Genomic DNA, 124,453 nt, shown 5'->3' on the forward strand with positions numbered 1-124,453 from the left:
GATTATCTTTATCTGAGGAAGAGTGGGCCTGATTATCCCTCAGCATTCCTTTTTATGTCACTGAGTTGCTGTGTTAGGAGATTTGCAGTATATTGATGAAATTAAGGCTTAGTCCTCAATGTAGATGATACATTTTCTAATACCATTTAGGATCTTTAGAGTTACAGTTTTTATTGCTAAAAGGGGCATTAGTGCTTCAGAGCCTTACTTCAGAAATGATGAAACTGAGTCTTGAAAGGTCACATAATTTGCCTGGGTCACGCATTTGGTGGTGGAGCCAAAAATGGGTTCCTTGATCTCCTAGCCTGGTGTTCCATCTGCTGTACTTCCTTAGGTGAGGTTTATTATGTCATTTTTATTCTGATGAAAAGATCATTTGGGAGACATCACCATTTTACAGATGAGATAACTAGGTGTATTGACTTGCCCAAAGTCTTATAAAAATAGTGGCAACAAATAATAACAACAACAGCAGCAGTACTTTATATTTGAATAACACAGCGTCCCTATACCTGCTTTCAAATGCATTATGTAATTTAAACCTCAGAGAAGCTATATAAGGTAGATGTGACTATCCTCATTTATCAAGGGGAAGTACCAGTGCGCAGATAGTCTTAGTCAAGTAACCAAGGTCACACAGCCCAGAATTGGCAGAGCCAGGTCTCAAAGCTGCCTTTCACCTGAGAGAACAAGGAACACAATCTGTTCTTGTTTCCCAGTTCCTCTGATCTAATCTCTCCTAGAGCTGCAGCGATGTGCTCCAGGAGCGCTTTGCCGTGGAAATGAAATGCAGCTCTGCGCTCCGGCTCGCGGCCCTGCACATCCAGGAGCGGATCTACGCATGTGCCCAGCCACAGAAGATCTCTTTGAAATACATAGAGTGAGTGGCAGGGGACTTCTGTGTCCCGCCAGCAGCAGCTGTGTTGCATTTGTAACTTGGCTGGCCCTGGGCCAGGATGGCCAGATTCACAGAAAGCTGATAGTCACCCACCTACCCATCTGTCTGTTGTCTTCCCATTCATTTCCCTCTCCACCCTGTCCAACCCAGCCTGGCTTCCCCAGATATCAGAACCTGGCTGCTCCCTCTGGGGCAGAAACCAACTCCAGATGGAATGACACAGGATCCCTTTGTAATTTCCCAGTTCCTGGGAGGATGTGTCGGGAAATCAGTTGACAACTTCAGCATAAAGCTCTTCTGAGGGCAGGAATGCCTTGAAAATTCATTTGGTGTGAACCAATCGTGTTGCATTAGATTCCTATTAGGGTAGTTTCAAGTCCTGAGGTTCTGATACCTCCTGATTCTCAGCTTAAAATTTCACCTTGCTCTGTGTGGTGTCACCCCGATTTGCTAACCTCTTGCCTGAGCATCAAAATCGGATGGGGAATTATATTTAAAAAAATAAAACAAATCCTTGGCCTTACCCCTGATATACTAGGTCAAGTCTCTAGGGAGTGGTACCTGAGAATCTGTATTTTTAATGAGTTTGTTGGGAGGTTTTGAGGCTGTTAGGCTGGCATCATTCTGAAGCATGGCCTCAGGGATTCACAGGTGCTGTGTGTTGCCCCATGAGAGTATGCTATACAGGTGTGATGAGTAATGAGCTCCTAGAATAATCATGGGGTTTAATTCCTGAATGGCTGGTTTTTGTGGAGTGTTTGTGTGTTTGAATCCATGGATAGATAGATAGATAATAGATAGATAGATAGATATTACACAAACACACACTCTTCATGTATGTATTTACATACACTCCACAAAACCAGCCATATATATCTTCTGCTGAGAAAGAAGCTCATAATTACAATATTCTTAGAACACTAAGTACTGAATCAAATACAATTATACCCTTCATTAGAGTCAAGTACACTGTAAAAATGGGCCTCCTTGTCTCCAATGTCTTGTGGCAGGAAGGATTGGGGAATAGAGAACTTTATATCTCCAACTTTGCTACGAAACATGAAAGGAAAAGACATCAAGAAAGCCATTAGCTTCCACATGAAGAGGAACCAGAATTTGCTGGAACCCAGACAGAAGGTAATGTAGCCACGGCCCCTGTCGATCACACAGCTGTCTGTTGTGAAACCTCAGGGAAAGAATTTTCAACATTGACTGCATTTTAGGCAAATGAAAACTCTGACTTCAACAGTCTTTTTCATTTTCTTTTTTCCATACTTAAGCAACTTATTTCTGCTGCCCAGCTACGTTTAAATTACCTACAGATCCTTGGGGAACTCAAGACATACGGTGGGAAAATCTTTAATGCTACTTTAATGGTACGTATTAAACAACTGTGGGGTCCTACCCTTATAAAGGATGCAAGAGGTTCTCTGAAGATCAATGTATCTTTTAGCCTAAAATTCCTGAGGACTGGGTCATGGACTAGAATTTGTTTGGGAAACTAAATATTACGCCATCGGGGAGTGTCTATCAAGCCATTGCTTAGAGCCAGCCCTCTGACAGATGCTGGGGGAGGCAGAGCTGAATGAGACGTGATTCCCACCCTAAAATGATGGAGCAAGGCACCCAACAAGACAGAGCAAAGCCACAAGAGGCACAGGACCATTGCTGTGGGGTTTGATGACAGAGGCCACCACTGCTAGCTTCAGGTTGAGTGGGAAAGAAGGGGTTAAGGAAAGGCAAGAAGGTTGGATTTGGCCAGATTTCAGTACAGAGGAAAGGTGTTCTGAGGGCAGGGTACTGTAAGAAGTTTACCCTGGAGCTTTGGGTATATGAAGGTAAAGAGGAAAAAATGGAAATCACGAAGGAAAGATAAGAATGTTAGACTGACTGCCATGCTGGGGCTCCGATTGTTCAGAAGAAGGGAAGAAGTGAGGGGTGGAAGGGTGAGAAGGGAAAAGAGAAGCAAAAGAGCCCCCTGCTGTGTTACCCATTCCTCCCCTGGCCTGCTTTTTGGAGCCTAGGCCTAGAGCTATGTGCTTTGCTGCAGTCAGTGATGGGGGGTGTGGCCTAAGGGAACTCTCCCTCGCCACTCAGTCAGCCCCAGAACTCTCCAGCACAAAGCCAGACAATTTACCAATTTTATATATATATATATATATATTTTTTTTAATATATATAATAGCAAAGCTCCTTTCAGTGGATTTGGTGTGCCTCTCAGTCATTTACGGCAGTGATGGGTCAATTTAATCAGACTGCTGACCTAACAGTGTAGATGGAAAAAGAGAATCAGTGTTTTGAGAGAAAGGAAGAGCATCAGATAGTCAGAGGAAGGGAAAAATAGATTGAGTCTTTGTACAAGTAGAGGACTAAATGGTAGAAAAGAGACTAGATCACAGCAAGGAAACTTGAAAGTACAAGAAAAACTACCCACTTTTCCCAAGGGCTAAACCTGACCTCTGCCAACTGTCTAGATCTCATCCCCAGCCCCTCTTTACCCTTCCTGTCTAAGGAAAGAACTGGTAGTGGGAGAAGAAACCAACCACGTTGAACTGGCTCAGGGTGCTTGCTGGGTACTGGGGGTTACAAATGTAGATACATGCAGACTCTGTTGTCAGGGACCTTAGCATGGAATATGACTTAAATACAAAAAATTACAGTAAGAAGTCTTACCTCAGTGCTATCAGAGAAGTGCAGAGGATGTGGTGTGAAAACAACACAGAAGAAAAGGACTGTTGTGGTTTGAGGAGCAGGTCAGGCCGATGTTTTCTGTAGGCAGTAGGTTCTGATGGAAGCTTTTAAAGAAGGGTCAGGATTTCAGTAGGTAGTGATGACAGGCAAGGGATTCCAAGAGGAGGGCACAGCATGAATATAGGCACATAGGTGTGAAAGTATATGGTTGTGTTTATGGAACAGGTCAAAGTCCTGTGGTTTGATTCTCTATTGTTTAGTGTATTATGGGAGATAAATTTATACTTAATTTTTCTGTAGATGGGGCCCAGGTTAGGCTATCACCTAACTTGGTAGTCTAGGGGAGTGGTGGTGAGGACCTGAAATAAGAATCAAGGGGTTTTGTATCATGTCCTACATGTATAATGTATTTTTTCTCTAGCTTGTGAATGGAAACTAATTCCCTTTCCCCCCTTCTGCAGTTACAGGATAGAGAATCCTACATTGCCCTTCTAGTTGGAGCCAAGTATGGCATTAGCCACATTATCAACAGCAAACTCAACATCATGTCCACGTTGGCAGAGTTTGCAAACATCAGTCGTGTAGAGCTGACAGAAGAGTCTGAGAAAGTGAGCATGGTCAAAGTGCATCTTCAGGACATCAAGGTAATACATGGGGAAGAGATTTTTGAGTTCAGCTTCTGGAATCTGGGGCTAAATATTCAAGGGTAGTTTATATGAGTTTGGATATTAAGAAAGTCTAATGTCCAACATTTGCTTAAGAGGTGGAATTGTCCATCCTGTCCCATCAAAGGGAAAGTGATGAACAGGGTGCATTTTCCTGGACAGGTCCTAGAAGGTTTTTTATATAAACTGAGCTGGACCATGTACTTTCCTGATGGGTTCAGAAACTTAGATGGGAGCACCAGAGGGTTTTATTACATGCATGGGACCAGAATGGCTGCCCAAGATTTTGGGTGGCAGCAATTAAAATGTGTAAATGGTGTGGGGTACTTCCTGAGCCTCTCTGGAAGGTCCTACAATTATCCTGCCTTCCTTTGATTTAATCCCAACATGCTCAGGGATGGTGCTTGATTCTTCTTATCCCCCTCTCCTCCTTCTCTACTCGCTCCTGCTCCTTTTCCTTTTCTAGGTCAGGTCTTGAAGGGGCCCCATGGTATGAATGAGCAGGGTAGGGTGGTTGGGATAGGGGGCTGTGGTTGGGATAGAGGGACAGGAGACATTGTGGAGATTGGATGGGAGGAACCCACTGTGCATGTGTGAGTGTGTGTGCATGCACGTGTGGTTGTGGGTGTGCACACGTGTGCACACTCATTTCAAGTCTTATAGATGAGAAAATGGGACACCAGGGGGCCTGCCTGTGGACCATGGCTGGATTTAGTTGGAATCTCTCACTGGCGCCACATGGCCTTGTTGCCAGTCTTCAGACTATCCCTTAGCCCTTTATAAGCATAAGAGCTCTCTTTACCTTCAAAGGTTCTGACTTTGCTGCTGGAATCCAACAGTGCAAAAGACCTAGCCTGCCTGATTGCTGGGTACTACAGGCTATATGTCGACCCAGTTACCTCCGTTTTCCTCTGGCCGGGAAACAAACAACAGGTGCACCGGGTATCCGCTGAAGAAGGTGAGGTGCTGAGGCTTGCCCCAGTAAGGACAGGCCCATTTCACTGCCTTGTAGGTCAGGGCATCCTAAAAGGAGGTGGTGCATTGAATGGAGCTGAGACTCCCACTCAAGTGGAAGTAAGCAGTTGATCTTTCCAAATTCCTAAATAGAGAAGCTTTCTTTGTACCTGAGAGTCCCCTAAAGCCAAAGAAGGCTATGGAAGGTCTCTGATTCCCTGTAGTATTTTCTAAAATCATCTCTAAGATCCACTGTATTTTATCTTTCTTTGCCAGTAAAACAAGATGTCATTTATTTGTTCAGAAAATACAGCTGACCTAGCTTCTCATCCCATTCCTGGGTACTCTATTGCATTCTCTTGAATTATAATAAAAATTCTCAACCTCACATGTTTAGAAGAAGGGGATACCTGGAGATAGAAGGGAAAATCATATGATGTAAGGAATGAAGTAGGGGAGGCCAGATGAGATGAACATTTTCCCAGGCCAACTCCCAGTTTCTACCAGGCTTTTGCTTCAGCACTAATTTTTTTTTAATTGGAGTATAGCTGTTTTACAATGTTGTGTTAGTTTCTGCCGCGCAGCTAAGTGGAGTTCCCTGTGCTATATGGCAGGTTCTCATTAGTTATCTATTTTATACATATTAGTTAGTGTATATATGTCAATCCCAATCTCCCAATTCATCCCATCCCCCCTTTCCTCCCTTGGTGCTTCAGCACTATTGATGCAGCATTTTCCCAGTGGTTTGCTGATAAATGTTTAACAACTGTCTCTGCAGGGAAAAAACAAAACAAAACAGAATTCTAATTTGAAGCAATTGCCTATTTCCATGGCATAAACACTCCCACCATGACTAATTTCAAGCCCCCGATGTACTGTCACTGAACATGAAGGTGGGGAGAGGTGCTCAGTAGCGCACCGTTATATGGCATTTCCTCCATGTGGATAAAATAGGCATAAGTAATCATAGATATTGGATGATACTAAAGTAAAATAATTAGGAAGTGAAGATTTTGTGTGCTTGTTACCTTTGTCTTTGACACAATTTATGAACAAGGGATGATACTTCTGAATATGGTCAGGGAGACAGCGCCCCATGGAGTGGTGCTGTTGTGGAGGCCCGCTGGGGGTGCAGGGCAGGCGGCAGTGGTCACAGGAGGCCTCCAGAGCAGGAGGTATTTGAAAGAGGTCATGGAGAACATCGTGGAGTTAACCAGGCAAAGAAGGGAGGAGAGATCCTTTGAAGCAGAGGGGACACAATGGAGGCATGACACAAAGGGTAAGGTCGTGACGTGTGAGAAGCTCGCTGTAGTGGCTGGAGCATGGGAAGGCTGCGGCGGGTGACCAGGCTGCTGAGGAGGGCTGGGGGCTGCACTGTGACAGGGTGACAAAGTTGCTGAGAAGAGATATGGGCCATCCTGTTAGAGGGTGACCAGACTGCTGAGGGGATCAGGGCCATCCTGTGAGAGGCCCCAACCTTAGTAGGAGAGCTTAGGTGCTTCCCTGTAGACAAGAGAAACCAAAAGAGGGTTTAAATAGAGTGTAATGTGTGATAAGAGAGAAGTTTAGAAGGATCACACCTGGAGGCTTACGGTGCATGAGAAATTGGAGACCTGGCTCAATGCCTGCCCCCAACCCTCTCACCATGAATCCCTCCCAAGTACCAGCAGTGGATGACTTTCCACTTTCCTAGAAGTCCTGTAGCACCAGTAGGTCCCTAGGCCAGGCTTCAGAGTGGTGCCAGCCTAGCAGCCTCAGAAGTCCCCATAAAGTTGCTAAAATACATGTTCTTGGGCCCCACTCCCTAGATATCAGACTCAGTTCATCAGGGCTAGGTCCAAGGATCTGTTTTGTTTTGTGTTTTTTTAATATGATTCCCTATCTGATTTTGATGCCCAGTCAGGACAGAGCTGAGAGTTTTAGGAGGGGCTTAGCAAACCAACTAAATACCCAGATGTTTCCATGGACAGATAGATCTCCTTGGAGATGGAGGTAATCCTGTGTCCTTTAGTGGTTGTTCAGATAGATGTGGCAAAGGAGACTTGACACTGTGGGGAGAACATGGAATTTGGAGTCCCATGGACGCTGTGTCAGTCAGTGTAGCATGATCTGGGCCTGTCACCCTTCTGAACCTCAGTTCTCACATCTGGAAACTGGGAGGGCAGGCAGAGAGGGGGGCGGGAGGACACATAAGCATCTGCCTGTCCCCAAATACTGTTTTGTAACCCTTGGTGTCTCCTGTGTTGCAGGCTATGAATCCAGGGCATGCAGTGACTCCGAGGAGTCCTCTGAAGTGGACTGCGTGTTGGAGCCCCTCTCTGACGGACACCTGCTGAAGCTGGGCCCCTGCAGACCACTTGTAGAAGAGGAGCAGCCTCCTGGGGACAGCTCCACGCCTGAGGTGGCCGGGAAAGGCCCAAGCACCTGCGGGGCCAGCAGCAAAACAGACAGTGCTGAGTCGGAGGCATCGGACTCGGCCAACACTGAGAGCCGAGGCTGCAGAACCAGTGGCTCGAGCGAGTCCACGGACGCCCTGGAAGAGGATGACCTGGACGCCTGCTCCTCCAGCAGGTCCAGCTTCTTCCACCTGGGCTCAGTAGGCTTCCCAGAGAATCTTGATTCTGACAGCCAAGAGGAGAGAAGCAGGATCGAAACCAGTGGCTTTCTCTGTCTCCTGGACCTGGCTCAGAGAGCCAACCCTGAGTGCCAGAAGACAGAGTTTTCTGAGAGTCCCGCTCCTGAGACCTTCAGCTGGGGACCGGAACTGAGCATGGTCAGGCTGGACCCCAGGATGTACGAGGGCAGCCAGATTGACTACTACAACCTGTGCACCAATGTCTCCCCCGCCAGCCACCTGAGCGACAGCTCGGACAGCACAGCTTCCCGGCAGGGTCGGGGCCTGGCAGCCTGGGCCCAGCAGGGCGGGCCTGAGGCCCAGCCCAGCTCCACGCTGCAAGCACTGGCCCCATGCCTGCCGCTGGCCTTGGAGGATGGCAGTTCGGATGAGGAATACTATGATGCAGCTGACAAGCTCACACCCCCAGATGCCTTCTCAGGTGAGCCCTCCCTCGTAGATCTGCAGATTGTGCAGGCAGCTCCTCAGTACCCACCGGGGGCCCGGGCCAAGCTTGATGGGAAAACAGGTAGGTAAAGCACGGTCCTTGTTCTCTTTTGAGGTGGGCCAGCTGGGCTCAGTGGATCACATTACGGGCATCCCGACTTCAAGTAAGGGCTACAAGGGAGGTTCAGAGAACTGTGGGCAGGCAGAGATGGGTGGCATTAATTCAACAGTGGGAATCAGGGAAGGCTTCCCAGAAGAGGCAGCAAATGGGCCAGGCGTTGTAAGATGGACAGAATTTACACAGAAAGAAAAGGGTTTGACAGCCCAGCAGAGGGAAGAAGCTGTGCCATTGTTGACCCCAAAGCTTTAAATGAGGCCTTGAAACAAAAAGAACCTAACTGACAGGCTGTTGGTGGCCCTGAAGGGACCCAGACATAAGGCAGGGGGATCATGTTTCTTTCAGGATCCTCATCCCTTCCTCCACAAAGAGTGTGGGGTGTCTTTCCACACAGAATGAGTTCCTAAGCTGACCTGAGATCCTTGCGGGACATTTACACACACACACACACACACACACACACACACTCTCTCACTCTGCACTCTGAAGAAAAAAATTGGAAAATAGCACACAGACATTAGGGGTGACCTACTAAGAGCTGGGGAAGCTGCAGCCCTTTTCTTTGTTCCAGCCCTTTCCTGTTGCTCCCTGCCCTCTAGTGGTTTCCCGTTGCTCATGGGAGAAAGGCCAGCTTCTTAGCAGCCCCCGCAAGGTTTCTTGAGGCCCTCTGTGACATGGCCTCTGCCTGTTTCTCTCCTTCCCCCTGAGCCCTCTCCATGCATTCCTGCCACACAGACCTCCTTGCCATTCTTTAAAAGTGCCCAGCTCTTTTCTACTTCCAGCCTTTGCACGTGCTGCTCTTTCCACCTGAAACATTCCTCACCCTGATCTTTGGCTGCGGATGCCCATCCATCTATCAGGCCCCGACTGGAAATTCACTTCCTCTGGGAATATTAACCAGACTGCCAGGACTAGGACAGGTCTCCCCATCCCTGTCACACATCCTGGGTGCTTCCTGCCTGGCACTTAGCACTGCCTGTAGTTGCATATTTATTTCTGTGATTTTTGTATTGACGTTTCTCTCCTTCACTAAACCGAAAACTCCTTTGAGTGTGGGAACTGTGCATTTCACACTCATCTCTGTGTCCTGGCACATAGTGCCTGGCAGTTGCTGCTAAATGGATGAATGAATGCACTCTCCACCATCTACCCTGACTTCATTAACTGACCTAGAAACCTATGGCCAGATTGTGCCCTGCTTCCCACAGAACCCAGCCAACTGCCATCCATGCCCCCAGCCTTGCCCTTCTGGGTCAGCCATTGTGCTAGAGGCAAGATGGGCGTGAGACAGACCATCAGTCAAGGCCTTCCTTTATGGGAGTCCAGTCAGGGATATAAGGTCCACACTGGATACTCCCTCTTTTACAGAGAGCCAGTGAGGTGCTGGGGAGACAGCCCAGACCTGGGACTCCTGAGCCTGGGGTCTGGTCTGGCCCCTGACTCACTGTGGGAGCCTCTCCTTTTTTAGGCTTCAGAAACACCCTTGGTCAGTGGCTGTAGGTGGCCTAGAGCGGCAATTCCAAAACGTGGCTGGAATTCCAAAACATCGAAATCACCCAAGGGACCTGGTTAAAATACTGTAAATTCCTAGATCCCAGCCTCAGAGATTCTGATTTAGGAGGTCTGAGGAGCAGCCTAGGATTTGATGAAATTTTTAATAAAGTTCAGCCAGGGTGCAAAAAACTGGTCTAAGAGCCCTCTGATTCTCAGGTGCTAGCCTGTGATCTTAATTCCTTCCGGCTGATTCCCAGGACTTCTTCACAAAAGTGCGTCTCCTTGCAGAAAGATCCATCCTGGTATGCACAAGACCCCTCATGCCCATGACTGAGAGTCACAGCCACTTTTTGTCAAAAGAAAGCTCGCTTTGAACCCTCACCCATGTAGTGACAATCATAACAATGACAGCACTGGCTCCCTTTAGTGAACACCCATTAAGCACAGGCCTTGTGCTAGGAGCTTGATACGTACTAAGTCATCTAACCAGCATGGCAGTGCTGATTGACACCACTGGTATTGACTGACTTGGGTTAATGTAAGCACAGAGAGAAAGTGTTGGAAGGATGTAAGATAGCTTAGAGAATTGCCAGCAGAGGTGAAGACCTGGTTCAGACACAGGCAGCAACCAGATCAGGGGGTGGGGTAGCAGGATTCTTAATTGTACTGTCAGGATACTGTGGCTGCAAAGAATGGGCTCTACTGTTTTTTGGTTTTTTTTTTTTTTAATCAATGTGTTTGAGTTTGAAATTTTAGGAAATTTTGTGACTGACTTTCTAGGTCATAAATCTGACCACTTGGCTGATGTGGGTAGGGCCCCTTCATTAATAGTTCCAGCAGACTGTAACCATTGGGGAGATGTCATTCCCCAAAAGGAAGTTGGGGTACTGTGACCAAAAGATAAGGCAATGGATCTTGGGCAACCAAGAACCAAAAAAGGTCTGCCACGGTGATCATCCCCATCTTTCAGAAGAGGAAATTGAGGAGCTCAAGATTTAACATGACCACGGTTACACAGCCCAGCCAGGATTTGAACCCAGGCAATCCTGAGTCCTGAGCCCAAGATCTATAAGTCTCTTTGTTTTTCTGCTTTTCATGTTCTTTTTCCTTTCTTGATTCTCAGGGCTCAGAGCTGCTTCTGCTGCAGACACCAGTGCCACAAGCTCACAGAATAAGGCCAGCACTTGCAGCCCTGAGGACAGCCTGAATCCTGGGCCAGGGGGAAGAGAGCCAAGCAGAAGGGGAGGGGTGAAGAAGTATGCCAAGACCCTGAGGAAAAGAAGGTCTTTCCTACAGACCGACTACACCTGTCAGGTCTCATTTCCCCTGATGCCATCAGCCTCCCTGGAGAGCGTGGACGACGTGTGCTACTATGACCGGGAGCCCTACCTGGCCCTCAGTGCACCCTCCCCAACTGTGTCCTGTCTGCAAGATGTGCAGGGTGAGCCTGGCCTCCTGGAGACCAAGGCCCTGGGGCTGCTGGCTCCCCTGAGGGAGACCAAGAGCAAAAACCCAGCCACCCGGGCCATGGAGATGGAGCCTGAGACCATGGAAACCAAGTCGGTAATCGACTCTCGAGTGTTTTCTATTTCTGCCATTCGCCTCCGGATTGACCCCAGCCATAAAGAGAATTCTGGGATTGCCCCTCTGACCGCCAGTGTTGCCAGTTCCCCAGCAAACACTCCTCACAGTCCCAACCCAGGCTCATCTGGCCCAGATACGGCTCAGCTAGGGCTTCCCCAGACCTTATCTCCATTTCAGGACTCGGATGGCAGGGCCCTCCGAGAACTTGCCATGGAGCTTGGGGACAGCACCTCCTCCCTCTCCAGTGCTGACTTGAACCCAGACAGAATCTGCCTGACCATCAGCCCAGGGCCACATAATATCTCTCAAGGAGACACACTAGAGCTGGGAGGGGTCCAGATAGAAAGAGGACTGGGATCTCTGTTTACAAATCATATGCAAGAAACTGCCCCCCAGGACACAGGGTCTCTGTTGTCTCCTCGAGACAGGCCTAGAAGTGGTGAATGTGGAATAAATACAGAAGAGAAGATGGCTTCTTTCCCTACGAAGGAGGAGCAGCAAGGACAACTATCTTTGGAACATGATAGAGAAGTTACACACAAAAATGGCACCAACTTACTTCGTGATGAATCTGAGAAGGATCCAGCTGACCCCAAGGGTGACGTGTTGAATGCTGTTCCACAGACTATTGGTGTCAGTGCTCCAGCTGGTGGCATGGTAGCCTCCCTCTCCTTGGAGACTCCTGTAACAAGGACTGAACAGACCCCACCACATTCCCCCAGAGACCCCCAAGGACAAAGCAGAGAAACCCCAGGCCAAGCCTGCCAGGCCCAAGAACAAAAACTATTGGCAGAGCTGGATTTAGACCTGGGTTTCTTGCTTAGGGACCAGACCATTTCATCAGCTTTCCCTCTGGAGGAGGTCAAGGCAGAGCCACCTAACCATGTGATAGGGGAAGATACCACCCCTAGGGACACTCTTCAGCAGATCTGTTTGAATCCAGGGCCTTCTCTGCCAGAGCCACTACCGTGGTCCCAAGAGGAGCCCCACTTAGAAGGTTCAAATCATTGTTCACTGCCAGAAAGCAAAGATAGAAGCCCTAGCATGTGCCTTCCTAATGAGAAGTCTTTCCTGTGCTTTGCCCCAGAAAGCTATCCTAAAGTTTCTGCCAGTCTCAGGACGGCCACATCTTCGGGGTTTGCAGGCGTGAATGAGACTGTGGCCCCTAGGACCGGGATGGAGCAGTGCAGCTGCCAGTTCTCCTATGCCACGTGCTTCCGTGGCCTGCAGCCAGAGATGGAGGAGGAAGACAGGGGCCTGGAAGCACACCCCACAGTCCCCCTCACCTCGCCACCCTCTGCAGGAGGCCAGCTGGCCCTGCCCTGGAGGCCTGCCCAGGCCCACAGCTGCAGCACTGAGCCCCTGTCGAGGAACAGCCACATCTGGCCAGAGTACTGCGCCAGGGCTCTGAGACAGCTGAAAGCTGCCCCTGCCAGCACCCCCGAGGGATTCGTCCAACTCACGGAGAGCTTGCTGGAATTACAGGACATTTTAGAAGCTTCCTGGGGAAATGGGAACACGCACCCTTCCGAGAAGTGCACCTGGCACTTTTCTGAAAGCCGGAGCCGCCTCTGCATGGGCTCCCAAAAGCTCCTGTTGAGCTGTCAGCACGTGATCAGAATGGACCAGTCCCCCGAGGAGATGCAAGGTGCTGTGCGCGACACCTTCCAGCACCTGGTCCAGCTGGCCAGCCTGTGCTTCCAGTTCACAGCCTGCAGCCGCTGCTCCACCCGACACAGAGAGGCAGCGGGGAACCTGAGGGATGTGGTGTACACCTACCACCAGTTTGTGGAGGCCGCTAAGCTCACCTGCGAGAGAGGCTACCATGACCTGAGTGTGAAACTCTTGGCCCGTCAGTGTACGGCCCTCACAGCTGCTGTATTCTGTTTGACCCAGAAGTTCTGGGTCTCCACTGCCCTGTGAGCAGGCCAGTTGCCCAGACCCCCTGCCCTGCCCTGGACACTTCCCTGAGCAGCTCCTACCATTCCTCTGCCCACCTCTCTCAAATGTTTATTATTTAGAGTGTTCAAATAAACTGCTGCTTAATCTTTGCCTGAATCATACAGAGTGATGACAAGTTTGGGTCAAAAGCATCCGCTCATATTTGTTCAACAAACATTCACTGGCTTATTCATAAAGATGAGTAAGACGAGCCCCTGCCCCTGGCCAGGATGCTCACAGCCCCTCTGGGTGGGTACAGATAAGCAGATTGCCATCAGTAATGTGTGTACCCTAGGAGGAGCATACCCTGCGAGTGTGGAAGCAAGAAGTCACAAACTGTCCCAAGAAGGCAGGGATGAGGGAGGAAGGTGGAGTCACTGAAAAATTGTCTTGACTTCTCATATCACACTGATTTGGCAATAACCTCTGCAAATAGGAGTGAACACTTGGGATATTTGATAGATTCCACCTTCACAGGTTTTGGTTTGCAGCACCTGCGCCTGGAGGCCTGGTATTCTTGGCGGCCTCGCTGCGATAAGCATAGGTTGCCACTAGGTGGCAGTAAGCACCTTAGTTGCATGGCCCCCCATATCCAGGTGTGTGCTCTGTGCTTTACCTGAAATTAACTCCACCCTCTATCCGTTTTAAATATCTAAAAAGGCAAACATTAAAACCCTGAACTAGATTTGCCCTTTTAAGAATAATATTAGAGCAAAAGAAATATATTCAGTACCTTTCTAATTCCAGTAGAGCCACTTAATCCCTGTTAATCTTGGTGGGACCTTGGTCGGACATGCTACTTAACCTCTCAGTGCTTTGGTTTTCTCTTCTGAATATTGGGGATACTAGTGCCTGCTTTGTAGGGTAGAAATCTAGTAAATACTCAATAAAAGTTAGTAATAATCCCCAAAGTTTATGGATTCTTCTCCTACTCTGAAACCCTTCCTTGCATTTTGTTTTCAGACTCCAGGAAAACTGACCTGAAGACAGCCTTGGGAGGCCTTTTTCCCCTGGCTTTTCTGTCCAGGCAAAAGGTGGTTTAGACACTCACTTTGGGCTATCAGTTTACTCAAGGGGTCCTTCTGGGGCTCCTGATCAGTTGTGGGCTCAGTGCTTCCTCTGCAATTTGTCTCCTCTAAAGCTCCCTAACTTCTCTCCTTCACCCAGCAAAAGCAGGGCAAAGGTGAGGGTGTTAAGTGACATACCCAAGCTCTTGCCAATCAGAAGGAAAGCAATATTTGGGGAGAAGAGAAGAGAATCTACCCATCCCCTGTTACCAGTTACTTGTTAACTAGTAGCCAGTTAACCAGTACTAGTGCCAGGAAAAGATTTATTTTCTTAAAGGCCTGTTTCTTTTCACAGAATACTTTGAATAAAATTTAAATAAGGCTCTTGAAAACAGATTTAAAGTGATTTCATGACAATGGAAAATAGGAACAATAGGACACCCAAATACTAAAAATTGTATGATGCTAAACAGGACTTGAATACTTTTACTGTGTTCACAAGCTTAGGGAAGGAGCTCAGGACTTCAACTCAATCAGAGCTTGAATCCTGGCAGTGTTGTTATAGCTGCTTCTCTGGGCCTCATTTTCCCCAAATGACAAAAGGAAATAACACTCGTCTCATTTAGTGACGGCCTACAATGTGCCAGATGCCTTATTTAGATAACTTGAATACATTTTCTTATCAACACAACACCCTAAACTAGAGATTGTTATATAATACACATTCAGCATTATTGTGAGAAATAAATTCTCATGGAAGGCAGGATGGAGACTGTGAAGCCTCAGGCACAGGCACTCAGATGTTTGTTTCCTTCTTCCTTTGCTTCCTCTCCCCTCAAATCCGTTAGCTTCCTTGGGTTGCTACTGTATGGAGCTGGCATTTTTGCTCTGAGCCCCCATGAGGTGTACTAAGTCCCAGAAGTTCTGAAGCAACCCCTCACTGCTTGTTGAGAAGCTAAAGTACAGGGGGTTTGCCATGTTTAGCACTTTCTCTGAGATACACAGCTCCCTACATGAGAGCAGGACAGGACTGCCTACTCCCCAACACAAGAATCAATTGTTTAATGACTGAGAAACGACTGGATATTTACACTCCTTCATTTTTGCACCCACCGTCATATTGGCGGATTTATTTCTTTAAACAAACATCTATGGTACACCCATGCCAGGGTGCCTGATGTAGGATTATGGATGTAAATAGTTGGGTGAGAATCTTATCTGCAAGGGCTCCTGGTCCAAGAGGTAAGACGACATGTAGAGATAGAGACCCACCTAAGGCATGGTGTGCTCAGGACCACCAAAGAGAACAGATAAGGTGCTGTGAGAGCTCAAAGGAGAGAAGTAATTTGGGGGTGTTGGGGGGAGTGGTGATCAGGGAAGGCTTCCTGTAGGAGGCAGCATTAATTAGAACTAGTATGTCAAGAAGTGTTGATTGGGGACTTCCCTGGTGGCACAGTGGTTAAGAATCCACCTGCCAATGCAGGGGACACGGGTTCGAGCCCTGATCTGGGAAGATCCCACATGCCATGGAGCAACTAAGCCCATACACCACAACTACTGAGCCTGCGCTCTAGAGCCCATGAGCCACAACTACTGAGCCTGTGTGCCACAACTACTGAAGCCTGCGTGCCTAGAGCCCGTGCTCCGCAACAAGAGAAGCCACCACAATGAGAAGCCCGCGCACCGCAAGGAAGAGTAGCCCCTGCTCGCTGCAACTAGAGAAAGCCCACACGCAGCAAGGAAGACCCAACGCAGCCAAAAATAAATAAATAAATAAATAAATTTATAAAAATAAAGTAGTTTTTTTTAAAAAAAAAGAAGTATTGATTGAGTAGCTATTGTATGTCAGGTCCTGATTTTGGTAGATAGGAAGGTAAGTTTTTCTCAAGAAGGGAGAAAAATCACTTGTTTGTTTATCCTGTTGACAAATATTTACTGTGCATTGGCACCGGGAATACAATCACTAACATGATAGATGTAAGTCCCCTCAAGGAACTTATTATCAGCAGGGAAGACATAGGGAAAAAAAAAAGATTACTGATAGGTGAAGATTGAAATAAAGAAAACGAAGAGTGCCAAGATGGGGCTGGGATGACCCAATCTTCCCTGGGGTCGGGGGGGCGGAGGGGGGGCGGGGTGGTCAGTAAAGGCCTCTCTGAAGAGGGAAGGTTTAAGCAGAAGCTTAAAGGGTAAGAAGGAGCCAGCCATGTAAAAAGTGAGAGAAAATGGAACAGTAACTGCAAAGGCTTTTGTTGTGTTTAAAGCATTTCAAGAAGACAGGTGCGACTGGAACACAGCAAGCTGGAGGAAGGGTGATAGATGAGGTCGGAGGGTCAGCCAGGAACCAGGCCATGCAAGGCCTTGGGGAGGTTAGATTTTACATCCAATTACAATGGGAAACCACTGAGGGGTTTGGAGTAAGGGAGACACATAATCATTCGGTAAATGGATGGAGGCCAGAGGGGGCTGGGCAGTGATACCAGCTAGGTGGCCTTTTCTGTGGGGAAAAGCCCCACTTTTGAACGAGCTTCATGAGCTCATTGAAAAGTGAAGAGACACCAGAGCAATGGCAGGGAGGGAGGAAAGGTATTCGGTACAGCTGAGTGCAAGGTGCAGGGACTGGCAGGTGTGGTGAGAGCAACTGAAGACCATCTGAGCCACTTTGCAGGTCCTGCTGAGTGGAAAGCCAAGGCCAGCTTCTGAGCAGAGAAGACAGCTGGGTTTCCGAAAAAGCCCTTTGAGGAAGAAAGCATGTTTAGTTTTAGTATTATACAAGTTGCTCCAGTAGCAGATTATAAAGGATGGGTTAAAGCATGGACTGGGGACGGGGTGGGAGGTGCTGGAGAAGCTGTGGAAAGAAAAGTCCTGAGGGGAAACCATGAGGCCAAGGACGGATCCAACAAGGCTGTGGTTTCTTGGGCAGGAGGTATTTCAAGCTCATTCATGGTAGGGTCTCTCGAAAGCGTGAGACCCCTAGGACTGCAGGAATAAAGGGAAGAGTGGTTGATAGCTTTTATCAGGCCAAGGCTTGGACAAGTCGCTTCAGGTCTCTGAGACACAAGTTTCCCCGTGGATTTGTGAGGCGAGAAAGAGGAGGGAGAGTGGCCAGAGGCTAGACTCATTCGTGATCTGCCCAAGCCGGGATATCTGTTATGATCCTGGATGGCCAGCTAGTGGTGAGGGGAACTATGTCAGCTCGTGGGCTCTTCTGGTTGTGGGGAAGCCCAGGGAGACCAGGGGAAGGCAAGGCCCCCAGGTTGCGAGATGAGGGGTGGTTCGAGTCTGGTTTCAGCCCACCTTCGCCGTGTCCAGCCCTTGACAGCCATCAAAGCGCCTGGTCACCTGCAGCAGCCCTGTGCGGTCGGCGAGCGGCTGGGATTGTATGCCCAGCTAACATGCGAGGAAACGGAGGCTCAGCGAGGCGCGGCAAGCTTCTGACGGGACGCAGCTCCTTAGTACCACCGTGGGCACGGCAGCCGAAGCCCAAGTCTTCGCGGAACACACAGCCGCTAGGCTGAAAACGACAACTCCCAGAATGCTACTCGGAGAGGGGCAGGAACCGGAAGTGAAGTCGGAGGCGGGGTTTGGTAGGTTCCTCTGCTGCTGCGTGAGGTGACGGGTTCAGGTATGCCGGGGCCTCGTTGCCGGCAGGGGTGGGGGCTGGGGGTCCGGCCTGGGAGTGCCGCCTCGTTCGCGGGCGGGCCAGACGCCTGGGGAGCAGGCGCCCGCCCAGCAGTCGTGTGGTCTCATGTACCCCACTTTCTTGGCGCTATTCCTTCCTGCTTCCCGTCGTACTCTCAGCTTATGGACCAGACTGGGCCTGCACGCGGGGTGCACTCGAGATTGGGGTCAGGGTGTTCTAGTGCTGAAGGTGACAGAGGAGTGGAGCCGGTTTTGGTGGCTAAAACTTAGAATGAGGAGATGAGAGAAGCCTCCATCACTTAGCGCCCAGGGATATGCTCATCAGGTGGGACTTGGGTTAGAAAAAAGTTCTGAGGCCTCTGTCAACGCAGAGGTGGTGGAGTGGAGGATTTATTAATTCAGCAAGTCTTTATTGAGCGTCTGTTATGTACGAAGCTCGTTGCCAGGCACTGAGGATGTAGTGAACAAAGCAAACAGAACACTTGCTTACATTATAGGAAGGGGAAAGTTCAGACAAAAAAAAATAAGAAGTGTGCCATGTTGGATAATGAAATTCTGAATGAAGTGAGGAAGGTAGTCATATAATTATCTAGGGGAAGAGGATTGAGGTAGAAAGACCAGCAAGTGCAAAGGCCCTAAGGTGGGAATATCCTTGGTATGTTTAAGGAACAGCAACAGCAGGTAGACCAGATATTGCAGAGAACAATGGATGATCATTAATGATCAATATAGGCCACTGTAAGTGTCCAGACAAATAATCAGTCAGCAATCTATAATAGGAATAAAAAAGAGTTTTATTCTGGCCACATTGAGGACTATAGCATGGGAGACACAGATTCAAGAAGCACTTGAATTGTGTTCCTTCAGGCTACAAAGCAGGGCAAGCTTATAAAGGCAAAAACTGCAAGGTTACAGTTAGTTAAATGAGTTATTTATCAAGAATTGTAATTGGAGCTGGCAAGAAGTAAGGGTGCTTATTAAGTAAGGGTTGGTTGGGGTCTGAAATGGTTGCATAGTTACAAGGGGAGACCTTGAGACCGTAATATTGCAGCTGGCCGGTGTTGTTCTGAGTATGACTGATGGTGTCCTTGGGTGTGGTACAGTTCAGAGAAAATTCAAGTTCTCAGTGATGCAGACGTGCCTGAGACCAGATCTTCAATGGCCACCCAACCCCATTTTTGTATTCCTGAACTATTACTCCATTTTAATTTCAATGTCATCAACTTGAACAGGTATCTCACAGAGATATATTATGAATTACCAATAAGTTGCATGAAAAAAAAGCTCAATATCATTAATAATCAAACAAATGCAAATTAAAACACAGTGAGGTTCCACTACACAAAAATGGTTAAAATTAAGAATCCTGACAACAGCAAATGTTGGGGATGATGCAGACCATCTGGAACTCTCACAGACTGCTGACAGCATGTGAAATGTTAAATCACTCTGGGAAACTGATGGCAGTTTCTTACGAGTTAAATAGCACCCATCCTATGACCCAGCACTTCTGTTAGTACTTAGCCAACAGATATGAAAACATATGTCCACAAAAACGCTTGTATGAGAATTTCTTGGCCGCTTTATTCGTAAAAGCCACAAACTGGAAAAATCTCAAATGTCTATCAACAGGAGAATAAACAAATTGTGGTATATTCATGTGTGGAATACTGCTCAGCAATAAAAAGGAACAAACTACTGATACATGAAGCAATATATATGAATCTCAAAAACAAGTTGTGGGGCAAAATGTCAAGTTCAAAAGAGTACACACTGTTTGAGTCCATTTAAATAACATTTTATAAGGCACAGCTAATCTATGGTTATAGAAAAAAGAGCAATGATTGCGTTTGGAAAGCAGTGAGAATGGGATGGAGATTGACTTGGAAAGTGCAGAAGGAAGGGAACTTTCTGGAGTGATGGAAATGTTCTATATCTTGATGGGGTGTGGTAATACAGGCCCTATGCACTTGTCAAAAACTCATTGAGCTGGTATATTCCCATCCCTCACTTCCCACACCTTCAAACCTCCCCCCACCATCCCTCCCGACACACAAACTTGTTGAGCTACACCCTTTAAAATCTTGGCATTTTATTGTGTATAAATTATACCTCAAAAGAATTTAAAGGTCAAGGTAACTAAGAGAAGAGCTAAAAATAAAAGGGGCTAATTAAAGTGATTTGAATTTTAGTGTTTCATAGGGAAAGTTGATGAATCAAGAAGTAAGGATGAAAAAAAGAAGTAATGATGTAAGCATATGATTTCAGGTTAAGGAGTAAATTACCAGAAGAACTAAAAGCACCTGGTTAACAAGCGTTGCCCCCTAGAGGTGGAAGGGGTCAGAGAATTGATCATTACTTTTCTTACAACTAGGTCTTTTTACCATGTGCATGGATCATATTACATAGATTTACTTTTTCAAAGATACACTTTTCCTAATATGTAGGTAGCACACTAGGCTCAGAGGAGCAGCTGTGAGCAATGGTTATACCATTCTTTGTCTGTGACACTTAGCTGTAGACTAGAACACTTCTTAGTCATATCTTCCTCAAGGATTTTGAACACCACTTTGAAATTATTACATTAGTTAAGTGTGTTGTAACAATGGTTCTTCATATTTTTCTACCACGGCACTTCTGATGGATATTAGCCGTTTCCACTATGACTGTGGCTTTCTGCTGCAGTGATACTGAGTCGGGGGAGGGAATATGTGCAACCTAGAATTCTTGATTGGTTTTGGGCCACTCTTTACCATAATTTTTGGCTAGCTCTAAACCTCCCAGGATGTTTCTAGTACAGGACTTTACATAGAGTAGGTGCTCAGTAAATATTTGCTAAAGGAATAGTTTTGAAAATAAACAGAAACATAATGGGATAGGTGGATTTTGCCATCTCTGTCTTGCCCTCAACTCATACGTGCATTTCAAAGAATACAGTAAATGAACTCATTATCTGTGTCACTGCAGCAGTGAATAATCATTGATTTCTTGGGGTTGTCAGGAGTTGTGCTTGTCTTCTAAGAAGTGAATTTGGCTTCCTTACTCCTGAAAGGTTTCTGTGCTGACTTATTTCTCTAGAAGACACACATGCTTTTCTCAGTTCAGTTAATCTGTGTTAGTATTTTACACACTTCTCTACTCCTTAAGTAACGCAGTAACCCTGTTTGTCATTTGGATATAGGGAAATACCTCTGCAAGTTCAATAATGTAATGTCTCACATAATTGTACCTTTTCCTAATCTGGGTGAAAAGGACAGAGGACTAAGCACATGGACTGGAAGTTAGAAGGGAGCGCTCAGGAAACAGAGTCACACGTGCTGCAGGAGCAAGAAGTCACCCTAGAGGACACAGGTGAAGATGGCATCTCTGAAAGCTTCCAGCTTCTACAGATTGACGTGGAATGTGAGCATCGAGAAGAGATGACCCTGCCTACAAGCAATGCAGTGTGGCGCTCGGTGAGTGGAGTGGATTGTTTATGGTCACGGGCTTTGAGACGACGGAATGTCCCAGAGACCCCTGTTCTAAGGATAGATATTGGTAAAAAAAAGACTGAGAATGAGTTAGGTGTATTCCCAGGGATGAGTTTCCTGGTTTAAGGTTTCAGTTCCATTTGAGTCATAGAAAAAGTAAGTAAAATTAAGAGGAATTTTTGTACACCTCAGAAGGGTCAGGAAATATCAACTCTGTCCCTAATAAATTTACTGTGACCTTGGGCATGTCACATCTCTTTTCTGGGGTTCTGCTTTCTCTAAACACAATCTAGTCCATTTTTGTTTTTAAGACTAATACCCTTTTTCTCTCCTAACTTTAATCTAAATTTAAAAAATAATTAAGTAACTATTTCTAATATTCATTTTCCTTTTTGGTGCTTATGAAGTTCTCAAACAATTTTGTTTTCTGGATAACATAAGAAAAATGTCCAAAGAAAACAGAGACACTGGGAAAAGATAGTTGCAGCAAAGAAGAGTAAAAGAAAACAAGAGAAAGAAAGAAGAAAAGCCAACCGTGTAGAAAATTCAGGTAACAATAAATCAGATTGCTGGTGTAATTATATTTATTTCTTAGCAAACCGGTATCTGCCTGTTCCTAGGAGAGTAGGGATAGTGTTTTTAAGTAAAACAAACATCTGGGAGATAGGACCTATTAGCCTATTTTGTTGGGAATCAAAGTATCAAAGAGAGCAACATTTGAGACTGCCTTTCAAATATAAGCTGTCTAGTGCATGTATGTGTTTATAAGCCCAGAAGTAGAAAGAATGATACCAACAACAGCCAATGTTTATTCAGTACTGTGTGCTAGGTTCAGTGCTAAGAATTTTACATGGATTACCATAAGGGTAAGTGCTTTTATTATCCTCATTTTCTAGGTGAAGGGATTGAGGATCAACAAAATTAAATAACATGCCCAAGATCATATAGGTAATAAATGAACAAACTGAACTCTTCTTAGATCCAGCAGTGTGCTCCAGAGCACTCATTTCACCATTCTGCTATACCTAAACTGCCTAATGAATGAATACCTTGCATGAGCTTCCAGTTTCTCTTCATATGCAAAAAGTACTCACCTGGCTGGGGAGATTTATTTCTTACTGAATAACATTTTTCAGTTTTTCCATGTTTATTCCTTTCTGATATTTCTACTCTAGGCATCTACCCCCAGCACAGCAAACGTTTTCTGAGATCCTTAACCAAGGAAAGACTTTTGGAAGCCAAACACTCAGGACCAAGACTCTGTATCGATTTGAGTATGACCCACCACATGTCTAAGAAGGTAAAACATCCACTGAACTCTGAATTCCTGCTCACATGAGGGAGGTCCAGGTGGGAACGGCTTTCACAAAGAACATGACCAGCTCCAGCTTCTGTGATTCTCTAGTAAACCAGCAAATGTGTTTAGTTTTCTACACATGGCTACTAAGTTCTGAGATGGCTGTTGTAAAGAATCAGGAAGAGAATAGACATATGGTTTAGTTTAAAATTTTTTCCTTTATCTTCTGTTTTGAGCCCCCTGCCTTTGCCTCTGTGCTTATGGTATCCCCAGTCTAGATGGAGCCTTTCAGGTTTAATTCTCCAGAGGTGAAATCTTTCGCCTTCTGCCAGGGAGAGGAATATTTGCCTGGTTGCATGTTGTGGGGAGATTACCTGGTGGGAGGTCTTTCTACAGTGTGTGTGTGTTTTTAAAAGCCGCCCATTTACCCTGTTGGTGAAGGAAGGATTTTTCACCCTATGATTCTGGGGATGGCTGAACACACAACACTCGACACTGGACAGATAAGATCGATAGCAGTTTATTGGTCACATATACTCAGCCCGAGGGGAGGATGACACTGGATATCATGCAGGGCCACATGGGATTGCACTAGGGAACAGAATGAACAACCAGGGGCCGTGGGGGGTAGGTTTTGTAGTATCAAGAAATTAGATTCCTACAGGAAGATGTGATTGGTTTGCTAGAATAATTCCATGGGCTGGCAGAGAATTGAAACCCACTACTCAGAGATAGCAGGAACCCTTTATCAAAGGAATCCCTTTGATTAAAAAATTTAAAAAATTGTTTAGCTAGTGAACCTTACCCATGGGAGCAGAATTGGGAGGGGAACTTGCAGTTAGGCCATTCAAGGCCTCTCATTTTCACCAGATATCAAAGCGGCACACAATATTGGGCCTTGATTTTAGGCCTTACACCACAAAAGAAATCTGTGTTTTCCAATGTCCCTGTTATACATGCTAGTGTTTGCATGTTTTTCAGAGAAATTAGGATCTGGGATTCTTCCATGGAACCTCTAATTATATCCCTCTGAAAAGGTCAACTAAGAATTTTCTAATGTTTATATTAATTGAGATATCAGATTAAATCAAATCCAAAGTTTTGGTTTTTTTCCTGCACTGAAGCAAATCAGGCCAGATTGTGAAATTACCTTTCTATACGGGTGATGTCTCTAAATCAGGATGGAAAGTTAAAACTTCCAAACCTATGACAGCTCCTGAAGTTAGGGAGAAGGTGCCAAGTTTAACTGATGGAGTATAAAAATGTCTGCACAGTAACCTAGTCTCTTTTTAATAAACTAACCATCACATGGTAAGATTTTTTTTTATATATAAATTTATTTATTTTATTTATTTATTTTTGGCTGCATTGGGTCTTTGTTGCTGGGCACGGGCTTTCTCTAGTTGCAGCGAGCGGGGGCTACTCTTCATTGCAGTGCGCGGCTTCTCATTGCAGTGGCTTCTCTTGTTGCAGAGCATGGGCTCTAGGCGTGGGATTCAGTAGTTGTGGCTCACAGGATCTAGAGTGCAGGCTCAGTAGTTGTGGCGCACGGGCTTAGTTGCTCCGCGGCATGTGGGATCTTCCCTGACCAGGGCTCGAACCCGTGTCCCCTGCATTGGCAGGCGGATTCGTAACCACTGTGCCACCGGGGAAGCCCACATGGTAAGATTTTAGGTAAAAGCTAAAAGAAAAATTTTATATATACATATATGTATATATTTATATATACGTATATATCAGCAGATCCAGAAGGAGAGAGAGAGGTCTTGGTTTTCTGGGCTAGTATCATTACCTTAACTTTCATCTATAAGGTGTGATACCATGGGATGTAACACACGTATATACATGCATGTACTCACTCCTGGAGTAAAAGGGCCATTGAATTCATGAGCTTTCCCAGAGTAATATTCAGTGAACTTACTGAGTAACCATTTGTTGATAATGAATTTAGAAAGAGTGGGCATGTTCCTACCATAAGTTGTCCTTACTTCTTCGAAGGAATTAAGTAGACTGGCTGGACAGATCCGAAGGTTGTATGGTTCAAATAAAAAAGCTGACAGGCCATTTTGGATCTGCCTCACTGGATTCACCACAGACAGTCCCCTGTATGAAGAGTGTTTGAGGATGAATGATGGATTTTCTAGTTATCTGGTAAGCCTCATTTTGCATATTATTTAAATTGTCATGTGAAAAGTAGGTTGGAGGGGGTAATAGTAAATTTTTTTTACTTTTTCACATTTCAATGTAAAAAAAATATGTTTATGTGTATATGTTATATGTTTTCACTATTACAATCTTTAAAAATTTAGAACCTCTCATCAGTTCTTATGTTTTAAAATTTTCATCCTTCCACTGCATTGGCAAACTAATATTACCAGTATCTAGGGCTGTATTTTGTATCCAGTGTATTGTATGCTAGACTATGTACCAGGAATGTTTTAGGGACATGCCATGATTCCTTTCTTGTTCTTAGTAGTGCAGAATTAGGGAACATGAATTTTGGGGGAAAGAGAGAGAATCCCTATGGAAGTAATATGGATTTAAGATGGGTTTTAGGGAGTACTAAGTTACTTTCAATACTTTCCCTAGGATCTCTTAAATGTAGTGATTGATATACAGGCAAGAATCCAGATCAGTGCCTAAGAAGTGCCACTAAAAGTGCCCTTGTGTGTTTGCATTATGTAGCTGAGACTGGGTAGTGTGGCCTCTTCCAGGGAGGTCCTCAGAGGCACCGAGTGTGAAAAGCGCCCTGTGTGGTGCTGCACAGTTAGTCATGGTTGCTGTTACCTTAACGATCCCTTCTGTAACACAGCCATTCCCAGCTTTACTTTTCTGTATGTGTTTTATGATTCCTGTATGTGAGCCAAACAGATCCACCCTAAGAGCCGCGCAGTTCAGTCCCCTTGCTTTCCTGTCTTCATGCTTTTCTTAGGTGATTCCGTCCACTTTGAATACTTCTTCCTTTTGTATGTGTGTCAATCTCACCTCTTCAGAAACCCAGTTCCAGCATTCCCTTTGCTAGAACATTGTCCCTGGTGTTGTCATTCCCTCTCTGTAGTCCTGGGGCATGCTCCCTGTATGTCTCTTAGGGCCTCATACCACTTTCTGTCTCATTTTGTAGGGTCGAATGTCTGTACCTTTCTACTTCCGCTACCCAGCTGAGCACTTTCTGAGAACAGGTTGTCAGACATGTATCCTCTTGATGTACCTGGAGCCATGCCTGATAGAAACTACACGCCCTGTAACTAGTTGCTGCAGCGTGGGCTATGTCTTAACCTAGTTCACACTACATTGGATTGTTTACATTTTTCAGCTAGACATAACAGAAGAAGACTGCTTTAGTTTATTTCCTCTGGAAACCCTTGTGTACCTGACTCCTGACTCAGAACATGGTATGTACTTTACTGCATGCATTCATGTAGCACATTGCATCCAGCCCTTTATTTCATTATTCCCGGGGTCAGAGTTTGTTAAAGCCACCCAAGGTGTATCCAAGAAAAAAAGGAATGGACGTTAATTGCACACCTCTTATGGACAGAGACCTCACTGAATGCTTCATATTTGTCCTGCCATGTGCACACAGCTGCACAGATTTAGGGTCTCCTTCCTCAGCTGGAGCTTGTGAGTTACCTGGTAATCCTCGTGAGTTTTCCTTGTCACCTCCTCACATCGACCCTTCTCAGATTGATGTTAGATAAATATTTTTTTTCCCAGAAAATCATCTATTTTGCATAATTTTCAATTTTATTGTATTAAGTTGATCTCAGTATTCTCTTCAATTTTACCTTCCTTTGACATTTTGCCTCCTTTCTGAATCCTAATGGTGTTGAGTCTGCATATCTTATTAGATATGTCTAATTAATTGACATTTAATTGATCTTTTCAGGGAATTAGCAAATCTAATTAGCAAATCTACTATCTTTTTGTTTTCTATTTCATTAAATTTCTACTTTTATCATTAATAATTCTTTCCTTTTACAGTCTTTGGATTTAGAAATTATAAAACAGACTGACCTCAGTGGCCTTCATTTTTTCATTAGCTCTTGAAGATGTTGATTTAAACAAAGTTTACATCCTTGGTGGACTTGTGGATGAAAGCATTCAGAAGGTAAGTGTACATTTTAGGCCTGACAACTGCATTTTGAAAAGTGGCGCTTTCTTTTAGAGAAAGAAATCCTTGCCCTGTCGTAATCTTAGGCCAAAAGGCCTAAAAGCTCAGAAGCAATAGGAAGTAGGAGCCTATTCTGCCTAGGTTGGCCCTCCTACTTGCCAACTTCTCTCTCTTCTCATCAGCAATGTCAGCAACACTGACCTGACAGAATCCAGTCAGGGACTGGAATGGGAAGTATTTGGTAATTACATAAATAACCATTATTGAATTCCTTTCTTCTCTCCTCTCTTCGGTTCTGCAAGGATGACTCTGATCTTGAACAAGGAAGCTTTGACTCAGCATTCTTACCAGCTGTTTGTTCTTTGTGAAAGAGCAGTTTGTTCCTTCTTAGGCCATATTCCCTGTTGACAGAAGTCTTATCCCATAACCTCTACCTTAGTAGGACCGTCCAGATTTCTTTTGTTGAATTGGAATTTTATTGGAATAATTGGAGTTTTGAAATATGTTTCTCTTATACAAATATTTGTTGAGATAATTTTTTAATAGTAGCATATTGCATAGTTAATAAATAATGATATAATGGTTAAAATGTATAAAAAGAAGCACAGTGAAAAGTAAGTCTACCTCTCATCCTTGTCACCCAGTATCCGCTGCATGAGGCAACCATGGTTTTCTTGTGTATCCCTCTTGATATAGTCTGTGATCACACAAGTATGTGTTTATGGGTATATTTTATATATATACTTTTTAATATATGTGAGTGTATTTTTTCATGTATATATGAGATACATACACATATTTGACACAGATGATACTTAACTGAATTGCATTTATTCTAAAAAAGTCAGAGTTCCATGACTCCATAGTGATAATCTAAAAAATGGGCAGGAGGTGGGGGGAGGAGAGAGCTCTAAAGAATGCCAGCTAATAAATGAGAAATGCATAATAGAATTGAGAAATCATCATTTTGTCACTCTCAGAGTAATCATTGATTCAGGGAATTGACTGAACGAAAGGTTGTGAGGGAACTGACTATTCCAAGTGGTCTCAAAGTACCAGCCCACAAAAGTGTACCATTACAATAAAGTGATCTGGAGGTCACCATCTTAACAAATGATCAAACTTAGAATCACCAGTAGTGACATGTGCCTCCTGATGTGATGGAATCTCACCTGTGAAGTATTCTTATTAGAAAATGTTTAAACTGAATTTAATCATAAACAGATCCAGGACGTGCGACATTCTACAAGACACGTGGACCAGACTTTCAAAAAAGTCAATGTAGTGAAAACTGAAATAGTCATGGGGGCTATTTAAGGTTAAAAGAGATTAAAGAGACATAACAACCAAATACAGTCTTCCACAGCAGAGTGACATCCCCTCTTTTGAAGCAGACAATTCTAGAGGGCCAGTGAGCAGTGTATGATCTATAGATGTGCAAATTTAACACACTGTCCTCTTTTTATTTTCCACCAACATTTAAACTGAAAAATAACTGGCACAAAGATTTGTTTAGTTGTTACTTAAGAGTTTGGCTTCTTCACAGAAATATGCTAAGAACAAGATTTCTTCAAGGGGAGTCATTTTATCTTTAAATGTTCAGAGAACAGAAACTAGACTGTAAACTCCTTCAGGGCAGCATCCAAGTTTCCTACTAACTTTGAATTCTGTACTTCAGTTCAAAGTGATTATAAAGGAATAGACTTAAAACATAATCATAGCTCATATATGCAAAGGACTGTTATCCTTCAAAGAAGTCCTTTGAGTAGCTGTACCTTTATCCCATCTGAATTGCATCACTTAAAACATTTTTGGACGTTCTCTTTTGGAATTGTGTTTCATGTGAATCTGAGAGGCAGGTAGTCCAGTGTCAGAACAAAGAAGGTGCTAGGCCTGCTTCACACTGTTCCAATTGGTTAGACCATTCTCACGGTGGCCAGTCAATATGGGACAGTAAATGAAAAGACATTGACAAGCTAGAACAAGTTCAGAAGGGGTTGACCTGAATAATGAAGGGACTCAAAACTAAATCATAGTCAAGGAAAAGTCAACAGAACTGAGGCTGTCAGTCTGGAGACAAGAGGATTCATAGGGCATGATCCCTGCCTTCAGGTATCTGAATGGCTGTCTTGTGGAAGGGCCATTTTACTTGCCTGGTGTGACCCTGGGGGAACAGAGCTAGGACAGATGACTGGAAGTCTCAGGGAAAATAGAAAATTTGCCTCAATATCAAGAAGATTTCCTATTAACTGCTACTATCAAAATTGAAATGGGTTACCCTAGGATGCACGAACTCCCTGTCACAAGGGTTGTCCATTTAAAGCCAGAGGCCATCTGGGAGAAAGTTCATAGAGGATAGACAAACATTGGGTGGGTGGTTGGAGTGGAATAGTTAACTACCAAGGTCCCTTCCAAACCTAAGTATGCTAATTTTCTCAGTAATCTAAACCTTTAATCCTGAAATTACAAATAGGTAGAGGACCTTCCCAGAGCTTCTTACAAGGTAGTGAGTATAATTTAAACTTCAGTCCATGACTCAGGGACATCTTTAAAGGGACATTAGTTACTGTACTCTGACGCTAAATGGCCTCAGATTGTTGGATTTTTTGAGTTCTGCCTTCTTTTTGTAGTTTTCAGAGCCTTTCCTTTTCATTGGGCTATATGCTCTCATACCTTAATGCTGTCTTGTTGCTGGTGGTATACCTGACTCGAATCCTGTCTCCCTTATTTCTGATCTGCTGCTACCAATTGGCTATGACTGAAAACTCCAGATGTCCAGAATTGGGTCTTACTGAGTTAGGGCTAGGAGTGTTCTCCTCTCATTGATTAGACGGCTTGGATTTTTGGATGCAGATTGTGGCTGCAGATGTGCCTCTTTTTACTTATTTCCTTCTTGGTTGTAAGTAGCAGTGAGTGGAAGCCAGCAGATAAATGAATCCCAAATAAGTGAGGTGTTGCTGCACAAGCCATTTTTCCTTATCTACAGTTTCTTCCATTCTACCATAGGCTACTTAATTTTAATACACTTATCATTTAATTATGATTACAGATGGAAATTGGGGTGGTGGTACATGAGGATTCTTACAGTTTGCTCTGCATATTACAATGAGACTATCCTTGTGTGTTATTATTTATTTATTTATTTATTTATTTATTTATTTTTGGCTGTGTTGGGTCTTCGTTTCTGTGCGTGGGTAGTTGCAGCAAGCGGGGACCACTCTTCATCGCGGTGCGCGGGCCTCTCACTATCGCGGCCTCTCCTGTTGGGGAGCACAGGCTCCAGACGCGCAGGCTCAGTAGTTGTGGCTCACGGGCCTAGTTGCTCCACGGTGTGTGGGATCTTCCCAGACCAGGGCTCGATCCCGTGTCCCCTGCATTGGCAGGCAGATTCTCAACCACTGCGCCACCAGGGAAGCCCCAATGTATTATTTTTATAAGAAAAATATTTGTGATTTACAGAAGGTGACATTTCAAAAGGCCCAAGAACACTCTGTCAAGACCGCTCGCTTACCAATCCAGGAATACATGGTCAGACGCCAGAATGGGAAAAACTATCATTCAGAGATACTGGCCATCAATCAAGGTACTGCTCACATGGCCCATGCTGAACGTGTATTAGTTCTGCTGCTGCTTCTTTGCATTGTGTTTCAGTATAAACGGCCCTTGAAGCAGTCTCCCCTGTGACTGATGTGCTTGGACTTTATTGTATGTACTTTGTGACATGTATTCTGGTCTCTCAGAAGCAGTTTTCATTTTCTTCCTGGTTCCCAACTATGTTAAAGATAGTTGAAATTGTTCCCTTGTCCTAGAATGCCATGCCTTCAATCTATCATTGAACAGTGAATTCCTATTTGTCCTTCAGGATTCAGTTCACAGGCATCTTGGCTGCTCCCCTCCACATCCCAGGCCATGTCAGGGCCTGTTTTGTTCCAACTGTACTGTGTTCCTCTCTGTTGCAGCATTGTCCATTCACAGGCCTGTATCTCTCAGTGTAGGCTGAGGTCCTTGTAGGTAAACAGGGCCTGTGTCTTTGCCTCTGTCTCCCCAGGATCTAGTACCATGTGTGGTAGAGTAAGTTTGTTGAATGAAATATTCCAGAACACTTTTTTCCTCATTAGTCATTTACTAGTTCTTTTTCTTCTGTGTGGTCACTATGTTTTCTGTTTACCTTTCTAACAGTGTTTGATATCCTGTCCACTTACTTTGAGACTCAAAACTGGCCTGAAGCATTGAAGAAAGGAGTTTCTTCCAGAAAAGGCTATACTCTTCAGAACTCAGTGGAATGATGGACAGCCTAAGATTGCAGCTGCAGGAGGCGAAGTTGCTGGAGTTGCCTTGACCAAAGAACAGATCAGAGGATGGTGGTGGTACTCATTTGCCTTTACTTGACATCTTGGCTCTTCACTGGGATAGGAGTTACTAACAGGGACCATATTTTATGCTCTTTTGTATCTCCCATAGTGCCTGGCTCACAGGAAGTGCCCAGATATATGTTGACTAACTAAAAAGTTTACATAATAATGAATTAGCCCTAAAACTACATGGCTTTGGATGTGTTAATTCATCTTCTGTACATCTATTTGTGAAATACCTACTCTTTAGAGATAGCTTAAATAATCAAGTAAATATTACTCTATTGAGTCTAATTTTCACTACACGGGCATCATAAAGTTGTATGACTTTCTCCAGCCATCTCGATCATGCTGATTTTCCCCAACTCAAGTAATATGTTGTACATAGGCTTTGCAGGATCAGCCTTTCCTTACCTAGCCCTGCTTTAAGCCCCCCCATAGCACTTTTTTCCATCTATGGCTCCTACTCTGTCTCCCCTATTCTGAGTATGAGCGTGGAGGGCTTCTCTCTTCTGAACAAGTAGCCTCCTAACAATTTGTGGGAGTATCTTTGTATCCTTCTGAGCCTTGTACAAACTAGATTCTTCATATATACTTGTGATTAACAGGTCAAAATGAAAAGCAAAAACACAGTATTGATAAGTCTAACTTGAAAAGAGCCAGAAAATACATTGCATCTGACACAAGCATGTTAGGTAACCTAAATCTCAGTGATCTTTTCTCATGTCCTAGTCAGGTAGAGTTGCTTCAGTTACTCTGGCCAGTTTGGGTTAGTAAACTTGATAACTAAGCTGCTAGCAAATTCAGAAAATGTATTCTATATCTCAGAAGAGCCAAAAGGTTACTTCTCTGCTCTGTCCCCTCCCCTTCACAATTTATTCCCTCCAGAGCTATGATCACTTGTTAAATTATATCAGTTTACTACTTAAAATGGCCCAGTCTTCAGGAAACATCTTTAGGAATACATAATGCTGCTTGGTCTTTATCAACATATTGAATGAGTTCTATAATCTCTGTCATCCAATAGGGACCTCCTATAGATAGCCTTCAGGGTCTGTAACTCTTATCATATATATTCTCAGGGAGGTCTCTGACCCCAGAACCACTGACCTGGATCATCTGTCAGGCTTCATTTTCACCTTTAAAGGCTTTGCTTAAAATGCAAATTTCCTCTCCAACTCCATCACAAACCTCTACTATTTTTTCAAAACCCAGGCAGGTAGTCTTTTGTTTGGCTTCCTGGAAATGATCCTAACAAAGTTAAGATTTGGCTAGACTTGGAATCAGAGATCCTAATCATTGTATTATCTACAGAACAACAAAAAACTAGACATGTCCAAAATATCCTATAACATGAAAATGAAATATTATACTATTGAATTTTTAATAGCAATCGTGAAAGAAATATATTAAATGTTGTTTGAAGCAAAGTATGTAACAAAGTAGTATATAAAGTATAATCCTGTAATTCTAATTTGAAAAATATACATTCATAAATAGTAGTTGAGAATGTAGGCCAAGTTAAAGTCTGTGCCTCAGTTTCTTCAACTGGGAGGTTAAGTGTCTTTGCAGTTACTAAGAATAAATGAATTAATCCATGCAGAACACTTTTGGAACAATACTTGATACGTGGTAAGCACACGGTAATTGTTAGCTGTTACATACTCACCCATTAAACAACAGGATTATAGATGGTTTTTGTTTGCTTTATATTTTCTATGTAGTTTACATTTTCTTTGGTGAACATGTTTTACTATCATCAGAAAATAACTGTTATTTTAATGCTCACTTCCAGTTTATTATAGAAGCTGCACTCTAGCAAAACTAAGGGAGTGAACATCAAATAAACCATAATAGTAACTTTTTGTAAACTTTATTGTAAAAAACAAAAAACTACATCATTACTTTATAATGATTTGTCTCACCCACAAGAACATGAGTGGCAGCCAGTAACTTTTTAATAAAAATATTTTATTTAGGACTCTAATTAATAAGACATCTTGTCTTCTGAAGATTTAATGGGGAGAGGTTCACCTGAGAAACATTCCCCCCAGGAAAACCCAGAGTCTCTTGGCTCAACTGACCCATAAAAAAGCCCACATAGATCAACTTTCTGCCAATCTGGAGAAGATTTGTTTTCTTTGATCTGCTGTCATGTGTTCACAAGCTTCTAAAATGTTTGCCAAAATCAAAGTCTGCTGAATGGTTTTTGCCTTAACCCATATTCTTCCATTCATTCCAAATACTATCTCCAGTGGGTAGAGTTTTCCCACTTCTTGTAGGATTTCACAGTCTGGAGCTAGCAGCCTGGTGAGGAAGAAAAAGAAAATGAAACTTAATAAAGTGGCAGGGTGTGACCTGACTTTCCTTTAGAAGTCTCCTTTTCTGAGCAGTTCTCCACAGTTATTCACAGCTCCACCAACATCATCCCAAAAACAAGCCACATGACAACGTTTGCTGCCCTCTATCTTCCAAGAAGCTTACCACAGGTCACAACCGTGGACTATCCTCTACAAAGAAATCAAACTCCCTATGTCACCTTTACAAAAAATGTATCAAGTTCTTCTTCCACATTGTCAGAACACCTTAATTCTGGACTTTCAAACTGTAGCTTTTTTATTGTCTATGGTGCTAAGAGAACACTTTAACCTTATTTTCCTGACCATGTAAGTTATTCCTTGGTACTAAATTCAATACTTGGAGAGGAGTGTTGACTCTTTCAAAACACAAAGGTGCTGCTTGGTTAATAACATACTTCTTTAATGTCTTGAACTAATTCTGCAAATCTGCAGAATAAGTAGCAAAGCGATATGCAAGATAGCTCTGAACCTCAGTGGCTCTAGGAGTAAAGCCCTTTAATAGGGCATAGCTTTGGGTAGGTAAAGGTCTAAACTTAACAAAGAGAATCTGCTTCTGGGAACTATTAAATCTACCACGACAGAAAAGCAGGAGCTTTCTGTGAATGTCTGTATAAGCTTGAGGATCATGTCAGCCTAGCTTCATTTGGCTTCCATTGTAAGAGAAATTTGATGATTTTGTACAATAGTAAATTGCACCTGTATACAAGTGACTAAGAAGTGGGGGAAGGCCAGTTTTCACATTTGGTCTGAGTATATCAGCTATAAGGAACAACCAACCTTCCAGCAGAGAAATCCAGACTCCATATCAACACAGAAACTATAATGCCAAATACATCCAAATTTGATGTATTCACATTGAGAGGATGGGACTAAATGCATGAGTTTACTACTGTGCTAAAATGGATACTGGTTTTTAACTTTGAGGAGCTATAGCCATTGTTATGAAGAACCTAAATCCCACAGATAAGTCAGCTTTCTAAGAAGGTATAATACAAAAGACAACAGGCAAGCCAGAAGGCATCAGGACTTACCTTCTAATTAAGCCCAAAGTCACTTTAAAAAGCAGACCATCCTGTCCAATCACACCCATTCCACAGGCTCGTCCACAGCTGTCAATACAGACCATCTCTGGTTCCATATCTTTATTGGCAACCACAAACTGGCCATAGATGAGATCTCCAACCTACAATGATAATTAAAAAACAGTTCATTTCCTCTCAGCAAACCATGCTATAGGTGTTGCTGTTGGTTCTTTTCCATAGGCAGCAATGCCAGCCACCTGCAGTTCTGTGGCTAAATGACTGACTACGCTCCAGGATTCTCACAGTCACTCTGGAGTTGTGCCTTAAAAGAAGGCAAAATTAACGCATGTACCCCCACCCTTCCCCCACCAGAAAAATCCCCAGACTGGGAGCCATCTCAAAGCCAGAGAATAGGACTTACCTGGTGGCACAGTGGTTAAGAATCTTCCTGCCAATGCAGGGGACATGGGTTCGAGCCCTGGGCCAGGAAGATCCCACATGCCGCGGAGCAACTAAGCCCATGTGCTACAACTACTGAGCCTACGCTCTAGAGCCTACAAGCCACAACTACTGAGCCTGCGCTCTAGAGCCCCTGTGCCACAACTATTGAAGCCCACGTGCCTAGAGCCCGTGCTCCGCAACAAGAGAAGCCACCGCAATGAGAAGCCTGCAAAGCGCAATGAAGAGTAGCCCCCGCTCGCCGCAACTAGAGAAAGCCCGTGTGCAGCAACGAAGACCCAACATAGCCAAAAATAAATATAAATAAATAAATTTAAAAAAATTTTTACTTTAAAAACCTCAAAGAGTTGAACTTCAAAATGACAAAACTAAGGAAACGGGAGAGTAAACTTGTTCTGTTAAGTACCTAGTATTGTTAGTTCCTCAAGAAACTAGAGGAACAAAACATTCTCTGCCTTTAGAAGCATTTGGTTTCGGAGGGCAGTAGGGATGTACATATAAACAAACTTCATTCAACGCTGAATCTAGTAAATAAGAAAAGTGACTGAAAATTAGAGATGTTTTTATGGAGGTGGTGGTGCTCAGCCTGGGTCTTGAAAGACAAGCATGTATTCCACAGGCTAAGAAGGGGAAAGAGTAATCCAAGCAGAGGGAACAGCATGAGCAAAGGTACAAGGGCAGGAAATTATGAATTCAGTAGTGCTCTTAAATAGTTTGGTGTGGTTCAGGCAGTGCCACATGGAGGATATAATTATGGATGAGGGAAGACCTCTGGAGCATAATGCCAAGGAAACATGTAGACTCTGAAGAACTTTTTTTTTTTTTTTTTTTTTGAGAAAGGGGTGTGTGAGGCTGTCAGCTCTTAAAGGGAGGGGCAAAAGTGTACAGGCAGGCTTTACTAAGGAGGTCAGTGACTAAATCCAATCAAGGGATAGCTAAGGCCTGAACTTGCAAAGTGGAAATAAAGGGGTGGATGTGGAAGATCAGAGAGGCTCAAAAAAGGATCAGTAAGATAAAGCAACTAAAGACACAAGAGAGGTGAGGGAGAAAGGGCAAAGAAACCACCAAATTTCTGGCTTGCTTGGATGGACAGGAAGAGTGTGGCCATGCTACCTGAAAAGCCCAAACTGAAAACTTGAGGTAACAAGACTGCTCCTCTGTCAGCTGCAAAAAAGGATTGTTGGGAAACAGTGATGTGACTGAAGCTGTGAAATGCCAGTCCTGGGACCCACATCCAAGATAGATGGATGGCTGATATGGCAATTTCCACCACTCTTCTTCCTCTCTGAGCCTATGGCTTACTTCCTTGTCTGATGTATATGGACATAACAAAAAAAAGAGAGAACACATATAACCTTCCAACTCAGTAGAGATGAAAACATCCAACAACATAGCAAATGTAACGTAAGTATGTGGTTTCGGTCCCAGAGCTGGAGCATCTGAAGGAACTCTTGAAGCCTGGAGTGATTACACAGATCCTCCGAGATCATTCTATACAACTAGGGAAACAGGATCATTCCGGTAGCCTTCTGGATATTTGAGTGTTTAGGGGATGGATATTTCTCTTACTTTTGAAACCAAAGGTCCTGTCATTACCTGCACATTTGGTCTGTTTCTTTTAGTTGCACCTTCAAATGCCAAGTAAGACAAAGAAGCTGGCTCACTCCCTCCAACATCCACTTTGAATATATCTCCAGACTTAGCTGTCACTATGCCAATCACATGGTCTCCTTTCACTGGGACATACTACAAAAGGAAACAGAATGAGAGCACAACCACAAATGACAATCATTTTTAAAACATCTTCACCAAGTCCTTAGTGTTTACTTTATGTTTGTCATTGTAAATATTTAGAAAATACTTTGAAATCCATGTTTACAAATCAATAAAAATCTTACAACAAACTTGATTATGTCACTTTCAGTAAAAGGAAAACAATCACATGATAAACTCTCGGGTTTCCAGCTTCTAACACTCTGTTCATTTAAGTCACTATCCCTTACCTCTTCTGTATTCTTATCAGAAACTCCCTAGCTTCTGTTTGCATATGAGTCCAGTGACACAGGGGGTCCTTACGACCAAGGAAGGCCATTCCATTGTCAGACAATATTTTCCTATGTGAAAGTTCTTATTTATTCTAAGAGAAATTGAGCTCCCTGTGACATCTATTCATTAAGCCTGGCTCTTTGGGACCCCGAAAGACAAGTCTGCTGCTCCCTGGCCTATGGGGTTTTGAAGACAATAACCATGTCTCACAGCCCTTATCCCCTTACATGCCAAGATTCCCAGACTCCTTTCTCTCCTGGTCGCCCGTCTCGGGCCACGTTCCAGCTGTTCACGGTCCCTCTAAAGGAGATGCAGAGGTAAGCACAGGACTACGGTGGCTCTTGGCTAGCCTTTAACAGAGGAGGGCTCCAGGGCCCCTTCCGTGCTTCATCCGAAGAGTATTCCCAGCCCTCTTCCAGCCGTACAACCCCTCCGGAGTCCCAGCTCACCCGCTTCTGCTGCGAGTCCACCCAGTAAACGCCACCGCCGCTGCCACTGCCGGGCTCCTTGTGACGGAGGCGGCCGCACTTGGTGACCAGCAGCCGGTCGCCGCAGCGCCGCAAGCCCGGGCCGCACACCACGCGCCCCCGGGAGCGCGCCCCGGCGTTCAGGCGCAGCGGTCGCTCCCCTGCACCTCCTGGGCCTTCTCCGTCCTCCTGTTCAGGCAATAGCAGCTCCTCACCCGGGAGCACCACCTGCTCTAGCACCGCACGCGCCGCCCGAGCCCTGTAGCCCGCCAGGGATTCCGCAACGACAGCCGCCGCCTCAGCCATAGCGGGCGTCCCCACACAGTTTCCGGTTTCCGGCTCCGCGTCCAATCGCCAGCCCGCCCCAGGCTTTCCGTTTCCGGCAGCACAGGCCTGTGGGACTTGAACCTGTTTGTGAAGCCGGATAGTTCTGGGCCGGCGGGTTCCCTCAAGGTGGCCATGATTGTGTCTCTAGCCGGCCGCCTGTCTTGCAGTCTGTACGCAGGTCTGCAGGAGAAACGCGCAGCTTGAGTCAGTCGCGGAGCCCCCACTTCCGGTGTCTCGGATCGCACAGTGGGATACAAGACGCTGCCACTTTTCTTTCCGTGGGAACCTTGGGAAGGTAGCAGAGGGCCTTCAGTAGTTGGCTCTCTCTTCTGACTCCGGCCTCAGAAGGACTGCTGACCTTTTGCCAGGAAAAGTATTTTCTTTTTCAGTGGGAAACTTGTATCTATCCACATTGTGGAAGACACAGAGAAGAATCAAAAGAAAATGAAGCGTGTTAGTCTTGCCGCCCCGTTTGTCTCCCTTGCTAGGCTGTCAGCTAGTTCTCATTCTTGGTAGCGCAGGTTCTGGCACGAAATAGATAATACCTGGTGAATGAATGAATGTTAACATTTTGATGTGCGTTTCTCCCTAGGCTTTTTTTTCCCCCCCGCAAATATATACATATTACATGCATATTTCCACATAATTGAGCTACCCCTACATGGCCTGGGAAAATCAGTAACTGCAGTTAAATCCTTGCTGCTGCTGTCCCTGGAGCACGCTTTAGTTGCCTATGTGAGAAGCAGCTGAATTGCAAATCAATAGCACGTCAGGTCTGCCCTTCTGAGTTTCAGGGTTCTCACTTGAAATAACAGTTTCATCTGTCAACTGGCACCTCCAATTAGCACTCAGTCAGATAATCCAGTAGGAGTCGGAGCTCCTGGGGACTGGAAGGGCTTGGCTCAGACCGATGGCTTTTAGCTGTCCTCCATTTCTTCTGCCCATCTCTGAGGTATCTGCTTCCAACGTTAATTTTTAGATTTTTAGGATGTTTAAGACAGACGATCTCTAACATACCCTCGAAATTCTGTAAGATGCTGCTGAGCCAACTGAATAAGATAATAGAGGCCAACTGAAGTGTAACTGTTGTTTTGCAGTCAGATTATCGCAGGAGCTGTTCTTGGTCGGTTACCTTTGCAGAAGGGATGGCATAGATTCGTTTTCTCTCCTCCCCACTCCAACCCAGTTCCAGAGGGTCTGGATCCAGCAGGTATTCGGTGACCAAGACTACCTTGATCGCGGCTGACCCAAGGCCATGCCTGTATGGTACTCAATGACGTCGGGTCTGGGCCAGAGTGAGAGGTCAGGAAATGGTCCCTGGATTGTCCCTCAGGCACCCCCACGTCAATAGAGGAGTCTGTCAGAAACTCGGCCCAAACCTGGCTGAGGAGGCCTATCAAGGGCACTTCTGTGTGGGCGGCACGTGGGCATCCGTCTGGCTCATTCCCAAGTCCACAGATGAAATCAGAGGCCTGGAGAAGAGTAGTCACCTGAGCCCTGAAGCTCAGGCCTGGAGGGGTTGGGTTGAAAGCATCTCGCAGGCGGTGCCCTACGCGGCGGGCCCAGAGTGCTGGGCACTTGGGAAGGCCATGTGGCCTTCACGCCGCGTGCCGCCGTGTCAGTGCTTTGCCGCCTTGGAGTCGTGCGGCCGATGGTGAGTGAGCGCACATGGCCGAGGCCAGGGTGGCGGGCAGGCCCGGGGATGCAGAGGTCCGTCCACGTGCAAGTGGCTGGAAGCCAAGACCGCAAGCAAGTGTGCGGAGACCGGCTCCGAGCCGCGGACCCGGACTAAGGCAAAGCGCCGGTGCGGTGTTGGGGTCCGATTGGGCCGCGGTTGAGAAGTTCGCGTTTTGGAACGGCGTGTGCAGTCTTTTCTTGGTGTGAAAGTGGCCGCTGTGACTGGGGAATGCAGATGAGGCCCGGGCCAGTGCAGTCGGCGGCGCGCCTTCCAGCGTCGAGGCTGCGCCTTGCTTTCGGCCAGAGCGTGGGGTCTTCCCAGCAGATCCCCCCGGGTGGATTAGGACCGCTTCTTGTTTGGGGGGCTTGACAGCCTGGAGCCAGTGCAGCAGGGGCGGTGCTGCCCTCGACTGCCTCTGGGATACACCTTACCATTTCTCAGTATTTCCCTCGGGGAAATGACTGAATTGCCCTTCGGAGAGGTTGGGCCGGACCACGGCCTTCTGGACTCTTTACCAAAACTTCCTCTTTAGAAATCTGTGCTACTTGAGAAGTTGGAAAAGTGGTATCTCTTGGTTCCTTTTCTTTGTTGACCGGTGAAGTCTGTAACTTTCTATCAACAAGACTAATTGAGCTTTTGCTCTGAGCCAGAAATTCAGCTGAATCACCATCCATGCCCTGGGGGAGTTCACTGTCACCACGTGAAAATACCAAGTGTTATGATGTCTGTAACAACCTGATTAGGGTGTCAGCCCTGAGAATACAAAGGATGAAATGTTTGCCTCTATGTGGGAGGAAGGTAGGAGTCAAGATAGGGGTCCTGAAGGAAGTAGTATTTGAATGAATCTTTAAATTTTTTTAGTTCACTGGATTCTAAAAATTACAAATGAACTGCATGCTGATTTTCTTTTTGTAAATTTATTTATTTATCTATTTATTTTTGGCTGCGTTGGGTCTTCGTTGCTGCGCCCAGGCTTCCTCTAGTTGCGGTGAGCGGGCTTCTCATTGCGGTGGCTTCTTTTTTTTTAACATCTTTATTGGAGTATAATTGCTTTACAATGGTGTGTTAGTTTCTGCTTTATAACAAAGTGAATCAGTTATATATAGACATATGTTCCCATATCTCTTCCCTCTTGCATCTCCCTCCCTCCCACCTTCCCTATCCCACCCTCCCTATCCCACCCCTCTAGGTGGTCACAAAGCACCGAGCTGATCTCCCTGTGCTATGCGGCTGCTTCCCACTAGCTATCTATTTTACGTTTGGTAGTGTATATATGTCCATGCCACTCTCTCACTTTGTCACAGCTTACCCTTCCCCCTCACCATATCCTCAAGTCCATTCTCTAGTAGCTCTGTGTCTTTATTCCCATCTTGCCCCTAGGTTCTTCATGACCTTTTTTTTTTTTTTTCTCTTAGATTCCATATATATGTGTTAGTGTATGGTATTTGTTTTTCTCTTTCTGACTTACTTCACTCTGTATGACAGACTGTAGGTCCATCCACCTCACTACAAATGACTCAATTTCGTTTCTTTTTATGGCTGAGTAATATTCCATTGTATATATGTGCCACATCTTCTTTATCCATTCATCCGTTGATGGACACTTAGGTTGCTTCCATGTCCTGGCTATTGTAAATAGAGCTGCAATGAACATTTTGGTACATGACTCTTTTTGAATTATGGTTTTCTCAGAGTATATGCCCAGTAGTGGGATTGCTGGGTCGTATGGTAGTTCTATTTTTAGTTTTTTAAGAAACCTCCATACTGTCCTCCATAGTGGCTGTATCAATTTACATTCCCACCAACAGTGCAAGAGGGTTCCCTTTTCTCCACACCCTCTCCAGCATTTATTGTTTGTAGATTTTTTGATGATGGCCATTCTGACTGGTGTGAGATGATATCTCATTGTAGTTTTGATTTTCATTTCTCTAATGATTAATGATGTTGAGCATTCTTTCATGTGTTTGTTGGCCATCTGTATATCTTCTTTGGAGAAATGTCTATTTAGGTCTTCTGCCCATTTTTGGATTGGGTTGTTTGTTTTTTTGATATTGAGCTGCATGAGCTGCTTGTAAATTTTGGAGATTAATCCTTTGTCAGTTGCTTTGTTTGCAAATATTTTCTCCCATTCTGAGGGTTGTCTTTTCGTCTTGTTTATGGTTTCCTTTGCTGTGTGCAAAAGCTTTTAAGTTTCATTAGGTCCCATTTGTTTATTTTTGTTTTTATTTCCATTTCTCTAGGAGGTGGGTCAAAAAGGATCTTGCTGTGATTTATGTCATAGAGTGTTCTGCCTATGTTTTCCTCTAAGAGTTTGATAGTGTCTGGCCTTACATTTAGGTCTTTAATCCATTTTGAGTTTATTTTTGTGTATGGTGTTCGGGAGTGTCCTAATTTCATACTTTTACATGTACCTATCCAGTTTTCCCAGCACCACTTATTGAAGAGGCTGTCTTTTCTCCACTGTATATTCTTGCCTCCTTTATCAAAGATAAGGTGACCACATGTGCATGGGTTTATCTCTAGGCTTTCTATCCTGTTCCATTGATCTATATTTCTGTTTTTGTGCCAGTACCATACTGTCTTGATTACTGTAGCTTTGTAGTATAGTCTGAAGTCAGGGAGCCTGATTCCTCCAGCTCCGTTTTTCGTTCTCAAGATTGCTTTGGCTATTCGGGATCTTTTGTGTTTCCATACAAATTGTGAAATTTTTTGTTCTAGTTCTGTGAAAAATGCCAATGGTAGTTTAATAGGGATTGCATTGAATCTGTAGATTGCTTTGGATAGTAGTCATTTTCACAATGTTGATTCTTCCAATCCAAGAACATGGTATATCTCTCCATCTATTTGTATCATCTTTAATTTCTTTCATCAGTGTCTTATAATTTTCTGCATAAAGGTCTTTTGTCTCCTTTGGTAGGTTTATTCCTAGATTTTTTATTCTTTTTGTTGTAATGGTAAATGGGAGTGTTTTCTTAATTTGACTTTCAGATTCAGTCTTCCTATCCCCCAGCCTTTCCTCCTGACCCCACCTGAGTGGAGACCTTGAAAATTGTTCCCTGAGGGCCTCTGTTGCCAACCAGAAGCTAAACGAGATAGGTGCATCATCCCCTTTTCCCTGCTGAGATCCTCCTGCCTACGCACCAGACCTTTGCTCATCCAGGATCAATCTCTCAAGCACTGTCTCCCTAATGACCATAGGATATACTGTCACACCGTGGTTTGCTGAACTATTCTTCCTATTTTTAGGTGGTTAATGGTTTCCAGTATTTTGCTTCAGCAAGGGTAATGATTATTAGTATAGTCACTGGAATCAAATACACTTGGACTCATATCCCAGCTCTGTCACTCTCTAGCTGTGTGACCTTGGGGAAGTGTGTGACCTCTCTGAGCTTCAGTTTCTTTGCCAATAAAATGGGGAGTGATAAAAAGCATTGCTTCCTAGGATTTTTATAAGAATTACATGAGATAGTGAATATGAAGCATTGAGTACATGCTTAGCACATATTCATTGCTTAAGTATCAGCTATTAATTTTGCAAATATTGTGTCTTCTTTAGGATTAAGTGGGGACAAAGGGATAATTATCTAAGCTTCACTTTTCTCATACAAAAAGGTTGTTAATTGGGGGTGCTTATGTATTAAGAGTCTCTGAGTCTTGTTTCTGAGGTTTTTGATGCAATGGGTGTTTAGAGGAGAAAGAAGTAGTTGGAGTGAGCAAAGAAGATTTCCCGGCAGAGCTAGAGTTCCAGGTTTGCATTATATTAAACTTGACCAAGATACTTACCTGTCTGGAAAGTTTATTTTGGCCTGACTTTGCCTCTGTACTCTAATCTTGGGTGTTTTCATTAATGCTTATTCTGTTAGGCCTTGTGTTTTATTGGTTGTATTGTGATGGACAGAGATTCTGCTTCTAACTGTGTGTTTTCTTGCAGGTCTGTGTGAACTGGAGAAAGTCTGACCTCCCTGCCTGGGAAAAGGCAATGCTGGAATTTGCACTTGCTATTTCCCGAGCTGATGACATAACAGATGACCATTTCAAAAAGCTCGAGGTGCATGGCTTCAACCAAGAAGATGCCTGGGATATAGCTGCAATTTCAGCTTTTTATGCCATGTCCAACTGCCTTGCTCATTTTGTCAATCTTGTTCCCAACAAAGAATTCTATTTGATGGGCAGAACCAATGATGTCAAAGACATCAGGAGTGAACCTGCTGCTCCCAAAGTATAAAAGCCTGAACAGAAAGGCCAGTGTTTACATTTCCAGAACATTGCATTATAAGACACCAGTTGGGAAGTAATTTTTTTAAATGTTTAGTCAGTGGATAGGGAAGAAAGTAAATAAATTTGTTCCCTGCCTGCTTGATGAGATAGATCCTAAGGGACATGTGATATCTGGGCCTCGGGGAAACCTTTTACTTTTTTACTTTTGTTGTGATCTGAAAGGAGCATCAGGGACAAAGGAGTTCAGAGAATGCTTTAGGCATTTCTGATGAACTGATATCTGTGAATTTCAGCAACTGAAGTTGAACATATTTTAGCTTTTAAAAATAGTGTTACATACGGGCTTCCCTGGTGGCGCAGTGGTTGAGAGTCTGCCTGCCAATGCGGGGGACACGGGTTCGAGCCCTGCTCTGGGAGGATCCCACATGCCGCGGAGCAACTAGGTCCGTGAGCCACAATTACTGAGCCTGCGCGTCTGGAGTCTGTGCTCCGCAACAAGAGAGGCCGCGATAATGAGAGGCCCGCGCACCGCGATGAAGATTGGCCCCCACTTGCCGCAACTAGAGAAAGCCCTCGCACAGAAACGAAGACCCAACACAGCCATAAATTAAATAAATAAATAAATAAATAAAAACCTTTAAAAAAAAAAATAGTGTTACATAGAAATTGGTCTATATAGACTGTGGTTTGAAATCAATTCTGTGTTAACATAGTGGTATATAAAGGCTCTGAAAGGCAGTGGGTAAATAGAAGCAGGCACCAAGTTGTTCTATCTTTAGTGCCTTCTCCATTAACCTCCAGTGATTTTTGTTTAAATCATGGTCATCTCAGTAGAATTTTAGTCCTTATGTAGTTTATCCTTATTTTAGGTTTTAGTAAAAATTAGTTGGAACAAGAGGGTGCTCATATTTTAAGCAGAAGTGTAAGAAAAAACCGACCCTGACATTACTAAGCGACTCGTTCTGCATGTTACAACCACCACTGCCTTAAGTGTGTGGCTGTCTTAACTTTTCAGGAGTCATTTTCATTATCTATCTGATAGAGGTACATGCAAACCTACAAAATGTTTTTGTTTCCATTTGACTTCTTTAGATTCTCTAAATTGCCAGGGAATAGTTCTTAATCAGTTTGAGGGCGATAGTGAGTTAATTTTGAATTGCCTGAATGGTGAAACCTGGTTATCTTGAGACAGCACAACTCTTGTTGCAGAGCTTGTGTTTTTCTGTTGGAACTATATCTTAAATACCTTGGAATATGTAACCTTTTAAAATTGACTTTTGAGGAGAGGAGGCAGGGGCATAAAAAAAAAAAAGGAAAAAAATTGAGTTTTATTTTACTTATTGAGAAAGTTAATAACATTGGTGAATATATCATGGTCAAGGTTTTATACACCAAAATAATTTTAGCCATTGGCCATAACTTGGGAATCAAGTAGAGGGCCTTTATTAAGTATTTGTTGCAGCCAGAAGTTGTAGGTCACTAAGGGACATTATTTGTTAATTATAAAATAGACCTCTACCCCTAACATGGGGAATATCTCCAGAGTAATGGCTGCCTTGATCTTCTCTGAACATTGGACACTTGCTTCTTGCCATTTTTCAGTCAGCTTATGGACAGGAGAGTTGAATACTAACTTTGCTGGTGGGAGGAACTGCTGAATGTTCAGCCCTCTCTGAATCTCATTCCTTTACTTCTGAGGTCTTTCAGACTATCCTAAACAGTCACCAAATGGGAGCTTTCTATAACTCAGGTCTTGATCAAGGCCTAGAAGGGTTGTCAGTTCTTATACCTACCTCTTCTTATACCTCAGGCTTCCCTTCATTGAAGACTCTCCTTCCCTCCCCAAGAAGCACACCAGTTCGTTAATCTTTTTCTGCAAACAAGTCCTATGTATTTATCTTCAACAGCAGTGGTGAAGGGCCTTGCATCTGTTATGCCCTCCATGCCCTGCTTGGCAGAGGTAAGCAGGACTGACGGTGGGCTCTATTGCTTGTAAGGTTGAATTGATTCAGGTCTTCAGCTCCCTTCAGTGACTCCTGACTGGATATATGTTCCTTCCTGCAGAGAGGAAGGCTTTGGCCTTGATAAAGTCTTGACCTAGTAGGTCAAGTAGCTGGGAGTTGGGCAGAGCTCCAGCGCACCAGTAAGCCCCATTTTCCAGGCACTGTACAAACCAGGGCTTTTTAGTGCAGAAGTTAATCCGAGTCCCTAGATTCTCAGGCTGTGTAGGCAGTACACCATGCTACTTACTATGCGTGAGCAGCCCATAATATGGTCATTTCTTACCTTCGCTGGTCTCAGTGTAGAGATGATTATGTAAACAGTACATAATCATACCCAGCCTCTTGGACTGACTAGTCAGGCCCTGTCATCCCCAAGGACACAGTCTGGTCACTGACAACCACATACTGACAATGTCGCAAGCGGTGGCCAGATGCTAACGTTACTCCATGCAGCCCAGGCCCTGGGCATCCTCAGTTGCGCGCCCACGCAGCTAGTCGCTCCAGGCCTCCAACCCTCCGGGACGCGGTACCCACAGTCGGGCGGTGTCCCCGCTTTCTTGGTCCCCAGCGGATGATGGCCGAGAGGCGGCTCGGGTTTCCCAGCCGGTGGGGTTAGGCCGCCGCACGCCGGAAGTGGCGGCTGGGGCGGGAGCGCTGAGGTGTCGGCGGGCGGGGCAGCAGCAAAGAGCCGGGGGTCGGGGCGTTGGCCATGTTTCCCTTCGGGCCCGGTAGCCCCGGAGGGGACTGGGCGGCCGGAGCCGGGGCTGAGGAGCCGGCACCCCATGCGAGACAGGGGGGAGCTGCCGGGCCGCTCCCTTCTCCGCCTCCGTCGCTACAGCCGGGGGCTGACGCAGCCCCTCCCCCGTCGCCCTGCGGGAGCCCTCGCCGCCCCTGCGCCCCTTCGCAGCCCCAGGCTGGGCGCGCGGGGGAGCTCCGGCCGCCCGGAGCTCTAGAGTCCTCAGCCGCTTCCGCCCAGGGAGAGCAGTCACCGCCCTCCCCGCCGCGCCGGCAGCCCGGGCCTGACTGCAGGGCCGGGAGCCGGGGCCGGCACTGCCTCAGCGCCCGCCTGGGCGGCCCTGGCGCCCGGCTGTTCGGGTGGCTGAGAGAGCGCAGCCTGGGCCGCGGGCTGTTCGTGGATCCGGCGCGAGACAATTTCCGCACCATGACTAACCTCTATGGTTCCATCCATCCCGCGGACTCGGTGTACCTCAGCACCCGCACCCATGGGGCCGTCTTCAACCTCGAGTACTCGCCTGACGGGTAAGCGCGGCCCATCGGAGGGCGGGGACCCGCCTCCGCGTGGCGCGGCTGCCGGTGGGCGGCTGCCCGGGGCCCGCTCGCTCGGCCCGGGCCGGGGTTTGCGAGTCCGTTTGGGGCGGCCGGCCTTCGTGCCCCTGGCTCTTTATGAAGCGCTCTGTCGCTATTGCAGGCTCCGTCCGGCCCTTGGAGGTAGGCGAGCCCGGGACTGGTTTGCTCCCCTTCAGGACCGGCGCTCTGTGAAGGAGAAGTGCCAAAAGTCCCCCGACAGGTCTGTCAGAGACAGTCCAGAGCTAGGGTTTGCTGGCACACCGTAGATGCTCAATAAGTACACTTTGAATAAATGCCCGTTCTTTCCCTGTCACACTAGGCTTGTGTTTTTCCCACCTAAGCTTGGTCAAGGGTACGGAGCCTGCAGACTCCCTGTTCCCTGTGCTGACTTGCCCTGAGGGGACAAGTGCGCGGTCCGTCGTTCCTTTGCTCCAGTAAGATACTAAGACACTGCAGAGAGGTATGTTGTGATGTGGGACATCTGTGAAGTTCCAGGCTAGACTACATTTCTTCTGTTAAGGGTATCCAGCCTTTCTCCTGGCTGACTAAAATTTCATGTTTGGCCTCGGTTTACTTTGGGCTATGGAGAATTTTCAAAGTGATATATGTATGTATGTATATATATTTTTACTGAACGAGGTAGTTTATTACTCAAAGGGTGAGAATAATCAGGATATGACGTTAAATTTATGAGCGCAGTCAAATTTCAAATTAATTTTGTACATGTGCACATACATGAGCAAAAGAAGCTTTTTTCTCTCTGAGAAGGTGGGTAAAGCTAGATTGTGTTTTTCTCTTTGCAGTAACTGAGGAACAAGGGCAGAGCGTGGTTAAGGTGACTCAAAAGAAAAGAGGGATACAACTCAACTAACAAATAGAGGATTAGTCTTCAAGGAAGACATACAGGGTTCTCAGAAATTGGCCAAGATCAAGTATAGAATATTATTCTAATTAGAATAGAAATTACAGGTAAGGAAAAGATGATTAACTAAATCGAAGTTGTAACTGTAAAGCTCACCAAGTTCACATGGTTGGCACACAGGAAAAAGAGGATTTGAACTCAGGCAGTCTAACTCCAAAGAGTTCATAATCACTGTACTAATACCAAATTACATGGATAATTACCTTAAGAATTAGCATTTTCCTACCTGAAGATTAATTTAAAATCTATTATAACAAATATATTCTAACATTAAATATGGCATGTTCATCTATTTTGAATACTTGTACTGTTAATCTTAAAATACCACTTTTTCAATAGGGAGTTTCAATTTTCAATTTTCTGTAGCAATGAAAAACATAATTTACAATTCTCATAAATATATAAATTGGCGCTTATTATTCTGGAGCACTGAGGGAAGAAAAAATCTGTTTCCCTCATTGGCTCAGAAGCAGCTACTAAAATAAAAAGCTATAACTTCCAAGATTGTTGGCTTTCCTGCTGACATTAGTGAGGCTGGGGCACCAAGCATGAAGTACACCAGAGCCATTTCAGCTTCTGCTTTCAGGAGAACATAGAATGGTAAATAGAAAAGGACCATATCATTAGGGAAAACACTTTATTTCCAAGTTTCTAAAATAGTATTAAAACAATAAGGGGAAAATGCAAATTATAAAGTAGTATGACGGCACAGCAATCACAACTTCTTAACAAGCCCTTTCAACATTCAGTGCTAATTGCTGAAACACTGAAATAAAGTGATGTTTCAATTATTTGGTTTTAAACAATGACAGGTTTAAGATTCACCTGATTAAAAACCATCCACACCAAATATAATAGCATATCATAAGATAATTGGCTAACAGTTTTTGCAAATGGCAGTTGTTAACATATTTCTTCCACACACATAAATGTTGTGCTGAGGAGGGGAGTAAGATGTTCTTTTCTACCTTTCTTTTATGATGGGTTGTAGAAGCATCCATCTCTTCCTCTCCTATATTATCAATTTGTGAAGTTGGACTACAATTCATTTTCTCCTCTTCTTGCCTCTGGAGTCTGTCTGCTACAGCCTGGATAGCTTCTGTCCATTCTTCCCTTTCCTCTGGAGTGTCTACATGAAATGTTCTCTCTATTAACAGTGGTCCACTGGAGACATCTGATAATAAATGTGTTTGGCTTTGATCGTTCTGTTTTCATTAACTGGCATTTTGCTACTGAAAAGTTGTTGAGGGGATAAGGTAAATCCACATCTTGGGGTTTCTCTTTATATCCTATGAATGAGCCATCTGTCTTCAAAAGGAAGTATCTTGGCCTCCAGTTTTTTATATATTCTCCCCTCTTCTGAACCCAACCTTCTTTCACAGTGGTAACATCGCTCATGATGGTGCCCCTCTGAGCCCCCAACTTGGAGAAAAGGTACTTTGTGATACCACCTTTGAGGTTTGGATTCTCTGCTGCTGCTGCCCTTCCCACTCTCTAGTGATGACTCAGCCTCCAAAGGCAGCGGCTGCCTGCAGCTGCTCTTTGGGTTGGGGGGGGGGGTGCGGAGTGGGGAGGGCAGGCAGCGGGCTGCAGGGGAGGGAGGGAGGGAGCTGGCTGGGCCGTGGAGCTGGAGCGGGAGGCTCAAAGTGATATATATTTTTTTAAACTTTGTTTTGTGAGTACAGGAACAAGTTCAACAGCAGTCAAAGGAAAAAATTTACACATGGTTCCACCATGAGCGGACATAGATAATACAACTCTTACCCCATCAAGGCCTCTGGATTCTTAGTCATTTGCTTAGCTGTTCATTCATTCATTCCCTCCCTCGTTCAGCAACTATTGGGTTGGCCAAAAAGTGCCTTCTGTTTTCACCAAGATCTTTATTGAACAACATAGTCATCCTTTTGTTCCACTATCTTCTGCCATTTTTCAGGCAACTTCGTAATTCCATCTTCCCAAAACTTTTTATCTTTTTGAGCAAAGAACTGTTCCAGGTGCCTTTTACAGTCTTCCAGGGAATTGAAATTTTTTCCATTAAGAGAATTTTGTAAAGACCTAAATAAATGGAAATCTGAAGGTGCAATATCTGGTGAAAACGGTGGATGAATCAGAACTTCCCAGCCAAGCTGTTAACAGTTTTTGCCTGGTCATCAAAGAAACATGCAGTCTTGCGTTATCCTGATGGAAGATTATGCATTTTCTGTTGACTAATTCTGGACACTTTTCATCAAGTGATGCTTACAGTTGGTCTAACTGGGAGCAGTACTTGTTGGAATTAATTGTTTGGTTTTTTTTGGAAGGAGCTCATAATAGAGGACTCCCTTCCAATCCCACCATATACACGGCATCACCTTCTTCGGATGAAGACCAGCCTTTGGTGTGGTTGGTGGTGGTTCATTTCACTTGCCCCACGATCTCTTCCGTTCCACATTATTGTACAGTATCCACTTTTCATTGCCCGTCACAATTTGTTTTAAAAATAGAACGTTTTCATTACGTTTAATTAGAGAATCGCATGCTGCAGAAATACGGTGAAGAAGGTGTTTTTGCTTAACTTATGTGGAACCCAAACATCAAAGCGATTCACATAACCAAGCCGGTGTAAATGATTTTCATTGCTTGATTTGGATATTTTGAGTATGTCGGCTATCTCCCGCATGGTGTAACGTTGACTGTTCTCAATTAATGTCTCAATTTGATCGCTATCAACTTCACCTGATCTACCCAACCATGGAACATCATCCAGCAAGAAGTCTCCAGCATGAAACTTTGCAAACCACTTTTGACACGTTTGATCAGTCACAGCGCCTTCTCCATACACTGCACAAATCTTTTTTTTGCATTTCAGTTGTGTTTTTACCTTTCTTGAAATAATAAAGCATAATATGCCAAAAATGTTGCTTTTTTCTTCCATCTTCAATAATAAAATGGCTACACAAAAATTCACCAATTTTGATAAGTTTTTTAAAAATGCACACTGATATGACAGCTGTCACATACAATCTAACAAAATTGTTTTGAATGAAGTTAAAGACACCTAAGGGCTACTAGAGCCATTTTACAGAAAAAGCTGAACGAACCTTTTGGCCAACCCAATATTTGTTGAGCACTTGCTGTGCTCCAGAGGCAGAGGTGGCAATGGTGAGCAAACCAGCTAATGGCACCGCTTTCATTGGTCTTGGGACCTATTGGTTCAACTAGACATTAATAACCATACTAAATAATTTCTTAATGTATATTTACAAATTGTGATACAGGCTTGAAAGAATCTTGTGGATTAGAGTTTTCAAGGTTTCCCTGAGAAAGTGACACTTGAGCTGGATTGGAAAAATGAGTGGAAGATAAATTAGTCAAGATAGTGTTTGGAAGGGGATAGAAATACTTTAGATGGAGGAACTGGTATGTCAAAGGACCTGTGGTTGGAGGAGCAGCATGTCATGTTAGAGAAGCTGAAAGAAGATAGGTTAACAAAGTAAAAAATTGTGCTGAAGAAAGACATAAAATGTGCTAACAAAGGAGCAAAGCAGCAGAACCTGGAATCACTGAGCAAGTACACCCTGTTTCCTTTCACTTTTGCAAATGCTTTTTCTTAATCAGACTCAGTTCTGGGATCTCTGGGGTTTCTGCCTATAGCAGTTGACTTGTAACAGTGACTGTGCACCTGAATACAGAGAAAATTGGTGAGGGGAGAAACTATTTTGCTGAAGTTTATCCATGGAACCTCCTCTCCCCACTTCCTTCCTCAAGCCCTATTCCTAAAGCTTCTCCCAAAATACCAGGAGTCTATTCCTCATAACCCTTCAGTTCCTCTCTTCAACATATCCCAGTTCTTCTCCTCCCAACCTCTGGCCTTCAGAAGTAGCTGTTTCTACTCTTTGGAGGTGGGATTTTAGGTAGAGGGTGAGAGGGATAGAATGAGTTATGAAGAAGGAATTCTCATTGCCAGTTCTATTAGAATGAGGAGTATATTACTGATAGTTCTTGTTTGAATCTGGGCTACATTTTCCTATAGTAACATTTTTGTAAAAGGTGGTTAGGTACTCTAGTACTTAAAATAATTTGATAATGTGTAATTATGCAATTAATATGTACTTACTTTAGAAAACATAGGCAGTAAATGAACTAAAAGAAGCTAAATATCATTTATGATCCCAGAGATTGAATGGCTATCTAAGGAAATGTTTTCCTTGTATATATTTATTTTATTTATTTAAAAAAAAAATTTTTTTTTTTTTTTTGGTCACGCTGTGCAGCTTGTGGTATCTTAGTTCCTTGACCAGGGTTTGAACCCAGGCCATGGCAGTGAAAGTGCCGAGTCCTAACCACTGGACTGCCAGGGAACTCCCTGTGTATGTTTATTTTAACATAAAGATAGAATCAACTATTTTGTAGCCTGCTTTTTTTCATATAATATATTGCAAATTATTTATGTTAATGAATATATTTCTACAACATTATTTTAAAATTTTCATTAGTTTAAATAAACTCTTTCTAAACAAATATTTTAGATTTGTGTATGCCCTTATGGTAAGTCCCTAGAATGAGTCAAAGGTTATGAAGATTTTGGATACTTATTATTAAATTGCCCTCTGTGAAGACTGTACCAATTCTTATTCCTATCAGTCCCATATGAAAGTGCTTGTCTTCCCATACCCTTGCCAATATTGCACATTGCCATACTTTTTCATTTATGTCAAGGTGGTAGGTGAAAATGGTTCAGTGTTTTAATTTCTTAGTCTTTTGACTACATCTACTAATATGCCCCAAATTTTTATAGGACTAAAAATGATTTTATATAAAATGACATACTGTGTTAAATGAAATGATTTCTCATATCCTTCAGTCATATATGAGTTAAATCAGCTTACTGGATACCGTAACCACTGTCACAAGGACTTCTCAGTACAAAAAGAAGAGGTGATACAGAAGGTAAGAATTAAAATTGTGAATTCGATAGAGACCAGACTAGAATTTGGCACTTTAAAAAAAAAAAAAAGAAAGGATACATGGACTAGAAGGTAATTTCTAAAGAATTCCAAAAATGTTTTAAGCAATAGCAACACTGTCAATATAAATTTGTCACCTCCTAAAATGACATTTTGAAAAAAGAAATATGATGTTAATAGATTAGATAATATGGGACTTTCTTAGGCTATCCTCTATGAGAACACATTAGGCACTGCTGTAGAGAAAATTAGTGTATTGGAAAATAGAAGTGAAGAAGTTATCCAAAATGCAGACAAGAGAGACAGAGACTGAAAATATGAAGGAGGCTCAGTGACATGAAGCGTAGAGAGAAAATGCATATCATGTACTTGGTCAGTTCCTAAAGAAAATGAGATAGATAATAGGGTAAAACAAATTTGAAGCAATAATAGCTGAGAGCTTTCCAGAATTGAAGAAAGGTACCAAACCATGATTTAAGAAGCCCAGCACACCCCAAGCAGGAATTCTTCCTAGCCATGTAGTGAAACTGCAGGACAACAAATATAGAATCATAAAAGCTAGAGAAAAAAACCTTCAAAGGAGTAACTATGTGAGTGAAAGCCAATTAGTCATCAATAATCATGTAAATTAGAGCACAGTCGTGATTATTTTTTACTATGCTGGAAAAAACTGCCAATCTATATGTCTGTACCTAGCAAAGATAGGTTCTTTGTTCTTGTCAAGAACAAAGATGGAATAAATACATATGCACCCAATCGCAACTGTAAGGTCAGAGATATTAGAAGGAATGAAGAACAAAGGAAGTGGAAAATTTGTATGTAAAATTAAATCTGATTTTCTCTTTTGGGATTAACAAAGATGTAGCTAAAATAGTAGACAACAATAGCATATAAATTATGAAGGGATGCTCTAAATTCCTTTTTTCTTTTTTTTTGAGGGAGAATTGATATATTAACTTTAGGCTTTAATGTGTGTGTACCACCAAAAGACAAGTAAATATATTATTTCCAGACTAGTAGAAGAAAAATTTTGGAATGAGAAGAAATAATTCCAAAAGAAGTCAAGAAAAGGAAAGGAGAAAAAAGTAGAAAAGGTATAACAAAAAGCACAAAGAATGGCTGAAAATAAATCCAAATATTACTAATTATAATATAGAAGTACTAGTACTTCTTGTACATAGGATAGAGAGGATATATCGAACACATCCTAGAAGGATAGAGAAAGACATATCAAACACATTCTAAACAAAAGAAAGCTGGTGAGCTATATTAATATACAAAATAGGCTTTAAGGCAAAAAAAAAAATTACTAGAGACAGAAGGTTACTTCATAATGATATAGCTCAATTCACCTGGAACATAAAACAGTTCTGAAATTGAGTTTTTTTTATTTATATACATCAAAAATTGATAACTTCAAGGAGAAAAGAGAAAAATTTATCATCATAGGGGATGATCTTAATACACAGCATACCTCAGTTAAACAGGCAGACACAAACATAAGGATACACAAGATAGAAACAGCACCACTTAAAATCTTGCTCTAAAGGGCATGTATAGAATACTGCATTCAGGCCTGATATTCAGCTAGTACACATTGGTTCAGCTGTACCAGTTGTTAAAATATTAATATATATCCATGGTGGTTGAGTAGTTAGTTACTGCTCCAAGCTCATTGAGTGCCTTCCTAGTGCTTAAGCACCTTCCATAGGATCTCCCAGAGTAACCCATTATATAGCAGCTAAAGATTTAAGAACTGGCACAGCAAGCTGCCAAGAAACATCTCACTAGAGAGCTTTAGCATCCACTCTAAGCTCTTCTCCCCATGCCAGGTATCCTCCCCCACACACAAAAAATCCATAGGCAAATGCTGAGCGACCATTTGGCTCCCCTTAGTGTGGGGCTGCCTGCCTTTCTCATACTCTCCCAGTCATTCTCACATGGTCATTTGTGGGAACTGCAGCCTCTGGGGAGATCCAGAGAGATGAAAAGAGCAGTCAGATGAGAGTAATGGCACTACTGCAGGCACCATCCAAACATTAATTCTCTTGGCAAAGTGTGCATGACCATTGCAGGATACAATCCATGGCAGGTGAATGAGGTCTATGAGGATGGTTTATGGATGAATGACTCCTGGGATGTACTTCCCTAATTTTATCATTCTTACTGAATTTCACCTTTATTTAGTGGGATAAGTTTGCCAAAAGCCACTGAATACATGCCCACCATGGACATTAATAACACTCTATTAATGAACTTGACTGCCAACATAAGTAGTCTCTTTACCAGAAACATTTAGTTGAGAGAACTGAGAAGCTGAAAGGTCATGAAACACAAAGGATTTGTATTCTGGTTTATGCTGTTAACTGCTGTATTACATTATGTCTCATTTGGGCTGAGGGATTAGGTTTGATATCATTAAATATGATGTATCAATAAATTATTTTGTGACTTAGTTATTAATATAATTGAATATAAAAATTAACAGCAAGCATTATAAGGGCCAAAAAATTTTTAATATACTTACTGTTAACTGCAGCAAAAGCTGAAAAGAGAATTCAGCTCCCATCAACAATTCTGTTGCTATTAAGAGTGATATTTTTACTTATCAAGTCTACAGGTTACTTGATGACTACCTATTTATGAGGAATTTTTAAAAATTGAAGTATAGTTGATTTATAATATTATGTTAGTTTCAGGTGTACAGAAAAGTGATTCAGTTATATATTTTTTTTTCAGATTTTTTTCCATTATAGGTTGTTACAATATATTAAATATAATTCCCTGTGCTATATAGTAAATTCTTGTTGCTTACCTGTTTTTCGTATCTGTCAATCCCATACTCCTTATTTATCCATCCCTCCTTCCCTTTCCCCTTTGGTAACCATAAGTGTGTTTTATATAAATGACTACCTATTTAATGTGGAAATTCTTGGAGGGGCTTTATGCAATTTCCTGTGGCAGTTCATGGTTCAGACAAAGGCATCTGGGTCAAAAAAACGATTATGGCTACAATTTCCAAAAATTAATAAATGATTGGGAATTACTAGAATAATTTGATGAACAATTTGAGTTAGAACTAATACCACTTGGCAAGCATTTTTATAACCTATAGGTTAGTTTAATTTTTTAATGTTTTAAAATTTTTATTCATGTTAATTTATATTACTATTGAACATTTAATATTTTTTTGAATATCACATTTGACTAAATGTAACAGCTGCCTCATGGTTTTTTTTTGTAAACATACAAGGATTTTAAAATTGCTCTCTTGTAAGGCCACATGTTTCAAAAGATTATCATTAAGTAGTTTCTCAGTATAATGTGATTGCTAGAAATTAATAACAAAAAGATAACTAGAAAAACCTCATGTATTTTCAAGTTAAGAAACATTTATAAATAACTCATAAGTCAAAGTAGAAATGATAATGGAAATTAGAAATATTTAGAACTAAATGATAATGAAAGTACCATGTCGCAAAAATTGTGGGATATAAGTAAATCCTCACTTAGTAGGAAAATTATAATCTTTAATAAACTAGAAAGGAAGACAAGGAAAATTAGTTAGCTAAGTATCCATCTCAAGAAATAGTAAAAATAGTGAAGTTATAGTAAAGTAAATCTGAAGAAAGTAAAAGGAAAGAATTACAGCAATAAAGAGTAAAATTAGTGAAATTCTAAAAATTAAGTAGAAATACTCAACAGAAACATCTGTCTTTGAAAAGACAAAGAATAATGAAAAACACTCATTAGATTGATCAAGAGAATACCCAAATAAACAATATTCAGAATGAAAGGGGGACATAATTTCTGATACAAGAAGTAGAGATTGTAGCTTTCCAGAAGTAGCAGAGTGGATGGTTTGGACCAACCCTCCAACTGAGAATAATTAGAAAAGCTAGAGAAAAACATAAGTATCTAATGTAAGATATAAAAAGTTATGTTTGAAGGGATTAGAGAATTGAGGCAATGAGGAAATTGCAGGGCCAAGATCTGCAAATGGAGGGTAGCCAGAGATGTGAACCCACCGTTTTAGCCAACTGAATCTAGCAATATGGTAGAAATGAAAGATTGATTTAACATTAGAAAATAAATTAATGTAAGTCACTACATTAACATATTAAAAAGAAAACTATAGGATAATTTCAATAAGTGTTAGAAAATGTTTTATATACTTTAATGTATATTAATGGAAAAAAACACTCAGCAGATTTGAAGTAGAAGAGAATTAATTTCCTTAATCCAATAATAGGAATCTACCAAAACAAATAAACCCTACAGCAAACATTGTGCTTAATGATGAAATGGTGAATGTATTCTTGAAGATAAGGAACAAGATAAGAGTGCACGCTATATTAACATTTCTATTCAACATTGTACTGAAAGTCCTAGCCAGTGCAACAAGGAAAAAAAGTATTAAAAAGAACAAAGCAGGGACTTCCCTGGTGGCACAGTGGTTAAGAATCTGCCTGCCAATGCAGGGGACATGAGTTTGAGCCCTGGTCTGGGAAGATTCCACATGCCACAGAGCAACTAAGCCCGTGCACCACAAGTACTGAGCCTGCGCTCTAGAGCCCATAAGCCATAACTACTGAGACCACATGCCACAACTACTGAAGCCCATGTGCCTAGAGCCTATGCTTTACAACAAGAGAAGCCACCGCAATGAGGAGCCCACGCACCACAACGAAGAGTAGCCCCCACTTCCCACAGCTAGAGAAAAGCCTGTGCGCAGCAACAAAGATCCAACGCAGCCAAAAATAAATAAATAAATTTATATTAAAAAAAAGAACAAAGCAACTGTATATAGATGATATGATTATTGACAAAACCTAAAATAACCTATGATAAAGTATTAAATAGCAAGATTGATGATAAATAATATTTTAAAAATCAGTTGCTCTTCTGTACACTAGCAACAAATGAAACAATTTTTAAAAGAACATTTAGAAAAGCATCAAAAAAAAATCTCAAGTACCCAGGAATAGATACAACAAAAGATAGGCATGACCCATATGGAGAAAATCTCTGTTGTAAATGGAGATATGACATGTTCAAGGACTGGAAGACTCCATATTGTCAAGATGTCAATTCTATGCAAACTTTTCTTTAGATTTATTACAATCTCAATTAAAATCCACATGTGGGGCTTCCCTGGTGGCGCAGTGGTTGAGAATCTGCCTGCTAATGCAGGGGACACGGGTTCGAGCCCTGGTCTGGGAAGATCCCACATGCCACGGAGCAGCTAGGCCCGTGAGCCACAACTACTGAGCCTGCGTGTCTGGAGCCTGTGCTCCACAACAAGAGAGGCTGTGATAGTGAGAGGCCCGTGCACCGCGATGAAGAATGGCCCCCACTTGCCACAACTAGAGAAAGCCCTCTCATAGAAACGAAGACCCAACACAGCCAAAAATTTAAAAAAAAGAAAAAAGAAAAGAAATAAATTTTAAAAAAAATCCACATGTGGATCTGTGCGTGTGTGTGTGTGTGTACACATAACTTCCTAAGTCAATTCTAAATGTATAAGGATGTTCAGAGGTCCAAGGATTGTTACAATACTCTTGCTAAGAAAATCTTGAATATGTGGGAAACTATGCATATTACTGATGGGATGATTCAATACTGTATGATATAAATTCTACCAAATTAATTTGTAAAGTTACTGCATCCCAATAAAAATACCAACAAGATTTTTTAGTAGTACCTGATAATGCTATATCTAAAATTCATTTGAAAGAGCAAGTATGACATTAGCACCCCCCAAAAATGTTTATTAGGGCAATGAGAGGCTTGCTTTGCCACTTGTCAAACCTTTTAGAAATTAAAATAGTGTGTTGGTATTGCATAGACTAGAATATAGAGTCCCCCCCCAAAAACTTGTATATGATAAAGGTGGCATTTAGAAAAGTATAGGCTTTGATGTTTGGACAAATGACATCCATTTAAAAAAGTTACAAATCATGCCATGTACAAAAATAGATTGTAATCTATTGTAATAGATTTTTTGGTATTAAAACCAAAAAAATGGGGCTTCCCTGGTGGCAGAGTGGTTAGGAATATGCCTGCCAATGCAGGGGACACGAGTTCAAGCCCTGGTCCAGGAAGATCCCACGTGCCGTGGAGCAGCTAAGCCCGTGTGCCACAACTACTGAGTCTGCGCTCTAGAGCCCACGAGCCACAACTACTGAGCTCGCAAGCCACAGCTACTGAAGCCCGCGTGCCTAGAGCCCGTGCTCTGCAACAAGAGAAGCCACCGCAATGAGAAGCCTGTGCAACGCAACAAAGAGTAGCCCCTGCTCACCGCAACTAGAGAAGGCCTGCGCACAGCAGCAAAGACCCAACACAGCCAAAAATAAATAAAATAAAATAAATTAATTTAAAAAAAAAGACTATCAGTTTTATAGGTCTCTCTCTCTTTTTTAATAGGTCTGTTATGTACAATGTTTAAGATTAAGACTCTCCCAGAATCATTGATTCATTACTTTTATGCACAAAAAGGAGAAAATTTCATTTCATGACTCTTCTGACCAACAAAAAGAAATGATTATTTATACATCTTCTAAAATTACATATATTAATATGAATACTTTTACTCATGATGGTCAACTAGCACAAAAATCCTACAAAAATCCTTCACATATTAGTAAATTTTTGAAATCCAGATACCTCACAAAAGGGTTTATGCAGACACCCTTTAAAGGATAATTTCATGATTACTACATATGGAAAAGATTTCAATTTAGTAGATTTTTTTCCCTCCCCACTTTATCTAAAAAGTTTGTTCTGAATAGAAAAATTTGGCCATTTAAAATTCCATCTTATGCACTTTCATCTTAAAGTGTAAAAATACCATTTGTTATTGGAACTATAAATTGAGAAGACCTGAACTTTCAAAGACTCAGGATTTCATTTGCTAGGTCTGAATCTGAAAGATCAGCGCCTACAGAAAACTAAGGCAAAATAAATGACAATAGATTTTCAGAAATCAAAATGGGGTTTATAAAAGGTTTATAAAAATACAACTTTGTAATAGGAAAGGGCTGAAACAAGAGAGAATACTAAAAATCCATAAAGGAAAAGGTTAAGTTTGACTATATCAAACTGGTTTGGTAGGGTATATGCTAGACCTTTTCAGTGCATTTTTATAGATACTGATGAAGAAATACCTAATTTTGTTGTATATGATTTTTTTCCTAAGTTGCCTCATTTATGCATGTTTTTCTGCAACCAGCTTTTCTCATTTAAAAATATGTTTTAGAGTTCTTCCTATCCACATAAAGTTATCCCTTTCTTTTTAAATGTTGTACTATATTGTAAAGTATTATATACTATGGCTTATATAATCAACCATTCCTTCTTTTATGTACATTTAGGTTACTTTCAATTTCTCCCTACAATGAAGCATGTCTTTAAATGTGCTTCTTTGTATTTAGAAATGATTATTTCTCTAGATCGAATTCCCAGAAAAAAATTGCTGAGTCAAAAGGTATGCATGTTTAAAATTGTGATAGATACTGGGACTCTCCACACAAGCCGCACCAGTTTACACTTCACCATAATGTATGAGAGTACCATTTCCTACTACTACTTTCAACAGTGAATAGTGTCAGTCTTTTAAATATCTGCTACTAATGTGGACAAAAAGAAGTTATTCATCTATAACTTGTGTAGTTATAAATAGTTGAATATCAATAACCAGAGAATGCTAAAAAACTAAATAAGAGAAATGTGTCATTTGCTTCCAGGTCAGTGCTGACAGTTGCTTGTGAACAGACTGAAGTTCTGCTTTTTGATCCTATATCTTCAAAGCACATAAAAACACTTTCTGAAGCTCATGAAGACTGTGTAAATAATATAAGGTTAGTATTGTAGTGAAAAAGTGAACTTTATTAATGTGACCCAAAATATTCTGTTTTGGAAGTTAATGAAAATTTATAATGCCTTGTCCAGCAGTACTAAGTGATACACATTTGGAATTGTGAAACTTATCCCTTTAATTACAAAACTTACTGTTAACCATTTTGGATTGGAATCTTTCTGAAATACATTTTCACTTCCATATGATCTCACCTTTTCTCCTTGTGTATTAGGGTCATCATTATGAATCTCAGCCATGTATTATAATAGTCCTGTAATGCTTTTGGGCAGTCCCACTGCTTAGCCTCTCTCACTACCAGCCCCCAAATTCATACTATTGAGGGAAAAAAACACATATGCACAGAAAAACTTCTTTATAGCATTGTTGGAAGCTCCTTAAATTCTCAATAATGTGGGAAGTAAATAACAGTTGAATAGCTTGGTGGACTAATACGCAGTCATTAAAATGATGGTTACAGAGACTACATATCAGCATGGACAAATGCTTGCGATAGTACAGGTTAAAATCATAAAAATTATATAAATATGACATGATGCAGAAGAAAAAGATTAGAAGGAAATATTTTTAAATGCTTACAGTGGATGTGTTAGAATGAATGGATTATGAGTAATTTTCTATTTTCTAAACTTTATATAATGAGATTATATGAGTTTCATAATGATTACTTTTAATGTTAAAAAAAAATGAGGAAATTACTTCCAGTCAAGGTGACATATTGAATTTTGATGTAACCTCTAGCTCCAAACATACAGAACAATAGATTAAATAGCACAAAAGATACAGCCAGGCTCTGAAACAACATAAACGTCTTTGTGGCCATATGGCCAGACTGGAACACAGACACAAAGCTGTTACAGGGTTGAAACCATAAGCCCACTGGGTTTTCAGTCAGGCACTGACATATAGTAGTTTAGCTCCTGTCAGGAATCAAAAATGCTAAAATTGTTTCATGTGAGGCAGGAACCAGAGCCAGAATTACTATATGAAGCCAGGGGTTTAGTTGGAATGAGGCTGAAAAAAGGAAAAAGCTATTAGTTACCTGGGGCTGTAGGTTTCAGATGATAAAAATACAGCTTCATGACCAGGAATTGAATGAAGCCATTGTTGAGTCAGTGATTGAAGGTATATATGTGATAGCTGCAATATTATCATGAAACTGGAGGCCTTAATGTCATTATGAGGCCTAGTAGTGGATTTGGTTCCAGAAATCCAAGTGGGGGCAACTATAAAACCATTAAATAGGAAGAAAGAGAGAGAAAAATTTTTTAAATCTTTCTTGCTCAAAATAAGCCTGTAACCAAAATTCCCAAACTCATGAAGATATCTAATATTAATATCATAACAAAACCAGCAACTAGAACAGGCATTTTCTCTGGATGAAATTAATTTTTTGGAGTAGTCCAACAAAGACTTTATTTTAAAAAATGAATTATTTATTTTTTTTCGACTAGGTAATACATGCACGTGGTACAAAATTCAAAGGTACAAAAGGGTAAACAGTGAAAAGTAAGTCTGTCTCCCACCTCTGTCCCCTAGCCACCCAGTTCCCCTCCCCAGAGGCAACCACTATTACGTTTCTTGCTATCCTTTCTGAGATAGTTCATGCATGTACAAGCATATGTACACACATATACATAAACTTTTATATAAGTGGTAGCATTCTGCACATACTATTATATACGTTGGCTTTTTCACTTAATGACATATTTAAGATCATTCCATATGTGTACCCATGGGATGATTTTATTTTTTTAACGGCTGCATAGTATTCCATTGATTGGAAGAAACTTTAAAGCATTTTTAGGATGCTCAAAGAAATAAGTTAAGGGATACTTCCCATTAATAGAGAGCTCAAAATTATGAAAAAAAAATAGGTTAATGTGGAAAAAAACCAACTAGAACTTTTGTAAATTAAAAATATAGTTGGTATATCAAAAAACTTAATAAACGGGATAAATATTACCCTTTACATCACTGATGAGAGAATTAATGGGTTAGAAAATATTACTAAAAAATTCACCCAGAGATTGATTGAGATGTATAATATCTCAGTTACAGAAGAAAGAAGTTGCAGAGATTGGAGAACTAAATTTTGAAGACACAAAGGCTGAGAATTTTCAGCATTGAAGAAGGACCTGAATCCTTGAATCAAAAGTAAACTCTAGGGCTTCCCTGGTGGCGCAGTGGTTGAAAATCTGCCTGCCAATGCAGGGGACGCGGGTTCAAGCCCTGGTCTGGGAAGATCCCACATGCCGCGGAGCAACTGGGCCCGTGAGCCACAACTACTGAGCCTGCGCGTCTGGAGCCTGTGCTCCGCAACAAGAGAGGCCGCGATAGTGAGAGGCCTGTGCACCGCGATGAAGAGTGGCCCCCGCTTGCCACAACTAGAGAAAGCCCTCGCACAGAAACAAAGACCCAACACAGCCAAAAAAATTTTTAAATTAATTAATTAATTAATAAAAAAAAAAGTAAACTCTAGAATCAAGTGGGTTAAACAAAGATAAAGCTACATCTAGACAGGTTGTGGTGAAATTCTGGAATATCAGATAAAGAGGAAATCTTAAAAGCCACCAAAGTTAGAGGCCAGATTACCTACAGAGGTATGATAATTAAACTGACTGGTTTCTTATCAACAACAGTTGATGCTAGGAGAAAAAGGAGTAATATCTTAAATACTAAGACAAAGTAATGTTTAATACCATTTCATATCCAGGTAAATTGTTATTCCAGAATAAAGAATTTTGATTCAGTGAAATTGTAAATGTTATTAATTATTAATAGCAGAAAGATAATAATTTAGGATTTTTGTGGGGGAGGGTGCATTTAAAACAAAGTTAAAACGAAAACTCTAGATTAGCACTATCCAATACAATTATAATTTTAAATTAAAAATTGTCTAGTAACATTAAAAAAAGACATGAAATTAATTTTTAATAATATATTTTATTTACTCCAGTATGCCTAAAATGAGCAATAAATATGGAAAGATTTTCAAGCTTACTAGTTATCATGGAAATGCAAATAAAAATAACAATGAAGAAATATCAAATATTGACAAAGATGCTGAGAAATAGAAACTCTTAGACATTATTGATGGAATATAAATTGGTAAAATTATTTTGAGCAATTTAGCAATATCTGGTAAAATTGAAGATCGATTGTTTAAAATAAATTAAAGCACATGTGAACAAGGAAATGTCTAAAGAAGGTTCATTACAGCATCGTTAGTAATAGAAGTTGAAAACAAATCTCCATCAAGAGGAAGATAAATGAATTGTATACTCATACGATGGAATACTATACATCAGTTAAAATAAATGAACTAGAAGCATCAGCATCTGAGATATATCAGAAATTCAAGGTCGAGCCAGAAAAGCAAATTGTAGAATGAGCTGTACAGTGTGATACCACTTATATAAAGTTTAAAAATAAATAAACATAAACTTGATGAAGGCATGTATTTGTTTGTTTGTTCTCTGCTCTATCCCTAGCACCTAGAACTGTGCCACATAGTGGGTGCTCATTAAATATTTACAGAATAAGTTGAATGCAAAACAAAACTGTAAATTACTTACGGATACATACTTATGAATTCATAGTATTAAAAACTTGCAAGGGGAGTGACAAACAACAAATTTTGGATAGTGGTTCCCCCTGGAGAGGGAGGGAGGGGAGTGGGATTGGGGAGGGATATACAGGGGTCTTCAATTGTGTTTGTAATGTTCAAAAAAAATCTGAAATATAACCAAATGTTAATATTTGATAAAGCTGGGTGGTGGGTATCACAGATGTTTGTTATATTCTTCATAATTTTCTTTATGTTTCTAATATTTTACAATTTAAAAATTTCTTATCTCAAAAAGACATGTCAATTTGTTTGCCCCTACTCAAAATGACCTCTAATTTGCTATTAGAATTTGTGTTCTTTTTCAATGTCATTTCTCATTTGCTGCTATCAATGTGCCTGCTCTAGTACCCCACACCTACAAATTTGAATTTGCTTCTTATCTGTTTGTTAGAAAAACAGATTTTGAAGCTATTTAGAAGTACATATCACTTAAATGTTTTGAGTAAGATCTGAAGGGTCCTCTAGCATGAGCTTAATTGTGTATTACTTATTAATTTTTTGAGTGCTTACCATGTGCCAAACCTTTTGTGAAGCACATTTGATACATTATATTGTTTAATCCTCACAGTATCCCGATGTGAGACAGATATTGTACCCATTTTAAGGAATGAAGAAACTGCAACTCAGATAAAGAGATTTCCCCAGGGTCTTTTTATAGGAAGTGGTAGAGCTGGAATTCATACTCAGTTCCATTAGACCACCTCACTGTACTGTTCAGAGATATGGGTATGCATTTCCTGGTTTGGTTCTAGATAGTCATTTTCCACATACTTAGTAATGTCTTCTAGTTCATTTCTTAGTTTTGAGGTTTGCTTATATTGTAAAATAAAAATATTGATAGTTGTGGAGAGTATTTTCTGTTGCTTCATATGAAAGTAAGGGAAAAAATATGTAATTTAAATTCTTAAGCCCAATACACAGCCTTACTTCTCATTCATGAGGACTCTGTATGAAGATTTGAGTCCATTTAATAATCAAGGTCCCCCAGTTATGAGGTTAGAGGGGGAACTGAGGTTATCCTAAGAATATTTACTTAGTGATATGGCAGTTAAAAAATTAGTACCCATTTAAATATTCCAGGATCTGCTTTTCCCTCCCACTGTCTTTGTTGGTCTTTTCCTGATTGTTACATTTCAAACAATATAATGTAGGAGCAGTGCTTATCATGGGGAACATGAAATTTCTGATCTTGCAAAGGATGTAAAATTTTGCAAGGCCTTGAGAGTGATGTTAGAGAACTGGTGAAAATCATTGGCAAATGAGGATCTGACAGAGTTAGACTAGTTATCAATTAGAGAAAAGAGAACAACAGAAATGATGACATGATAGAAACTTCAAAGAATTATGTGAATATCCCACAGGACTAAGGAAAGGCCTTTGGGAAAATTGATAAAGACCTTGAATGTTATACAGAAATGGCCCTCTTTTTATTATAGTACAAAATTCAGATATGAAGTAAGGATGTCATATTGTACTTCATAATTTCATTGGAAAGATTATGCAAAAAACCCAAACATTTAATTTATTCTTGTTCTAAGAATTTGCATATAGTTAAATAAATTTAAAAAGGCCTTTTTTGATGATTTTTAGTTTTTTTTTTTTAATATACAACACTTTCTTTCCCTTGTACAATGAAATGTTGGTACCTGTTTTAAGAAAATTCAATTTCAATTGCTGTTATCCTTTACCAATCATCCTCTGATAATGAAGACCTCAATTTATCCAGAGCTGTTATAGTCATATATTGGAGTTTAATGGAGACATATGGAAAAGTTCTGTAATTCAGAAACTCAGAGATTTCAGTGTGTGTGAAGGAGTGTCTCTTGTTTATTAGAGACCATGTAGTTAAAAATACTTTATAATTATTAACTTATTAGGTAGACTAAGTTTTAATTTGAGAGGATTGGGCCAGACCTCCAAGACTTACCTACCACTTTACACTTTCTGTGTCTGCTTACTTTGGGATAAGAATTGTTGAGGGTGCTTTAACTGGTCTCCTAGTCTACATTCTTAATTTTCTATAATTTATCTACTCTCTTTACCAATGATTCTCCAGTACCAAAATTTTTAACAGGTAATACTTTGAGGCAAAAATGAGAAAACTAAAGTCTAAGTATTGAATTTTTCATTAAAGTAAACTTATTCAATTAAAAATTATTAACTTTTGTTCCATGATTATATTTTATGAATTACTGATATTAAAATATCCATGCAACAATAGTAATTTTTTTCAGTGGCCTTACTGACAAAAATTTTTAAACCAATCCCTCACTTTATTTTATTTTTTATGAATATAGTTTTGGAACCTAGCCAGCTCAGAGATCCTTCAGAAAGTCTTAACCAATCATGTCACTTTCTTGCTTAAAACCCTTCAGGGTGGACCACTGCAGCCTACAGCAGTATAATCCCACTGGGATTTTGAATCCATATGTGCATTATTTTCTGTACGAAATAAAATAGCTTAGTGTTTTTTTTCCCTAAATTTTTCAAATATATAAAGATGCTTCTGTGATGATGATCAATTTATTTTAAAAGTTTGACTTGACTTTCCAGTAGCCTTTGTTATTTTATATTTTTTTAAATCGTCTAATTCCTGTCAAGTGTGGAAGTCATTGAAATATTTTTACTTTTAAAAGCCTCATCAGTAAAGGTAAAACTATAAGGGGAAAAAATGGATTTGACAATATAATAATTAAATTTCAAAGTGAACCACATTTAAAGATAGAAATATATGGAAAACATATTCAACATACTGTATTTGAAAAACTGAAGAATATTAGTCATATTATAAACAGATTTTGTAACTCAATAAAAATAATATTGTAAGAGGAAAATCAGCAAGGAACATGAATAGCAATTCCCCAAAGAAATATAATCTTCCAATTAATATGAAAAAAGTTCAACTTTACTAAAAATAAGTTTCAACTTAAAACAAGATGATGTTTTTTTCCTATTAAAAAAATACCTGTGTGGGAAGAGTTTGGAGAAGCAGACACTCTCGTAACCGCTGGTAGAACTAGATATTGGTATGTTCTTTTGAGGACAATTTGTCTATATGTAGCAAAAGCCTTACCTTTTAAAAAAATCCCTTTTTACTTAACAATACATTTTTCTGGAAATGTATTTAGAAAAATAACTAGGAATGTGATTAATATTTGGCTGTTAGCATATTCATCATAGTGTTTTGAATAGTAATAAATTGGCAGCAATCTAAACATCCAAAAATTGCAAATTAGTTTAAAAAAGAGAAAAGATTATGGTTCACTCATACGGTGAATGCAATTCAACCATTAAGAATTATTTTGTCGGGCTTCCCTGGTGGCGCAGTGGTTGAGAATCTGCCTGCCAATGCAGGGGACACGGGTTCGAGCCCTGGTCTGGGAAGATCCCACATGCCACGGAGCAACTGGGCCCGTGAGCCACAATTACTGAGCCTGCGCGTCTGGAGCCTGTGCTCCGCAACAAGAGAGGCCGCGATGGTGAGAGGCCCGCGCACCGCGATGAGGAGTGGTCCCCACTTGCCGCAACTAGAGAAAGCCCTCGCACAGAAACGAAGACTCAACACAGTCATAAATAAATAAATAAATAAATAAATAAATAAATAACCGTGAATTTCTAAAAAAAAAAAAAGAATTATTTTGTCAATAAATCTTTAATGACATGGCAAAATAGTTATGAAATAATATTAGGCTTGAAATACATGAATTAGGCTAAATATCAATTACAGTGGTTATTTTTGGTGGTGGATTTTTTTCCATTTAAAAAAATATTTTCAATGGGCATGTATTTATAATTAAGAAATAGTTATTGGGAATCACTATAGAATAATACCATGATATATTCTCTACTTGTCTCTACTTTTCCACACACAGCACTTCTAACTGCTGTTGCCTCTCAGAGTACACCATCCCCGTACACACCTTTGTACCTTTGCTTACCCCTTGGCCACTTAGGGTTCCTGCTCATTTTTTTAAAGTCAGTTCAAATGACACCACTATGACACCTGTCCTAACCATCCTCTTTTCTTTGCTTACTCCCCACACATTTATTTTGTATAACTATGTATTTATAATGTCTTCTCCACTAGGCAGTGAACTTCTATCTTATTCATTCATTTAATAAATATTTGTGAGTGGGACTGTGTGTGTTGGGTACTGCAGATCTAATCATGAATTATGCAGACAGGTTTCCCCTGCCTTCAAGGAGTTTATAGCCTTGTAAATTTATTCCTTACACTGTAACATTAAGTATTACCATAGAACTGTAGAGTGCTTTGGGAAATAGAAGATCAGTAAATCTGGCCCAGGCTGGATAGAGAGAGAAGCCTTCCTGGAAGGGATGATAGCTGGCTATTAAAAAGAAAGCAAGTGTTATCCAGGTCAAGAGGTAGGGAGGATGTGGTTTGAGGTAGCAGAAACAGCCTGTACAAAAGCCTGGGATTTTAAAATCGTGTTAGTTTCAGGAAGGCCATTATGGTGTTGTGGATATTGAGATTGATTTCTGAGACAAAATAATTATATATAATTCTAAATAATAATAATTCAAAATAATTATATATATATACATATATATATATATCTTAGAAGAAACTCCAGAATTCATTTCTTCTGTGAGAGATTGGGTAGTTATATATAAAAGAATATGTTAGAGAAAGCATCCTAATGTTGAATTAAGCAGAAATTAAAATGTGATAGGTAGGTTATTATTTTTTAAGTGTTTGTATAAAATGTATTCTCACTAAGGATTGAGAAATTAGTGTAAAATAATTAAAAATCTGAATTATAGAGTATTTTAATTGTCTATTTTGTTTTTGTTTTTATAGAAGTATAGTTGATTTACAATGTTGTATTTTCTGATATACAGCAAAGTGATTCAGTTATATATATATATTTTTTCATATTCTCTCCATTATGGTTTATTACAACATATTGAATATAGTTCCCTGTGCTATACAGTGGGACCTTGTTGTTTATCTATTTTCTATATAGTAGTTTGTATCTGCTAATCCCAAACTCCTAGTTTATCCACCCCCCTTTCCCCTTTTGTAACCATAAGTTTGTTTTCTAGGGCTGTGAGTCTGTTTCTGTTTTGTAAATAAGTTCATTTGTATCATCTTTTAGATTCCACATATAAGTGATATCATACCATATTTGTCTTTCTCTGTCTTACTTCACTTAGTATGATAATCTCTAGGTGCATCCATGTTATTGCAAATGGCATTATTTCATTCTTTTTTATGGCTGAGTAGTATTCCTCTGTACATATATATCACATCTTCTTTACCTGTTCATCTGTCCATGGACGTTTAGGTTGCTTCCATGTCTTGGCTATTGTAATAGTGCTGCAATGAACATTGGGGTACATGTCTTTTTTTGAATTAGAGTTTCCTGATATATTCCCAGGAGTGGGATTGCTGGATCATATGGCAATTCTATTTTTAGTTTTTTAAGGAACCTCCATACTGTTTTCCATAGTGGATATACCAATTTACATTCCCACCAACAGTGTAGGAGGGTTCCCTTTTCTCCACACCCTCTCCAGCATTAGTTATTTGTACACTTTTTAATGATGGCCATTTTGTAAGGTGATACCTCATCGTAGTTTTGATTTGCATTTCTCTAATAATTAGCAGTGTTGAACATCTTTTCATGTGCCTACCGGCCATCTGTATGTCTTCTTTGGAGAAATGCCTATTTAGGTCTTCTGCCCATTTTTTGATTGGGTTGTTTGTTTTTTTGTTATTGAGTTGTACAAGCTGTTTGTATATATTGGAAATTAAGCCCTTGGAGGTCACATCGTTTGCAAGCATTTTCTCCCAGTCCATAGGTTGTCTTTTCATTTGGTTTGTGGTTTCCTTTGCTGTGCAAAAGCTTATAAGTTTGATTAGGTCCCATTTATGTATTTTTGCTTTTATTTCTATTGCCTTGGAAAACTGTTAATTACCTATTTTGTAATCTTGACTGGTCCTAATAAAATGTTGCTAAGTGAGATTATTTGGGGAATGCTTTTGAATTAATAGATTAAAAATGATGGTATGTTTTCTCTTTTTTTACTGAATGAAAGATTTTTTAAAGTTCTGTAGTGCTTTACAATTTTCAAAAGTTTCACACAGATGATTTCATATAATCCCATAATAACCCCATTTTTTTTCCTCCCTCCTACCCCTCTCCTGCCCCTCCCTGCTTCCCTCTCCCCACTGGTAACCACTTATTTATTCTCTATATCTGTGTCTGCCTTCTTTTTTGTTTTATTCACTAGTTTGTTGTATTTTTTAGATTCTACATATAAGTGATATCATATAGTATTTGTCTTTCTCTGTCTGACTTATTTCACTTAGCATAATGCCCTCTAAGTCCATCCATGTTGCTGCAAATGGCAAAGTTTCATTCCTTTTTATGGCTGAGTAGTATTCGATTGTATATATATAACATATCTTTATCCATTCATCTGTTGATGGACACATAGGTTGATTTCATACCATGGCAATTGTAAATAATGCTGCTATAAACATTGGAGTGCATGTATCTTTTTGAATTAGTGTTTTTGTTTTTTTCAGATATATACCCAGGAGTGGAATTGCTGGGTCATATGGTAGTTCTATTTTTAGTTTTTGAGAAACCTCTATACTGTTCTCCACAGTGCCTGTACCCATTTACATTCCCACCAGCAGTGTATGAGGGTTCCTTTTTCTCCCCATACCCACCAACATTTGATATTTGTGTTCTTTTTGATGATAGCCATTCTGACAGGTGTGAGGTGATACCTCATTGTGGTTTTTTAATCTTTTCATGTGCCTTTTGGCCATCTGCATTTTCTCTTTGGAAAAATTAAAAGATGGGTTGTTAGTATTTTTTTTTTAATCCAATGATGCGGTTGGCCAAAAGTATTTTTTGATGTTGAGTTGTATAAGCTGTTTATATATTTTGGATATTAACCTTTTATCAGTTGTATCATTTGCAGTATCTTCTCCCATTCAGTAGGTTGTCTTTTCAAACTATTTTGTCAATAGTTTCCTTTGCTGTACAAAAGCTTTTAAGTTTTTTAAAAAATCTTATTAATTTATTAATGTAGTTTACAAACTAATTTATGCATAGCCATACAATTATTTTGAAATATATATAATCACTAAGTAACAACAGCTTCCCACCCTAAGTCATTTTTTTAAATTTTTTTAAATTTAAAAAATTTATTTTATATTGGAGTATAGTTTGTTAGTTTTGTTAGTTTCAGGTGTACAGCAAAGTGATTTAATTTATATATATATATATATATATATATATATATATATATATACACTTTTTCAGAGTCTTTTCCCATATAGTTATTACAGAGTACTGAGTAGAGTTCCCTGTGCTATAGAGTAGCACAGGGTCCTTGTTGTTTTTTTTTTTTTAATTAATTAATTAATTAATTTTATTTATTTTTTGGCTGCATTGGGTCTTCATTGCTGTGTGCGGGCTTTCTCTAGTTGCGGCAAGAGGGGGCTACTCTTCGTTGTGGTGCATGGGCTTCTTATTGAGGTGACTTCTTTTGTTGCGGAGCACAGGCTCTAGGTGCACGGGCTTCAGTAGTTGTGGCATATGGGCTCAGTAGTTGTGGTTCGCAGGCTCTAGAGCACAGGCTCAGTAGTTGTGGCGCACGGGCTTAGTTGCTCCGCGGCATGTGGGATCTTCCCGGACCAGGCTCAAATCCGTGTGCCCTACATTAGCAGGCAGATTCTTAACCACTGTGCCACTAGGGAAGCCCTATTTTTACTTTTTACCTTTTAAAAATTTATTTATCAGACTTCCCTGGTGGCTCAGTGGTTAAGAATCTGCCTGCCAATGCAGGGGACACGGGTTCAAGCCCTGGTCCGGGAAGATCCCACGTGCCGCGGAGCAACTAAGCCCGTGCGCCACAACTACTGAGCCTGCGCTCTAGAGCCTGCATGCCACAATTACTGAGCCCGCGTGCCACAACTACTGAAGCCCGCGTGCCTAGAGCCCATGCTCTGCAACAAGAGAAGCCACCGCAATGAGAAGGAGCCCGCGCACCACAATGAAGAGTAGCCCCCGCTCGCCACGACTAGAGAAAGCCCACGTGCACCAATGAAGACCCAATGCAGCCAAAAATAAATAAATAAATAAATAAATAAATTTATTAAAAAAAAGAAAATTTATTTATCTATTTATTTGGCTTCGCCACACAGCTTTCAGGATCTTAGTTCCCAGACCAGGGATTGAATCTGGGCCCTCGGCAGTGAAAGCGCACAGTCCTAACCACTGGACCACCAGGGAATTCCCTGTGGGGAGTTTTTAAATTACTGATTCAATTTCATTGCTGGTAATTGATCTGTTCATATTTTCTACTTCTTCCTGGTTCAGTCTTGGGAAACTGTACCTTTTTAAGAATTTTTCCATTTCTTCTTGGTTGTCCTAGAAGTGAGATTATTTGGGGAATGGCTTTGAATTAATAGATTAAAAATTATGGCACTTTAGTAGCAATTTTTGTATGTAAATGTATTCTAAAGAGAAATGTACTCTAAATAGAGATGTTATTGGTAGCAGAGTAAATATTTCTCATAATTTTGAACACTTTATGCTTAACATGTTTCACTTGCAATTAAGTATTCAAAATCTCCTGTCTCCTATTAAATTGTCTCTCACCATTTGTGTTTCCTATACAGATTCTAAAATTCGTTTTCTCTAGCACTGTTCTCTAAACACCCACCCCTACTTCTAGTTTTGAATAAAAATCAATAATGTAAAACATAAAATTGCAACACGGCCCTCACTAAATCATAGTATCCTTCTCTGTGGTTATGTGAAGTATACTTACTATTTATTATATATTAGAATCACTGGGTTTATACAGTGAGTTTGTAGTCCTTTTTTGATTTGTTTTCTTGATTCCTAATACAGAGACTGCTTCTCAGTTTTTCTTTAATAAGAGATTAAATGAACTAGTTTTTCTTTTCTGCTTTGTAGATTTCTTGATAACCGGCTGTTTGCTACCTGCTCTGATGACACTACAATAGCACTATGGGATCTGAGAAAACTGAACAGCAAAGTATGCACTTTACATGGTCACACTAGCTGGGTGAAGAACATCGAATATGATACTAATACAAGACTCTTAGTAACGTCAGGATTTGATGGAAATGTCATTATTTGGGACACCAACAGGTTTGTGAATAGGAGATCATGTTAGGATTATGAACAACAAAAAAATGTTTTTAAGATGGTAAACAAATTCAGTGTTCTGTCTTAGCTCTCATATCTCTTTAGGAGAAAGAAACTGGCTTTGGGAAAAAACAATCAGAAAGTGATTCCATCTTTTATTCCTTGCACTTAGTCACATATTGTGACTAAAAAACTTGGAGAAAATTATGTGGAAAGGAGACCAAGTAATATAGTTAATGATGAAAACTGGTTTATAAGATGAGTTTCATGAATTTAAGGAATTTAAGGAAAAATATTTTTGTTATTATTTCCTTTGTGGAACTGAAATGTTTTTCACTCTTTGGTCCTTCAATTCTAAATCTATTTTGTAATTTTTGCGCTTTGTTTTCATGCATTAAAAGAGTGGTTTCTCAGTTGGAGTGGTACTGATCCTTAGGGGAATGTTTGGAAATAATGTGTGGTACCGTTTTAGTTGTCACTACAGGAGAAGAGAGGAGGATTTCTACTGGCATTTAGTCAGCAGGGATCAGAGTTACTAAACATTCTGCAGTGCATGGGACAGTTTGCACAGGGGACCAGTCATCCCATCTAAAATGTCACTAATGCCCGTGTTGTGAAACACTTCAGTAGAATATCTCCTTATAGAGAATTGAAAGAGTTGAAGTTTGGGAAATAATTATAATATTCCTGTTGCTAGCTTTGGTAAAATGACAGTACAGTAATATACCAGGAATGTTTCTGAAATATTCTTTTTAGAGCTCATATGTAAAACTAGGGGGATATTCTTAAAGATTTCTAGTTATTCATATTGTTTGAGCAAAGCATAGAGCTACTGAGTATCTTTAAACTAAGACAAGCGTACCTGTTTAAAATTTAGGACTAATTATTTTTTAGTTTAGAAATAAAATTTGAATAGGAATATAAATAACTTCCAAATTAGTAGAAGGATAAAAGCTAAAAAATACAATCAATCCAATAGAGGCAGAGAAGAAGGGGGGAAAATCATTTTTTTAAAAAGACAGGTAAATTAGGAAGCACAAAAATATGATAGGTAGATAATCGAATATCAACAATTAGAATAAGTATATATGGACTAATGTAGTCAGTTATTAGATAGTACTAGATGGATTAAAAAACAGAAACAAACTCTGTGTTCTTCATAAGGAGTATACCTAAAACATACAAACACAGAAAGTTTGAAAATAAAATGATGGGAAAAAATAAAAGATAAATACAAATCAAAGAAAAATAGTTATATCTACATTAATAGCAGACAAAATAGAGTTTAAGGCATACAGCATTATTAGTGATTTTTAAAAAGGTACTATATCAGAAGCTTTATTTCACTAGAACGTAAAAATTCTTATCTTGTGTGTACCTAATAACATAGCCTCAAACCATAAAAAGCAAAAACGGACAGACAAGAAAAAAGTGAGAATCTCCATCTCAGTGGAAAATATTAACATCATTCTCTCATTTACTAATAGATAAAATAGACCAAAAAACTAGTAAGTCTATAGAAGATTTTAATATTATTAATAAGCTTGATTTAGTAGGCATATGTAGAATTCTGCTCCCAAATAGTGAATACATCCTCTAAAGCAAAGTTTGAACATGTACAAAAATTGAGCGTGTTCTGGACTACGAAGTAAGTCTCAACCAATATCAAAGAATTGTTACCACACAAACCATTTTCCCTGATCCCAGTACAGTTTAATGAACAACAGGTAAATAAAAATTCCCAGGTTTGGAGACTTATAAACTTACTTCCTAAATAATTCATGGTTCAAAGAAAAAAATCATAGTGAAATCAGGAGACAGATAGACTAAAAATTAATGAACTAAACATCTTACTCAAAAAGTCTGAAAAAGATAAAAAAGGGTAAACCTGATGAAAGTAGATGTATGGAAATGATATCTTTTTTTAAAAAAGCAGAAATTAATGAAATAGAAAATGAAATACAGTAAAGATTTTTTAAAAGCCTGCTCTTCTCTGTTAAGATACATTAAGAAAAAAAGAGAGGACACAATCTTAGCAATGAGAAAGAAGACAATAAAAACTATAGAGTAAGATAATAAGATCAGCTTTTGCCAATATACTTGAAAACTTTGATGAAATAGTTTACACAAAAAAATACACCTATGCAAAACTGATCGAGGAACAAATAGAAAACCTGAAATAGACTTATTACCAGGACTGATATTTAACCATTACGCACTGGTTCAGCTGAAAAGGTTGTTAAAAGATTGAACTTCTTCCATACTAATTGATAAATAGTCACTGTCATGAATCATCCCCACGTGTCATATCCTGGCACCTTCTGGGTACCGTGGCACCTCTTCTAGAGATACTTTCCTCAAGATCTCTCCCTATGATCTAGTAGCTGAAGCCCCCCTTACATAGCAGACTAATCGCAGGATCCAGTTCCAGCACTGCCACCTGCATCAGCTCTAGTTAGTTTTCATGCAGGGCTGGTTATTTAAATATTTCGAATGTCACTTCTGCCTTAGCTATTAGAGAAATGAAAAAAATCAATTAAAACCTATCTACTGGGACTTCCCTGGTGGTCCACGCTCCCATGCAGGGGGCTTGGGTTCAATCCCTGGATGGGGAACTAGATCCCACATATGTGTGGCAACTAAGAAGTCCGCATGCTGCAACTAAGACCCAGCACAGCCTAAATAAATTAATAATAATAATAAAAGATTTTTTTAAAAAAAGAAAGAAAAGAGCCCACATGCTGCAATGAAGATCCCGTACACAGCAACGAAGACCTGGTGCCACCAAATAAATAAATAAATATTAAAAAAAAAAAAACCTATCTACTAATAAAACAGCAGCCTGTCAATTTTACAGGTGACTTCTACCAAATATTACAAGAAACAGAACATTCCAATCTTATTAAACTGTTCAGATTCCAGAAAAATAGAATTCTTACCTCAGGTATGACCTTGATATACAAACTCAAAATGAAAGGTCAGTCTGTACTATGAATGTAGATGTGAATATTCTATAAAAGGGAAATTGGATCCTGTAAGATATTAATCAAAATATCATGACCACATGGACATATATACACTACCAAATGTAAAATAGATAGCTAGTGGGAAGCAGCCGCATAGCACAGGGAGATCAGCTCGGTGCTTTGTGACCACCTAGAGGGGTGGGATAGGGAGGGTGGGAGGGAGGGAGATGCAAGAGGGAAGAGATATGGGAACATATGTATATGTATAACTGATTCACTTTGTTATAAAGCAGAAACTAACACACCATTGTAAAGCAATTATACTTCAATAAAGATGTTTAAAAATATATATATATCATGACCAAGTTGGGTTTATTCTAGAAATGAAAAGACTTATCAATAGAAATTCTATTAGTATAATTCATCACACCAGGTTAAATAGAAAAATCCATATGATTGTTTCAACTTAAGAATAAAATTCAACATTTGTTCATAATTAAAAAAAGAAGGGACATCATTACCAACCTTATAAAAAGATAAAAGGATTACAAAGGAATACAATGAACAACTCTATGGCAACAAATCAGACAATTTACATAAACAAATACCTACAGAATCACAAATTACTTAAACTGACTCAAGAGCAAATAGAAAATCTATAGATCTACTGACCTACATAGCAAGTAAAGAAAATGAATTGGTTTAAAATTGAATTTTAAAATCTTCCCACAATGAAAAGCCCCGGTCCAAAAGGCTTCACTGGTGAATTTTACCAAACATTTACAGAATAAATAATATTAATCCTTCACAAACTTTTACAGTAAATAGAGGAGGGGAGAGCACTTCCCAACTCATTTTATGAGGCTAGTATTACTCTTATACCAAACCAGACAAACATCATTAAGAATAGAAAACTACAGACCAATATCCCTCTCCCAAAAATTTGATAAAAGTCCTCAACAAAATATTAGCAAATCAAACCTAGCAACATATATAAAGGATTATATGTCACAACCAAGTGGAATTTATTCCAGGAATATAGATAGGGTTGGTTTAACATCTAAAAATCAATATAATACATGACATTAATAAAGGTCAAAGCCCATATATATGATCATCTCAATAAAGTCAGAAAAAGCACTTGACAAAATCCAACACCCATTTGTGATAAAACTAGGAATAATAGGGAACTTCCTCAACCTGATAAAGGACAGCTATGAAAAACCTACAGCTAAAATCATATTTAATGTTGAAAGACTAAATACATCCCCCCTAAGACTGGGAACAAGGCAAGGATGTCTGCTCTCACCACTTTTATACAACATTATATTGGAAGTACAACTGCACTGGAAGTACAGACAAGAAAAATAACAGGCATCTAGATTGGAAAGAAAGAAGTAAAACTATCTTCATATGTAGAAGATATGATTTTATATATCAAAAATCTTGAATTCACAAAACTACTAGAACTAATAAGTTCAGCAAGGTCATAAGATATACTAGATTAATATATAAAAATCAATTGTATTTCTATTCATAAGCAATGAACAGTCCAAAAATGAAAAAAATTCCACTAATAGCATTAAAAAAGAATAAAATACATAGGAATGAATTTAACAAAAGAAGTACAAGATTTGTATGCTGAAAACGAAAACGTTGCTGTAAGAAATGTAAGAAGATATAAACGAATGGAGAGACCATTCCATGCTCATGGATTGGAAGACTCAATATCATTAAGATGGCAATTCTCTCCAAATTAATCTATGGATTCAAGGCAATCCCTATCAAAATTCCAGCTGCCTTTTTTTGGGACAAATTGGAAGACTCACACTTCCTGATTTCAGAAATTTCTACAAAGCCATAGTAATCAAGACAGTGTGGTACTGGCATAGGATAGACGTCTAATGTAAATTAAGGGAACAGAATTGAGTCCAGAAATCAACCCTTATATTTATGATCAGCTGATTTTCAATAAAGGTACTAAAGTAATTCAGTAGTTCAGGAAAGGATAGTCTGTTCAACAAATGAAAGTGAAAAGAAAAACTACAGGATGGGATATGATATTTGTAAATCACATCTGCTAAAGGATTTGTGTCCAGAGTAAAGAATTCTTCTAACTCACTTATATGTATTCAGATAACCCAATTTAAAAATGGGCGAGATATTGACATAGACATTTCACCAAGGGTGATACACAAATGATTAATAAGCACCTGAAAAGATGTTTGACATCATTAGTCTTAAGGGAAATGCAAATTAAAACCAAAATGAGATACCACTTCACATCTAATAAGATGGCTTTAACAAAAAAGACAGCAACAAATATTGGCAAGAATATGGAGAAACTGGAACTTCATATATTGCTGGTAGGAATATAAAATGGTACAGCCATTTTAGAAAACAGTTTGGCAGCTTCTTAAAATGTTAAACATAGAGTTGCCATATGACCCAGCAATTCCACTTCTAGATATCTACCCAAGAGAAATGAATATATATGTCCACACAAAGAATGCTTATAATAGTGTTATTCATAATAGCAAAAAAATAGAACCAATCTAAATACTTATCAACTGTAAAAGGATGAACAAAATGTGGTATATCGGGCTTCCCTGGTGGCGCAGTGGTTGAGAATCTGCCTGCTAATGCAGGGGACACGGGTTCGAGCCCTGGTCTGGGAAGATCCCACATGCCACGGAGCAGCTGGGCCCGTGAGCCACAATTGCTGAGCCTGCGCATCTGGAGCCTGTGCCCCGCAACGGGAGGGGCCGCGATGGAGAAAGGCCCGCGCACCGCGATGAAGAGCGGTCCCCGCACCGCGATGAAGAGTGGCCCCCGCTTGCCGCAACTGGAGAAAGCCCTCGCACGAACCGAAGACCCAATACAGACAAAAATAAATAAATTAATTAATTAAAAAAAAAAAATGTGGTATATCTATACAATAGAATACTATGTGGTACTGAAAAGGAGCAAAGTACTGTTATGTGCTACAATATGGCTGAACCTCAAAAAAGTTAAGTGAAAAAGCCAAACCAAAAGACAACTTATTGTATGATTCTATTTATATGAAATGTCAGCAATAGGCAGGAAGTAGATTAGTGGTTATCTGTGGCTGGGAGTAGGAAAGGGAATGACTGCTAATGGGCAAGAGTGATTTTTTAGAGTGATGAAAATGTTCTAAAATTGGATTGTATTGATGACTAGACATAGAAGGAAACTGATCAAAAGTAGGCACTAAAAACCTATAGCACAGTTTTAAATGGTGAAACTTTAGAAGTTTTCTCTATAAAATCAGGAAGGAGAACATGCTTGCCATTACTACTGCTGTTCACTATTGTTTTGGGTTGGAGGGAGGCAGGGTCCTAGTTGGTGCAGTAAAGTAAATAAGGATTGGAATATATAAGGATTGGAAAGGAAAAAATGAAACAATATCATTCTCAGATGATATGATTGTCTGTATTAGGGGCTGGCAAACTTTCTATAAAGGACTGTGTAATAAATATTTTAGGCTTTGTTATATTGTCTCTGAGCAGCCATAGACAATGCATGAATGGGTATGGCTATGTTCCAACAAATTTTTTATATAAAATCAGGCAGTGATCCAGATTTTGCCCATAGGCCACAGTTTTTAGACACCTGGTCTATATAGAAAACCCTAGAAATTCTACTGACAGATTATCAGAATTAATCAGCATTAACTAAGATTGTTAGATACAAGATCAAAATGTAAAAATCAGTAGTGTTCCTATACATCACTACAAACAACTTAAATTTTTTTTAAGTACATAGTTTTTAGTAATTAAAAAATTTAGTTGGGGACTTCCCTGGTGGTCCAGTGGTTAAGACTCCATGACTCCATTGCAGGGGGCACAGGTTCGATCCCTGGTGGAGGAACTAAGATCACGCATGCCGTGTGGCGCAGCCAAATTAAATAAATAAATAAATAAATAAATAAATAAATAAATACTCTTTAAAAAAATTTAGTTGGTACACAGGAATAAATTGCAACAGAAGATCTGTATAACCATTATGGAGAAAACTGTAAAATTTCATTTAAGTTATTGTAAGACCTAAGTAGAATCTATGGATGAGAAGATTCCTCTAAAATTAAGCAAATTTTAAAATGAAGGGTATAAACTCATAAGATGGGGAAATAGGAAAGGAAGCAATGACAATAAAGTTTTAAAATCTGGAAGGCAGGAAGATGAGTGGCAACCGACTCAGCAACTCACTTAAACTTACTTATTAGCAAGTACAAGAAAGCTGAATCCTAAACTGGCAGTGGGAAAAAGTTAAGAACTTAAGAATATTTATACAAAATCCTCAAAAATCACAGGAACTGGCAACTCTCGGTACTCTGTATCAGAAAGGGTAGCTAAAATAAGGATTCAAATGAAAGATATTTAAGAACTTATATCTCCTCCCTTAATCCACACTGCTGGGCTATCTACCTCCTCGCATTTCAGCAGGAATTTTGAATTTTATTCTCTAAAGAGGTAAAATAGAGAATATCTGTATTAAAGGATGCCAGACACAGTTGAAGGCTTGGGTACCTTACCAAAATCAGGGGGATTGAGTGACCATATGCACACTGAATATTGAATTTAGAGATCCTCACAAGTTCTTTCGGTTAATGAACTAAAGGTACTGACATTAGGAGTTCCTCAAAAAATGGCTTCACCCTATTTAGTGAAGCTCAAGCCTACCCTTGCACTCAGAGTTCCCAGTCAGCTTTTTAGTTCCCCACTCTTAATTATGAGCAGACAGCCAAACATAATCAGACATTTGACAAAAGTTTCTACGAAAAGACTTACACAAATGGGGAGATATCTTGGAAAAAGTAGAGACTACATAGGGAGAAGAAAACTTAAAATTTTAAAAACCTATCAATATCCTCAGAGAGATAGGAAAAGTTGTTGCATGCTTGAAGCACTGCATGCTGACTGAAGGATGCTACAGAAGAGAGAAACAGAGGGGACTTTTAAAGTACTGGTATTGTTCTACCTCTTAACATGGGTGATGAATCACAGCTGTTCATTTTTCTTTAAACTCTACATATGTTTTATTTATGTACTTTTTTGTAGGGATGACAAAGTTCACAGTTTTAAAAATAATAAAAAAAGGAAATAAAATGGGGACTAAAAAACATAGACAAGGAATAAAAATCTATTCAAAAGATCATACAGATTTGAAATAGAGCCAAATAGAACTTAAAGTAAGGAAATAGAACTATTGAAGTTTATAAAAACAAGTAGCAGACACAGCTTAAAAAACAGGTATAAGAAAGATATTGAGGACTTCCCTGGTGGCGCAGTGGTTGAGAATCAGCCTGCCAATGCAGGGGACACGGGTTTGTGCCCTGGTCTGGGAAGATCCCACATGCCGCGGAACAACTAGGCCCGTGAGTCACAATTACTGAGCCTGCACGTCTGGAGCCTGTGCTCCGCAACGAGAGGCCGCGATAGTGAAAGGCCCGCGCACCGCGATGAAGAATGGCCCCCGCTTGCCACAACTAGAGAAAGCCCTCGCACAGAAACGAAGATCCAACACAGCCATAAATAAATAAATAATTAATTAATTTTTTAAAAAAAGAAAGATATTGAAAAATTACCAAGATGGCAACATATGCAAATGAGGAGATAGAAAACATGAAAGAGCAGTTATTAGACAAGGAGAGTCAAATGTGAATGTTTCAAATATCTATCTAGAGCTCCAAAAGAATAGAGAAAATAGGTGAGAGGCAATATTGGAATAATGATGGAAAATTTTCCAGAATATATAAATAATATGAATCTTAAGATTTAGAAAGTCAAATGAATCCCAATGAAGATAAATGAAAAGAAATCCAAATTTACACGTCATAGTGAAACTGCAGTACTCCAAAACAAGGAGAAGATCAACCAAAGGGAAAAAAATTATCCAAAGTAACAATTTGACTGATAGTAGGCTTAAAAATAGCAACAATAGAAGCCAGAACTCACTGGAATATTATCCTCAATATTCAGAAAGAAGTAACTATCAACCTAAAGTTATAGGCTCAGCTAAACCATTAATCAAAGAGTGAAATAAAGATTTTCAGAACAATAAAAAGTGAGTTTATCTCAACAAAATTTTAATATACTTCAGAAAGAAATAATAATCTTTAAAAAAAAGTTAGAGATGGAAGAAGGAATGGTGAGCAAAAATTTTTCATGTGTATAAGTCTGAGTATACATCAAGTGTAAATTCTAGTTTGAAGGGTAAAAATATGACTATCACTGAACGCTTATATTTATGATAACTCTAGGTTTTGTTGGTTTGATTTCTTTTGTAGGTGTACAGAAGATGGGTGTCCACATAAGAAATTCTTTCACACACGTTTTCTCATGCGAATGAGATTAACACCAGATTGTTCCAAAATGTTGATCTCAACGTCCTCTGGATATCTCTTGATTTTGCATGATCTTGACTTAACCAAGTCTTTAGAAGTAGGCAGCTATCCCATTTTGAGAGCAAGAAGAACAACGTCAAGTTCAGGTAAGCTTTCCTTTTTTGATTAAAGAAAGTTTTTTCTAAATAATCTCAGACATGGGGATGGTATATGTTTCTATTCTGAGAATGATAGCAGAAAGAAGGGAAGAAAGTTAAAAGATATTCTTTGGAAAGCTCAGTAATAGCTTTTTTCCCAAGGAAGTATAATGATCTACATGTATCTCTGACATAGTATTAATTTGTGCCTCTGTATCACAAATGATCTAGGAAGAATAACTTCTAACTCTAAAAAAAATTTTTTTAGCCCTCTGCTAGCCAGAAAGTCTTCATCAGTATTTGTAGATCATCATTATCTCAAAAATTAGTGATGGCCCAAAGTACTGTCAATCTTTTTTAAGTTTTTCTGGAACCCAGCAGAGCTGTTAAGTTATAGTCAATATAGAGTTTTAATTTTAAGTCTGTATTGCATCCTAGACTTTCAGATGTCCAGACACAGGTAGTTGGTGCCATCTTATCTCATGAGCTATAAACATCCTCTTGCTAAAGCCCTGTTCCTTTTCCTGTTGCCAATTCCATTGGACTTAAGCGAAATGGGGGCTCAGGAAAACTTTGTACTACATTACATGATAGAGACTATATTATATCTACCTTTAGGAAGAAGAGGGCTGATATAGGAACATACTCATTAGTTATAGTATTGTGTTTATGAACAAGAACTCAGAAAAAAATACTTAAGCATTTGGAAAACATAATGTTCATAAATTGTTGTTTAAAATCAACTTCAAATGGTTGGAATCTTTCTCTATGCACGGGGCCACTTCTGAAGACTCCTTTGGGAATGTGCAGGCCTCATTGTACTGCAGTTGCCTAATTTCACTGCTAAAAGTAGAAATTTAAGTTTTACCAACTTATTTGCAAGCAAGGGATTTCATTAATATGCAAGTACAGTCCTTTTCATTTCAGATTTTTTTTAGGTTAAACATTAATAATCAACTTTAGCTTAGTGAGAAGTAGTGATTTAGAAGGTCTAGTTGGCATGTTTTGCTTAAAAACCAGGAAGGTTTTCTGTCTTCTAAAGGTAATTCTGATACTTAATACCATCCAAAGAAATTAGATTAATAAGAAGTCCCCACAGAAATGTGCGGCCACAAGAAAAGTGTGAAATAGAGACTGCTATTTGGAGTGAGACATCAGACTCACCTATCTGATATTCATTTTATTTTCCCAGATTTCAATGTTAAGTTTATTGCATTTCAAAGATAGTATTCACATAATTTCAGGAATGATGATAGAAGTTGTTGGTATGCTTTAAGAAGGATCTGTTCATGTTCTCGGTAATGGACCTGTTGTTTGGATGCCATTCTAACATAAAACAACAGGCTGAACAGCTCAGTTTTCATTCTTGCTGAATTTTCTTGTTCCATTTCACTACAGAAATGATGGGAAACCTAAGATGTTCCTATGTTTATTTGGTTTTTCATTTTTATTTCACTTAAGGAAGTCATTGATGTAAAGGGTTTTAGAAAGGGACTAGGCCTTAGATTGGACATTCCAAAGAGCTTTCTTGCCCACCTCAGTCTTTTTTATAGGCCACTTTTAGGTGGATATGTACTTGCCATGTTTCAGATGAACTTTAACAATATGGTTCAAGTAGATGATTAAAAAGTTAAGAGACACTACCAGAGTTTTGCTAGCTTTACTGTTGGAACGTTTTGTATTTTCAAGATCTTACCACTTTGTCGAGTTCATCTGGTCCTAGAGTTTCTGGTTCACCTTCTCATCATAGTGATTCCAATTCATCTTCTGAGAAACACATGTCACGAGCTTCACAAAGAGAAGGTAGGTCAAAAGTTGGATTTCATAATCTTGAATATAGATTCTAAAATAGCTTTTTTTGGTTTGATTTTAATCCTTAAAAATAAAAGCCAATAGAGATGAGGCTATTCCTTGCTCCTCAGTAACATTTTCAAAAAGCTAACCAGGGAATTCCCTGGCAGTCTAGTGGTTAGGACTCAGCACTTCCACTGCAGGGGGCATGGGTTCAATCCCTGGTTGGGGAACTAAGATCCCGCATGCCACACAGTGTGGCCAAAAAAAACAAAAAACAAACAAACAAAACCCCAAAAAGCTAACCAGTCTCTAGGGTTGAATATCTTGGGCTTACATTTTTGTTGGAATTTGAACTTTAGTTTTATTTTCTGGATTTAGTTTGGTCTAGTTTGGAGAGGGAATAGTTGGGAGATATAGACTCCAATCAAGGTTGTTATAGAAATTAAATGAGACTATGCATGTGATAGTGCTATGTAAATATAAAGGGATGAGTTTATCAGGTGCTTGTGAAAGTTGCCTGGTTCCAGCCCAGCAGGCTTTTTGCTTTGCCATTTCCTTATCTCAGCAATGCCTGGCAGCCTCAGAGGGGTTGTGGGATAAAGAGCTATAATCTGGCCCCACTCTACTTTTGCCAGTTTTTCCCCAGCCAGTCTGGGAGAACTAGCTGCTCAATCTGTTCTATCCACCCCTTAATTGAAATGCTTTCTACCTATGCAAATTTCACTCATCATCTCTCTCCGTACTAATTCACATCTTAGCTCTTATAGCACTTTTTGTTTGTTCTCCTCTTGATGGACTGATGGCCAGATATATATATTTTTATAATTTTGGGTCACCTTTTGGAGATAAGCATATCTCCTACCTAGATATTTAGAGGCAGGACTATACTTAGACTTCTAGTTAGTGTTTTCCCTGGGGGGCCTCATCTGGTAAGTGCTCAATAAATGCATTCTTGATTACTTTGCCTGACTACTTCCAAGAATGGTTTGAGAGACCTTCCTAACCTAAAGCTATAGACTATCCACCATCCTGTCCTCTGGATGTTGAAGACTATGATGTCTCATTTTAAGGTTAAATATTCCTCCTCTTAGAGATTTATGCCCACATATGTAACATTTCTCCTGTGGATTCTTAGGGATGTAGCACAAATAAAAGTGAAGTAACTTTGGTTCAAGTAAAATTAAGGAGGCCCTTGACCCTCCAGCCTTCCCTACCCCATCTCCACCCTGGCCCTGTATGGTTTCCCCCTTTTGCCAGCTCTTGAGCAACCTCCAAGGAGCAGAGCTCAGAAATCACTGCTTACTTATTCAGAATGGGTTTCTTTTCTGCTTTTGTTATAGATTTTCAAAACTCTTGAAATAGGGTTTTTTTTTTCTAAAATTGTTGTTAAGGTTCAATCACATGTGAAATAATTATTTAGGTATAATTTGGTTGTGAGAATGTAATTTAGATCGTCACAGGTTTCTGTCAATGCTACAGTAATCTAAAGGGAAGCTTTTAAAAGAAGATAACACATCTAAGTGCGAAATAATTCACGAAGGGTCTGACAGAGGCAGCTCATTATCTTTAAAGCAACTCCTTCTATAGGCAGAGAAGTGTTGAAATATTTCTCTTGATAATAAATTTCTAAGCTGCTTCCTTACAATGTGTATGAAAGTGGTTCTCCACATACTTGAGGGATATGACATACTCCCATTTGTAACGATGGCTCACTACAGCAGTCAATTTCATTGGGCGCCAGGTAGAAAGAAATGATGGGCCATAGCAGAGTACCAGGAATATGTACAATTGGCAGTATCTCCCACCCCTTGTTTTGACCTGTCTCTGTGTGAGTTGTCCTCTCTTACCTCCAAAATTATACATTGATTTTTTGTTTATAGTACTGTCCTTGGGGGCCATAAGTCCTGCTCCTTGCACACATCTTTCATCTATATAAAGGCAGTCCTCATGGCTTCCAGGTATTTCCTTCTCTGGACTAGAGAGCATCAGGTCCTCTGAGATGAGAATTGTTGTCTTTTACTTTTCCAGATTCCTTTCATGTCACATAACTTGAGATGTAGATCCAAATCAAAAGGATTCCTAGTCAGCTTTAACACCTTAGCCTTAGGTTATTATTGATTCCTGCTGCAGGAACTTGGATTCTTTAGTTCTATCATACCCCTTCCCCCATACCCACCCCAAAGACACATACCCCATACGTTGAGGGGCACCATGGTTTTTTACATGTGGTAGCATAAGGGGCAGATGAAGGAATAAAGGCATGAGGGTGGCTGCCAGAAATCAAAGCTTTGATGAGCTACCTTAGTCCTTTGATAATACAAATTCCACATCCTAATTTTCTCATATCTCAGGAATTTCACCACGAAACAGTCTTGAAGTCTTAACCCCTGAAGTTCCTGGTGAGAGAGACCGTGGAAATTGCATCACATCGTTACAGCTGCACCCAAAAGGCTGGGCCACTCTTCTTCGGTGCTCAAGCAACACTGATGATCAGGAGGTATGGGCAGCAGCACTCCACCTTCAATGGGGCTGACTGAACAAACTGCCATTACCATGTGTGCTCATGGTGTCTTTATCCCTTCAAAATCCTTCCTCCTCTCTGGCCTGTGTGGCAAGCAGGAAGTACTTTAAAGGAGTCATCAGCTCAGATTGAGCCCAGCTTAATTCTTGTCTCCTTCATCTCATTGTAAAAAACCCCTTATACAGTAAACATAGGACTAAGCTAAGCTGGCTAAATGGGAGGTTTTGCTATAAGCCAATGGAGTATTATGATTTCCTCTTTTTAAAAACCAGGGAAAGCTTTGGGAAAGGAGAGGACTGAACTGATAACTAGGGGAAAAGATCTTATATGACCTGATGATTCTCCTTACTCTGGAAAGCAGGAGTCTTTCCAGAGCTAGCTAGCTAGCTAGCTAGTCACTAGCTCTAGAAGCCACAGCTAACAGAAGGAGAGAAGAGTCTTTGAAGTGTGTAGGAGGAGAGGTATTCTAGGGCTTAGATGTCTTAACCCTAAAATATCAAGATTCTTGTTACTCTCAGAAAAGGGAATTATTACTTCAGAAGTCACAGTGGCCTCAGGGAATAAAAGGCTTTAAAGTGTCATAGTACAGAATAACCTTGATATGAATGTAGATAAGACAGTATGGGGGGCTTCCCTGGTGGCGCAGTGGTTGAGAGTCTGCCTGCTAATGCAGGGGACACGGGTTCGAGCCCTGGTCTGGGAAGATCCCACATGCCGCGGAGCGGCTGGGCCCGTGAGCCACAACTGCTGAGCCTGCGCGTCTGGAGCCTGTGCCCCGCGGCGGGAGGGGCCGCGATAGTGAGAGGCCCGCGCACCGCGATGAAGAGCGGTCCCTGCACCGCGATGAAGAGTGGCCCCCACTTGCCGTAGCTAGAGAAAGCCCTCGCACGAACTGAAGACCCAACACAGCCAAAAATAAAGAAAGAAAGAAATAAAGTAGCTATAAAAAAAAAAAAAAAAAAAAAAAAAAAAGACAGTATGGGACCTACAAGTTTTGTTAGTTGGGAGAGGGGTAGCATTCATCTGAATGATTTCTTGCAACAACTCTAGCTTTGGCATTCTGTGGAGCTTTTTTTTTAAAAAAAGATTATCTTAGCACTGTTTGGGACTCTGTAACTTTTTGTTTTTTAATTAGTTGAAGTATAGTTGCTGTACAATATTGTATAAGTTACAGGTGACAGTACAGTTATTCACAGTTTTTAAAGGTTATACTCCAGTTATGAGGCTCTATGATTTCTCTCTTCTCTCCCTCTAGTGGACTTGTGTCTATGAATTCCAAGAAGGAGCCCCCGTGCGACCAGTCTCACCTCGCTGTTCTCTACGACTGACTCATTACATTGAAGAAGCCAATGTAGGCAGGGGTTATATCAAAGAACTTTGCTTCAGCCCTGATGGGCGAATGATTTCTTCCCCACATGGCTACGGGATTCGCTTGTTGGGATTTGACAAACAGTGCAGTGAACTTATTGACTGTTTGCCCAAAGAAGCCAGTCCCCTGCGGGTGATCCGTTCTCTGTACTCTCATAATGATGTGGTACTGACGACAAAGTTCTCTCCAACGCATTGTCAGATCGCCTCCGGGTGCCTTAGTGGACGGGTTTCTTTGTATCAGCCAAAGTTTTAGGCACAACTTACATCAAATAAGGAACTCTTCTGGTGTTTGAATTATATATTACTTCAATTTAGGTGAAGTATTTTCTTTTTAGAAGATCTTAAAAGTTTGGGTCAAGATCCTAGTTCTTATGGGTCCATGAACACACCTGTGACCTGAGTACTTGGTCGTCCAGCATCACAGGGGCATCGCCAAGTTAGACTCCAGGCAGCACCATCTTTTTGCAGCATTCCTAGGCTCCTGCTGCTGATCTGTGCCACTGAACTCCAGTTCTGCTGGTTGTTTTGCATGGTAGCTCTTGTCAAATTTCTTTCTTTTAATTCTCTTTTCTGTTTTTTGATTTTGGTGTGAATTTTGTGGACATTTGGCAGGAGTTTTGGTTGGATTAGGAGAAACTCGTGATGCTAGTGTTGAATAAAACCCAGAAGTTTGATGTTGGCATACTGGTTGTTGAAAAGAAATTTCATCTTATCAGTATACTTGGCCTTTTAAAGTTGCTGTTGTTTCTCTATAATGAGCACAGATAACGGCATTATTCTTACAGCTGTTATAGTTTTGCAGCAAAATGTCTTTTAAGTTTCCTGTTAAAATTATACATATTTTTCACCGTGAGAGGGATTTTGTTGTGAAATTCTAGAAAAAAAATTACCACCTCTCTTTGTAGTTTATTTGTATGAATTTTTAAATCTGTAGCATGTGTCCTTACTTGGTATTTTGTTCCTGTCAACAGCATTAGAAAGGAAAAGAGAAGGAATGGGCTTTGGTCATTTCTATTGTATAGAAGAGGATTTATTTATTAGATTATACTCTCTATCTGGCCACACAGTGATGAGAACAATGTGGCTTAGATTTTCTGTTTCCTCTGCCAGATTATTTGAATCACAGAGGATGACAGGTGGAGGGAAAATCGAGAGTAAAGACGTTGTGTTTTTCTCATCTTCCTTGAGCTCAACTCTCTTACCATTAATGAAGGGAGAACTGTGATTGTCTTCAAGCTGTTGTCATAACTGTGGTGGTCCGTGACTTGGGTGTCATGACTAAGACCTTTTGTTGTGTTTTGTTATGGAACACAGCAAGTAAAAAGCATCACGCCGGGGCCAGGCATAAGGCTGACTACTCTGCTTTTTTGAAAAAAGTAAGCAGCTTTTTTCTAGTCTCCTCCACTTTGAATGGGACTGTCCTTAGAAGAGATTTGCCAGAGGCTGGAGTAATTTGAGCCACATGCTAGCTTTTTCCCTCTTAGAACACATTCTCTTAGGCCAGTGGTTCTCAAACATTAGGGTGCATTATAATCACTGGGGAGCTTGTGAAAAATAGAGAAACCTGGCCCTCACCTTAGAAGGTTCTGATTCAGCCAGGGAGAGGACAGGAATCTGTATTTTTAACACGAACCCCAAGTAATCTGTATTCAGGTGGTTCCTGGATCACAGCTTCAAATATTACTACCTTAAACATCAGTAAATATTTCTGTACCCATCAGGTGCTTAACACAGCTCCCAGAAGGTGTTTTGATTATTAAAAAAATAAGCAAATAAAAGCAATTTTAGAGGTAGAAAGTAACTTGAAATGGACTCAATCTCGTTATTAGATGAATGAGAGAAGTTAAGTGACTTGCCTAAAGTCATCCTGCAAAATTTGTGGCAGAGCCAGGACTTGAATTCAAGTCTCTTAATTCCTTGCTCAGGGCAATTTCTACTGTATTATGCTGGCTGTTAAAACAATGACTTATGAACACTTTTTTTGTCTTTAAGTTGTATTATTGTGAATACCTTTAAACTGGCCAGTAGATTGAAAAAGGAAGGCATGGGAGTATCAATGCTGAGAATTCCAGCCATAAGAAGAAAAGTGTTTTAAATCTTATAGAAATGTTTAAGCAACCCAAATACATGAATAAAAATGACACTTTTTGTAGACCCTGCCAGACAGCCATTCACACATGTACAGAGGTTACATCTCACTTGGATAATGTTGGCTCTGGGACAAATTTTAAAAATTAGATTTTTCTTACCATGGATATTAAAAAAAAATTGGAAATTTTTTAGTCATCAAAAAAAGTACCCACAGGGCTTCCCTGGTGGCGCAGTGGTTGAGAGTCTGCCTGCCAATGCAGGGGACACGGGTTCGAGCCCTGGCCTGGGAAGATCCCACATGCCGCGGAGCAACTGGGCCCGTGAGCCACAACTACTGAGCCTGCGCGTCTGGAGCCTGTGCTCTGTAACGAGAGGCCGCGATAGTGAGAGGCCCGCGCATCGCGATGAAGAGTGGCCCCCGCTCCCCGCAACTAGAGGAAGCCCTCGCATAGAAAACGAAGACCCAACACAGCCAAATAAATAAATTAATTAATTTAAAAAAAAAAAAAAAAAAAAAAGTACCCACAGTGAAAACACAGGTTTGCCATAAACTTTCTTAAAAACAAATATTTAAAAGAAAATAAAGTTTTGGAGACAAAAACACCTAATGTTGACATTAAAAATAAGCTACTAAGTACAATGGTTGTATTGATAATCAAAAGAAGTTTCCATATATCGCATCTCCTTGGGAGAGCGCTCCATGTCAGATGCCAGGCCCAAATGTTGCCCAACTCTAATAAATTTCAGTCCATGATTCTAGAATATCTATCATGTGTCAAATAATGTACATACTTTACTACTAACTCTCACAAAAACTGCAAGGTAGGTGGCATGAGCACCAATGTACTTTGGGGGAAATGGAGGGTCAGAAAGGTTGATTTGCCATAGGTCACAGAGCTGGCATGGGGTGGCAGCACTGAGATTCAAACTCAAAGTTTGTTTTAGTTCCAAGCCTGTGCTTACTACTCTACCATTTTGCCCTTTAGTTTGTAAAGGATGGTAAACTGGCCTGTTAATTTACTTATTTAACACCCTCTGGAAGTGGTTTATTTCAGAGCTGGCTCATCTTCTGCACCATGCAAAAGAACATTTACAAGATAGACAATTTCCATTAGAATTAATGCCATAAACTGCAGGGCACACACACGGTCCGTTCCTAACTAAAAACCCTCATGTAGGGTAAGTAGCTATAAAATAAAGAAAAATGGAGGATTAATAGCCTTATACAAAAACAGAGCCTCACAGATAAGAATTAAAAATTAATAGCAAACTCAACAAAACCTTTGTCCTCTCTGAGGTATTGTCATGATTAGAAAGTCATCAGGGGATATTTATCAAGGAATTAAGGGGCATCAGGAATGCCGTACTATTGGAGGAGATTACACTTAAAATTTCAAGATCCCATTTCACTTAGTGTATAAAATCTAATCTGGCGTTTTTAACTCTAAAATTTTATTTAGTCATTTTTATTCATGATAATTGGTAAATGTATTATAATTGATAATATAATTGTTGGTAAGTATAGTATAAATTATACATCTGTTTTAAAAAGCTTTCTGCAGAACAGTATATTTATGGCAAAGCTATGTTGAATGAGCTTAAAAACATCAAATATACAGTAGTTCCTTATTTTCAATTGTGAAAATGAAGTGGCTGATGCAGAAGAGACCTCTACTTTTATCTTTTGAAAATGTCTGTGGTCTTTTTTCTCAGAAGCCCAAAGAGCATGTATATTTTGTTTCTCCTTGTTACATCCCTGAGAAGAGGCTTTACCAAAAATTTTAGGAAAACAAGCATGGAAAAGGTAAATCACATATTCCTCACTCCTATGTCTAGAACCAAGATCACATCATATCATTAAGGCTGTTTTCTAGAAAGTGCAATATAGCAAAAACGCTCTGAGACTCTTTTAGGAGCCTAGTGTTTCCCATATTAGAATATATGGTGTTGGCATCCATAAGAATCTGTTAAGCTTGTGTTTAACAGGAGAAATGGTCTGATAACTTACTGATGACAATCATCCCCATTTAATGACCAGCAGTCACTGAGAGCTAAGAAAATTCAGTAACACAGTGTTGGTCATGAAGGAAAGCATATATATTAATGTTGGGATAATTAATGCATATATCTTAAGTGCCAAAATTTAAAACTTGTAATTATTTTTGATGCAAGTCTTTCAGATATGTCAGTATACCTACCCGCCTTCTTCTTAAACAGCATGCTCAGTACAATTCACTTTTTCATGATGAAAGTAAAAGTTATATTCATGTGTTATTACAAATATCTAATGAGCTCTGATGTATGTAAAATAATTCATAAATTGTAAAGGGCTATAACAAATTGATATTAATTATTATAAAGTGATTCCCTCAGCCTTGAGGTATATATAATCATTTGCCTCAGATTCCTGGTGTGGTTTTTGTTTTTTTTAATTTAAAAAATTTTGTATCTGCTAAGCAGTTTGTTTTGCTTATATAGTGGTCTCCTACCACACTATCAATATACCTGCCTCTAACAGGCTCCCCACTTCCTTCTAATGTGCTGTGTTCATCTGTTATGAGCTGGGACGTGAGATAACCAAGCCTGCTTAGTTTCTAATGGGCTGGATGAGCTCTGGGTGCACAGTCTGTGAGACAGCTCTTTTGGTTGCTCACCAACTTCCTTACAGGTTCACAATAACCTTCTGGATAATAGTTCCCAGTTAAAGCCCAAGCTAGTGATTTTTTTCAGTTGCCACTAAGTAAAATACTACAAGCTAAGGATGCTGCTAGATTAAGGAGAAGCAATGTACCAAAGTACAAGGAAGCAAAAACAAAGGCTCTGTAGTTGCACAGGGGTCTTTCATGCTTTTAAGAAAAAAGAAGACTGCAGAGGGAAAAAAAAACCAGTGAAAATCCAGATAGACTTAAGAGTATTTTTGATGCCATTAAACTGTCAGTAATTATTAAAATATATGGTTAAAAAATAAAATAAAATATATGGTTAAATTATCACACATTGTACAAAGACACAGTTAAGTCTCAGTGCAAAATGAGAGTGTACCGAAATTTATACCCTGAACACAATTCTTAAGAATTTCTTCCATTCAAATGATAATGGAAATTATTATCAAAAGGAAAGTCTCAAATTTACCTGTATGCTGCTTTTTTAGTTGTAAATGAATTAGTGATAGAAAAATGGGTTTTATCAAAAGCTCCAGGGAATACATCTCACATGCACACACCTCCTCTATACATGTGTATATAAATGTCACTATAAATGAAAATGCCAGAGATAATAAAATAATTTTAAAAATTTAAATCTGGTCCAAAGTACTTAAAATAGAATTTTCAGCTTTCCCGAGTTTTTTCCTCATTTAGATTTCATGGTTTTTACATTAGAAGTTGAATATTTGAATTTTCTTTTAAATTTCATTGCACCTTCCATTTCCAAATTGTGCTTTCTGATAAATTTTAGATTCACATTTTCAGGACATTTGGAGTATTCCAGATAATATGCCAGACACCAGAAAGTTTTCTCTCTAGATTCTGAGGTGCTGTTTCTCACTAGATTCTCATGCCAGACTGTAAGCTCCTTGAGGGCAGGGACTCTTATTTATTCTTCTATTCCCAGTGCCCAGCAGGATCAATAAATTTTTGTTGAATGAATCAAGTGAATCTTCACCATATGTGGCCTCAAATTTCCATGAAGCCAGAATTGTGATGTGCAAATTATTCAGTACTACAGGAATCCATCATTTATTATAATGAACAGACTATTCATGGGAGTAAGATTTTGTTCTGACCATAGGTCAGAAAAACTAAGCACTTCTCATTGATTTGGAAAACTGCCAAGACTCAGTTTTTCATTCAACAAACATGTGACTCCCTACTAGATGCCTAGTCTAGAGTTCAAGGGACAAAGATAACTAAGGTTTTAGTATTCCTATAACTGCAGTTGATATAGACTTAGATGCAGGGCTGGCTTCATGGGTATGTGACCTATGTAGTCATTTGAGGGCCTGCACTGAGAAAAGCCCCATGCTTGGTTTAATGCTCTGCTGAAGCCATCTTGAAATTCTTAATTGCATTATAGTACCTTTTACCTACCTTCTAGTAAAGATATTCACATTCATTGAAAACTAGCCATAAAGTGAATGATTTAGTAAAATAACTTCTAAAATCTAAAACTGAAACAAAACTACCTCCCTCCCACAAACTTTTTTAACAGATCAAATGTTCTTTATTTCAGAATTAGAAAAGCTTTCTAAAAATGTGACAAGTTTTTACCTTTTCAATTGAGTTGTTTTTCAAATGGATGGTAGAATTGTAGGTGAATTTATCTACATACATACCTACATACAATTTTAAGGTTTTAATAAACCTTTTATTAATATATGCACTGAATATTTTAGTTTAAGTCTACCTCATAATGTGCTTTTAAAAAATAAATGCTACTTTGAAACATTTGCCACACTTTTTGTGTGTGGTTAACCTATTTAAAAGGTTGATGGCAAACTTGCATTGCAGTGGTTAGGAATCTGCCTGCCAATGCAGGGGACACGGGTTCAAGCCCCAGTCTGGGAAGATCCCACATGCCGCGGAGCAACTAAGCCCGTGCACCACAACTACTGAGCCCACGCGCCACAACTACTGAGCCCACGCGCCACAACTACTGAAGCCCACGCGCCTAGAGCCCATGATCCGCAACAAGAGAAGCCACTGTAACAAGAAGCCCGCGCACCGCAACGAAGAGTAGCCCTCGCTCGCCACAACTAGAGAAAGCCGCACACAGCAACGAAGAACCAAAGCAGCCAAAAATAAATAAATAAAATAAATAAATTTTAAAAAGATTAGGAGACCACCTGGGGCTAGATTAAGGGAGTGCAAGTCCTGTTCACACCCTAATCTTGTCAGAGACCCCACCTCTGGAAAAAACAACAACAACAAAAAAAAACTTGCATTTAGCATTTGTTTGAAAATTTTTGTTTACATTTTGTTCACTTTTAGACCAGAATCAAGCATAAGGCTGTGACAGAGGCAGTGGCTTGGTGGTTCTTGTTAGTGATATTCTACACTTTTTTGATCATGTAACTCTTAACAGAAAAAATTAGAGAATACACTCCAAATTTTGATCATTTATAAATTACCTACATATTGTTATACTGATCTATTATGTACATTATAAAACATATATAGGGAAAAAGGAAATTTTAAAAGGATAAGATGTTTAAAAAATCAAAGTTCTACATTACCTCTTGCACTTCCAGGGTTCACCTTGTCCTTCCACTGGCATATGCACACTTCATTTTTTGAAGCCTACTGTTCTAAAACATAGAAATGGCATTTTGCACTGAAAACACACTAAGATCTGAACCATTCACATCTGTTCACTAATGTTCTGGCCATTTACAAGTTTATTTGATATGAATCGTGTGTAGAGTTTTATAAATTATTCAGTGAAAATTATTCATACCAATAGGAAGCATAGTTGATCAATTTTTGTCAAGCTGTATACAGTGATTGGTTCTCATATAGATAAATTTAGAACATGCTATTTTTCACACTGTTCCCTAGAATGACATTTTCTTGTGTTATTTAACTGTGATTGATGGTTCATTTTGCCATACTATTTTAAATTTACTAGAAAAATGACAATCCTACTTGGGATCCTTTTTTGGGAAGTCACTGAAAAGAAAAATAGAGTGAATCCCTTTCAATTCAGATTGTTTTGAGAAATTAATCATCCTTTAGCTAACTTAACTAACCATAGCACTAATGATCACTATTTCAGTTATTCCTGAAATATGATTGACATATTTTGGACTATTTAAAAATAGATTTTTTTATTTAAAAGGAAGTGATTTTGGGCTTCCCTGGTGGCGCAGTGGTTGAGAATCTGCCTGCTAATGCAGGGGACACGGGTTCGAGCCCTGGTCTGGGAAGATCCCACATGCCACGGAGCAGCTGGGCCCGTGAGCCACAATTGCTGAGCCTGCGCGTCTGGAGCCTGTGCCCCGCGACGGGAGGGGCCGCGATAGAGAAAGGCCCGCGCACCGCGATGAAGAGCGGTCCCCGCACCGCGATGAAGAGTGGCCCCCGCTTGCCGCAACTGGAGAAAGCCCTCGCACGAACCGAAGACCCAACACAGCCAAAAATAAATAAATAAATAAATAAAATCAAGTAAAAAAAAAAAAAAAAAAAAAAAAAGAAATAGTCTTAAAAAAAAAAAAAAGGAAGTGATTTTAATGATTTATATTTACATCAGTTTCCTATTACTGATGTAACAAATTACCACAAACTTAATGGTTAAAACAACACATACATGTCCACTGAGATTTCCTTCTAGGCCCTTCCCTTCTGGCAGAGAACATGAAAAGTAGTGCAGGCATGAGCATCACCAGGAGGGCTTGTTAAAACAGATTGCTAGGTTAACATCCAGAGCTGCTTATTTCACAGGTCTGGGGTGGGAGGCCCCATTCTGCATTGCTAACCAGTTCCCAGTTGATGCTGTAGGTCTGGGGACCACAGTTTGAGAACTAGGGATTTAGAAAATGCAGTTAGGGTTTAGATTTTTCATGGATGACAGTTCCATGGATCTCTGTGAAGATAAAGAAAGCCTGTTTGGAGAACATATTAACTTTGGAGCTTGAGAGATGGACAACCATGCATCCCATCAGCTACACCATCCTCCTTCAGCGAGAGCTAAGACTTCCCTAATTTTAAATGGTATTTAAGTTACTGAGCAGTTAATTACACTAAGATCATCTTATCTTCTCAGGAACAGACCTGGTGCTTGTGCCTTATCTTCTAACTCCACGAGAGGAGCCGCTACAGAAACACGCTGTGAGCTCCAAACAGCTTCCAACTGCTGTGGACAAATTTGAAACAGGAACAACAGAAGCTCTAAGCAGAGCACAGACAACTCAGAACAGCTTTTAAACCCTTTTTGGGGGGAAACAGCTGTCTCCTTTGAAAGCTATTTAAATTATGGGTACATGAGGCTGCTGTGCTTACATTAACTTGCAAAAGCCCATCACTATAAAAGATTAGTTTTTGGGTAAAATGAAGGATCCAAATTTCACTGTAAAAGGATTACTTTATAAAAGTTAAATACAAAGTATCAGATCTGTTCTGAATACATTGTATTTATTCTTAGGCAGTTATTACTGAAGAGGTTTGTGTGTGTACATAATAAATGCATGTATAAAAGAAGGACTTCCTGGCCTTTATTGAAAGTTGCAGAGTATTGGCGGGAAAATCATGATCCCTACCCTGGTCACTTCAGGGGTGAGTAGACCACTCACTTTTGGGGCAGACTTAAGAAAAACATCAGTTCATCAGCCACCATGTTACTCACCAGCCCTGTCACAATCTGGTGTGTATTCTGGGCTTGAGAGAGAGGAGGTGGCCACCACGTCATTAGGACTAGTGGGAAGGATAAGTTAGTAATATGCCATAGGCCTGTATTCCCCTCTAGCAGGTATTTCTGTAGTATCCTATGACTTCATGGCAGTCTAGAATAACTAGCATACTAAAAGAACTGAACTGAGTCTCTCAATATATTGTGACATCAAATATTGTGATAAACACCCTAATGATTTTTCTTAACATTTTATTATGAGATGTTCAAACATACAGCAAAGATGAAAGAATTTTACAAGATTCTACTGTCAACACTTTACTAAGCTTGTTTTATCAGTTATCCAATATTCTATCCATCCATCAATCCATCTTAATTTTTGATGTATTTTGATGAATAAATTGCAGATATCTGTACCCATCCTTTAAAAACTCCTCAGCAATACATATCATTAACTAAAGTTCAATATTTTTCTGTTGTAAAATTTCCATACAATGAAGCGCACAAATATTAACAGTATGTTTGCTAAATAAGCTTAGGCCAATGTATACACTTGTGTAACCCAAACCCCTATCAAGATATAGATCACTACCGTTACCCCAGAGGCAGAAAGTTCCTTCATGCCCCTTCCCAGAGTTAACCACTGGGTTTTTTTTTTTCCACCATATTTGCCTCTTCTAGAACTTCACATAAATGGAATCAGACATTATGTATTCTCCATGATGATTTTTAAAAGACAAATGCCTAAAAAATTCAGTGTCTCTGAAACAGGGAAAATAATAGTGATAAAGATAACACCTGGGATCAGAGTATGATTCATTCATTGAATAGGTATTATGAGAACCTCTAGTCCGTGGATACAAAGATCAGAAAGACAGCCCCTGCCCTCAAGGCATTCACACTGTCTTGAAGGATACAGCACAAGCATCTTGGCCAGAGAGCTGGGGTTGAGACAGTCATCACGTGCCACAGGAGACCTAATCCAGCCTGGGAGCCAGTAGGGAATCAAGGGAAATTTAAGGTTTTACCTAGGAACTTGTCACAGGCAGCCAATGCTCTGTGTAGTCCACAAGCCTAGAATCTTACAACTCGAAATGATTTGTCCTTAAAAGGGCAGCTTTACAGTACTGAGCAGATGTAAGGCAAATCTGCTAAACAAAATAAAGAAACTATAAAAGGTACAAATTGAAATTAGGGATGTTTTCTTCTCTAGTTTGAGTTCATATACATTCAAATGTATTTAGCATTGCTTCCAAACATAAAAACACCATGCTTTTCTGTTCCTGGACCACAAGTGGCAGAATTTTTGAAGGGCTCCAAACAGCAACAGCAAAGCTTTAAATCTTCTTGGACTTTGCCTTAGCTTTCTCAAGGCTTATCACACCCATTGTATCTCCAAGTTTAGGCCCTCACCTCCTAACTCCTTTTCACTCGTTACCTTCATATTTTACACACAAATTACAAATGAAAAGTACCTGGATCCCTGGCATACCCACTTTTCCCTATTATCTGTCTTGAAAACTCTATGGCTCTTTTTCAGTGGGGAGTGAGAAGTGGGGAGCCCAAGAAAACCTCGAAATTTGTTTAATCACTCTTTTTCAGCAAAGTATGAGAGGGGTAAGGAAAGTTTGGAGGCTTCCTTTTTACCAACAGGAAAGGAGAAAGCTATATACCAGGTGCCTCTTATTACTATAGATATGATGACCCTTGAAAGAAATTAGTTTCTTTTCCCTGTTATCATCTGAAACAAAAAGGTATATAGCATCTCAATGTAACTAAATGCATTCCCCCTTTTTGGTGTACTCTGTAAGGAGCAAGCCACTGCTGACTAATGACTGGTTCCTGAACTGAATGATGATGGTGAAAGGTAAAGCAACTACTGAGGTGGTCTCCTCTAAACAAAACAAGCCACTGCCTTCATGGCACTTCTACAGTAACAAAGCAGCAATGACACGCTCATCATTTTAAGGAATACTTTCTTCTTGTCCTTCTTGGTCAGCTTCACGCAGCTGAGATCCACAATTCACAAACAGTGCAAGAATAAGAAAATTGGAGCCTGTACATTGGAGTCCTGACTCGTACAGAGACTTGTCTCAGATTGGCTGGATATTTCTGTGAGTAAAGGATAGGTGAATGTATAACTGAATCACTTTGCTGTACACCTGAAACTAACACAACGTTGTAAATCAACTCTACTCCCATATAAAATAAAAATTAAAAAAAAAAAAAGATAGCGAAGTGTTACACATGAAAGAGGAGAGCAAAGAAGAGCCTCATCATTTAGCTCATGTATGTTATGGGCTGAATGCTTGTGTCCCCCACGACCCCGAGCTTGCAGGTTGCAGCCCTGACCCGCAGTGTGATGGTATCTGGAGTGCAGCCTGTGGAAGTGATTAGGTTTAGATGAGGTCAAGAGGTTCTCTCTCTGCCATGTGAAGATACAGAAGTCTGTACACCAAGAAGAGGTCTCTCACCAGGAACCAAATCTGCCAGCACCTTGATCTTGGACTTCCCAGTGTCTGGAACTGAGAAATATCTTGTTGTTTAAGCCTAAATATTTAGTCTATGGTATTTCATTATGGCAGCCCAAGCAGTGTTAAAATTTGTTTCTGAAACAACTTCCATGACCCATCAAGGAACTAAAGTCAGACAGGATATTCCAGAATGCTGTGATCCTAAATACTCGCGCGTCCCTTCACTCTTGATTCTTAAAGAAACATTTGTCAGACATATACAAGGTGTCAGGCACTGTGCCAGGAACTTGAAACTGTGGAAACTAGAGCAGAGTCCCTGCCTTATGGAGCTGACATTCAAAAGGGCCAAAGGCATCAAATGATGACAATATAATTAAAACAGGTAAGTGCTATGAAAACAGCACAGGAATGTGGCAGCACAAGAATATGTAAGAGGGGAACCTGACTTGATCCTTAAAGTGTGAGCTGACTTCCCCAAGGAAGTGACATTTGAGCTGAGATCTGAAGGCCTCAGTAAGAGTTACTGCGTGAACCAGGGGAGAGTGCAGGGTTCAGTGCAGCGGGACTCCACATGGATAAGGCTGGGAGGCTAGAGAGTACAGAAGTCCCCACGGCAGTGGCTGGGCAGGGCAGTTTTAGCTGGAGATGACAACAAGGGAGACAGGGCCTGGATCGTTTCATCTAGAGAAATGATAGGAATATGAAGAATGGATTGAAGGCAGATGAGAATTTTGATAAATCCTATTTTATCCTCAATTTCTACTTCAAAATCACATATACTCATCTGGAGAAAAAGTTCCCTACTGGAAACTAGACGCTGAAGGGATTAAGCTGGGACCAGCCTTTGGAGACTGGGAGGCACTGCAGCTAGCAGACCTCCCTCCGGCCCCTCCCCCATCACACCATGAGAAATGCTCTCTACTCCCCTCTGCCGACGGGTTACAATGACATTTCATCAGATGATGTGTCAAACCCCTTTTATGAATTCTAGAGTTCAGGATATTCACTTTTATACTGAATTTCTAAAAAAATTTCTAAAACAGGAGTGTTTTAGAAGCATTATATGGCAACTGCTCCCTTACTTGGTGGTCCTCATCAGGCAAACTCAACTATCCCTAGAGTCAGGAAGCACCTGAGAATTTAATGTGTAAACCAACAGTGTAGCTAATATGATTTCAGTCTCCTAACAGAAACAAGCAGTATGAAATCAAAAGCAGATATAAAAAACTCAAAATGCACAAACATCCAGATCATTTAGCTTGGGGGTTAAGCATGACCTGAAGGTACATAATTACAACAGAAAGTATTGATATACTGAATTTACCGAAACAGTTTATACTCAGTAGGGAAAAGTTTATTTCATTTGAGAACAACCTTTAAAAAACAAAATGCTTTGTAGTTAACCTATCTAGAAAATTCACTTATCTGGAACTCCTCTTGACCAAACAAAATGGATAAATGAAGAACTGTTCTATCTACAAAGTTATCAGGTGAAGTCACTAATAGTCAAAGTAGTGTGCTGAATGTTTTACCAACAAAAAGACTAATAGACTAATCTACCACAAAAAGGAAAGTGCTACTAACCCTAACCCAACCACAAGAGAAGACTAGAAAAATGGACTTAAAAAAAATTTATTCCAATCAGAAATACCAAAAGAAACACGTTAACTCTGAAACATTTAACAGATTTCATTTAAACTCATATAGTCACAAAACTCAAAATATCAAACAAAAACAACCACTTTTAATAATGAAACTTTAAAAAAGGAAACGTAGACTCCTCCACAATTTGGGAGCCATTTAGGCAAGCAAATATTCACTATTAGGCAAAAAGACAGCATTAAAAACTAAAAATCCTCAGATTTAAGGGGAATGCCTATTCAAGTCTTCGATACACATTTATAAGCACGTGAGAAAACAAAGACTATTTTAAAAGAAACCAAGTCTGAGTGCTTACCCTTTCTTTAAATGTGATCTCCCACCTCGCTTCCATCTTGACTGCATGCCCCTCACATGACAGTACTTCATCTACACTGAACAGTGTTGGTCAACATGATTGGCTTACCATGAAGCCCTCCAGTACCACCCATTATCCTCTTATTAAGGTTTGTACAGCCTTATAAATGAGTATCACCACTGTAATCAAGCCAGGGAATTTCAGGTCTCCAAAGATGATTATATATGCACAATTCTGTCTCATTGCACAGTTCGTAATATATAGCAGGTGATTATATAACCAACCATAAAGTAAGATGAATATTGACTATTGAGACAAAAGCATCAACTTTGTCTCCAACCATAAATGAAACAAAGACACATACATTTGCCACCATATAGAGGTTGTGTTTACTCTGTAGTACAGTCCTGAGGGCTCATACCACTCTAAGGGTGTTAAGTATAGAATCCATAACATATTTCTGGTGGCATCAGAATGAAGTATAGGAGGCAAGACCAGAAGTGCCCTGTGCTCATGAGCTGTCTGTGCCACGTATGTAACAGAAAGGCCACTTTTAAAGCTTTGCAGATAAAAGTTATTCACTCATGTTTGCCTTTTCAAAATCATTACCATACTAGTTCACACTGAAGGCAAAAACAATAGTTAGAATCTCTTCCTTACTAATAACACATTTTGACTTCTTTTAAATTTCAGACAAAGCTGTTGGCTACCACAAGTTCTGTTGAGTTTTTTGTCAAATTTAAGAAAATATAGGACAACATAAAACCAACCCTGGTAACGTATTTGCAGTTTGGTCTTCAAAAGCTGTAAAAAGTGACAAAGAAATAAAAAAATATGAGTTAAAACCGTTAAAAAATATTTGTTTGTAAATGCCACGTTTGAGATAGCAGAAAAGGAAGCATCCTCCTTCAAATTCTCACTTCACTTGTATTTCACAAAAGTGCTTTAGAATTTAGATGTCTATCACCTACATGGAGTGTATAGGCAAAAGGAAGCGCCGTGGAACTGAAGGCCAGTGGAGTCTACTCCCAGGGTCAGCGTGTGACCCCAGGCTAACTCACCAGCCACATGCTGAGCACTCAGATATGCCCAGAAGTGCTGGACACACACGTGAGCGAGGGGGTCAGGCACCACAGTGCCTTTGCCACTCATTCCTGAAACTCAACCCACTTGAAATCCTGACGCTATTCCATAGGCCAAAGGATGCTACTCTCATTTATTTAGTGTCAAATTCTCGTTTTCTCAAATCCTTACATCTGCATCTTGGTTTCTAGAATTAACTGCCATTTCCAGCACAACGCTGTCAAACAGAGCCTTTGTAAAGCGAGTGAGCTTCATGACTGCCTGGCAAATGCTCGACAATGCCTCCTAATCCTTCACAGCTGGAAGGAGGACGTTCCTGTCATTTGACCAGCCACCCTACACTGAGAGGTAAACATCTTTTTTGGACTATCTGTCCAGAAACTGAGTAAACTACCATTGAGACCCTGACTTTATTTTGGTCAGCATGTGCACATATTCACATGCAATTACCCAGAATGATGAAAGACTGGTAATAAAACCCATGTGCTCTGCTCCATGTCAGATGCTGGAAGGTAATCTTAACTACATACTTACAGATGTGGATTTTTAAAAGATTGATAAACCACTTTTCTAGGATGTCTCATATGTTGTGTTAGTTATTCAACTGGTGTATGAGTCACTTTGCCTTATTTATCTGGGAAAAAGTATTTTAAAATCTGATTCCTTTGACAAGTAAGTTTTTGTCTGTTAGGTAAGGGATAAGTATACTATCCACCAATCACCAACTTCTAGAATTTAAAACTAACCCTTCAAATATCTTTATTTAGGTTTTATCCTCTCAAACTGTCTTACTGTTTAAATGATAAAATGGTAAAATTGGGTTCCCAAAACGTAAAGATCATAACAGAAGTCTCTATTTCCAAGAGTAAAATAAAAAAGACAGCTTAACACTGTGGGGTGAAAGCTATCCTGAGTTTTTTTCCCCTTCCCCAGAACACTTAGAAACCAGAAAAAAAATCTAAGGTCCTATTAATAGACTTCCAAAATAAAATTTTATGGAAGCATTATGTTGTTTTTTTAAAGGGAGTTTCAAGAGAACAGGATACTTGACTATGACAAACTACTACTCAAAGGAAAAAATACCAAAACTCCAAAGCTCTTCACTAAGTTGGCAAGAACAATTCAAAGAAGCTGAGCTAAACAGAATTGGATCTGTAATGCAATTACAGGTTTCCCCCGAATTCCTGTGGAACTTTTTGTAAGCCGAAATGGCATAGAGTGAGGAAGCAATCACCTTTTCTTGTAAAAGCAAAAATCATCTTCGTATTTCTTTTGGATAGTGAAAACAGGTACTAATATAGGTCTTTTGTAAAAGCAAAGTGGCATAAAGGAAACTCTGGAGAAGCGGGGGATACCTGTAATATGAACCTTCTTAATGGGATGAAACACCTTTAACAAAATTTAAGTCTCCACATTTTTTGACAACGAAATAGTGAAATTAATATAAAAATATTTTGGGAAGGTTTAAGGTCATATTGAGAAATACAGAGAAAACTTTCTACCCTAGAAAGCAAAATGGGAGATGTCATTAGTTGCTTTAGTCTACCACGTCTAAAGAGAATTAATTTGGATAATGACCACCCCAACAGGTGCTTAGTTTCAAAACGAATACAATTTATCATGAAAATCCTACACATAATAAGCTGCTTTTCTTCTCTCTTCTGCTCCTTTGTCCTACCATGTATATGTTTAAGTTAACAAAAACTACCCTTTGTAACTCCTCCTAAAAGCAGAGAAGAAATGGAGTAATAGAAGTAAGCCTGAGAAATCATGGGACCCTAAGAGCCTTTTCTCTGGCTGGTCATGGCCACTTATGCTTCAATACAGAAGACTTTTGGAAAAAAGAATCATGTATCTTGGCTGGTAGTTTCCTTGTCAAAAGCCATCAGATAGACAGCTATTAACCAGGCAATTAGCCTAAAGTTCTCAGATAATGACTAAAAAAAATACAAACAGAACACCCTCCCCCAAAAAAACTCCCAAAAACCTTAAATTTTCCTACTGAAACCTTTTATTCTGCATTTGTTGGTGCTTAAGAAAAACAGCTTTGCCCATAATTCATTGTGCCCTGGACTTATAACACCAACTTGTATTTGGCCAATTAGAAACAAGGCCAAACTGCATTCTTCTTAGGTCTATTCAGTTGATTAATGGCACTTAACTGATTTCTTTCATATAATCTTTAACAAGAACTCGTAAGTCGCATTAATTATGCCCCAAGAGATGAGGGACCGATGGTAATTCAGATGGGCACCTCTGAAAAGATTTGTCAGCTTCCTGTCCCGTTCTAGCCAGATTTTTTGGAAAACCTTAGGGAAAGACTGAAATTCCCCACCAATCTGAGATTGCATGCGAGTTTTTACAACATTAACTGGAAAAAACAAGATTCCCAACATGGCACCCAACAGGCCCCCGCAGATAAAATCATTGACCAAATGAGCACTGTGGGTTGTTGCCGTGGGCAGGTGCTCCTTGATGGGACCTCGAAGGCCAAAAAAAAGGACATTGCTGAATCCGTTACGGAAAAGAACAGGCACCAAGCCTCGATAATACTCTCTAATTCCATGGCATTTCAATGCTTTGAAAGCCTGATAAGTGTTTGTAAATTTGTCATGATGCTTGTGGTCTTGAAGCAATGTTTGAACTCTTTCCAATGGAGTGAAAATTGCTTCTGTCGTTCCTGCAAGTACTGCGGCCAGGCTACGGGTTGCAAACTCTGGGGTACTGATATGCTTACGGAGAAGGCAAGATAAATCCTCATACAGACCAAACATAAGTGCCAGTGTAGTCGTCTTCTGCATTAAAGGGGGAAGGATTCCGCGATACAAGTTTCGAAATCCATCCCTCCTCAACTGAAGTACTGCATCCCGGGTTTTGATTCCATACAGCTGTTGCCGAAAGAGGACCTTCTGAATGGGAAATGTGATGGCTATATTGTTGAAAGCCGCACAGCAGCCACACAAGTAATGCCTCATTTCACTAACATTTGCAATATGAGGTGCTATATCTTGCTTTGAAGATGTTAGGATTGGTGGCCTCTTTTCATGAGCTTCTGAATCCATCGTGTTGCTTAAGATCTTCTTCAGGAAGGATTTTTTTAACCTACAAATAATAAAATGATAATAGGTAAACCTTTATATACAGTGCTAAACATATGAAAATTTCCCCTAATCCTTCCTCCAATTTCTGGACTCTATTACATTTTTCCCTTTTAAACTAGATCAGTATTTCTTCAAGTATTTTTGGAGGGCCCTGAGGCCCTTTCAGCAGTCCAGGAGGTCCTCCCCTTTCCAACTACATATCCATGTGAGGCTGGATTTTCTGCATATACTTCAACTAAAACAATTTATCACAACAGAACAAATGCAGAGGTAGATATGAGACTCCACCAACCTTTTAAGTCAGACATTAAACAGACTTACAAAACTGTAAAACATACTTATTAATTTTTTAGGGGGGAAATAAATTATTTTTCATGAAAATGTGTTGATTATATTAACATGTAATGGGTTTATCATTGTTAAAGTGAATTAATAAATATTTTAAATTTTTGTTTTTTATTTCTAAGACCATGAATATTAATCCATACAAATAAAGGCTCTTTGGGGTCCACAAAAATTTTTTAAGTGTAAAGCGGTCCTGAGACCAAAAAATTTGAGAACCACTGGACTAGTTCATATGTAATGCCTACACTACATAATGGTACATGCTATTATCCTTCTGAAACAAAGTCCTCTCATGAGAAATAAAATAGCAAGACATACATTCATTCTGTTCACTAACACTTACTTAGTATCTACTGTAAACTAGGCCCTCTGCTAAGTGCTAGAGATTCAAAGACAAGGAACTTGCAATCTAACAGAAGGCTCTGTCAAGATATACAATCACTCCACAGTGTAATACCTTCTATGATAAATATATACTATGGGAACACAGGTAAGGGACAGTGAGCATATACTTTGTGAGGTGGAGGCTGGGAGAACAGGGTCAAGGAAGGGCTGCAGGTATATACTAAGCACAATTTTCACATATTTAATGCTCAAAACAACTCCATAAAGTAAACATTATTTTCCCAGTTTTACAAATGGAAAAACCAATACTCATCTTCATCCAAGGTACAGTTAGTAACTGGTGGAGCTGGCATCTTGAAATGAAGTCTGCCTCCAGAGTTCATGTTCCTGCTGTCATACCACAGATGGCAATGACTTTGGGAGGCTGCCCTGGGACAAAGAGTGGCCGTACCAGACCATGCTGAAAAAGATTTGAAGCCTAAATACACAGGCTTAGCCCACTGAGTGGAATGAAGGCAAGGTCCTACCCCTAGAATACATCTGCTTTCTAAAATGGCAAGATCATTCCTTGCCAGTCATCTATAACCTGATTAAAAACAAGCAAAGCACTTAACAGACACTTTCCAAAGAAGATGTACAAATGGCCAACGGACATATGAAAAGATGCTCAACATCACTTATTATCAGAGAAATGCAAATGAAAACCTCATACCCATTAGGACAGCTACTATTAAAAAAAAATAAAAGAAAATAACAAGTGTTAGTGGGGATGTAAAATGGTGCAACCACTATGGAAAAACAGTATGGCAGTTCTTCAAAAAATTAAAAATAGAACTACCATATGATATCATCACCAATCCCACTTCTGGGTATATATCCAAAAGAATTTATTGTAGGGTCTCCAAGAGATATTTGTACATCCAAGTTCACAGCAGAACTATTCACAAATAGCCAAGAGGTGAAAGCACCCCAAGTGTCCACTGATGAACGAATGGATAAACAAAACATGGTATGTACGTACAACAGAATATTATGTGGCCTTAAAAAGGAAGGAAATCCTGTCACATGCTACAACATGGATGAACCTTGAGGACAAGTGAAATAAGCCAATCATAAAATGGCAAATACAGTGTAATTCCACTTATATGAGGTACCTAGTCAAATTCATAGAGATGAATAGTGGTTATCAGGGGTTGGGGGAGGTGGGAACAGAGTTATTGTTTAATGGGTACAGTTTCAGTTCTGCAAGATGAAAAATTTCCGGAGATCTGTTTTATAACAATGTAAATATACTTAATGTTATTGAACTTACACTTAAAATTGGTTAAGATGGTAAATCTTATGATTTTTTATTTTTTATTTTTTTTTAAATTTATTAATTTTTTTTTGGCTGTGTTGGGTCTTCATTGCTGTGCGTGGACTTTTCCTAGTTGCAGCGAGCGGGGGCTACTCTTTATTGTGGTGCGTGGGCTTCTCATTGCGGTGGTTTCTTTTGTTGTGGAGCACGGGCTCTAGGGCACACAGGCTTCAGTAGTTGTGGTGCGTGGGATCAGCAGTGGTGCCTCGCGGGCTGTAGGGCGCAGGCTCAGTAGTTGTGGCGCACGGGCTTAGTTGCTCCACGGCATGTGGGATCTTCCCGGACCAGGGCTCGAACTCGTGTCCCCTGCATTGGCAGGCAGACTCCCAACCACTGCGCCACCAGGAAAGTCCCTGATTTTTTTTTTTTTAACCACAGTTTCAATTATAAATAAATAAGAACAAAATAAGTCAGGTAAACCATCTAGCTCTTTGACTTATGACAAAAACAAACAAAAAACAAGTTCCTTTTTTTCCCCCTCCCCATACACACACGCTGCTGTAAACCGCTAAGCATCAGGACAAAAGGTGTTAAAGAGAAATGTCATCATGTGAAGGTAGAGCAGAGTGAGGCACATAATCAGAAAGCATCAGTTCTTGAGGAGCTTGTATGTGCAGGAGCCACAGACATGTAACATAAAATATGGAACACACATACACGACTCTAATTTTCCTTCTAGAAGTATAGCCTAGGGAAATAATTATTAACAAGAGGGGTAGACAAAGACTCAACTATAGGACAATTACAATGCTCTTAACAGAAATACGGAGTAAAAATTAAATGTGCAACAGTAAGGGACACACTGCATAAATTAAGATGTAGCCACCTGATGGGATGTCATATAGGTACTAAAAATAAAGGAGTATTTATATTTAAGGTTCAGTATATTAATTTTGAATTTTTAATAGTATTAATGAAGTTTCAGATAGCAGTGAGTCCTTTTTTTGATCAATAAAGTGTTACAGAAGAAAAAATAAAGGAGAATATTTTTACTGACATGGCACAATCCTGTTTTTATCAATATACATATAGAAAAGCCAAAATAAGTAGTTTACATTTTCTAATTTCATAATAATGCTGTATTTTCCTTTTCTATATTTTTCAAGTTGAATTTGTCTCAATTTACTGTTTTCAAAAGTTGGAGACTGAAAAAACTAAGGTCTAATCAGGACAAGGCCAACAGTGACAGAAGGATGTGACAAAGTTCCCAAGTGAACAAAGGCAAATTGCTGTACCTCTCTGAGGCTGTTTCCACCGTTTTAACGGGCCAATGCCACCCACCCTGCACACTGGGGCAGAAGTCAGCTGAAGAGTACAGTGCACCAGGTCCCACTGCTGTTCTGGGGACACAGTGGGCACTGTACTGTTTGTTGTATTTGCTTCATTCAGACTTACAGGATAACATTATCAAGAAGACTTTCATTTACTTTTGTTGGGAATTTCTTCTTCTTTGCCTGCTTTTACACTGGCCTCCTCAGTATACTAAGAGATTTTAATTCAACCAACTTATTCAACTCCTTAACGTTCAGAGATTAGAGATAAAAGGACGCTGGCCTCGGGAGATACGACATGCGAACAATTGGACCACAGTGTGGTAAATGCAACCACAGAAATACATAGAAGGTATAAAGGCCCCACAGAGGAAGGGGTCATTAATTAGCTGTCTGGAGGGAAAGACAGAGGGGTCTGAGGGCTCTGAAAGGTGAATAGGACTCTGGATGCACCTAAGGGTGAGGCACATTTTAGCCAAAGGCAGCACAGGCTAAGGTGTAGGCCCCGTGTCAAAGGAGCAGCGGCATCACATCCCTGAGAAGGGTGTCTGGCTGGAGCTTTAAAGTGGGTGCGAGATGGATGGGTGGCAGACAATGATGGAAAAGCAGGCTAGGACCTGCATTACCAGAGACCCTAAGGATGATCCCAAGACCCTCTGATGCTACTATGTACTATTTTTTTCCTTTCTCACGTGAAGCTAATAGAAACATTATTTTCCTAAGCATGTTACACCTAGATCTGTGTGCCCTTTTCCTAGAAGACAGACTACATTAAGAAGAAAATGTAACATCTGTACACTCTAGCCCAATGCCTCTTTGTTTGCAGTTGGAGCTGGCTTGCTATCACATTTCTATTAGAAAAGATAAACATGCCCTCAGTTGAGAAGAATTATGCCTGGAAACCACTGCAGGCCTGAAGTCTGCCATAAGGAAGGTAATAAAAGGGGTCAGGAATCTTCTCCCCGCTATCACCTGGTCACACCTGTAGAACTAGACAGCACCAGAGCCCCAACCTTTCACTGTCCACCCCCAACACCAGGGCAGCCACACTATCCCTGGGCACCAAAACTCTGTGTTCATTTGAATAAACCTCACCTTTGGCAGAGGCTGGAGGAGTGGGACTTGTCTCTAAATGCTGCTTAGCACTATCATGATGGGGAATAAAGGGACAGTAAAAAAAACTGTCCCCTGACAGTCTAAAAATTTGTTCCACTGCAATTTAAATCATCAAAGGAAGGTCTGGCTCAGAGAGAGGAATTATTTCTAACTTTGGCAGGTATTAAAGCAGTTAGATTATGAAGTCACCAATATGCTTCACCAAGAGGCCAGAATCCTTGGAGCTGGGCTGCTCGTAGATCCAATAAAACAACAAATGAATCATTTAAACAAAAATTCACAAAAGAAATGTATATTACTTTAGAAAAAGTTACACATTAAATTTACACATTAAAAATACATTTAATAGAGCAGGACTTCCCTGGTGGCACAGTGGTTAAGAATCCACCTGCCAATGCAGGAGACACAGGTTTGAGCCCTGGTCCGGGAAGATTCCACATGCCGCGGAGCAACTAAGCCTGTGCGCCGCAACTACTGAGCCCGCGAGCCACAACTACTGAGCCCGTGTGCCTCAACTACTGAAGCCCACGCGCCTAGAGCCCGTGCTCCCAACAAGAGACGCCACAATGAGAAGCCTGTGCACCACAACAAAGAGTAGCCCCCACTGGCAGCAACAAGAGAAAAGCCCGCGTACAGCAACGAAGACCCAATGCAGCCAAAAATAAAATAAATAAAATAAAATAAATTTATATTAAAAAAAAAAAAAAAGAATCCGCCTGCCAATGCAGGGGACACGGGTTTGAGCCGTTCCAGGAAGATCCCACATGCCACGGAGCAACTAAGCCCGCTCACCTAGAGCCCATGCTCTGCAACAAGAGAAGCCACCGCAATGAGAAGCCCACGAACCGCAATGAAGAGTAGACCCTGCTCGCTGCAACTAGAAAAAGCCTGTGCGCAGCAGCAAAGACCCAACGCAGCCAAAAATAAATACATTAAAAAAAAAAATGAAATAATGCTATTTGCAGCAACATGGATGACCCTAGAGATTATCAAACTAAGTGAAGCAAGTCAGAAAGAGAAAGACAAATACCATTTGATAACACTTATACGTGGAATCTAAAATATGATACAAATGAACTTGAACTTATCTTCCAAATAGAAACAGACTCACAGACATAGAGAACAGACTTATGGTTGCCAAGGGGAAGTGGGTTGGGAGAGGGATGGAGTGGGTGTTTAGGATTAGCAGATGCAAATTATTATATAGAGAATGGATAAACAACAAGGTCCTACTCTATGGCACAGGGAACTATATTCAATATCCTGTGATAAACCATAATGGAAAAGAATATGAAAAAGAATGCATATATGTATAACTGAATCACTATGCTGTACAGCAGAAATTAACACAACACTGTAAATCAACCATGCTTCAATAAAATAAACTAAAAAAAGACATTTAAAAAAGATGTATATTTTTTTAAGAGAAAAATAAAATTGTAAATTAATTAAATACACATACATCCTCTCCTCCAGGCTCACGGTCCCAACCCAGGTCCTCTTCATCTCCTGCCTGACTACTGCCAAAGGCTCCTTACCTAGTAAGTCCGACTCTAGTCACACACTCCATCCCATCCCCACCAACCTATACATCATTTAAAAAATACACAAAAAGAACACACCACTAAGTGAAAAAGGTGTACAACAATGTGCTTAAAAACCTGCTAACAACAGCAGATATCACAATGCTTTGAATGGTTTTGCAGTATTCTATTGAATGGATATATTACATGTAATTTACTCTATCTCCTATTTATGGTCACTGTTTTTTCCTTTTTTCCTTTTAAACAATGCTGCAACGGGCAACTCTGTACCTACACCTGGTGAACTCTCACAAGTTTATCTGTAGGGTAAATCTTTAGAATGGACTGCTGGCTCAAACAGTAATACATTTTATTTATTTATTTTTTTAATTTAATTTTTTTATTTTTGGCTGCGTTGGGTCTTCGTTGCTGCATGCGGGCTTTCTCTAGTCGTGGCAAGTGGGGGCTACTCTTCGTTGCGGTGTGCGGGCTTCTCACTGCAGTGGCTTCTCTTGTTGTGGAGCATGGGCTCTAGGCGTGCAGGCTTCACTAGTTGTGGCACGCGGGCTCAGTAGTTGTGGCTCATGGGCTTAGTTGCTCCGTGGCATGTGGGAACTTCCTGGACCAGGGCTTGAACCCATGTCCCCTGCATTGCCAGGAGGATTCTTAACCACTGTGCCACCAGGGAAGCCCAGGAATACATTTTAATTTGATAGCTACGGCCAATTGCCCCCAGAAAACTTACTGTGATTTATATTTCCATTAAGTGTATGCCAGTCCCAGTTGCCCTACCATTTCCAGCACCAGGTATTAAACAGTAATTTCTGGGGCTTCCCTGGTGGCACAGTGGTTAAGAATCTGCCTGCAAATGCGGGGGACATGGGTTCGAGCCCTGGTCTGGGAAGATCCCACATGCCACGGAGCAACTAAGCCGTGTGCGCCACAACTACTGAGCCTACGCTCTGCAACAAGAGAAGCCACCGCAGTGAGAAGCCCATGCACCGCAGCAAAGAGTGGCCCCCACTCGCCACAACTGTAGAAAGCCCAGGCGCAGCAATGAAGACCCAACGCAGACAGACAGACATACATATATACATACATAAATAAAATTCAGCGTTTTTCATTTTTATTCACCATTTGAGTTTCTTTTAGTACTGTAAAATTTCACATTATCCATTTTTCTGTAGGCACTTTGTTTTTTTCCTTGTTGATTTGGAAAATTTCTTTGTTCATGAAGAAAATCAATCCTAGTTATATTAATCAAGTTGTGGCATATACTTTCCCTACTTTGTATCATTTTTGTGATGCTGAAGTTCCTAATATGGATATGAAATCTACTGATCTTGGCTTCTAGGTTTTGTGTCCTTCATAGAAGGCCTTCGTTATTCTAAAATCATAAACAAGTAATCCATGCTTCCTTCTACAACTTCTATGGTTTCATTTACCATCTGTATTTTAATTTCTCTGGAATTTCAGTATAAGGAATGAAGCAAAGATAAGAGATTGCCTAGAAACTGACTGATGAGCCTTCTTTTCCTCACTGGTTAGCATCATCTAAATACTCACAAGCATCTGCATTTATTTCTGCACTCCACTCTGTTCCACGATAGCCTTGTATTTCTTCTCTAGGTCCAACTGATTTTAACCTACTGTAGCATCAGAATAGATTTCATCATCTAGTAGGGCTTTCCCTTTTACTCTTGTCAGAATCATCAGTTTTCCAGGCTCTCACACTTTTCCAGGTAAATTTTAGTGTATTTTTGTCATATTCCTCCCAAAAATCTTGGTATTTTATAGCAGAAGTGACTTTATAAATTTAAAGTACTGTCACTTTTTCAAAATTGAACCTTAAAAAATTGTACCTTACTTTACAAGGATGTGATATCTTCCTGTTTACTTGTTTCTTTTTACAAACCTTAGCATTTAAAATTTTTTCATATAGACCTTCAAAGGTATTTTACCTTTTCAGTCCCTATTATGAAAGGGTTCTTTTCTTCCAATTAATTTTCTAACTGCTTTTTGTCTGCATATGAAAAAGCTACCAATTCCTGTGTATTAAAGTTAGAAGCAGCCAATAGTCCTCTATTTCTCAATGTTTTGGTGGATTTGCTTGTTTCTACTATATATCACAAATAATTCTGCCTTCTCCTTTATAGTATGCATCCTTTCTTCTTATTGGATTGGCATATACCTCCTGAACAAAATTAAATTATGGTAATAGTAAACATCCTTATACTTTGACATCTGTGACAACTCCACAGGGATTAACTGTGAAGCATGACACCAGCTTTTGGTTTGAGGAGGAAGTTCTTGTCATCTGAGTGTTCATAATCCAAGTCCTAGCAGTTTCAAGTTTACAGAGGGAAACAAGTCATCATGACACAAAAATATTCACTAATCAATTGGCCCATATAAAATTTGTTCCCTCTCAAGTAATATTCCCTGTTTGCCATCTATCCCTGCCCATCTTTAGGACTGTTCTGCAAACATGAAGTGGAGCATGTCTTCCCAGTACTATCATATAATTTCATCTGACAAATTACACTATAACTCCCAAAACTTCATTCTGCATTCATTCTAAGAATCAGTATATCTGCAATTATAATTGAAGCCCTTGCCCCCTGTTACTTACTAGGAAATTGTGTTTCCCAATAAAAATGGATTCCATTTTTCTAGTACTAATGGTCAACTGATAATAAGGGTCTCCTAGAATTTCCAAACACGGGAGGGATATACATTGATTCCTGTTTTACTACCACCTCCACCCCTTTCCACTGCCACTAAGTCAGGAATCTATCTTGAACTTTGGTCAGATGCTTTTACGGAGCTACTAAGAAGATCATACGGATACTGGAAACAGAGCCAGTGTAACATTTAACAGATACAGTTAACTGCCTGGGTTCAAATTCTGGCTCCACTACAAATCTATTGTGTGACCTTCAGCAAGTTACTCAATGTCTCTGTGGCTTAGTTTCCTCGTTTATAAAATAAGAATGTTACCTACCTCATAGGCCAGCCAATTAACTGAATTAATACATGTGAAGCACCCAGGAAAGTAGTCTACAGCACAGTAGGTGGCTCAACAAGGATAAACTATTATTATTGTTCTTTTCTGATGTATTTATTTGGTGTATACATTAGTGTATTTCTTGCCCTTGCAATATGGAGGTGAATCCTACTTGGCCACAGTGAAATATTCCTTTAATGTATCACTAAATACAGTTTGCTAACATTGTATTTTAAAATTTTAAAATTTCACATCACTATTCATAACATACCAAGTTTCCAATTTCAGTACTATCTTCATGTCAAGTTCAGGTGTCAATGTCCCACTGGCTTTGTAAAAGAAATCTGTCATTTTTCCTTCTTTAAGATGGTGAACAATTTAAATCTTATAATTATCTTTTTCTTGAAAGTTAAAAGAATTCACCTGAAACACCATCTGGGACTGGTGTTTTGGGGGATGGTAGCTTTTTGATAACTTTCTCAATTTCTTCCATTGTTAGGTCTGTTAGGTTCTCTCTTCTGGAGTCAACTTTGATAACTGGATTTCCTTTAAGAAAACAAAAAAAGTCTGGTTTATTTATATAGTCTTATAAAGCACTTGTTGTTTTAAAAAAACACTTCTAATCTTGTGTGCCTATATTCCCTTTTTTCTTGAGCAGGGTAGTCAGTTTACCTAATTCACATTCCTCTCATCCCAGCAAAGAACCAGTTCTTAAATTTACCAATTTTACTATTTTTCAGTTTTTAAATTTGTTTTTCGTCTTTATCATCTCATTTCTCCTGCTTTGTCTGGGTTTATTTTCTTCTAATTTACTGAAGGGAAATTTCTTATTCTTTGTTTCATAATTTGAGTGTTTAAGGCTATGTATTTTGCTTTAAGCAAAACCTTCACTATTACTTTTTAAGACAGTCCATGGAGAGTTTTGGTCTAATTGGCAGTCACCTTACCATCTGTACCATCTAGTGTTTCTTCACCACAGTGGCTTTGACCTGGGGTGATATGCACCCTTTCCAGAGTCCAAGCCTGTTTAGGCTTCGTGCATCGCAGCATATCGTTAATTTATGCTCAGGAGAAGAGCATCTTTCTCATGGCCCACAGGAAAGATCCTGCAGGGATGGACCCTGATATCTGGCAACTAGCCTCCAGTCTTAAAAGGTTTGATGACAAGTACACCTTGAGGTTGACCTTCATTAGTGGCAGAACAAAGCAGCAGCAGGCAGCCAAGTTCACCAAGTCCATTGCTAAGTTTTTTGACCACAGCAGGACACTGGTCATGATGCATACGAGCCTGAAGTATCCAGGCTCCATAACAGTCTCACCCCAGAAAGAAAAATAAAATAGCCACTTCTAAAAGCAGCCATCTTTCTGCTGAATCATGCTGAAATACAGGGTGAGGGGGAAAGAAACTGAGATCTTAAACTGAAGAAAGAAATGTTAAAAATGTCCCTGTTTTGTTCTGAACTTTTAGTCCATCCAGGAAAAACAGGATTTTCCAGCACAGATATGAGAAGTTGTAGCTCTGATATCTAGGTGGGAACTCCCTAACCTGCTGCTCCCATTGTTTTGATGTGCTTTTCTAGAAGAGCATTTTTCCTAAAAGCTGTATAGACTTCCTCAACACCTGAATTACTTCATGTAGTATTAGCATTGTGCCAAGGAGCATCTGAAGACTCAATTTTTAAACTTGTTAACCTGTTGCTGACTAATTGTGCTAACTCCCCTTTCGACACCTGTTTCCCTTAATTCAGATACAACTCCTTATGTATGATAGCTGTCCTTCACACACAGCTTTTCTGAGTATGCATAAATCTGACTTAGGGAGAATGGAAAAAACAAACAAACAAAAAAACCCCCACAGCTTTTTAATTTGTTCAAAACAGACATTCTGTCTGTTACATTTTGTGCTCTTAACCAGTGAAAGGTATCAATGGCATTTTAAGAAAAATTGTTCTATAAATGCTTGAGAAGTTTGCCAGGGTACAAAGTTTGATAATTATTAATCAATTAGTCTTCTACATCCTTACTTCTTATCATTTCAGCTGCCAGACAGGAGTTTAAACGTTTATCAGTACTATACTTGCCAATCTAAGATTAACCAACATTTAAAAAACAATTTAGCATAGAAATACTTTATGTAATGCCTTGCTCTTCTTCAGTTTCAGGACTAAATGTTAAAATCAACAGAAATATCCAGATTTATGTGTTATTATACCATAACACGTTGTGACAATTTATGAATGTAAAAAAGTTTCATTTTTACATACTGAACACATAACAATATATTTTAAATTATAAAGTCACTACCTACCAGCTGTTTAACAATATATGTTCCTTGATAACACAAACCAAGTTACTTATACACTTGAACAACAAAATTTTGTCCATGTTCACTTTTAATTTTTACTGGAATGGCACTTGCATTACTTTCCAAAATTTTGCAAATTAAAGTTACTTCAACTAGTTTTGTCATGACTCTTTGGGTCTGTTATTAAACAGATAGAAAACTGTGGCTAACAGAAGTTAGCCAGTCATTTATTGACCGCTGTACTGAACTATTCTAAGAAATTTAAAGAACATTAGTGTACATTTAGGGTCTCAGATTTTTAAAAACAGGCCTGGACATAGGAAAAAGGAATGTAATGAAACCTTTCCAGACTTTACAGATTTAAAGCTTTCCCCCTCATTTTGTCCGACACACCAGGATCGTGTGAATAGGTTCTTAATTTGGCAAGAGAAGAAAGGCTAGTGTGCACAGTATTCTGTAGCAATGGACTTTAAAATTTTTCATGTTTATTCTGTGAACATGACTAAATTTCTTTGCTAAACTTTTCTCTAGATTTAAATTCTTTAACATGTATAATAATTCTTTGCAATTTATTGCAAAATTTATCTACCATAACTTTACATTTGTTTGCTACCTAAAACACTCAACCTATGTCAACATTAGGAAACAAAGTTAATTGAGCTGACTTTCAAGCAACTCCAAGTGTCAAACTTCTGTGGCATAAGAAAACAGTGTAAAGTCTAAATGCTCACTGTAATTTATAGCCCACGTGGATAAGACCGAGATGTGATCCATCACAAAGGTCTCTGTGCAAAAACTGGGGAGAAAGCAATTGTAATTCTCAAAGGATGTTAACTCCCACAAGTCAGCATTCAAGGACAAGATTAAACTGGGTTCTAGTCCTAGTTAGGACACTATCTTGTTACTATAAATACGAAGCAATGTCTACAATTTAAAAATCCATTTCTCTGGGCTTACTTTAATCTACCAAAGGAGAGACCAGACAAGTTCACTCCTCTTAAAAGTAACAACTTGTGATCTTTCCCCGAGATGCACTCAAGGTGACTCCAGATCCAAAGCGCCCGACCTGTGCTCTGGAACCACTAGCGGACCTGACCGGTCCTAGCACCCTTTGATTTTATGGAATCCTTTCGAAACAAGGTCAGAGGAAGCTCAGACTAGAAAGGGCACTACACACTTATTTAAGGTTTTCTGTTTCACAGCTTGCAGGTAGAGAAACAGAAGGTGGGGATTAAGACCAGCCGTGTACAGCTCTAAGGAGCAAACAAACAAACAAAAAGGGTAAATATAGCTGAGGCATCGACACGCTCCACCTAGATAAGCTTAATACTAAATAATTGGTACAGAAATTTTCAGTTAACAACAATGCCCCCCGCATCTCCAAAAAAAGCACTGTACCACCGAGTTTCCCACAACGCGAAGCAACATGGTGTCGCAGAATAACCATTGTCTGGCTGTGTGGCTGAACTTACCGCTCTCCAGGCGTCCATTTCCCCGGTCTGTGGTAAGGGGGAGGGGAGGGTGGCGGACGGGGTCGACCAGGCCCCTTCCGTCCCGGACATTCAACGGAGCCAGGGGTCCCGGAATCCCAGACCCCGAGGGGGAAGGCTCCCTTCCGCGGTCCCAACGCCGCTCTCCCGGGCCGCAGGCAAAGCCCGGCCCCTCCCCGCCCCGCTCTCGATGCGCGCCGGGAGGCACCTTCCTTCCTGGGGCGCGCCCAAATGAACGCACTGCCTCCTCCGCCGGAAAGGCTCGTTCCGGCAGTCGGACGGCGCTCCCGGCCCAGCGAAGCCCGGCAGCGGGCGGCAGAGCTGGGAGGCAAGAGCTGGGCCCTGCGGCTGCAGGTCCCACCCGGGATGGCGCGCGCGGGAACGGCGGGGCGCACCGGGGGGGGGCGCACTGCGCGCGCGGCGGGGGGGGGGGGGGGTGAGTCCTCAACGGCCGCGCCAGAGGGCCGTGCAGGCAGCCTACTCGGACCCTGTTTCGTGCTTCCACTCACTCCACGCAGAGGCCGGGGGAGCCCCGTGCTTTCCTCTCGGCCGCTTCCTGTACTCACCCATCGCCCCGGGCGCCCGGCTCCACGCCCGGTAGCGACCCGCCTGCAGACTGGCGAGCTCGCGAGCCCGCGAGCCACCGAGCCGGCGCGCGCAGGCCTTGACCGACCCGAGCTCAGGGCGGAGCGTGACGCGCTCTTTTCCGCCGAGCCCGGTCACGTGAGGGAGACGCTGCGGCACCGCCTCTCTCTAAACCCTCCGAGGGTCGAGTGACGCCGGCCAACTCCTGGCAGCGGTTCGGCGCGGCAGGGCAGGTGTAGGGTCACCCATCACACCTATTGTCAGGCTTTCGGGTTCCGCTTGCTGGAATACCGTACCCTTGCTGCCGTACGGTGGCCTTGCCGTGCCATAAACAGCCAACGCGTTCTCTAGTGCGCAGCCTTCGGGAGGACCACTGGGAAGTGATAGTGTGGGTGGCAAGCGCACGTGCGCCTAGGCCTTGAAAGTCCCCGCCTCGCTTCCCTTTGTATCCTTGGTTAGATTTCATCAAACCCTCGGAGTGGCCTTGTGTCAGCTACTGATACTGCAGTTCACAGAACACCTGTGTGTACTTTAGAATATACAAATCATTAAAAAACACTGTTTCTTTTCAGTCTCAGACAACTTGCACGTCTTGGACTTCACTGCACCCGGAGTTAGGAGGCCTAGGTCAAGTCATAGCCCTGACCCTTGCTGGGGGTGACCTCGGACAAGTCACTGGTCCCTGAGCCCCAGATCTCTGAAAAGTAACGCCGGCCTTGCATGCATCCTTTGGCCCTTGTAAGAATCACTGGGAATAATGATCTGACTCTAACTTATGAACTGGAAGGCACACAGATGTGAGGGGTTGAAGGAAACGGAAAGGTCAGCCTGGAGAGCAACAGCGAGGCTCCTCAGGAGGCTCATCCAATATGTGAAGCGTATGCTCTTCACTTGGGATTAGTCCAATAAGCAACTCCACTGGAGTGAAATACGGTATGGCTATAGGTGGGTGGCTCTCCTGGCCCACTTCCCCTGAGAGCACTTTGTAGATATTGACTCCAAAATTTTGTCTCATCTGCTTGAGCTGGCCTGATTAACTGCTTCTTGGGATGTGAGAGATCATGCTACCTAATTTCAGCAAATGTTCTGCTGAGGTACCTACTGTGTGCCATTGTGTTCTCTTCGGGGAACTTAGAGTCCAACGAAGGATATAAAAACAAAAACTCTGGAAGTTCAGATGCATGAGGGGCCTTTCCCCTTAAGAGAGAACTAGGGATGGCTTCATAGCGGAGGAGGTGTTTGAACTGTGCCTTGGAAGATGAATGAGTGGAACTTGGACTAGCAGAGAAAGTCATAGCAGCAGGAGATAAGATTGTAAAAGTCAGGTGGTGGGGTCTGATAGTGCAAATATTGACTGTCAGATGCAGGCACCTGGCATCTAATTAGTGTGCAGAGATAGATTTGGGGCTCCACAGGATAATGACAAGGCCACGCAGTAGCTTGGAGTGTTTAAAATCGGGCAACAGTTGGGGAAAGGCATTTATGTCAGAATTATGTTTGCCCTGTCTTGTGTGAACTCCTATTCAGATGTATTATTCGAAAAATAAATAAATCAGGCAGGCATCCAGCATGTTCATAAGCATAAATAATTCATTTCAGATTAGAATAGAGAGGTTATTCTCCTGTGGTAAAACCCGAAGAGGAGGCAAAGATTGAAATTAAACACACAATTGGGGGACAACAGACTTGAAAGAGTAGGGGAATCCAGGTTGACAGGCACACGCGTGTCTGGAGCTGAGCCAGTCCGTTTCTTTTATGCTGCAGGTCACAGCGCTGGCCTCTGCTCCTCCAGCTCTTAGTTCCTCGTCAGAAACCTCCCAGGTCCTTAATTGGCTCTTCTTGGGCATATGAATGTTGGAGATAAAAAACCTCTATTTTCTGATTCAGGATCATCATAAAGTTATCCTTTCATTTTTCTGTCCTCATCCACTCATTGTTTTATTCATTCTTCAGTCTCTTATTAAACTGTTTTCCATACCTCCAGCCTCCATATCAGCTGTCGGATAACATCCTCTAACTCAGTTTTGATCATCTCAGTCCTCAGCTTAAAAACTTCCAAGGGTTCCCTCTTGCCTCCTCAACAAATCCAAACTCCTTAACTTGGCTCACGGGCTCTCGATGTCCTGGCCCCTCTACCTAATCTGTTCACTTCGTCTCCAGCTACATTCTGTGCTTCAGCCATGCGTAGTCTCTCAATGTTTTGCAAATCCTTGTTTCTTAGACCTTTTCCCCCCCTTTCACCACTGACTCTCAGCAATCAAACATGTTAACCCTTCAAGGCCCTTTGCCTTCTCCCCTGAAAAGCATTCTCTGATTAACCTGGGCAAACTTGGTTGCTCTTGCCTTTGCCTTCCCATAGCACAAAGTTTGGGGCACCTCTAATATCTGCTTATGTTATAATCATTTGTGAAGGTGTCTGTCTCCCTTTCCTACTAGGGCAGAGCTGTCTGAGTTGGTTCTGACCCTCCAGCTCAGTGCTTGGCAAAAAGGGTGTTTGCCCAAGTAAAATGCTGGTGGAGAGGGTCTGGGTTCTTAGGAACAGGGCCATGGGAATGTTGCTGTTGGATCTTTGCTTAAGCACCCTCTACTCCCCCTCCCCCTCCCACCAAAATGCTTTCTAGAAACTTGTCTAGTGCACTCAGGCTCTATGGGCCCTTATGTCCACAAAAACAGCTTTACGCAAGCTGTCATCGGAGCCTTGGCTACCGTGAGTGGCTCTGCCCAGATAAGGTCACCAGCAGTGTTTCCCTAGCAAGGGGTCAGTGACCTTCCTTTCCCTTTTCAGCCACTCCCCTTCACACCCCCAGGCTCCAGCCACAGGCCAGCCACTGCTGGTTCACGTCCCTGCGTTCTTTTACAATGTCCTCTGTGCCTCAAAGGCTCTGCCTGCTTCATGGCAAAGTCCTGTTCACCCTTCATTGCTCAGCTTACACAGAGGTTTCTTGCTGCTTTTGCTGACCTAACTACCTGACACAGAGCTGCCCCACAGTGCTATCCTTTATGACTCGTATGCACTTTACAGATTGAAAAGCTAGATTCTAGCAGACCTACTATGAAGTCAGAATTTCCAGGGGAGAGGCCAGTTGGCCTCTCTAGCTCCAACACAAGCCTCAGGCAGTTCTTCTCAAACTCTTTGGGAAGCAACAGTTCTAAACTGATACCCTGACCCATAATAGTAACCTAAAGTTTGAAACCCAGGGACCTGCAGGGCTCAGGAATGTGTGCATGAATAAGCCTGCAGCCCAGAGAGGAAACTGGGGTCTAGTCCTAAGGAGAAATGATCAGGGCTTGAAACAGACATATACCAAGTGCTGTGAGTGCGCAGAGAAGAGCGAAAATGCACTAGCTGCAATCAGGGAAGGCTACCTGGAAGAGGTGACCCATAAAGCATGACTAGGACTTAAAACAAGGTGGGCTCCAGAAGAAGCATGGGATGGGAAGAAGTGTGTAAGGAAGGAGACACCAGGTTTCTCATTCTCCCTGACCTCATTCCTGTTCCCCAACTTTGCCTTTGTCCCAGGCACACCTACGGGCAGAGCCTATGCCCCCTGGTAGCTCTCAGGGCTCAGAACAATTGCCAACCTCTGGGTGGGATCCTGGGACACTTTACTTGGTATCTAAGTGACACATACTTGTGAAATACAAACACATTTTTATCTAGCAAGGGCTGAGTCAATAAAACAACATCAAACATTTGCACAATAGTCTTTGGGTCGTCCAAGCAGTTACTTGATAGTCATTCCCTCTGGTTTACACATCATTTGTGTGCTCAGGGAACTCCTGTGACCTGCTTGAGCTCAGTATGTATCGAGAGGTGAGGCTGGGACTGCACCGCCTCCACCATTTTTGAGAACAGAAGCACTGTTGAGAACTGGTGCCTGGCACTTGGGAAAGGATCTGTGGATGGTGAGCTGCAGGCAGCGGGGAGACTGGCCCTTTACACAGGACTCTCTAATCATAAGGCACCTGAGGAGCTTGTTACCAGCACAGGTTTCTGGTGTCCACCCAAGACCTACTGACTCAAAATCTCCCAGAAGGGCTTAGGAATTTGTAATTTACAAGAGGCCCACGTGAACTATATGATGAGGCAAAGGTGGGATGCACTGAACTAGACGTGGCATGTTGCAAGGTCAGCAGACCTGGGTTTGAATCCTAGAACCACCACTTCCTGGTTTTGTACCTGGGGCAAAGCTCTCC

General features: G+C 40.6%; 5 protein-coding genes across 10 annotated transcripts in view; 3 read left to right on the forward strand and 2 right to left on the reverse strand.

Moving 5' to 3' along the window:
- The window catches only part of FRMPD1 (FERM and PDZ domain containing 1), a 136,624-nt gene extending 123,130 nt beyond the window's left edge, over window positions 1-13,494 (forward strand). Inside the window, exons 9-15 of the mRNA XM_057549156.1 lie at window positions 744-880; window positions 1,909-2,035; window positions 2,179-2,274; window positions 4,051-4,233; window positions 5,065-5,212; window positions 7,458-8,264; window positions 11,005-13,494. Coding sequence (XP_057405139.1) covers window positions 744-880; window positions 1,909-2,035; window positions 2,179-2,274; window positions 4,051-4,233; window positions 5,065-5,212; window positions 7,458-8,264; window positions 11,005-13,388 — 3,882 coding nt within the window. The 3' untranslated portion in view covers window positions 13,389-13,494. The remainder of the gene's footprint in view (window positions 1-743; window positions 881-1,908; window positions 2,036-2,178; window positions 2,275-4,050; window positions 4,234-5,064; window positions 5,213-7,457; window positions 8,265-11,004) is intronic.
- A 4,487-nt stretch (window positions 13,495-17,981) lies between these two features.
- TRMT10B (tRNA methyltransferase 10B) lies at window positions 17,982-31,569 on the forward strand. The gene is made up of 9 exons (XM_007197027.2): window positions 17,982-18,038; window positions 21,308-21,510; window positions 21,967-22,075; window positions 22,701-22,825; window positions 24,821-24,973; window positions 26,136-26,214; window positions 26,863-26,930; window positions 30,393-30,516; window positions 31,113-31,569. Exons 2-9 carry the CDS (start codon window positions 21,325-21,327, stop codon window positions 31,217-31,219), a joined length of 951 nt encoding a protein of 316 aa, XP_007197089.1. The 5' UTR covers window positions 17,982-18,038; window positions 21,308-21,324; the 3' UTR covers window positions 31,220-31,569.
- Window positions 31,570-33,235: 1,666 nt separating this feature from the next.
- On the reverse strand, window positions 33,236-37,979 carry EXOSC3 (exosome component 3). Of its 2 annotated transcripts, XM_007197025.3 has the most exons (4): window positions 37,622-37,978; window positions 36,723-36,872; window positions 34,677-34,828; window positions 33,236-33,592 (listed from the first exon to the last, which is right to left on the reverse strand). In XM_007197025.3, the coding sequence occupies exons 1-4, from the start codon at window positions 37,943-37,945 to the stop codon at window positions 33,391-33,393; spliced, it is 828 nt and encodes a 275-aa protein (XP_007197087.2). In that variant the 5' UTR covers window positions 37,946-37,978; the 3' UTR covers window positions 33,236-33,390. The 2 variants fall into 2 exon arrangements, with proteins under 2 accessions (XP_007197087.2, XP_007197088.2); XM_007197026.3 differs by lacking the exon at window positions 36,723-36,872 and having other exon boundaries at window positions 37,622-37,979.
- An 8,513-nt stretch (window positions 37,980-46,492) lies between these two features.
- DCAF10 (DDB1 and CUL4 associated factor 10) lies at window positions 46,493-95,341 on the forward strand. Its single transcript, XM_007197024.3, has 7 exons — window positions 46,493-47,125; window positions 60,787-60,900; window positions 73,515-73,712; window positions 82,986-83,188; window positions 84,869-84,982; window positions 87,325-87,470; window positions 88,750-95,341. The coding sequence occupies exons 1-7, from the start codon at window positions 46,575-46,577 to the stop codon at window positions 89,116-89,118; spliced, it is 1,695 nt and encodes a 564-aa protein (XP_007197086.2). The 5' UTR covers window positions 46,493-46,574; the 3' UTR covers window positions 89,119-95,341.
- Window positions 95,342-102,387: 7,046 nt separating this feature from the next.
- Window positions 102,388-120,557, reverse strand: SLC25A51 (solute carrier family 25 member 51). 5 transcript variants are annotated; one of them, XM_057548228.1, is made up of 4 exons: window positions 120,238-120,557; window positions 116,300-116,422; window positions 116,148-116,205; window positions 102,388-106,913 (listed from the first exon to the last, which is right to left on the reverse strand). In XM_057548228.1, the coding sequence occupies exons 1-4, from the start codon at window positions 120,239-120,241 to the stop codon at window positions 105,983-105,985; spliced, it is 1,116 nt and encodes a 371-aa protein (XP_057404211.1). In that variant the 5' UTR covers window positions 120,242-120,557; the 3' UTR covers window positions 102,388-105,982. The 5 variants fall into 5 exon arrangements, with proteins under 5 accessions (XP_057404211.1, XP_057404212.1, XP_007197090.2 ...); XM_057548229.1 differs by lacking the exon at window positions 120,238-120,557 and adding an exon at window positions 119,654-119,787; XM_007197028.3 differs by lacking the exon at window positions 120,238-120,557 and having other exon boundaries at window positions 116,148-116,201; window positions 116,300-116,423.
- Between the last annotated feature and the right edge of the window lie 3,896 nt (window positions 120,558-124,453).

Source organism: Balaenoptera acutorostrata, chromosome 6 (assembly GCF_949987535.1).
Source record: "Balaenoptera acutorostrata chromosome 6, mBalAcu1.1, whole genome shotgun sequence".
Classification (NCBI taxonomy): Eukaryota; Metazoa; Chordata; class Mammalia; order Artiodactyla; family Balaenopteridae; genus Balaenoptera; species Balaenoptera acutorostrata.

Bases quoted from the DNA above. Each gene is read 5' to 3' on its own strand.
- SLC25A51 (XM_057548228.1), bottom strand. The intron at 116,206-116,299 runs GTGAATTCTTTT...TCTTTTACAAAG, and splicing joins AGTCCCAGATGGTGTTTCAG to CCAGTGGGACATTGACACCT. The intron at 106,914-116,147 runs GTATGTTATGAA...TATTATTTGTAG, and splicing joins GTACTGAAATTGGAAACTTG to GTTAAAAAAATCCTTCCTGA.
- TRMT10B (XM_007197027.2), top strand. From the start codon at position 21,325: ATGGACTGGAAGTTAGAAGGGAGCGCTCAGGAAACAGAGTCACACGTG. The intron at 26,931-30,392 runs GTAAGTGTACAT...TGTGATTTACAG, and splicing joins TGGATGAAAGCATTCAGAAG to AAGGTGACATTTCAAAAGGC. The intron at 30,517-31,112 runs GTACTGCTCACA...CCTTTCTAACAG, and splicing joins GATACTGGCCATCAATCAAG to TGTTTGATATCCTGTCCACT.
- DCAF10 (XM_007197024.3), top strand. From the start codon at position 46,575: ATGTTTCCCTTCGGGCCCGGTAGCCCCGGAGGGGACTGGGCGGCCGGA. The intron at 84,983-87,324 runs GTAGGTCAAAAG...CTCATATCTCAG, and splicing joins ACGAGCTTCACAAAGAGAAG to GAATTTCACCACGAAACAGT. The intron at 87,471-88,749 runs GTATGGGCAGCA...CTCTCCCTCTAG, and splicing joins GCAACACTGATGATCAGGAG to TGGACTTGTGTCTATGAATT.
- EXOSC3 (XM_007197025.3), bottom strand. From the start codon at position 37,945: ATGGCTGAGGCGGCGGCTGTCGTTGCGGAATCCCTGGCGGGCTACAGG. The intron at 34,829-36,722 runs GTAATGACAGGA...TTATCATTGTAG, and splicing joins GAAACAGACCAAATGTGCAG to GTTGGAGATCTCATCTATGG. The intron at 33,593-34,676 runs GTAAGTCCTGAT...CTTCCTCACCAG, and splicing joins ACTTTGGGCTTAATTAGAAG to GCTGCTAGCTCCAGACTGTG.